At 33.8% G+C, this 125,236-nt stretch overlaps 2 protein-coding genes across 15 annotated transcripts; one reads left to right on the top strand and one right to left on the bottom strand.

Moving 5' to 3' along the window:
• Nucleotides 1-8,484: 8,484 nt before the first annotated feature.
• WDR45 (WD repeat domain 45) lies at nt 8,485-11,781 on the bottom strand. Of its 7 annotated transcripts, none has more exons than XR_004233151.1 (2): nt 10,288-11,781; nt 8,485-9,230 (listed from the first exon to the last, which is right to left on the bottom strand). XR_004233151.1 is itself a non-coding variant. In XM_031960822.1 (1 exon), exon 1 carries the CDS (start codon nt 11,540-11,542, stop codon nt 10,457-10,459), a length of 1,086 nt encoding a protein of 361 aa, XP_031816682.1. In that variant the 5' UTR covers nt 11,543-11,781; the 3' UTR covers nt 9,983-10,456. The 7 variants fall into 7 exon arrangements, 1 of the variants encoding a protein (XP_031816682.1); XR_004233154.1 differs by having other exon boundaries at nt 8,485-9,119; XR_004233152.1 differs by having other exon boundaries at nt 10,396-11,781.
• Nucleotides 11,782-11,811: 30 nt separating this feature from the next.
• On the top strand, nt 11,812-122,914 carry IFT88 (intraflagellar transport 88). Of its 8 annotated transcripts, none has more exons than XM_031960817.1 (27): nt 11,812-11,890; nt 18,043-18,138; nt 21,161-21,223; nt 22,188-22,244; nt 24,077-24,130; nt 24,988-25,051; nt 27,392-27,461; nt 28,632-28,722; nt 30,222-30,326; nt 33,873-33,975; nt 37,804-37,918; nt 39,595-39,826; nt 41,524-41,594; nt 43,629-43,715; nt 55,738-55,837; nt 62,526-62,612; nt 64,934-65,120; nt 68,471-68,579; nt 69,989-70,139; nt 70,719-70,834; nt 73,336-73,388; nt 78,205-78,270; nt 79,685-79,791; nt 95,639-95,705; nt 109,617-109,682; nt 121,084-121,194; nt 121,487-122,914. In XM_031960817.1, the coding sequence occupies exons 2-27, from the start codon at nt 18,049-18,051 to the stop codon at nt 121,606-121,608; spliced, it is 2,544 nt and encodes an 847-aa protein (XP_031816677.1). In that variant the 5' UTR covers nt 11,812-11,890; nt 18,043-18,048; the 3' UTR covers nt 121,609-122,914. The 8 variants fall into 8 exon arrangements, 7 of the variants coding, with proteins under 7 accessions (XP_031816677.1, XP_031816674.1, XP_031816676.1 ...); XM_031960814.1 differs by lacking the exon at nt 11,812-11,890 and adding an exon at nt 13,608-13,790; XM_031960816.1 differs by lacking the exon at nt 11,812-11,890 and adding an exon at nt 13,608-13,799.
• Nucleotides 122,915-125,236: the final 2,322 nt, after the last annotated feature.

Below are 125,236 nucleotides of genomic sequence, written 5' to 3'. Positions count from 1 at the left end.
TAATTTTAGTTCTTTAATGTTTTTGTTTTTTTGGGTTTTTTTTGTTTTTTGCTATTAGATTTATCCAACTCTGAGAAACATTTAAATCTTTATACTTAGAGTTTCTAAGTTTTTGCAATTCAGCTGTTACTTTTTGAATTTAGATGTGATGCTATTTTAGTACAAATGTTTATTTCTGTTATGGTTTTGTCGTCTATGATTCCTTTAAATATAGAATGCAGTTTAAACAATGCATTTTCCCTCACCTCTTCTGACATTTTCACTTTTGTATTTGATTGCAATTCCTGTTTTTAAGGAACAACCTGGTGCATAGTAAATTTTGTTTCAGTCTTTTATGTTCATTGTATATATTTTTAGATATGTTTCTGTAAGTTAATAAGGTAATTACCTTATTAGTTCCTTTTGTTTTCTGAGTATTTTATGAAGGCACTGTATAAAAGATATGTATGTATTGTACAACTTGTTGGGGGGGGGGTTTGTTTTCTTATCTGTTTTAGTATTCTCCATAATTTTGCTGGATAAAATTATCCATTCACATTTAAAGTAATGTTTGTAAAGGCTTATTGTCTTTTATTTATTTGTTAATTTTTATTAGTATCTTGTCCCTGGAATTAGTTTGTACATATTGCTAATGAAAGTCTATTCCACAAGCTCTTCCCTTACTCTGGGTTTACCTGCCCTATTGAGGCTATTGAGTGCTCAGGGATGATTAGCACTTCTGGTAAAAGAATTTAGTAAGCCCTATTCAGAGCTGCTCATCCACCTTTGGTGTCCACTCCTCAATTCTTATCTGTTGTTCCAAGAAATAAACACAGTGGCCCTATCCCAGTAAAACCATCTTGACATATAGTCTGAGGGTAACCAACAGGCTTGAAACCCCAGTTGGGAAGTCTAAACATGTGAAGATTTTCCTTGGAAGAATGGGCAAATGTGAATGCCATGAAGTCACCTGAAGCAGGTGTTACATAGAATGATTAGAGCTTAGTCAGACATCAAAGAAGCAATGATCCTCTATTGCTATATTCCAAGCCTTCACCAGTTATCTTGATTTTTATCCTGTCACTGGACTTTGATGACTCAGGAAAAGATGAGGCGAAAGATTACCTTACTTAAATCCATTTGTCATTTTCCTTCTTTGACAATTTGATAGTAAAGTAGAATCTTGAATTAATTTACATTTCTCTATTATTGATTTGGAGTATTTTTTAAATATGTTATAGTTAACTTGGATTTCTTTCTTTGAAAACTGCTTATTCACATTATATGATCTCTTGGAGAATGGTTCTCAAAGTTTTTAAAAATTTTAATCAGTTGCTTTTATATCTTGAACATGAGATCTTTATCAGAGAAACTTGCAGCCAAGATTTTTTTCTCACATGTCCTAATTTTAGTTAAATTTGTTTATACAAAAACTTTAAAGTTTAATCAAAATGGTTTGTTTTATCTTTCATGATACCCTAAATGCTTCTTTGGTCATGAATTTTCCCACTATCCATCAATCCGAAAGATTTCCTGGTCCTTCCTCTAATTTTTTCCTAATGACATCACCTTTTATATACATATCTATTTAAGTTTACATATAATGTGAAAAGTTGGCTTCTGCCTGATTTCTGTCAAGCTCCTTTCTAGTTTTCCCATTCATTTTGTCAATTATTTTGTCCTTACTTCCAATACAGCTTTGAGATTTTATCAAATTATAATTACAGTGTTTCTTTGCTTCTCTATACTGTGAGCCTAAAATCCACTGATTGACCTTGACCTCTAGTTTTTAACTAGTATCAAATAATTTTAATAATTACTGTTTTGTGGTATAGTTTGAGATTTAGTATTGACAGAACCCCTTCTTTCCTACTTTTTTCATTATTACCCTTGAAATTTTTGATCTTTGGGTTTTCTATATAAATTTCATTATTAACTCCATAAAATAATTCATTAGTAGTTTGATGAGTATGGCACTGAATAAATTAAGATAGCATTGTTATTTTATTATATTGTTTCAGATACTTTCTAAAAATTATTTACTGTAGTATGGCATTAAAGATTTTTGTTATGTTCTTCTGGAAGACCTCTAAACCTTAAGTCATCTCTGTGCATCCAGACTTCCAAGAACAATTGCTTTAGCTTGTACAGAGTTCAGGTGTTCTCTTAATGTTTTTATGGTCTTGAGTCTTCTGTTTCTGTATTTTACATTTTTCATATTTTCTTTTCAGAGCTTCTAACACTTTGGTGAAAATCTCCATCACAGCTTCTCTCTCTTTTTTAAACTAAACTTTTGTTTGTAACATTACTTTTAACATTAGTATTTTCCTTCTTTTTTCTATCCAGAATAATTGGTCTGGTCTGGTCTGGTTGGTGGTGGTTGTCCTTTATTCTTGAAAAGAACCAAAATGACATCACTATGTTAGAGGTGAATTACAGTTACAGTGTGTTCAATTGTGGCTGATTAGATATAAACTGGGAATGCTCTGCCACAAATATCTCTATAAATAATCTGGGGTGGCTTCTCTAACTTTGTGCATCTCAAGTTTCTCTCGAGCTGATTCAATTCTTTGCTTATCTAGAAAAGCATCTTTCTGATGAGGACCCACCATACTGGGCATCCTGTGCCAGCATCTCCCATGTCATATAAGCAATTTTGAAGTGCTTAAAAGAGATCATTAGTATCTCCTTGTATCGCTTTATTTTGCTGCTCACCTTGTAAGCACTTGCCTTATATGGTTGCTCCATAAAACAATCTTTTTGGAAAGTGTGCATTTGGCATATAAACAATGTGACCAGCCCAATGGAGTTGCATTCTCAGTAGTGCAGTTGGAATGCTTGGCAGTTTAGTTTGAGAAAGGACTTCAGTGTTTGGTATCTTATTCTGCCAGGTGATCTTCAGAATCTTCCTAAGCCAATTCAAATGGAAGCAATTCCGTTTTGTAACAAAAAGGAGAAAAAAAAAAACATTCTGCTGAATTAAGCAATAAATCAATTGAACCCAATAGTGCAATGTTCCATATCATCCATCATTATCTCCCAAGTTCTGTTTGGCAGTTTTTTTTTTTTCCTTCTAATTTTCAATTTTTAGTTGCAAGCACTGATTTCTAAATCCAATTTAATTCCCAATATTTTCTTCCAAATTTTCTTTTTGAACCATTTTGGAATTTTTTGCAATTGTTTCATGATTTCTTTTCAATCAGGAAATTTGGTTCATTTTCTATCATAGCAAGTAACACTTGCTTGTAGTATTTTCTTTTTTATGAATCTTTGGGTTGGCTATTTTTCTGTGATCTGGGTTTTCATTTAGGCTTTCTCCATTTACTCCTCCTGCCACTGCTGTACAGATATCTTAAGTTGGGAATTTTCAGTCTTCTCTGTATTTGGGGGCAAATCTAGGAACTTGCCCAGAGTTAACTGTGGGAGTACCACTCTTGTCTTAGTTGAGTTGAGTTCCCTATTCCTTATGCAGAGATTTCCTTTCAGCCTGCTGCTCTTTGTTGTCTGAATCTTCCATGACCCCATTCTTTTTTTCTTGTCCTTTCTAATTCTGTAAATATAACTGGGAGAACAACTTTCAAATGAATAACAATATTGTGAAAACAAACACCTTTAAAAAGGCTTTACTAAACATAATGACATAACTCCAGAATACCGATGAATATTACTCACTTTCTAACAGAGGTATCAATATTCAGAATGAGGGGAAAGGTGAGAATAAGTATTAGGTGCCTACTGTGCCAAGTGCTTTACGAATATCTCATTTGATTCTCAAAATAATTTTGGGTGGTAGTGATGATGTGAGGCAAGGAATGAGTGAGGTTCCTTCTCTCCCAGATGCCAGTTCTGAGTGAAAGAATTCAGTAAACCAGAGGCTATGGTAAAAAGGCTTTATTGTTAAAGAAACACCAAGAGGGATTCTCTAGGTGGGCACATCTTTCTTTGCAAAGGGAGAGATTTGCAAAGAATCATTTTTTGAAGACCCATTTTATGTATAAGTCTAGGGGAAGTTTGATAATTCTCAGTTGAATGTGAAATCTTGCCTGGAGTTGTGACTTCCTACAGGACAGCTTATCTCACTCTAAGACCATTTGGGTTGGAACATGGTTTTTGTGATTTTACTGAGCTCATTCAGGTCATAGAGTTCACTCGCATCAGTAGGCATTTTTTAATTATTCTACTTTACAGTCAGGGAACTGAGGCAGAGAGAAGTTAAGTGTCTTGAGGTGGAATTTGTGAAGTCAAGTTGATGAGATCTAGATTTAGGGTGGTCAGAGAACCAAATGATGAGATTAGATTCAGGGAACTAAATGAGGAGATAAAGGTTCCTGGTGGTCAGGGAATTAAATGATGAGTTTAGTGGCAGGTTCGGGGTTCAGGGAACCAAAACATGGGGTTTGGCTTCCTAAATCCCCTTGGGATCTGGCGCATGGGTAGGGAGTTTGAGGAACCCCCCCTCCCCCTTCTGGCAGTGGAGAGATCTTTCATAAAGGAATTTATGAAGCAGAAAAGCTAGACTGATAAAAGAGGTTTATTATAGGCATTGGGAAGCCAGCCTTTGCTATGCATGAATAGAAAGGCTGAATTCCTTAGTGGCAAAGTCCCAACAGAGATATAAAGTCTCCTTATGGAAATAGGTAAGGATAAAGAGAGGGTTAACACTGAAAGAGAATATCCCAGCGAACAGAGTTTGCTATGGGAACAGAGAGTTTTCTTTGCATGGTATATATTAGCCCTTCTGCAAGGAGAGGGCTTAAAATATCTGTTTTTATAAGGAAATCTGAGACAAAAGTTTCAATTGAATGAGATTCCCTCATTGCTATCACTGGCCCCAGGACTAGATGAGACCACTTACTGGGAGTAGTTTTGAGTCAACAATAAGGGTAAGAAAATCTGGGAATTGAATACTTCAACTACTTGGTTGATAAACCACTTGGTTTCTTGGGGTGGGTCTCAGAGGAAGATTCAAGGAGAATTTCTCCTTGAAGGAGTTTTCAGAATTTCAGGGTCCCTTCTTCAAAATTTTCTCAACTTCAGGCCCAGCAGTTTACGTATTATAAATTACAGTTTTATGACTATATTTCTTTTGAATTTTTTACATTAGATTTTTCACCGAGTTCTGGCCTTTTTGCTATAAATACCTGAAAGTCAATTCATATGGCTTTTTTTTTCATGATTATATTCAACTTTTCCGAGTAATTTATTCTTGGAAACAACCCCACAACTTTTGGTCTATGAATATTCCAAGATTTATATTCTTTGGAACATACATAGCTCCGAATAGCTTTCCAAAATGGCCATACCTATTCACAGTTCCAACAAAGCATTACTGCATTTATAGCAGTTCCTCAAACATTTGTCTTCCTTCACATCTTTGCTACTCTTTCCTTCTCTATTTCTATTTCCAGTTATTCTTTTCCTTTATGTGGCACATGTAGGTAGACAGAATCAGTACCTGCCTTTTCTAGAGGGATAAATATAGGTTCAATTCACTAAAGTGGAGAAAGTTACTGGCACAGACCCTAAAACATAAATCTATGAGATTGCACAAAATAATTTGGGGTATTATTTCATTGAGTGAAGAGTTCTTTGATCTTATTTCATGAGGTTTTAACTTTGTGTGTTGTTTCTCTGGAAAACACCTTTCATCTTGCCTATCACATGATTCTAATTAAGTATTATTTTTGCTTTTACTTTGGAAGCAATATTGCTTCCAAGCTGTGTGTAAATGAAACACATGGTGGGGTTCATGAGCTTTGAGTGTTTTGAATCCAGGGTAGATTTCAGGAGATCTAAGATTGCTAAGGAAAAAATAAGATACTGCTCACAATTAACAGCTTTAGTATGAGAAAAGGCCCCCAAAATGGGAAGTGCAAAAGGCAGAGATATTAACATTTTTTTTTTTAACAAGTAAGTTTCAATAACATAAAATAGCTATCAGAATATATAGGTCAAGGGCCTTCAGAATGTTAACCAATTACTTGATCACTTTGCTAAGCAGTGAACATGGTAACCAAGAATATGTTGGAAAACCAATGCATTTTTAAAGTCCTGTGAAGGACCAAAAGCCATTCCTCAATACATAAATATTTCTCAAAATAGTTGCTAACTGTTAATAGCCAAGTTACTAGTAATGACAAAACAAATCAAAATAGCTCTGAAGTTTTCCTTCACAACTAGGAAATTGATAAAGATGATAGAAATAGTCCCTGGGACCATGTAAAGATAAGTACACTAATACACTTGGTAAAGCTGTGAATCCAACTAATTGCTATAAAAAAAAAGTCATGTTTTTACATGACAACCTCAATGTTTAGCACTTATCCAAAGGAATATGAAAAAAACCTGTAATAATGGGTAGCATTTATATAGTGCCTACTGCTAAGTATTTTATAAATATTGTTCATTTAATACTCACAAAAACCTTTTGTGAAGTAGGTGCTATAATTATTCCCATTTTACAATTGAGGAAATTGAGGTTTAAGTGACTCCTTCAAAGTCACACAGCAACTGAGTATGTGATGGGAATTGAACTTTGGTCTTTTTGATTCTAGTTTTATAATTCTTACAATTGTGTCACTTAGCCACCAAAAATATATACTAAAAACATTCATAGCAGCACTTTTTTGTGGTTACAAAGAACCAGGAATAAAGTGAATCGACACTAACTGAACGTTTAAACAAACTGAACATGAATCACTATGTTAAGAGTAAAGTAGCACATTTACATCGAAACAATGTAAAAGGTGTAGAAGCATATTGTGAAATTTTAAATACGAATATTTTTTTCATTAAGAGAATTGACTAAAATTTAACAGAGGGGACTTCATCTGCCCAGGTTATTATTCCCTTTAAAGGCAATCTCTCTCTAATCCGTAAGAGGTCTATTTTATGAGGAACAGCTATTTCCATTCAGTGGAAAGCATTCAAATCTTTTCAGTTGAGATTTTCCATATACATCTGTGGGAAAAACCACACATTCCTCTGGGAGTCTTCTAGGAAGAAAATTGGATATAGTTGTTCAAATATTCAGAATGGTAACTCAGAACTGTATTGTTAATATCTTGATTTTCTTTCCTGGATTCTTCTATACCAAAAGTTCTCAGTATGGTCTAAGGGAAGGTCCCTAAAGGTCCTTTCAAGGCGATACATTAGGTCAAAACCACTTTTCATAATAAAACTAAAAATATTCTTTGCCTACTAAAATATTCCTGTCCTTTTCAACCAAGTGTATAGCAAACATGATTCTTCATATACTTCAACTAAAAAACAATGACAATTGATGGAATGCAGAAGCAAATGAGAATCTAGTAATCTTCCATTAAACCAGAAACTAAAGCAAATATCTAATACCATTAAAAAAATATGTAATACCACTTCTCCCTTTTTTAAAGAAAAATTATCTCATAAGCTGTTATTTATTATGTAAAAATGTAATGTTTAAGTGAATGAAATATTAATTTTAATTTCTAATATGGAAACTAATGATAGATATAACCCAAATAAACAAGTTCTCTGTGGTCCTCAAAAATTTTTAGGAGTACAAAAAGATCCAGAGACAAATAGTTTGAGAACCAATACTTCAAAAGCTACCTATACTGACTTTGATCAAATATCACAGGACATGAAAAAACTCATTTTGGACATCTTTGACAGAAATGTTTTAGAATTAATATTAACCTTAAATAAAATTGATTCTGGAATATTGGCGACTCAATTTAGAGTACAGAATTGTTTTTTTTTGTTTGTTTGTTTTTTTTTGCTGTATAATTACAATGAATGAATTTAGTTCCAAGAAAAATTGAGAAAATAATCCTCTTTGTGGAGGTATAGAATATCACATATCTTTCATATTCAGTTGAAATAGTGGTTTTGCCGAATTGCTTTTCTTTTAAAAATCTGTATTGGAAGGTATTACTTGATGGATAAAAGAAAAAGGGTGATATATTTGTAAATGTATATGAAAGTGATTAAAATCAACAAAAAGTTTTAATAAAATGAAAAAGTATTAAAACTTCAAAAGATTATGGCCAATACCAGCTTATAAAACCGGCAAAAAAGCATTAGAGGTAAGTTTGTGAAAAATTTAGCAACAGATCCAAATAAGTAATATTGATGATAGCCTCAAGAGTACCGACAGTATAAGAGTATTGACAGTATAACAGAAAACATAACTGTCAGTAATTTTGTAATTATTTTTATCATCAATGACAGTGGAACCACTACTTTGAACTCTTAATACCAGAGTTCTCAAAACTATATGAAAAAGCAGTCCTATAAGATCAGGAAGACTGGTTGGATCAAAGATGAAGATGTTACAATTTTGAAAGCATTGAGAGATAATTTTACAAGTTATTTCAGGAGACAGCAAAGATATTAAAAAAAGAAGAAATCACTGACAGCAAAATTATACCCCATAAAGTAAATAAGAGAACAGTACCAACCTATGTAGCTATTTTCTCATGTTTAGAAACTCACATGATTAACTGAAATTTACAAAGAATAAAAGATCTCATTATATTTATTGTTTGCTGATTAAAAAAAGGCAAAACACAACCTTTAAAGGTCCTCTCCCACAAGAAGATTCTCATGTATGTGTTAAAGATCATCCAAGATCCGAGTTAAATGCAAACACAAATAACTGTTCAATAACCCCCTGATTATTAATGTAAATTAAAGCACAAAACAGAATGCTTACTAAAGGTGTTTGCCACCATCATGGAGGATATTCTGATAGGGTCCATGTAGATGCTTCTGGAATGCCTTAGGATTAGGTACTCCAGATGTTCCTCTTTTAGAATAATATCATACTGATTGTGTCAAGTCCCAATTAAGCTTCTTCAATGAGATCCATGATTACTCAAACAAGAGTACAAGAAAAATGCAAAGGCACCAAAAAGTGCTATTGTCCAGATTATGACATGCCGCTCACTGGTCAATTAAGTTGGGCTCAGAATTGAATAGCTGCAAGAGAGCAAGCTGCATTGCACTTGAAAAATTCCCAGTCCTTTAAATGATACCAAGCTGCTCCTTGACACAAAATCCCAGCTTTCAAAAATTAGTTTTCATGGCGATGCTGTATGGTATGGCTGTGAATGCTGGAATATCACAATCTCCGGCAAATCAAAATTGCAGGTCAACTAAAAGGCAATGGAGAGGTGCGTGGTGAGCACAAGTAGACCAAAGCACCATTTCCAACAATGACCTACCTGCATGTAAGAAGTGGTGTAAGGATATCATCCAGGCAATACCTGATCAAAAAAGGAAGTGGGTCAGTCATGGAGCAAGAGAGAAAAATGATGAACACCCTGGGCACTGTGTATACTTATGCAATTTGATGAGTTGAACTAAAACCTTTAAAATTTTATGGCTAGGTTCTTAACCTTCGAAGTGGGCGGGGCGGGGGAGGGGAGGAGAGGAGTTATAGGCCTCTTTGACAGGAGAGTGAAACCTATAGACTATAGGTTTATACATAGGATTATAAAGGAAATAAAATATAGAGTGGATCAGAAGGTGTGGGAGGTTATAAATAAAGTGACAAAGAGAATACCTACATTGATGAGGTTCCTGTTAAATAATTAAGTAATTTTATTCTGCTGCCAATTTGCCTGTATCTTATTAACTTAAGAGCTATGGGGAATAAATTTACACTAAAAGAGGCAAATAAAACACATATTTATTAAATCAACTCTTGCAAAGAGATTACAATCCATAGGAAGAGATAAAGAAATAATGATACGGCATATTAGAAAGTACAATGATGAGGTTAAAAACAATGTTTTGAAAGATTTGAAAAAAGACAACACCTTGACATGTTATATTTACCCGTTTGTTACCCCATCCCTTCCCTAATGACTAAGTATAAACACCAGGAGAGCTGAGACCCTGTTATTTTTCATTTGCATTCCTTCACATTTTTCCCAGAGGAAAGAAAAAACTTCCAATTATAACTAAAATATGAAAAATCATCTTCACGTCTCTTTTCTTTTTTAACTGATGGGTTTATTTCCTTCTCTCCCCAGGGGAGGGAGTGAAGTCTCGAGTTTCTTCAACAGGACAAACCTCTACCATCTACCTTTCATACACTTCCCCCCAAATCTTCCAGATGGTAATAGATGGAATGACAGGTAGCCTGATGGAAAGGCGATAGTGACAGGAACTGGAAGACTGAGAAAGAGAAATAGAAACAAATAAATATAGAGGTGGAGATAGGAGTTATAAAGACACTAGAAATATAAGGAGTTACAGAGCGTTAAGCAGATGTATGGATAGGTAGATGCAACGACAGGACATTTATTAAACACTTACTTTGCGCCAGGCACTGTGACTGGGACTTATTTCATCAAAGAAAAGGTGAGGGAGCTATATTCGAGATCCTTTCTAGTCCTAAAGTTGAATGATGCTACCCTGCCTCACCTGAATGAGTGAGAAGGCCCCCAGCGGGTGGGGGATGGGGAGGAGCGGGAGGCTGCGGCTCTCAGAAGTCGTCGTCGTCGCAGATGTCCAAGTACACATCGAAGGCCTCCCGGTTACAGTTCCCATCGGGGGTGAAGACGTACTTGTGGAAGGTGCCGTCCACGCAGATGGCAATGACGGAGTTGACGTTCTTGGACGTGTTCCGGCCAAAGGCACAGATGCAGGCGGACTCGGCGGGCACGGTGAAGCTGGCCAAGCTCCACTGCGAGTCCACGTACTGGCCGATCATGGGGCCCACCTTGCCCACGCGAGCCAGGGCGGATCTTCGGTTGAGTCTGGTGTCTTTCAGGGCGAAGACGTGGACCGTGCCCTTGTCACTGGAGGCGCAGAGGAAGGAGGAGTCGTGGCTGAAGTTGATGCAGTAGAGGGTGGCCGGGTCGGTGCCGCGCCGCAGCTCCACCAGCTTCTCCTTGGTCTGCGTGTCGAAGAGGCGGATGAGGGTGCCCTTCTGCGAGGCGGACGCCACCACGGTGCCCGGCTGGTTGAGCGACACGCAGGCCACCTCGCTCTGGTGCGCGTTGATGGTGAAGGGCGCCGACGACGTGCCGGGCTTGGTGCTCGCCAGGTCCACCAGCTGGAGGCTGCCGCACTTGTGGCCCGGGAACACCAGCAGCTGCTTTTCCAGGCTGGGGCAGAGGTCGCACAGGCCCTTGGGGTTGTCTCGGGTGTCGAACTCGAAGAGCTTCTGCGGGTCGTTGGGGAAGGAGTAGACGTAGATGCGATTTCGCAGGACGATGACGATCTTGTCGTGCCGCATGCGCACGGCCAGGGCGGGCTTAGTGAAGGTAAACTCGAGCACCAGTTTGTCCTGGCTGTCTCGGCCCTCGCGGGCGTCGTCCCACACCAGCACCGAGATCTCCGAGAACTTGGGGCTGCCGCCGCCGCCCACTATGGCCAGCAGGTTGGAGCGGTGGAGCATCTCCACCAGCGCCACGCTGCCCACCTGCTCGTGATCCAGGTGCCCCTTCTCCATCAGCGGCTCCACGTTGTAGATCCGGACGCCCGTCTCCATGGCGCAACAAAAGCAACTCTGGTCCTGGTTGAAGCGCAGGCTGGTCATCCCGCGGAGCGGTGGCTTCTGAGCCATGGCGAAGTTCCGACGAGGGGAGACGGGAGGAGGAGTTATGAGAGCCGAGTCTCGCCGAGGCGAGACGACACTGCCCGACTGGCGTCGAAGCTGGAGACTATAGGGAGAAAGAGCGAAGCCCCACCCCTCAAGTTGTTCATGCTCGCCGCTACCGCCGGATGCTTGTTCCCGTACGCTGGCAGTTCCGCCCTCCGGGAGTTCCGCCCCAAGACGCTGCCGCCCGAGACTTAGAGATTGGGAGACCTGAAAGGGAATCCTGCCTTTGACGCTTGAGACCTGCAAGTCGCCCAAACAACCTTTCCACCTCAGTTTTCCTTACCTACAAAATGGGGATAAAAAGAATAAGAGGTAATAAGAAATAGGGATTTTAAAAAAGGAGTTATCAGTCCTACCTTCCTTACCAGGACGTTGTGAGGATCGAAAAGAATGTATTCAAGCAGCTGGGGAGGTTAAGGCAGCTAGGTGGAAGCGAAGTCTAGATTGCTGAGTCTGTAGTCAGGAAGACATGACTTTAAATGCGGCCTCAGACACTAACTGTGATTCCGGACAAGTCATTTAATCGATCTGTCTCAGTTTCCTCATCTTTAAATGGCAATATCATTTACAAAGCGCTTTGCGAGCCTTAAACACCCTCTGAATACAATCTTCAAAAAAAAAAAAAAGTGAATGACATATTCAACATATATAGGACTGCTTGCCATCTAGGGGAAGGGGTGGAAGATGGGAGGGAAAAATCAGAACAGAAGTGAGTGCAAGGGATAATGTTGTAAAAAATTACCCAGGCGTGGGGTCTGTCAATAAAAAGTTATTTAAAAAAAAAAGTGAACTGGTTGCAAGGGCTGCTTAAATTAACCTTTTTTTCCCAGCAAAATAATAAAAATAACATATGGCTTCCATTCACTGTGCTAAGCACTTTATAATTATCTTATTTCCATCTCAACAACAACGCTGTTATTCTCATCTTAGACATGGGGAAACTAAGGCAGACACGGGTTAAGTGATTTGCCCAGGGTCACACGGCTAATAAGTGTTTGAAATTGGATTTGAATTTGGATTTCTTGATTCTTGGTCCAGTGATCCACTATTTTATCTCGCAGCAGACAAAAAGAAACAAAAAATGAGGCACCATGATTTGGGAATTGATTATACATAGAAGCTGGAAGGATGATAGTGCTTTTGACGAAGTTTGAAAAAGGAGTGGATTGTGTAAGGAGAAGCGTTGGTGGTATCTTCTCTTCCTTCCCTCTCCAACTTATCTAGATGTACCCTAGGAATTCCCCACATTACATTTATTTTCTAAAATCTACTCACACAGTAATCCCATCAGTTTGATCCAGAATTTCTCAGACACTTCCCCATGTATAAAAGTATCTCCTAACAGAAACATGTAAGGTCCTTTTGTTTTCATATCATTTGACTGGAAACACCCAGTTGGCCCCTCAGGATTTACAAATAAATGTTAACTTTTCAGTTACATCAAATCCTCAGTAGTAGACTTTGCCCTTTCCTTCCGATTCTAGTGTCCTTTTTCGATATTAGTGTCCTTAATTTTTTGGCTTTTTCCCACCTCGCCTTATTTCTTAAATCTCTTTAAAGATTTCTCTGTGTTCCTAATGATATGTCAGTCTTAGTTACCTTTCACTAAAGTATCACTATTTAATCACTCCCCTATTTTTGGACATTTATTTTGCTTCCGGTTTGGGGTTTGGGGTTTTGTTTTTGCAATTCCGCTGTGAGCTGAGAAAACCTTTGGACCAGTGGGTTGGAGTTTGTTTTTTCAGTTTGTTTGCTAGTTTCCCTTGTTACTTTCAGGCCACGCCTTAAGAGTTTCTTAAACCGCTTTGTTAAATAACAAATAGCCTACCCCGGTCCCTCAGAGCCCCGCCTCTTCCCCGCCACACCTCCTTCCTAAAGCTTTGCCCCTCTTTCTTAGAGCCCCATCCCTCCCAACCCCATCTCCTCAGTCCACAGGAAAGTCCCACCTCTCCTTCCTAGAGCTCTAGCCCCTTCTATCAGGTCCCATTCTTCCCGTTGCACGCTCCGCCTCCTCATTCTCTAAAGAGTCTGACCACGCCTCCTCCTCCCGCGCAGAGCATTCTGGGAGCGGCTTCCTTGGATTCCTCCGTTGCCAACCACACAAAGCTGACCCGTGGGCTTCGCCTCCCCCTTTCTGTCCCTGCCGTTTCCCGGGAAAGCTGCTGCTTCTTCCCGCCTTTCCCGCGGGGAATTCCGCCCCTTTCCCCGGGAGGTAGGAGGGGTACGTCTGGGGACCGGGAGGGGCGGCACCCGTCGGTGCCCGGGGATGCTCCAGGCCTCAGGAGAGCGGCGGGGGTCGTGGGCTTCTCATCGCCCGCGGAAGCTGCAGCGGGGCCTTCCCTTGCTCTTCCTCCCGCCCTGGCCTGTTCTAGGCTCATTCACAGCTAGTGTTTGATAGCGCTTTAAGACTCGCAAAGCACTTGTGCCCTCCCCTTCGAGCCTCGCAGCCTTGTGAAGATCTAGATTAACTGATGCGAGACTGAGGCTCGCGGGGTAGGTGAGATGACCTTCCGCACGGTCCCAGGGCAAATACATGCCCTGGCTAGGATTGGAAACGAGGACTTTCAGATTGAGGCCTGCCACCTCGCTTCTCCTCGGCTCTAGGTAGATGGGTCTGATCCTCCACAGGGGCTGGGTTCCGCTCCATTTTTGACAGGGTTTTTTTATTCCTTCCTCTTTGGTGATTTTGGTCCCTAGATTTGTGGATCCCTCAGTCTCAAAATGTATATATATCATCAGTACCAAAATTTAAATGACTGATTTCCGGCACCCAGAAAAGTCTTATCTTCGTAATTTTAACTGATAGCTTCTGCTTGGAGGCCTGTTAAAAGCTAATTAAGGCTAGTTCTGCAGTATTAGCCAATCTTGGTTAGAGTTGCACTTTGTCTAGAAAATTCGAAAGCGGATAAGACACATTTCGTCCACTCAGGTTTTACAGGAAAATTTGCACAATTCTTAAGTATATTCATCTTCAATTTGAATGTAAGTTGAGTCCTGAAAATCATCCTCCTGATGAAAGAGAGAGGAGTGAAGTATTAAATAATGTCTGCATTAAGTACACCGTCATCTCGGGTAACTTGTGTGCATATATTTGGGGGAGTTCCCATTTCTCTGAGGATGTAGAGAAGAACATAAAAATCAGGATGCATAACACTAAAAAATTTTTTAAAAAATCAAAGAATGACAAAGTAGGTATTAAATATCACTGATAAAAGTCTGACATATACTAAACATGAAACTACAGTAAGTGGTTTTTCATAAGAATTACAAACCATAAGTGATTCTATGAAAATAAGTTGCAAATCACTAGTAGTAAAAGACATGCAAATTAAAACATTTCTAAGATTTCACTGAACATTTAACATGTTAAAGACAAAAGTTGAGAGTAAATCAAATTTGAAAGAACTGTAAGAAGACAGGCACATTAATAGATGTTGGTGGAATTGTGAACTAGTTCACTATTTTGGACTTCAATTTCAAATTATGCAAGCAAAGGAATTAAACTAACCCATGTCCTTTGACCCAGTGATGTGGCTTTAGGTCATTTAGCCTAAGGAAGTCAAAGATGAAATAAGCATCTAGTGTATTTCAAAATATTCAAAGCAATATTCTTTGTGGCAGAAAAGAACTGAAAGCAAAATGGATGCCCATTATCATTTAGTGAATGTCAGAATAAAATTATAATACATTATCTTCATATACTACTATTGTGCAATAAAAAATGAAGGCAAATTCAGAAAAACAAGGAAAGATTGGGATGAATGCATGAAGAAAAAAATAAGCAAAATCAAAAAACTGTAGACAATTACTTGAAGAATATAAATGAAAACTTTACAAAAGGGAGCTTAATTCTTTAAAGATGAAGGTTTTAAATTACAAATAATGAAACAACTTCTTCATCAGAAAAGTAAAGTACTACTAGGACAAAATAGTGTATATGTTGTTAGATATGGTCACTCTACTGATTTTTTTTTTAATAACTTTTTATTTACAAGTTATATGTAGGGGTAATTTTACAGTATTGACAATTGCAAAACCTTTTGTTCCAATTTTTCCCCTCCTTTGCCCCCCTCCCCTAGATGGCAGGATAATCAGTAGATGTTAAATATATTAAAGTATAAATTAGATACACAATAAGTATACATGACCACACCGTTATTTTGCTGTACAAAAAGAATTAGACTCTGAAATATTGTACAATTAGCCTGTGAAGGAAATAAAAAACGCAGGCAGGCAAAAATATAGGGATTGGGAATTCAATGTAATGGTTCTTGGGTCATCTCCCAGAGTTCTTTCGCTGGTTCAGTTCATTACTGCTCCATTGGAACTGATTTGGTTCATCTCATTGCTGAGGATGGCCTGGTGCATCAGAACTGGTCATCATATAGTATTGTTGTTGACGTATATAATGATCTCCTGGTCCTGCTCATTTCACTCAACATCAGCTCATGTAAGTCTCTCCAGGCCTTTCTGAAATCATCCTGTTGGTCATTTCTTACAGAACAATAATATTCCATAACATTCATATACCACAATTTATTCAGCCATTCTCCAATTGACGGACATCTACTCAGTTTCCAGTTTCTGGCCACTATAAAGAGGGCTGCCACAAACATTCGTGCACATACAGGTCCCTTTCCCTTCTTTTATGATCTCTTTGGATTGTAAGCCCTCTAATGAGCTTTTTTCTTTATTTTGTGATTTGGTTTTTGATGTTAATTTGTCATAAGGGAAGTTCATTTGAGAAGGCAGCTGGGAAACAACTGATGTAAATCAAAAAGATACCAATAAATTTTTTTAAAAAAAAATCACTTATTTAGATGTATGGATGGATTGTGAACTGTACAGATGGAGTTAATATCCATACTGATGGATGTGAAATAATTCCTTTCAATTCCGAAGTTCCATGAATTTTTTTTTCTTGGTATTTATTTTGTATTTTCTCACTAAAGTATTTTCAGATCTAATCCTGGCCTTTTGTCTAAAATGTTCACAACAACTATGCTCAAAAAGTTATCAAACTGTGCATACCCTTTGATCCAGCAGTGTTACTATTGGGCTTATATCCCAAAGAGATTATAAAGAAGGGAAAGGGACCTGTATGTGCACGAATGTTTGTGGTAGCCCTTTCTGTAGTGGCTAAAAACTGGAAACTGAATGGATGTCCATCAGTTGGAGAATGGCTGAATAAATTGTGGTATATGAATATTATGGAATATTATTGTTCTGTAAGAAATGACCAACAGGATGATTTCAGAAAGGCCTGGAGAGACTTACAGACTGATGCTGAGTGAAATGAGCAGGACCAGGAGATCATTATATACTTCAACAACAATACTATATGATGACCAGTTCTGATGGACCAGAGCCATCCTCACAGCAGAGATCAACCAAATCATTTCCAATGGAGCAGTAATGAACTGAACCAGCTACGCCAGAGAAAGAACTCTGGAGATGACTAAAACTCATTACATTGAATTTCCCAATCCTATATTTATGCCCACCTGCATTTTTGATTTCCTTCACAAGCTAATTGTACAATATTTCAGAGTCTGATTCTTTTTGTACAACAAAATAACGTTTAGTCATGTATACTTATTGTGTATCTAATTTATATTTTAATATATTTAACATCTACTACTGTCATCCTGCCATCTAGGGAGATGGGGGGTAAGAGGTGAAAAATTGGAACAAGAGGTTTGGCAGTTGTTAATGCTGTAAAGTTACCCATGCATATATCCTGTAAATAAAAGGCTATTAAATAAAAAATATATATATAAAAAAAAAAATGTTCACAACACAGCTGAAAGATTTTTCTAAGTTTATTTAAGCTTTCATGTTTTGTGAATCAATGAGTTTAAATATAAGCAAAATTCTAAATAGAACAATTAGGAAGTTTATTAGTACCAAATCTCAGCCTCCTGGAAATTTAACAGTCACAAAATATACAAACCTTAAGTGCTTTTTAAAAGTTTTATTGATACCTTGTTTGCATGTAGGATCAGAGCTTTAGATCTGAAAGAGACCATAGAAGCTATCTAGTCCAAATGAAGACATTTTACAGATGAGGAAATAGGCCTATTGATTTGGATAAACTCATTGTGGTAGCAAAAATTAAAAACAAGTTTTGAACCCAGTTTCTTTGACTCCAGAGCTAGTGAACTTTGTACTATACTTCCCTATCATGACAGCAGCTATTTCCACCTGCTTCCCTCACCCTTGTCTCTCCACCTCACAAGATAAAGATCTTTTCAAGACAAAGCCAATTCATAACCACCTCTACCCCCTACTTCAAAGGACAGAATTGGAAATATGTTTTTTGATAATATGAAAAAATATAGAACTACATTCATTGTTAAATTTAATCAGACAGGTCAAAATCATGGAAACATTTTGGTTTTGGAATTGTTTTAAAACCCTTGTTTATGCTTAAGAACATATTTAGCATATCAAATTCTTCATAGGTACAGATGATGCAAAATGTGCACCTGGCTCCAGAGACAGATGAAGATGATCTTTATTCCGGTTACAATGATTATAATCCAACATATGATACTGAGGTAAAAATACTATTGCTAGATTGCCGTGCTAATATTCTGGTAGACTTTGTTACTTTCAGCATTCTGAACTTTTTGCTCTTAATTCAAATGTATTGATGCAGAGATGGCAAATTTTTTCCTTTGCAGAGATTCATTAGTAATTTCTCTTAAGACACTTACTGCATTCTATTTTGGATTTCAGTTGTTTGCTTAGTGAAATTTTCTTATTTTTCATTGACCCCTTTTCATGCTTCTCCTATAGTAGAGAATACAATCTCTTGCTTTTAGTGGTACTTAATAAATGTTTGTTAAATGGATGGTAAATTCATTAGTTTTCTTAACTTTTATTTATGACAACTTAATTTTTGGTAAGAAGGTCTCTTTGAGGGTAAGAATTATATGAAAGAAAAACTCTTCCAATCTCCCATCTCAATACAATTTCTGAGTGATTTCCAAATCTAAGACTGCAAAATCTTTTTATATACTGATCTCTCAAACCACCGAGAAGTAAATAATGAACAAAATTTAATTAGATTCAACAAATATGTATTAAGCAAGGAATTGTTCTAGTCTGACAAACATCAAAAAATGTCATAGTCTTCCTCTTTATGAAGCTTCTATAGAACATATATAGGATAAATAGATAAGAAAGTTAATTTGCTTTTTAGATTATCAAAGCCAAAAATTAATGTTTATAGTAAACATCAAAATAATTTAGAAATTCTTCATCTCTTTGTTCTGCAGTTTCATAGCTTTTAGGAATTCCTGAAAAGTGATTTTTCTCTGAAATAAAATATTTATGAATGTAAGAATTGGGAAGGAAATTACCAAAAAAAAAAAAAAAAAAAAAAAAAGCAATAAGTATGGCATATGTAAAGAAAATAAACTTTAAAGACTATTTAAATAGTCATCTCCAAATGTTCACTGACTTAGTACTGTTTAATTGGTTTATTGATAGCTATTTTTCTCCCTCTCCAGTCCTAAAAGGATTAGTGAAGCTTTTCTCTGATTAGTGTTTTACATGAGTTGATTATTAGCAGCAAGAAATTAAGGAGAATAACAAGATGAGAAAACCTGTTCATTAATTCATCCTTAGTTGTTATATCTTTATAATGTGGCATAAAGTCCCCAGACATCAGAATAAAGTGAATTACTTGAACATCAGACACTTTATTTGAATATAAGTACAAGAGTCCTACATGAAAATCAAATGCAAATTTCTGGATGTTCCCTTCATTAGTAAATTTTGGAATATTAGAAAGTTATTTTATAATTCAATTATTTAAAATCTATGTGCCTTTACATATAAGGTTATTTTCCTCATATAATTTAATGTATCTTGCTCAATAAAATTTAAAGTAATTAACAAAATAATTTTTTTCTGTGATCGAATCACCAGACTGAGAAATTTCTATCATTTTTGTAATTTTATATTTTTTTTCTAACCATTTCTATATAATTTCTGACATACAATTTGTATAGAGGATTGGCTGGAAACAGGAATACTGATGGCATTTGTTTAAAAAGAGGAAAACCAAGAAGAGAGCTACTAAAATTCAAACAGTGATTATTTGACCCATCTTATGTGCAGCCCACATTAGATTCTGTATCTATATTTAACTTGGATTATGGATTTACATATTTAAGATTCTGTAGAATAGAAGGTGTATATAAGGTGTCCTAAAACAGTGTAATGCATCTTCAATAAAATTCAGTTAAAAGCACAGAACTTTTTTCTATAATAAACATTAGACCAACTATTGGAATTTTTATATTAGTGTCTTTTTATATTATTTGCCTAATCATTTGTAAAGATAGAATGAATGAAAGAAAAATAAATGAATAACTAGATGATAGCTAGCAAGATAGAGTTTATTCAGTAAGGTTACTGTTGTGCCAGGCTCTGTGCTAAGTAAGTACTGGGGATACAAGTACAAGTAGAAGGATATTTTCTGTCAAAGACAAAACCTTTTTAATAAAAGAGAGTTGAAATGGGGAGGAGAGAGGAATTTACCTGGGATAAAGGCAAGGTAGAAAAGTGATTCTGGGCCTCATGGCCTAGACTGGGTTTGAAGAGAGAAGGAAAACTGGTTGTGTGCTTTTCCCTTAGGGAGAAGAAATCTGAAAACTCCATAAGAGCTGAGGAGGCTATAGGGCTAAAAGTTTGCCTGCTTGAGAAGAAGGCCTTTGAGGCAGAGTTGGATAGGTTGCCTGGAACATCATCAGCTGCATCTAATTTCAAGAGGCCTTAAAACTATGTGGTTTTAAGTTTTAGGCACTTAAAAGCTGCTAAAACTAAGACTTGTAATTTGTGATCCAGAGATCATAAAGAGAATAAGATGGAGAAAGGAATAGCCATGATGTAAAAAAGTTCAGGAAGAAGAAAAGAGAATTTGGCAGGCAGTCATTAAAATTCACATGTTAGGAAAGTTTCTTGGTTCACTGAGAACCATAAAATTGTTTTTTTTTTTTTTTTTTATGAAAGAAAATTCATGTAAATAATGAAATCATCTCTTAAAAAATACTAGCCTAGTATTTTAGTGAGCTGCATGTTCATCCTTTCTGAATCTTAAGATTTTGAAAAGTTAGTAATAATTGACATTTATTTACATTGTGTTCTTAAGATTTGCAAAGCACTTTATATAAATGATTTCATTAAATGATCACAACATCTACATAGATAATATAAATGCTTTATCCCTATCTCATAGATAAGGATCTGAGAAGATAAGTGACTTGTCTGGGATCATGAAGTAAATGTTACCCTTGAATGTACAACTAGTGACTCCAAGCTGAGCATTTTTTCCTCTAAAAACCACACTTAGTATGTCTTTTATTTTTTATTCCTCTAAAGCTATAAAAGACCTGTAAAATAAGATTAAGGATTTTTGTATACGATTGTATAGGAAATAATGGTTAGATAGGTGGAGTAAACCAGATTATAGAAAGATTTGAAAGACAAGGTTTTAGGTAGGTAATTAAATTTTAATGTTTTCAATTTCTAATTCATGTTAAATGCTAAACAAATAAATTTTGATTTTAGGAACTGGAAAATGACACAGCATTTCAGCAGGCTGTAAGAACTAGTCATGGCAGAAGGCCTCCAGTAAGTAAATTTTGTTCATACAGGAAGTTGAAGAATTTATTTACATGTTTGCAAATACAGATACTTTTACAAAATAGATATTAGTCTAAACCACTAATTGTTTAAAATATGCCTTATTTTTCTAATAGAGTTTGATTCATCAAGTTATTGGGAGATCATTTACTAAATAAAACATCATTCCATTGTACTAAATGATCCCAAGTAGCCTTAGAAGAGTTCATGTATTTTTACCAGAATTTAACTCACATTAATTCCTTGTTAACAATCAAAGCAAATCTTCCTACATAAAAACCCAGTTTTTTTAGAAGCAGTTTAGAGAAAGGCATAGAATTTTCCAAAAGTGAAATGGCTTCCCCTTTACCTGTTCAGTCTTGTGTGACTCTTGATGACTTCATTGGGGTTTGGGGTTTATTTTTGTTTGTTTATTTGTTTGTTTTGGCAAAGATCCTGAAGGGGTTTGCTATTTTCTTCTCCAGCTCATTTTACAGATGAGGAGCTGAGGCAAAAAGAGGTTAAATAACTTGCCAAAGATCATGCAGATAGTAAAAGTCTGAGACTGGATTTGAATTCAAGTCTTCCTGACTCCAGGCCCAGTGCTCTATCCATGAGCCACATAACTACTCTTTCCCCTTTATTTAAGGTCTCTAAATGGAGTCTTACCATTGATAGCATTGTAAAACCACATTCCTTACTAGGAGTGTATTGAACTAGTCTTTTGAGGACACTTCTATTCTGAGATTTTATGATTTCCTACATCCCAAAATGAGACAGCCAGCAGATTCTACTCTTGTTTTATGATAGTGCCTGAGCAATTGAGAAGCATGATTTTTTTTAAAAAAAATTAGCCATATATGAACTCTTGTACATAATATTAAAAGTCCTTCTTCATGACCCTTTTCCATTTCCTTGACAGTTCTGTTTTCCTCGCTTATAAAAACACATTCTTTTTTTCTTTTTTCTCAAGATAACTGCCAAAATACCCAACACAGCAGCAACTCGACCGATAGCCACTGGATATGGGGTCAGTTTTATTTCAATGAAGCTATTAAGTGGGCTTTTTCCTCTTTAAATCCTTAAAGCACAAGCCTTACCAAAGGGGATTACTTTTCTGTCCTTAAAAGTGTCATGAGCACTCAAAGACATTTTCCAGAAGACAATTGTATTCCTTCCACCAATTCTCTATTTTTTTGTGTCCATCAGCGTGTCAAGTACGGTCAATTCCTATATTGTGTGTTTCTTAGCAGTTTTCCTTTACTTCTGTGATCATAGTTTACCCCTTGATTTTTCAGTACTATCATGCTCAAATCCAATATAGATTCCATTCTTTTATTTTATATGGATATTTAACTTTTGCCTTATGAATGTTAGAACATTTTAAATGTAAAGCATTTAAGAATATAATGCCAGAGAAATTAAGCAAGACAGAGATTAGAGAACAATTTAATAGTTTATTAAATGGAGAGATTTTCTGGGACCAAATGATCCCTGTTTGGTCCCAGAGCTGAACGAGACTATTGTCTCAAAGAATCCAACCCCGAGTATCGGGACAGCAAGATTTTTTATAGGATAACAAGAACAATGTCAAAATGGAGGAGGTACCTGGATGGGGATAGCCTAATGGGGGGAAGCACCTAGGATGACACAATGGAGGGAGGTACTGGAGAGGTTACTGATACTCTAATGATGTCTAAAATGGATGGACACTTATCCTGTCAAACATTAAGAAGGAATGATTATAGCCTAAAGATATAAAACCTTTATCTCATCAAACATTAAGAGCAAAAGGTTATAACCTGAGGCAAAGTAACTAAATAGGACAATGGGGAAGCTAGGTCAGGACATTAAAAGGGAACTGTGGCACAACAAGAAGTACTAAATCTGGAATCAAAGTACAGAGAAAGTGTTCCAGAACCACATATTTGGATCTTGTTTATGTGTAAGATCATTGGAAGTGCTATATGAAAACTGAAACGGATATGCAGTATATACTGATACACCTTTGCAACATAGTCCATATTATCAATTGTTTGTGTGTTCCTATCCTACATGTAATATGTTAAGAAGGTAAAATTGTACAAGATTTGAGAAAAAAATTGATAGATTAGTTTGTGGCACTTTTCTTGGTCTTAAAAATAAAAGATCTGTAGGCAAAATCTAGGATAATGACAATAAATGATATTTGTATAGTACTTTAAAGTTTGCAAAACTTCTTGCATATTTTTGTCTTTTATTCTTATGATGACACTAATGAGGGCACTAGAGCCATTATTTCTCAGTTTTATGGATGAGGAAACAAAGGTTCAGAGAAATTATCAGCCCATGAAGATCACCTTCTATATTAACCTTTTATTTTGGTAAATGAGTGACTGCATTATGTAACCATGGATTTTGAAATATCTGATAGCTTTTTATAAGTCAAATTGAGTAGGCATTATGTACAGTATCCTAGAGCTGGCTTGAGTTTGGTGCTTTTTTTTGATGACTCGCATGGAATGACAGCTTACATTGATATAATGATATCTAAAGTTTTCTTGTAAGAACCTAATTTGGTAGTACAGATATTATCATTCTCATTTTATAGAAAAGGAAACAGATTTAGAAATGTAAAATGAATTGTTAGGATACATTTCTAGGAAACATCTTAAACCATGTCATCTGACTATAAGTTCATCATAGTTTTCCTCTGTGTTATTTGTTATTGTTGAGAGTAATTGGAAATTAGCCTGAGCAAAATGATGAAGGAAGTGGGATTTGGTACTTTTAAAATTTTCATTAAAGCTTTCACTACTTTGAGTAAATAAAGATGAAGTAAATGTTTTCAGAATTATTAAATAGAGTTTTTCTGTTTGCTAGTCTAAAACATCATTGACATCATCGTTGGGGAGGCCAATGACAGGGGCCATTCAGGTAACTTGCGATTTGTTTATTTTGACTTTCTTTTAAAGTACTTAGAAAATAATGCCAGTAAAGTTTTCTTTTCATAATAATTTTAAGTTAATTCATCTTTGAGCAAAATATTACTTATATAGTGACCTTAATTCTCTAATCTTTAGGTTAGAGATTTGACTGGTATAAATTTATGAGGGAGGGAAGGACCTCCTTAGATGTGCTTATACAACAATTTAATACAGTGTACAGTTTGAGGGTTGGGCACAAGACCAGCTGTATGCTGGCATGGCAATCTCCAAAACATACTGTTCCTTTGCTGCTGCTTTGAAGTTTCCTGTATAAATTTCAGAGCTGTGTAGAAAACCATAATAACCACTAACTACCAAGTAATAGGTAAAGTGAATTTTCTAGTTAAAGGGTAAGTCAATTTTTGTCAGAATCAGAATTTGATGAGGACAAAGGCAGGTTTCTCTCTTTGGCTGCACAGGTGGCATGTAAAGCATAAAAAGGGCATAATCAAGCTGACAGTTACTAAAATTCAAATAATCAACATTTGATTCATTTTTTTTAAAAAAATATGCTCTGTCATAATTGTTGAAATATATATAGAACAATTGTATATGTTTAACATATGTTGGATTACTTGCCGTCTAGGGAAGGGAGTGGAGGGAAGGAATGGAAGAAAATTGGAACACAAAAGTTTTGCAAGAGTGAATGTTGAAAATGATCTGTGCATGTATTTTGAAAATAAAAGTTTTAATAAAAAAGGAAAAAATGATAGTTAAAAAAGCTATATGAAAATCTTTAAAATATTTTAACATAAAGATCAATCTTTTGTTGTAAAATAATCTCATAGTTGTTTGTATTAATTTAAGGATGGAGTTGCTCGCCCTATGACAGCAGTGAGGGCAGCTGGTTTCACGAAAGCAGCTTTAAGAGGTTTGTTACACCATCTTTCCTAATTAACATTCTTTAGTTTTTATGTTGTTTGTTTGTATGTATTCCTTCATGGTATGTGTTTGTGTGTATATATAAATATATACTTTTTTTTTACTAAAGCTTTTTATTTTCAAAATATATGCATGGATAATTTTTCAGCATTAAGCCTTGCAAAACCTTGTATTCCAATTTTTCTTTCCCTTCCCTTCCACCCTTTCCCCTAGATAACAAGTAATCCAATATATGCTAAACATGGTAAAAATATATGTTAAATCCAATATATGCATACATATTTATATAATTATATTTTATAATTTATATTATATTATATATTATATTATATTATAATTTATATAATTATAATTATTATATGATTTATATATTATTTATATAATTATCTTACCCTTTTTAATATATTTTTATAGCTTTTTTTTTATTGACAGAACATATGCATGGGTAATTTTTACAACATTGTCCCTTGTATTCACTTCTATTCCAACTTTTCCGTTCCCTTCCTCCTCCCCCTCCCCTAGATGGCAGGCAGTCTCATACATGTTAAACATGTTAAAGTATGTATTAGATACAATATATGTGTGTAGATCTATACAGTTCTCTTGTTGCACAAGAAAAATTGGATTCAGAAGGTTAAAAATAACCTGGGAAGAAAAACAAAAATGCAAATAGTCCACATTCATTTCCCAGTATTCCTTCTCTGGATATAGCTGATTCTGTCCATCGCTGATCAGTTGGAACTGAATTGGATCTTCTCTTTGTTGAAGATATCCACTTCCATCAGAATACATCCTCATACAGTATAGTTGTTGAAATGTATAATGATCTCCTGCTTTTGCTCATTTCACTTAGCATCAGTTCATGTAAGTCTCTCCAAGCCTCTGTATTCATCCTGCTGGTCAATTTCTTACAGAACAATAATATTCCATAACATTCATATACCACAATTTACCCAACACAACAATTTACCCAACCGTTTTCCAATTGATGGGCATCCATTCAATTTTCAGTTTCTAGACACTACAAAAAGGGCTGCCACAAACATTTTTGCACAAAGAGGTCCCTTTCCCTCCTTTGAATGATATATCTCTTTGGGATATAAGCCCAGTACTAACATTGCTGGATCAAAGGGTATGCACAGTTTGATAACTTTTTGAGCATAGTTCCAGATTGCTCTCCACAAAGGCTGGATTCGTTCAGAACTCCACCAACAATGCATCAGTCTCCCTGTTTTCTCGCATCCCCTTTACATATATATTATATAATAAAATTACATATGTAAATATATTTTCAAAATTGTCAAATGGATTTCTGATCTCTTGGTGTAGGTATTCCTTCTCATGACAGAGATTACCATCCCTTCATGCTTGCCCATACTATGTGCCCATATTCTTCATGTCATCCTAAGCTATATAATGTGATGGGGGTCTTTCCTTGCTTTCTTTTGACATCTCAAAGGTACCAATGGAGGATGTAGACTGTCACTTGCCCTTTTCTGTGACCAGCTCATTATACTTGCCATGCATTTTCTGGAGGACATCCTTTACACTGCTCCTTTTATTTTATTTATTTATTTTTTTGGCATTTGTTGTGGCCTGCTTCTGCCTACTGTAATCCTTTCCAAAGCATTTTGGGTAATGCTCAAGGTGTTTGTGTGTGTGTGTGTGTGTGTGTGTGTGTGTGTGTGTGTTCTTGCACATGCAGGGGATTGGAGAATTCTATTACAGCCATATAATAACTTGTTCTTTAAAAATTGGGTAGAATTTGCTTACAAATTTGGCTTGTTCTGTGTCTGTCTTGCAAAGAAATTTCTTTAAGAGCCTTTTTGATTTCTTCTGAGATTGGTCTACTTAGATTGTTTATTTTGTTAGTTTTAGTATTTTAATTCTTTTGAAAATAAATATCTAGTTCTATTAAGATATCAAATTTGTTGGCATGGAATTGTATATCATGATTTTTTATAAATTTTTTGTCCTTGTGATTGTTCCCCCTTTTTCTTTATAATTTGGTGATTTGAGTTTATTCTCTTCTTAAAAAATTAGACTTGTTGAGTATTAATCATTTTTCTTTGTATTAAAAAATTTCCATTATATCTTTATATCTTAAAAAAAAAATCCACAAAATACATGTATTTTTAGGGATCCCTTTTATCTATATGCTCAAAATAATTTATAAACAATGAAATTTAAAACATTTATTATTTATAAATTTTATATACACATAGCAACTAGAAAAATTAACTTAATCCAGTGATATTATTCTGGAGACCTAAGTCCTAGTTCATTTTTGGGTCTACTTTGATGAATTAATTTTCCAATTTCACCGCAGGTTCTGCTTTTGACCCTCTTGGTCAGTCTAGAGGCCCTGCTCCTCCATTAGAAGCCAAAAATGAAGACAGGTATTTAGTTTGTTTTGTTATTTTGTTATTTTAAAATTTGAAAACACAATAATTATTATGAATACTGGTATCAACTTCTTTTGAAGTCCATATGACTAAAATGATATTATAAATATAATAAGAAATGCTTGTTTTAAAATTGCTTCTCAAAAAATATGGTAGAAATATAAACTATCCACTTCAGGTTGTGAAACTAACATTGAAAAGTCAGTTTTCTTATAACATTAACTAACTTTTATACTAATCTACAGAGACAAAAAGTTAAAAAAATTTTTTCTTGAAATTGATATGATTTAAGGTTTGGTATCTATGGTTATCTATAATCTGTATAACTAGCAATCAGATTTTTTTTTTAATTGCTGTACTTTAAAACCTTGAAAGATTTAGGTTGTACTATAAATAGGATATATCTTTCCCTTTTTTGACAAATAACTTTAAGATGCTTCTATAGAAAGGGAGAATCTATTGTGTTTTCCATAGTGATAATGGTAAACTTAAAAATGATCACTATCCATTATGATACTGCCCTTAACTCTTAGAAAATGAATTACATTGAACATCCTCACTGTAAGGTTCATGAGAACACATGTTTTTATTGTTTAAACCACGCTGTTAACAATGCCCTTCAAAAAAAAAAAGTTCTTTTGGCAACAGGTGAAGTGATAGAGCCAAATGGTTCATCTGCTAGTCCATTCATTTAGGAAAATTTCACTTGGGAATTGTTATATGATATGGTAGCATAGTAGTTTATCTTGCTTAAAGATGATGATATTGAAAGAGTTAATTTTGTTATTTTAAGAGAATAACTTTGAAATGACACAGTTATCACAGCTGTCTTATTAATTTTGGCCTTTTCAGATTTTCCCAGAACCTATTTCTTTATATTCCTTTATCCAGTTAAAAATTTAATTTTACATTCAGCTTCTCTCTAGTGATGAGTGTTTTGAATTTTGTTCTAACAAATGACATGAACTTCAATTCTGCTTATCAAATAATATAAACTTTTTTGTCAATTGTAGCCATTTTTTCATTTGTCACAATTGTATAAAATTGTGTAATGTGTATTTTTATTAAATTTTCATAAGGATAGTGTCAAAAATCTATCAAATATTAACTAATATTTTGAGTAATTTAATGCTTTAAATAACAGTATTTAAAATTTAATTTCAGTCCAGAAGAAAAGATTAGACAATTAGAAAAAAAAGTAAATGAGTTGGTAGAAGAAAGCTGTATTGCCAACAGTTGTGGAGACTTAAAATTGGTAAGTTCCTTGACTCAAAAGAATAAAGATTACATAATTTATGAGAACATAGAATACTGCTTTAGTACATTAAAATGAAGCTTTTGACTTCCCACATTGGATTATAAATCTTTTTCTTAGGCTGTGATATTGACCAATTTGTCAAAACATATAAAAATTTTTATTTCACTCATTGGATTTAATGCTGTAGGGAAGATAAGAATCTTAAGTACTTGCTTTCTACATCCTTCAAGGAACTTTTGCCTTAGTTGGTCTATCTCTTTCTGACATCTAGTCACTCATAGCCCTGCTGTCTCATTTCTGCATATGTATCTCAGGACATCTTTAAAACACTTTTTTTAAGTAAGTGAAATTGTATAAAACCGTAATTAATCGTCATGAATTCTCTCTGCTTTTATTTCCACTACTTTGGGCTTTTATAATGGCCATGGTGTTACGAGTTATAAGAACAGCTAATAAAGTTTTCAAAGCTTATGGACTTTCATTTTCAGTTTTAAGAAAACATTTAAATGATTTTAGTTGTTTAATCACTTTCCTACAGAAACAATTTGTGACTATGACAGCAAATTCAGTTATTTGTTTATTATTAAAATTAGAACCATTTATTGGATAATATAAAAAGTATCTAGATTAAGTATCTGTATACCTAGTTTCTGTTAATTTAATTTTTCTCAAATCCTTTCCTTGTTTTTAAATGAGGGACTTTGGTTGACTTCAGAGCTCTCCCTTACTTCTAGAAGTCTATGATTCTCAAGATCCAATTCCTTGTAGCTTCTGTCCTATAGTTTTTCTAGAATCAGATAAAATAAGTCTTTTCATTGGCAGCCTTTCAAATTTAAACATGATCTGTTGTGTCTTTCCCTTGTCACTCCTCCATTTTCTTTAAATCACCCCAAATCTTTAGCTTTTCCTTCTATATGATGCATTTAGTCCCCGAATGATACAAGATGCTATTCTTCAGATGTGTTTTAATTTGTTATCTTTGAGTTTAAAATGTAGTACCCTAAATTAAAGTTTTCCAAGTTTGGTCTGACCAACATAGACTATATAAAATGAGATCATCACTTCCCATGTTCTGAGTGCTAATATTCATATTAAACCTTCAGGCATTCATTAATCCAACATACAAACTACAACTTTGTCATCCCTCAATTTGATAGCCATGCTGTCATTGTTTTCCTATTGTTAGTAAAAATATTGCACCACAACCAGGTTTTTTTTCATGTGTTAGTCCTAGTCATTATTGATTCACCATCAGTTGTTTTTGTTTTCTTTGTTTTTGCTTTAAAAATGTTTGCAAATTTAATTATTGATGTTAATAAAACATTTACTATACACTTGTTTCTCTTAAAAATGGGTGACTGGAATTATTAGCTGTGTGAGTTTTTTGTATCTTTAGGAAAAATGTTCACGCTTCATAAACTCCTATATAAAATCACATAGTCATTATATTTAAGTTGCTAAAAGTTCAAAAATAGTTTAAAATTATGTGATTTAAGGCCCTAGAAAAAGCAAAAGATGCAGGAAGAAAGGAGAGAGTGCTGGTGAGACAACGTGAACAAGTGACAACTCCTGAAAACATCAACTTGGACTTAACTTACTCGGTACGTTCTGAAATATTTGTAAAGTAAAATTATTATCTGTATTTATGGATCATACTGCAGGTAAAACTCAATTTTGTCATTAGGTTCTGTGGAAAAGATAATGCTAAATGAAACAATGTTATATAAGAAAGTTTGCTTAGATCAGGATGGATTGTCTAACTCAAGTCTAAAGCTAGTGGAGTTTTGAAATATTATAAGATTGGTTTAAAATTTTAACAACTGTTGCAAAATAGTAATTAAGAGGTAGGGTTTCTGAATCTGTCAAGCACCTCAAGCTAGCTCAGTAAAAAAGCTATGTAGGGGGTGGAGAAAAGATGGAACTCCCCTAATTGCCAATACAACTACTTTTTGGTTCTAAGTGAATTTTTCCAAAGATGTGTACATCCATTGTTGGAAAATATTTTCTGTTGCTAAACATAGTTTTCTCACCATAAGAGATTTGAGAAAGTAAAGATTTCGTTTTAAAGAGATGCATAAATCATCTATGTGTTTTTATCTGTTATTTTTAGTGTCCTGTTCAAATTAACAAACATTTAAGTGCCTACATACAAGGCACTGGGCTAATTATGGAGAATACAAAGACAAAAGCACAAGAATTTACATTTTACTATGGAGTAGGGTTTGGGAGTGGAGATTATTACATGTACATAGGTAAAGATTAAGATAATTAGAGAAGGGAAAGAATATTATAAATTGGAGGGAATCAGGCTTCACAGAAGAGACAGATCTGAATTGAGCCTTGAAGGAAATTAGAGATTTTAAGGAGGAAATGAAGAGAATTCTAGACAAGTAAGAGTACATTCTAGACAATGCATTCCAATTATGGAGAATATTCCATGCAAAGAAGAAATGAAATAGGATGCCAGTTTTAAAGAATAGGTTAGAGTCTGTTTGGCTGGAATGTAGAATTGATGAAGAGGAGTAATGTGGAATAAATCTGCAAAAGTAAATGAAAAACAGATTGTAGACATTTGTATTTTAGATTGAGAAGTTTGTATTTCATGCAGTAAGTAATAGAAGTGACTGAAGTTTTGTTGTTGCTTTTTTATTAAGGAAATGACATTGGTCAGACCTGTGTTTTAGGGATATTAACTTGACAACTATATGTAGAAAATCCTCTATTGGAGAAGAAGAGGTTAGAAGTAGAGAAAAGAATTAGGAGACTATTGTAATAGTATAGATAAGAGATAATGAAGGTCTGAATTAAGATTGAAGGTAAATACAGAGTGAACAGATGTGCAAGTTTTGTTAAGGTAGTGTTTATAAGATTTGGCAACTGATTGATGGGGAGAGAGAAAGAAGAATTAGTGATAGATCCAAAGTTAACAGTTTGGATTATTGGGAAGATAACAGTACTCTCCCCCCCCCCCCCCAATGGTAATTTTGTGGGGAGGAATGAGGTCTTGGCCAAAAAAAAAAAAAAAAAAAAAGTTTTGTCTTGGACATATCTCTGAGATATCCTGTTAGAGATATACAGAAAATGTTTGGTGATATGAGAATAGAATTTATATGGTTAGATTCAGAGTAGAAAGTCAGGGTTAGAAGCATAAGAGGTTATAATAAGAAAAGAATTTTAATTTAAACCTTGGAGATATCATAGTAATGGTGAAACCTAAAATGTAAGTATTCTTATGTGTGACTGAAGTATACTTGAAGATAAAGGTTGGAGTTAGGACTCCTTACATTTGGAGACTATGAAATTAAAGTTCAGTCTATTTGTGGGGATATCAACAACTATGCTGAAATCTCTAGGTTAAGAGGACAGGAGTGAGTGGGAGTTAAGAGAAAGATAAACAGCTAGTGCTAGAAGGGATAATATCCTGACTAAATTAAGCTCAAACTTCTCACCAGCCCTGTAACTTCATTCCACAATCGTGGGAGACAAGGAATGTGAAGAAAATACCCTATGAGGGGAGAAAGCTCTTGGCTCCTGTTCTGTGTGCTTTCTGGAGCACTTAATTCTTTGAGGCAGGAAATCTTTGATGTGTCTGCTTAGGATCTGACTGATAGCAAGTCTCCTTCAATGTAGTCCTCTTGTTCCTCTTGCCCTTGAAGGGTTGGGACCTTACATGGACAGAGTTTCTTTTAATGTAGGACTTCTACCACCTCTGACACTGACTCAGGACCACTTTGGTTTCTAAGACCCTTGCAGTGACATATGACATCCATGGTGATTAACTCTTCAGGGAAATGGCCTGAACACATACTATTAAAAATATATAGTAATGTTTTTTTTTATTTTTCAAAATACATGCAAAGATAGTTTTTAATGTTTGTCTTTGCAAATCTTTGAGTTTCAAATTTTTCTCCCTCCCTCTCTACCTCCTCCCTTTCCTAGACAGCAAGCTATCCAATATAGGTTAAACATGTGCAATTCTTCTCAACATATTTCCACATTCATCATGCTGTACAAGAAAAAAATCAGTTCAAAAGGGAAAAAGTGAGAAAGAAAAAAAAGCAAGCAAACAACAACAAAGGTGAAACTACTATATTGTGATCCATATTCAGTCCCTGTAGTCCTCTCTCTGGATGCAGATGGTTTTCTCCGTCACAGGTCTATTGGAATTGTCCTGAATCACCTCATTGTTGAAAAGAGCCAAGTATATCACAGTTGAACACATACTTGATGCCAATTCCATAAGGCCAAAAATGAAGATATCACATACATGGAAAAGATTTCAATCTTTTAATCTCTGGAAGCAAAAGAACGTTAGGTGTTTTTAGTTCCCCGAATCATGGGCTCTCTGATGATTGTAAATTCTTGTGATTTAGGCTTTCTATAGTAGCTTTTGATTAGATCATGGTTTAATTGACTCATTTTGACCTGTAAAAAGATAATTCTGGATTATTTAGTAACTTAAATAATTTACAAAATCTTCCTTGAATGTTTTGAAGAGGTAATACATTTCTAGACTGTACCTAATTTTCACTTAGAGCATGGCTTAACAAGACTTGACTTAATACTGTGCTTATTTTTCACAATAATCAACAGACATTCTCTTTAAAATAAATGTACTGTTAGCATTAATATTATTAACGATAAAAGCTGAAAAATAATCACTTTCTAATGTTACTAATGTAAGTTTGTTTTCTAGTTCTTTGTAGGAATTAATTTTTATTGCTATCTTTTGTTTTCATGTTAACTCAAATTTCCTCTTCTATCCTTTTCCTTCCTCCTTGTCAGAGAGCCGTTCCATATAACAAAGAATTTTTTAAAAATCTGTTTCAATTTATCTCCTTATTTTGGTTCTCAGTCACTTTGGTAAATAGTTCCTGTTTTAGGGCAGCTAGAGGGTGAAGTGGTTAGAATACTGGTCCTGAAGTCAGGAGGATCTAAGTTCAAATGTGGCCTTAGGCATTTATCATTTCTTAGCTGTGTTACTCTAGGCAAATCACTTAACCCCAATTGCCTCAGCAAAACCAAACCAAAACAGAACAAGTAATAGTTCTGTTTTCGCTTATTTTTAAAAAGTGGTTTAATTCTAGTAGCTAGCCTTGTTATAATTAAATAATAGTTATCATATTTGTTTTTTTTTATTTCGCTAGGTTCTTTTCAATTTGGCCAGTCAGTATTCAGCTAATGAAATGTATGCTGAAGCACTAAACACATATCAAGTTATAGTGAAGAATAAAATGTTTAGCAATGCAGGTAGGTAATTTTTCTAAAATGTTGATGGTTTCATTTTACATTGTCATCAGCTTATTCCAAAATTGTTTGTGTATAATATACTTATAATCCCACTCATATTCATGATTTATAATTTTGTAGTTTTAATAAATATATGTTAACATTCTTTATTATTAACATTATTATTATCATAGATTCATAGGTTTTAAAGAGACTTCAGAGGCCATTTAATTTTGTGGTGTCAAACTCAAATATAATCTGTCCATAAAATTCCCTGCAAGTCACATAATGATTTAGTTTTAAAAAGTAATGTTATCCATAGTTTATTGTGTTTTTATTTTGTTAAATTTTCCCTATTACATTTTAATCTTATTTGGCCCCATTTGCCAATATTTGATTCCTCTGCCTTAATTCAGTCCTTAAATTGAAGTTTGGACCCCATCTAAAGTATCCCTAAGAAATGGTCAGCCAGCCTTTTTTTTGAAGACCATCATGTCCAGAAAATTCATTATCTTTTAGGCCAGGTCATTCTACTTTTGAACTACATTGATTTTTAGAAGTCTAATTCCCTCACAGTGTCCCTTTTTTGATCCTAGTTCTGTCCTCAGAGGCTAAATAGAAGTCTAATCTTTTATCCATATAACAAACCTTCAGATATTTAAAGATCATTACCCTGGCCCCTACCCTGCTACTGTTCTTTTTCTTTATCCTTCTACCCCCAGGATTCTCATCTTTTGGTTAAAAGTACTGAGGTTTTTTTTGTTTTGTTTTGTTTTTTTATCTGATCCTTTTATGATTTCTGATCCCCCCTGCTTTCTGGTGACCATTCTCTGTGCTCAGTTTGATTTGGCAATATCATTTCAAAACTATGTCCGTAGCTAGATATATATATATATATATACTCCCAAAGTAGTTTAACCAAAGTAGAATACTGTAGGAGCTAGTATAGAGCAGCCAGTAACAGGAGTATTAGTTTCTTTCTGGGTGAAGTGGATTATAAAATGATCAAATTTATAGTTGCAGTAATTATTAATTTAGATACTCCTAGAATAAGTTTAATCATGATTATGGCAATAAATGTTTAATAATTAGCTCTCTGAGGGAAATATATGCACAATACATTTTAAGTTATACTTTTCTGTATTAACATTTTCTACAGATCTTAAGTCTAGATAATCAGCATGTATGAGTATTCATACTGATAAATGTAGTAATCAGCTCTTGAGAGTTAATTCAGTTGACTATAGTACATCCCTGAAAAAAACTTTATGTGAGAATCTGTATTTACAGAAATATATTGTGGGAGTCTTCATTATAATGCTAGCTGGTAGCATAAAGCATAGGACAACATTGAAAGCAAAAAATAAATAAAAGTTTACATTCACATAATACATTGTGATTACAATTATTTCCATTTTGCAGATGAGAGAGCAAAGCCTTTTACATGTTAAATGACTTTTGCAGGATAATATAGGTTATAAGAAATAACTCTTAACCCACATCTCCTGATTCCAAGTTTAGTACTCTTTAATCTGTTTTAATCTGAAATAAATAGTCTTTTTTTTATTTTTTAAAGTTTTTTGATGCCTTTTGTTTTTATAACACAGTTATATCCAAGTGTATTCTAATCCCCCCCAAATCTTCTCATGTAACAAAGAAAGAGCTATAATTGATCCTCGTTATTTATAGAATCCATATTTGTGAATTTTCCTCCTGTCTGAAATTTGTTTATAACCCCCAAATCAATATTCGAGGCACCTTTTTTTAGTGATGAACATGCACAGAATAGTGAAAATTTGGTGAGTCAATATGTATGGGCAACACTCCCATAATGTATGTAAATATATCCTTTCACTATCCATTTTAGTGCTTTTTTTTTTTTTATTGTTGCATTTTTGTACTATATGTTGGTGATTTCAGTGTTTAACGATATCCCCCAAGTCTGGTACTGAAGAGATAACTAGCAGTTCCTAAGGTGGAAAAGATTGTAATGTGCCATATGGGAAAAATGTGTATTAAAAAAGCTTCTTTCAGGCATGAGCAAGTACTGTTGGCTATGAATCAGATGTTCATGCATCAACAATTGGTGCATCTAGAAAAAGGAAGAAGGAATTTGCCAATCTTTATATGAAATCATTCTAGTAAATGTTAAAGTAAATGTGACTAGAGGCTCAAAGGATCCTAACTCTGTAATGGTTCAGTATTCACTAATTTAGTGTTTGAAATTTTATGGACTATAATTACCGTGAATGATGAGAATGACCTGTATTCCCTCTTGTGTCATTGTATATAACATTCTGCAGCTGTAGAATCCCATTCTCTACTAATGAAGATCTTTTTCAACACCTGTCCACTGGAACCAATACTGGTCATTATTTTTAAAGTGAATTCAGCTACTTTCTGGCTTTGTTTTAATTTGTATCACTGTAGATATATATTCTCTTGGCTATACTTTCTTTATTCTGTATAAGCTCGTTGAAATATTCCCATGTTTCCCTGAATTCCTATAGAATTTGTTAATTTTTATGGTTCAAAAATATTCCATTACATTCACATATCACAGTTGATATGTGATATGCTCAACTTCTTTCCAATTGATAGGTACTAACTTTGTTTCCAAGTTTTTGCTAACACACACAAAAAGATTTCTGTGAATATTTGATGCATGTTTGCTTTTCTTTGAAAGTCTTTGATCCTTTTGGGGTCTATGCCTTGAAGTAGGATTGTTAAGTTAAAAGGAAATGATAGTTTAGTAACTTTTCTTTTTTCCAGCTATTTGACCATTTTGCTGCTCTGTCAACTGTGCATTAGTAGCACACTTGTTACCCTACAAATATGAAGAGCCAAGCAACACCACAAATTGTACTTCCCCATAATGTAAATTTATTCCTAAGGGAATATGGTTTCTGATGTAGTATTTGTATTTTGTCACAAATTCTGATTAGCATTATTATACCTTTTTCTGATTAGCATTATTAACATTTTAGTAGAAATGTGTGATTTTTACACTTTGCTCTTGTGAATAAAGAAGTGTATGACTGATGATACAGAAAGATGGCTGTTTTATATACTGTCAGGAAAATTTTTAGTCAGCTTTTTAAAAAACTTTTTGTTTATTAAGGTTTTTTTTGAATAAAAGAGGTTTTAGTGAGATGTATTGGGTATAAAAAGCAGAGGAATTAATAAAAATAGAAAAAAGTAATTTTTTTCTGTTAATATTAAAAATGTGCTATAGTTTAGCTTTTAAAAATTTTTTTGCTGTTGTTCAGTCATTGAGTCATGGAACATATTGTCCATGACATTTTCTTGGCAAAGATATTCTAGTGGTTTGCCATTTCCTTCTCCACTGGTTTAAAGTAAACAAGCTGAAGTGGCTTGACTAGGGTCACATAGCTGGTAAGTTTCTGAGGCTGGATTTGAAGTCAGGTCCTGAATCCAATCCCAGCTCTCTGTCCATTACTCTTACATTTATTTTGTCTGATGTATTATTTCTCATAAGGTTGCATCTCCAATTTTATCCTTTCATTAAGAATATTGTGATTTGTTTTATAGGTTTGTTATTTTTTTTAAAGAAACTTATCTTTTCCATTAAATGAGGTGTCCCTGTGCTTGTTCTTTATACTGAGTTCTTATTTTATTATGAATATTAACATATAAATGTGTAAATTTGATTAAAATTTTAAAAACCTACTTACTGTTTATACTTGAAAGTTTTATTTGGCCTTGTAAGTCCACTGAGAAGTTGAAAAGGTAATATTTAAGGTCATCTGATGGTACCTTAACTAACATGGGAAAAAATGAATATAAATTAGAATTAAATGTCATACATTGATTTAATTTTTTTATTAGGAAGACTGAAGGTAAACATGGGAAATATTTATTTAAAACAGAGGAATTATTCCAAAGCCATCAAATTCTATCGAATGGCTCTAGACCAAATTCCAAGTGTCCATAAAGAGATGAGGTGAGTTTGTACCATAATAACTAAGTATCTAACATAGATTATGTCTTTTTAACTTTAACAACAATCCTGTGTGGTAGGTGCTACATATATATTTAATCTCCATTTTATAGATGAGGAGACTGAGGCGCAGAGAGGTTAAGTGATTTGCTTAGGGTCACACAGCTAGGAAGTATCAGAGGTGAGATTCAGACCCAAATCTTCTGACTTCAAGTTCAGTAATCCATTCATCATGATTCTTGAAAAAAAAAATTTAATTAAAAATTTTAATGTCTTTTATGAACAAAATTGTCTTTACTACCTCATTGTTGGAAGGGCAGGTGTTTTCATTTGTTTTGGAATTTGTAGAGATTCATTTTTAGTAACTCAAATAAGCTGTACTTATGACCATACATAATATATGTCTGACCCTACATGACTCTGGCTTTTCTCAATGGACTTTGCTTGGCAAACATACTGGAATGGTTTGCTATTTCCTTCTCCAGCATGTCCCCATTTTACAGATGAGAAACTGAGGCAAATAGGGGTTAAAGACTTGCCCAGGGTCACAGAGCTAAGTGTCTTGAGGCTAGATTTGAACTCAGATCTTCCTAATGCCAGCCCCAGTGTTCTGCCAGTGTGCCTACTGGTAATCATTTAATAGGTGTAGGCAAACTTTTCTAAGCTCATTCATTTGCCAGTATATTTTATAATTTAAACTTTAGACTAAAATTGAGTTCAGAAACATTCATTCACTTACCCTTTTTTGTAAATTATATCTCTTGTACTTCCATTCCAAATTTTTTCAGTACAGAAAGGCCCCAAATATCAGTTCAGTGATGAGACAACACGTTATACTTTGTATGTATACATTTAATTCCATTTCATGTTTTGTCCATTATTGTACAGTTAGGATGAAACAGAAAAATGAGATATTTTTCTTTTATTTGGATGCTAAAACAAATTTTTCCACATTTTTCAAAATTATTGTTTTTTTTAATTTTTCAAAAATTATGCTACCAAAAATTTATTTTTATACTTCCCTCCTCCTACTCCCCTCTCAAAAGACACTGTAAAGAAGTATAAAAAAATTCTGGCCCTTGAGGAGTTTCTAACCTAATTAAGGTTGTGACATTAAAAAAAAAAAGCTGTAAAATAATACATAGCAGCATGTGCTAAATATTAAATTGTGATACAATAAATGTTATAGGTGTTGAGTCTGGGATTGTTACCAGGCTTTAAGATATTTAGGAAAGGCTTTTATAGAGAAGGTGAGACTTGAGCTGGCTGGACCTGTAAGAAAGGATACTGCATAAAATCAAATGAAAAGAAGAGAGCAGCCATGTGAAAAAAGACACAGCAGTGGGAATATGCAGTATTTATATAGAGAACAGTTTAATTGGTGTAAGGATTTTTTAGAAATAGGTTAGAGAAGTAGAGGAAAAGTTATGAAGTCTCCCTTTTTTTTTTTTTTAAAGGGTTTTTTTTGTTGTTACTTTGGGTTTTTTTTTAAGTTACTTGCCCAAGATCATATACCTAGAAAGTGTGTAAGTGTCCCGAGTCTGGAATTGAACTCGGGTATTCCTGACTTCATGACCAGTTCTCTATCCATTGCACCATTTAAGATGCCCATGAAAAGTCTTAAATGTCATGTTGGGGAATTTGGATTTAAATAAGATTATTATGTATGTTTATTTCAGGATTAAAATAATGCAGAACATTGGTGTTACATTCATTAAAACTGGTCAGTACTCAGATGCTATTAATTCATTTGAACATATAATGAGCATGGCCCCAAATCTGAAAGCAGGCTTTAATTTGATACTGAGCTATTTTGCTGTTGGAGATCGGGAAAAAATGAAGAAAGCTTTCCAAAAATTGATTGCTGTGCCATTGGAAATTGATGAAGATGACAAATATATTTCACCAAGTGTGAGTATGAAAAATACTTTTATGTAGTCAAGCTTTAGGTTTTTTATTAGTAAATAAACGATGTATGAATCCTAAATCATGAGAGATACTCAGAGATATTTGCCTTCTGTTTACTTGGCCCTTTAAAAATTTTTTTAACTTAGTTTATTTCCCTCATTTCTCCCATCTCTGAACAAGAAAAAAAAAAAAACAACCTTGTCATAAATACCTGTAGCCATGAAAAACAAATTCCCATATTGTCCATGTTCAAAAAAAGTTTCATTATGCATTTCAAGTCTATAACTTCTTTGCCAGGAGGTAGATAGCATGCTTCATCATTGGTTCTCTAGAAACATTGTGCTGATCAGAGTTCTTAAAAAGAATTTCTTTAAAATTAGTGTTTTGAAGTTGTTTTTCTTTATATTGTTCTCCTGGTTCTGCTCACTTCTGTCTGCTTTAATTTATGTATTCCCAGATTTCTTTGAAACCATCCCTTTCATTATTTATTATGGCACAGTAATGTTCCATTACATTCATGTACTTGATTTGTTCAGCCATTCCAAGCTGTTAGATTTCCCATTAGTTTCTAGTTTTTGTCACTACAAAAAGAACTAACAGATATTTTTATATGTATAAGTCCCGTTCCTCTTTTTTTGGTACCTTTGGAGTATAGTAATGGTAATACTAAGTCAAAAGGTATGTACAATTTAGTTAAGTTTTATAATATAGTTCCAAATTACTTTCTAGAATGATAAGACTGTGGTGTTCTCTTCTTTTCTAAAATATGATCATTCTCTCTGGGAGCAGGTTTCTTGGGGAGGTTTCTGGAGGCAGCCTTAATTTCAGTTCCAAGTAATAATCACCTCAAATGCAGCCAGGAATTAAAGTACAGGCCTTTATTATCTCAAAATAGCCCGGTTAGTTTTCTTAGAGGCCTATCTCCTTCCTTGGTTCCAAGAGTTCATGCAGCTTGTCTTTTTAGCTCTTCCAGCTTCTACCTCTAGCTCAACTCCGACTCCTGGCTTCTCAATCTCCTCAACTCTCTCTCCCATTGACTTGTGGCTCTCAATCTCTCCAACTGACCCTCTCTGAGATTGAAAGCTTCTTATATATGATCTCTTAAAGGTGTGAACCCAAAGGTTGACTCCTCCTCTGAGAGAGTGGGATTGTGGGAGGTATAAATTTGGATATCTCATACTGAATCCTGAAATCTCCGAAACTTGTGAACTAATGTGTGAATTCTCAAAGGTGTAAACTTAAGCAATGTTTCTATTAATTCAGTGACTTTACACCTTGTAAGGATTCTAATAATAGACTAAGACATCTCTACTAACAATGTATTAATGACACATTTTTCTCATAGTATCCTCCATATTTATCATTTCCCTTTTTTTGTTAACTTTGCCAATCTGAAGTGTTGAGGTAGAATCTCAGAATTGTGTTAATTTGTATTTCTCTAATTATTAATGATTTGTAACATTTTTTTTTTCATATACTCACCTGTCTTTTTTATTTCAATCTAAGTAGTTTTGGTGGTCCAACAGAAGCTTTTTATTACCATAGATAATTTTATTGAGGGAAAAATTGAAGTTTAGAAAAAGTTAATTATTTTCTAAGATCAGTCTATCTCAACTTTAACATATAGGCATTGATGAAGTTTGGTTAAAATTCATATATGATCAAATGGTAATGAAGGGTTTTTCCAATTTTATTTTTAGGATGATCCTCATACAAATTTAGTAATTGAAGCTATAAAAAATGATCATCTAAGGCAAATGGAACGTGAAAGGTAATATTCTATGTTTAATAGTTCAAATTCTTAAAATTAACTTTATGAAGTTTTATGTCCATTAAATGTATTGTTTTTTATAAATTCAGCACATCAAAGTATTGAATTTATATAGTGTTGTGAAGTTTATAAACAACCTAACTTGTTTTCTGCTTGCTTCAATTAGTCCAGAGCTTCATTCACCTCTCATTTAACTTTCTTATTTCCAATTGTAGTCCCTTGTAAGGATGATAAGGTTCAGATTTAGGGAACCAAAATGAGATTAGGGTTTCTGGTTGTCAGGGAGTTAAATGATAAGGTCTAGTGGCAGTTTGAGGTTCAGGGAACCAAATGGAGAGGTTTGGCTCCCCAGCACTCCCTTGGAAATTGGTGCAAGGGTAGGGAGTTTTCGGAACTCCATTTTGGTGTCGCAGAGATTCTCTGTAAAGGAATTTACAGACCTGAAAACCTAGATTGATAAAAGAGGTTTATTATAGGAATTGGGAAGTAAGGATTAGAAATCCTGACAGAGACACAAAGTCTCCTTGGGGAAATAGGTAAGAGTAAAGAGAATGTGGCACTGGAAAAGAATATTCCAGTAGACAGAGGCTCCTTGGCATAGCATGGCATAGCTGGCATGTTTGGAACTTCTGCAAAGAGAGGACTTTAGTTTGGCTCTTTTATAAGCCTTGGCTATAAGCTAGGGGTTGCTCTTGATGGGGCTGGGTACAGCTAGAATTGAATTGAATAGAAGATCTTCATTTGAATAGGGTTGGAATTCTTTGGTACTGAACCAGCCCCACCTAGGTAAACCACTTTATCTAATCCCGGGGCAGTCTCTCACTGAGGTAGGGTTGAAGGAGATTTTTTTCCTTCATGGATTTTTAGAGTTTCGGGATCAGCTCTTCAAGGACTCCATTCAGGGGCAGGAAATGGGTGCATAATCCATCATGAATACTGAGATATAACTTTTGTCATACACATAGTCTCATTTTCCTCTTAATAGTATATAAGTTCAATTATACCCTCACCATCCTGTTCCCAATGTGAGGAATATTTTGATTTGTTCCTTTCCCTTAAGTATGTGGAGGAGGATCTTGTTGGCCATATAACCATTAGCATTGCTGAACTTCTTCCATATCCCAGGGAATGGAGAAGTGGGATCTTTGGTGCAGAAGGTTATTTCAAGATGCTTAGATAGAGATGGATCCAGGAGATGCACCAGGATGATTTGACACTATGGGTTGCAGTTTCCTTATGGAAGGCACTTTTCCAGATCATTAATCAAATCTTTTAATAATTTTTATGTTTATTCTTTAGGTTGCTCACCTCTTTTCTTCCTTCTCCCAAGTCTTTGCTTGAACACCTTGAGTGTTCAAGAACTTGCCACCCCACAGTGTAGCTTACTCTGTTCTATTTTCTCTCTCATTATTCTGAGCTCTTTGAGGGCTACAGCTTGTATTTCTTTGTATCCCCAAAGCTTACTAGAGTGCCTGACACAATAATATTCCATTATTTATACAATAAATGTTTGTTGAATGACTAATAATTCTATTTATTAAAATAATTGCTAACTATAATTCCTTATTTTTCTATAGATGTTTAATATTATAAAGAATTTTTCTTAAAACAATGCTTTAAAGTTAATAATTCATATTTTTTAATCTTCATTTTAAAGATAAAGAAACTGAAGCATTGATTAAATGACTTGCCCAGGGTTATTCAACTGATAAGTATTAGAATAGTAGAAACTCTTATATAGACTAAGCAAAAATCTACTCTTGTATAATAACTTCCATTGTTGATGTTCTGGGCTTCTAGGCCAAGCACATTAAGTTTAATGCTTCTTAGATATTACATTCCTTCAGATATTTGAAGCCATTGATAATGTGTTTCCTAAGTATTCTGTTCCCTGGGCTAAACATCTCCATTTCTTTTATATTAGCTCTATAATGTTATTTTAGTCTCCTCACAATACATATCTGACTCATAATACATATTTGCCTATCTTAATTACTTTTCTAATTAAAGTGTGATTTTTTCATTTGTTTTCAGGAAAGCCATGGCAGAAAAATACATCATGACAGCAGCTAAACTCATTGCTCCTGTAATAGAAACGTCATTTGCTATAGGATATGATTGGTAAGAAATTGTTTCAGACTAGTTGGGCATATGATGATCCCATTTTTGGCCGCAGGCCTAATTTTTTTGATTGCCAGTAGATATGGTCCCAGGATCTGCACCCTTTTATTGTGACTACTGATAAGTCCTGTACAATTCTAATTGTAGCTCCAGCACATTTGAATTGCTCTTTTCTTGTTTCTTGCAAAATTTCCTCTATGATCTGGGGTTTTTAAAATTTGGCAATAATATTCCTATGTTGTTTTCTACAAAGGACCCCCTTAAGGTGGTGATAGGGAGATTTTTTTTCTATTTCTACTTTGCTCAGATGTTGTATCATTCCAGGACAATATTCTTGGATTATTTCTTACATCATTGTGTCAAGGTTATTTTTTAGTTATAGCTTTCAGTTACTCCAATTATTAATTTTTTTTTTTTCTTTTCCTGAAGCATTTGGGATTAAGTGACTTGCTCAGGGTCACACAGCTAGGAAGTGTTAAGTGTCTGAGACCAGATTTGAACTCGGGTACTCCTGACTTCAGGGCTGGTGTTCTACTCACTGCACCTTCTAGCTGCCCTTCCAATTATTCTTATATTTTCTTTTCTTGATCTGTTCTCCAGATCCATCGTTTTTCTTTTGTTTCACATTCTGTTGTATTTTTTAATTTTTTATAATCTGTTTTGTTATTTCTGAATGTCTCAGCTTTACCAGCTGCCCCTTGCCCAGTTCTAATTTTCAGAGTTATTTTCTTCTCTTCAAGATTCCTTTTCTAGTTGGTTAACTTTTTGTTTTTCCTCAATGTCTCTCATTTGATTTTTAAATTTTTTTGAGTTCTTTTACAAATTCTCTCTGGGCAGGGAGCCATTTCATATTACTCTTTGGGTAGTAGAAGCTTTTTTTACTTCAGTGTCCTCCTCTGAAGATAAACCCCTGTATTTCCTATTACCATAATAAGTTTTTATGGTTGGATTCTTTCTTTTTTGCTGGTTCATTTTTTTTTTTAAAATGAGAAATATTAATGTAAGCACCTCTAATTGTGGGGTGGGAGGATAATGCCTGTAACTTGACTTTAGCTTTCCCTTCTGACCAGGAACCCCAAATCAAAAGCTTCCCCTCTCTGTAAATGCCAGCAGCCAGCAGTGGCCCTGCCACACTGCCTCTTTATTTACTGTTACCCACCCAGGACAGCTTCTCTGAAGCACAGCTGGATCCTGTTTTCCTAATCAGCAGAGGTTTCCTCAGTCTCCCCAGACTTAGACCTCCCAACTCCTCATGCTGTCTGGGAAGTGAAAGTTCCTGTGGTTTTTGCTGAGGCTCCAACCAAATCCAGCTAAGTTAGCCCCAGGGGACCCCACTTAGTGTTTCTATGGAGCTAGCCCAAAATGTGTTTGTATTTCACAAGGGTTAATTCCCCCATCTAAGGACTTCAGATCTTCTTAGATTGTATCTGGAGGATCTCTGTTCTGACCCAAGTCTTCTGGATTTTTCACCAGTCTTTGTTTACATCTGAGGCACAAATTTGTTCTGTTTGGGAGGAATTTAGAGAGCTTGAAATTTACTGATCTACTCTGACTATCTTTTCAGAATCCTCCCATAAGTGCAGCTTTAAAAAAAAAAATTTCTTTGCAAAAGATTTAAGAAACACAATTTTAAACATTAAGCTAATACATTCAGTATCTAGAAAGTTTAGAAAGAAATATTTTACACATTGTTGCAGTCTCAAGTAATTTTCAGGGTGTGCTTTAAAACAATTAGATTTGGCTCCTTGGAGACCTAGAGTGCTTAATTTACCATTTAATGTCTGGCATCTTATGCTCATAAGTATGGCTGCTTTTTGATCTTTACTACCTGGTTCACTTGCTATTCACTGCCTCACTTACACTTTTTTTTTTTTTTTTTTTTTGGTAAGGCAATTGGGCTTAAGTGACTTGCCCAGAGTCATACAGCTAGGAAGTGATAAGTGTCTGAGGCCAAATTTGAACTTGGGTCCTCTTGACTCCTGGGCTGATGCTTTAAACACTATACCATCTAGCTTATGTTCATAATGTGAAATTTAAGCCTTGAATAGTAATAAAATTGACACAGCAAAAACTCTGTATTCAACACATAAGAATATAGACTCACAGAATTTTAGGGCTAGAAAGAAACTTAAAGATTTTATCCCCCAACCTATTTTTTACATAAAGCTTCCAGAAATCAGGTTATATGTCCATATAACTATGCTCATAGTCATCTACTTAGTTCCAGAAAAGGAACTTAAGAATCCAAGTTTTCCTGATTTTGTATCATAAATAAATAGGACTTATATGGTGGTTTTCAGATTGCTTTTATACATTTTATCATATTTGATTTTTTTCAGTAACAGTGTAAATTAAATATGATAACCCCCATTTTCCAGATTAAAAAAAAAATAGAGATTCATATGTTATATAGTTCTAGGTTACTCCTGGTGAACAGAGAACACTGCAGACCATATGCTCATGGTACACTGCTTTCCTGTTCCTCTGGTAATAACAAGAATAGAGATGAAAGGTTGTCAGAGTGCTATCTAGTCTTTAGCCATCTTACATTTCCCTTAATAGCAATGTTTCCTCTGGCTAGATGCCAGGCACTTGCTTGTGTGTTGAAACTCTGTATGCAGATTTTGGATCCCTCTTCATTTTTAGGAAACATGATTTCCACCTTATACACACATCCATAGAAGAAGAAACTTTTATTCATGGCATTTGTAGCAATCAAAAGTAGTATATATTTTTGTTTCTTAAATTATTTCAGGTGAATTTTGAGTGATTAAAAATGTTATATCCCATAATCATTTGACATATAGCAATTACATCGCAAATAAAGATAAATAGTGTTTAGTCAAAATTAGAGGAAATTTAGAAACTTTTGAAGTAGTTCAAAGAATAAAAATGTGTTTACTTAATAAAACCTAAGTAAACTATCCAAACCTTTTAAGCATATAATGATTGTTTGTCAGAGATGTGGTAACTTATCAAACAGAAAGCTTAGCTTACCTTAGCTCACCTAAAATATGATTTTGTAAAACTCTGTAGAGCTAGAATCATTTTCTGTATGACTTGAAATAGAGTTGTGGTTTTTTTATTTTATTTTTTTTATTATAATAACTTTTTATTGACAGAACCCATGCCAGGATAATTATTTACATTATCCCTTGCACTCACTTCTGTTCCGATTTTTCTCCTCTCTCCCTTCACCCCCTTCCCCAGATGGCAAGCAGTCCTATATATTTTGAATATGTCGCAATATATCCTAGATACAATACATGTGTACAGAACCAAACAGTTCTCTTGTTGCACAGGGAGAATTGGATTCAGAAAGTAAAAATAACCTAGGAAGAAAAACAAAAATGCAAACAGTTTACATTCATTTCCCAGTGTTCTTTCTTTGGGTGTAGCTGCTTCTGTCCATCATTGATCAATTGAAACTGAATTAGGTCTTTGTCAAAGAAATCCACTTCCATCAGAATACATCTTTATACAGTATCATTGTTGAAGTATATGATGATCTCCTGGTTCTGCTCATTTCATTTAGCATCAGTTCATATAAGTCTCACCAAGCCTCTCTGTATTCATCCTGCTGGTCGAAATAGAGTTGTTTTTTTTTTTATTTTATTATAATAACTTTTTATTGACAGAACCCATGCCAGGATAATTATTTACATTATCCCTTGCATTCACTTCTGTTCCGATTTTTCTCCTCTCTCCCTCCACCCTCCTCCCCTAGATGGCAAGCAGTCCTATATATGTTGAATATGTCCTAGTATATCCTAGATACAATGTATGTGTGCAGATCCAAACAGTTTTCTTGTTGCAATTCTCCAATCCGGAGAATTGGATTCAAAAGGTAGAAATAACCCGGGGAAAAACAAAAATGCAAACGTTTCATTCATTTCCCAGTTTTTCTTTGGGTGTACTTTTCTTCCATCATTGATCTTGAAACGAATTGGTCTCTTTGTCAAAGAAATCCACTTCCATGATTACTTCATACAGATTTGTTGGGAAAGTATATAATGATCTTTTGGTTCTGCTCATTTCTTACTAGTTCATGTAATTCTCTTAAGCCTCTTGATTCATCTTGCTGGTCATTTTTCCAAAAATAATATTCCATAACATTCATATACCACAATTTCCAACCATTTCCAGTTGATGGGCACCACTCGTTTCCAAACTTTAGCCACACAAACAGGGCTGCCACAAACATTTTCTCTGTTCCTCCTTTTTAGTATCTCCCTTGGGGTTTTCCCGTAGAAACCTGCTGGATCAAAGGGGTATGCACAGTTTGATAACTTTTTGGGCATAATTCAGATTGCTCTCAGAATGGTTGGATTCATTCCAGCTCCACCAACAATGTATCGTGTCCCAGTTTTCCCGATCCTCAACCTCATCAATTTTTCCTGTCATCTTAGCCAATCGCAGGTGTGGTGGTATCTCAGGTTTCTTAATTTGCATTTTTGATTAATAAGATTTGGAAACTCTTTCATATGAGTGGTAATGTTTCAATTTCATCATCTGAAAATTGTCTTTCATATCCTTTAACCATTTATCAATTGGAGAATGGCTTGGTTTCTTATAAATTAGGCAGTTCTATATATTTTGGTGGGCCTTTTTGAACCTTTAATTGTGAAGATGTTTTCAGTTTGTTGCTTCCCTTCTAATCTTGTTTACGTTAGTTTTGTTTTACAAAGCTTTTTAATTTGATGTAATCAAAATTTTCTTTTTTGATCAATAATGGTCTCTAGTTGTCTTTAGTCACAAATTTCTTCCTCCTCCACAAGTCTGAAGATAAACTTCCTATGTTCCTCCAATTTGTTTATAATCTGTTCTTTATGTCTAAACATGGACCCATTTTGATCTTATCTTGGTATCGTTGTTAAGGTGGGTCCATCCTAATTTCTGCCATACAAATTTCCAGTTATCCCAATGTTTTGTCAAATAATGGTTCTTATCCCAAAGTGAGGATCTTTGGGTTTGTCAAAACTAAATTGCTATAGTTGACTATTCTGTCTTGTGAACCTAACCTTTCCCTGATCAAAATCTTTTCTTAGCCAATACAAATGGTTTTGGTGACTGCTTTTAAATATGTTTTTGATCGGGTACAGCTGGCCCACCTTCATTTGATTTTTTTTTTATTAATTCTTTTTGGATTCTTACCTTTTATTATTCCATATGAATTTTTTTTATTTTTCTGATCATTAAAATATTTTCTTAATCTGATTGGTATAGCACAAAATAAATGATTAGTTTAGGGAGTATTTCATCTTTATTATATTTCCCACCATCCAGGGACACTTGATATTTTCAATTGTTTAAGTCTGACTTTATTTTTGTGGAAAGTTTTTGTAATTTAGCTCATATAATTCCTGACTTTCCTTTGTGATAGATTCCCAAATATTTTTATGCTTGACAGTTATTCTGAATGGAATTTCTTTTTTATCTCTTTTTTTGGTTTTGGGATGTATAAAAATGCTGAGGATTTATGGGGATTTATTTTATAACCTGCAATTTTGCTAAAGTTTTGGATTATTTCTAATAGCTTTTTTGTAGAATCTCTAGGGTTCTCTAAGTAGACCATCATATCATCTGCAAAGAGTCATAGTTTGGTTTCCTCACTAGCTATTCTGATTCCTTTGATCTCTTTCTTGACTCTTATTGCCGAGGCCAGTGTTTCTAATACAATATTGAATAATAATGGTGACAGTGGGCAACCTTGCTTCACTCCAGATTTTACTGGGAAAGATTCCAGTTTTTCCCCATTGCATATGATGCTTACTGATGGTTTTAAATATATGCTCCTGACTATTTTAAGAAAAAGTCCATTTATTCCTATACTCTCAAGTATTTTTCTTAGGAATGGATGTTGGATTTTATCAAATGCTTTTTCTGCATCTGTTGAGATGATCATATGATTTTTGTTAATTTGGTTATTAACATGGCCAATTATATTGATAGTTTTCCTAATATTGAACCAGCCCTGCATTCCTGGTACAAATCCTACTTGGTCCTGGTGTATTATCCTGGGGATGATTTTCTGTAATCTTTTTGCTAATATTTTATTTAAGATTTTAGCATCGGTATTCATTAGAGAGATTGGTCTATAATTTTCTTTCTCTGTTTTCAGCCTACCTGGTTTAGGTATCAGTACCATGTCTGTGTCGTAAAAGGGGTTTGGTAGGACTCCTTCAGTCCCTATTTTTTCAAATAGTTTATAAAGCCTTGGGGTTAATTGTTCTTTAAATGTTTGGTAGAATTCACATGTAAATCCATCTGGTCCTGGGGATTTTTTCTTAGGGAGTTGGTTAATAGCTTGTTCTATTTCTTTTTCTAAGATGGGACTGTTTAGGATATTTACTTCTTCCTCTGTTAATCTGGGCAAGCTATATTTTTGAAGGTATTCTTCCATTTCATTTAAGTTGTTGAATTTATTGCCATAAAGTTGGGCAAAATAATTCCTAATTATTGCTCTAATTTCCTCTTCATTAGTGGCGAGTTCTCCCTTTTCATTTTTTTTTTTTAAATAGCCTTTTATTTACAGGTTATATGCATGGGTAACTTTACAGCATTAACAATTGCCAAACCTCTTGTTCCAATTTTTTACCTCTTACCCCCCCCCACCCCCTCCCCCAGATGACAGGATGACCAGTAGATGTTAAATACATTAAAATGCAAATTAGATACACAATAAGTATACATGACCAAAACGTTATTTTGCTGTACAAAAAGAATCAGACTCTGAAATATTGTGCAATTAGCTTGTGAAGGAAATCAAAAATGCATGTGTGCATAAATATTCCCTTTTCATTTTTAAGACTAACAATTTGATTTTCCTCTTTCCTTTTTTTAATCAGATTTACTAAGGGTATGTCTATTTTGTTGGTTTTTTCATAGAACCAACTCTTAGTTTTATTAATTAATTCAATATTTTTTTTTACTTTCAATTTTATTGATCTCTCCTTTTAATTTTAGAATTTCAAGTTTAGTGTTTGACTGGGGGGTTTTAATTTGTTCCTTTTCTAGCATTTTTAGTTGCAAGCTCAATTCGTTGACCTTCTCTTTCTCTACTTTATGCAAGTAAGCCTCTAGAGATATGAAATTTCCCCTTATTACCGCTTTGGCTGCATCCCACATATTTTGATATGATGTCTCATTATGTCATTTTCTTGGGTGAAGTTATTAATTATGTCTATGATTTGCTGTTTCACTAATCATTCTTTAGTATGAGATTATTTAGTTTCCAATTATTTTTTGGTCTACTTTCCCCTGGCTTTTTGTTGAGTGTAATTTTATTGCATCATGGTCTGAAAAGGATGCATTCACTATTTCTGCCTTACTGCATTTGAGTTTGAGGTTTTTATGTCCTAATATAGGTCTATTTTTGTATAGGTTCCATGAACTGCTGAAAAGAAAATGTACTCCTTTCTGTCTCCATTTCGTTTTCTCCAGAGGTCTATCATATCTAACTTTTCTAGTATTCTATTGACCTCTTTGACTTCTTTCTTATTTATTTTGTGATTTGATTTATCTAATTCTGAGAGTGCAAGGTTGAGATCTCCCACTATTATATTTTTGCTATCTATTTCTTCTTGCAGCTCTTTAATTTCTCTTTAAAATTTAGATGCTACACCACTTGGTGCATATATGTTTAATATTGATATTGCTTCATTATTTATGCTACCTTTTAGCAAGATATAGTGCCCTTCCTTATCTCTTTTAATTAGATCAATTTTTGTTTTTGCTTGATCTGAGATCAGGATGGCTACCCCTTCTTTTTTGACTTCACCTGAAGCATGGTAGATTTTGCTCCATCCTTTTACCTTTATTCTGCATGTATCTCCCTGGTTCAGGTGTGTTTCCTGTAAACAACATATTGTAGGATTCTGGCTTTTAATCCATTCTGCTAATCACTTCCTCTTTATGGGGAGTTTACCCGTTCACATTTACGTTAAAATTACCAATTCTGTGATACTTGCCATCTTGTAACCCTATTTATGCTTTTCTCCCTTCTTTCCCCTTCCCCCTTCCAGTATTAAACTTGAGCACCCCTTGCTTCTCACAGCCCTCCTTTTAGTATCCCTCCTCCCCACCTTAGGTTCCTCCCCTATTCCCTCTCAGTTTTGTATTCCTTCTGCTTACGTTATTCCTTCCCTTTTCACTTTCCTTCTCACTTTTCAATGAGGATGGGAGGATTTCCTCATATATTGAATATGCCTAAAATTTTTTCTCTTAAAGTCAATTCTTATGGCAGTAAAATACCCACTATATTCATCCCCCTCCATTCTTTCTCTCAGATATAATAGGTTTCCTTTGCCTCTTCAAGAGATGTAGTACCCCCCTTTACCCTTTTTCTGGTACAATGTCCTTTCCACCTCTAATTTCTAGAACAAGGTATACATGTATTTTCTATACATCTTTACAGCAGAAATATAGTTCCCAAGATTTCTTTTTACCTTTTTAGTTTTTTCTTGAATTCTATATTTGCATATCAAACTTCTTATTAAGTTCTGGTTTTTCCACCAAAAATAGGTGAAATTCACTTATTTCGTTGAATGACCATCTTCTTCCCTGGAAAAGATGCTCATTCTGGCTGGGTAAGTTATTTTTGGTTGCATACCGAGTTCCTTAGCCTTTCGGAATATCATATTCAGGCCCTTTGATCTTTTAATGTGGATGCTGCTAGATCTTGGTGATCCTTATTGTGGCTCCTCTATATTTGAATTGGGTTTTTCTAGCCGCTTGGAGTATTTTTTCCTTCGTTTGAGGGTTCTGGCATTTGGCCACTATGTTTCTTGGTGTTTTGATTTTAAGATCCCTTTCAGTGGGTGATCGATGAATCCTTTCAATGTCTATTTACCCTCTGTTTCTATGACTTCTGGGCAGTTCTCTTTGATAATTTCCTGGAAAATAGTGTCCAGGCTCTTTTTTCATTGTATTTTTCTAGGGTCAATAATTCTCAGATTGTCTCTCCTAGAACTGTTTTCCAGGTCTGTTGTTTTCCCCAGAAGGTATTTCACATTTTTCTCCATTGTTTGGTTTTTTTGGTCTTGCTTGACTGATTCTTGTCTCCTCGAGTCATTCAATTCCATTTGTTCTATTATTTTCAATGAAGTGTTTTCTTCAGTCACTTTTTTTATACCTTTTTCTAATTGTCCAATTTGTTCTATGGAATGTTTTTCCATTTCGCCCATTTTATTCTTTAGTGAGCTATTTTCTGTTTCCAGTTCACTAATCCTATTTTTAGGATTTGATTTCTTTATCCACTCTGTCTTTAAGTGAGTGGGATGACTTCTCAGTCTCTCTTCAAGCCTCCTCTCCTTTTCCATTTTCTTCTCGCTCTCTTGTGAGAGCCTTTTTAATTTCTTCTATGAGATTCATCTGTGCTGAGGAACAGATGATCTCCTGTGGGGATTCACCTGAAGATAATCTGTTTTTAGTCTCCTCAGGGTTTAGAGTCTGCTCTCTGTCCGTATAAAAGCTGTCAATCGTTAAAGTCCTTTTTAACTTTTTGCTCATTTTGTCAGAGAAGAATCAGAGAAACCTAGCAAAGAAAGAAAAGGAAAAAAAACCTAGCAAAGAAAGAAAAGGAAAAAAAAACCCCAAATGGAATCTGCCTTTTTGGGGGAGGGGGCTGGGTGGCGTTACCGAGCTTCCTCTACAGACTGCGGGGGCAGCAGCGAGGCTCTAGGGGACTGTGCTGCGCCTGCCCTCTGAGAGTCTGAGAGCGTGCTGAGACGCTGTGGGGGAGGGGTGGCCGGTCCCAAGGAACTCCAGCTGTTTGGGGTTGTATTCTTCACCCCCGGTGTTTTTAGCTTCTCTGCTGGGCCACTGACTTGCTGCCAGGGCAAAGTATCCAGTTCTGTAGCGAAACTCTCCCCACAGAGACAGCTGAGATCACACCCCAACCCCCTCCAGTTTGCTTGGCTGTGAGCTGCCTGCTGAGCTCCTGCTGCCACTGCCTGCCCTCAGCCTGTGCCCAATCTAAAACCGTCCTGCCCTCGAGCAAAAACAGACCTTTCCTGTCGAATCTCAAGGGTGTCTTCTCTTGGTAACTGATTGTGGGTTTTTTTTCAGTCAAGCATTAATTCAGAGGCTTGTCATGAAATGAATTCTGAGAGAAAACATGGAGCTTACACAGCTGTGTGCCTCCTCTCAGCCATCTTGAAATAGAGTTGTTTTGATTGTATTTGTAAATCCACTCATCAAGAAGGAAATTATATGTTTATAGATAATTCATAGCATTAATTTAATAATATTGTCTGCATTATTATAGCAAAGGTTTTTTTTGTCTTATAAAATAAGTATCTTTATGTTCTGTTTTGAAATGCCTAAATTAGCCAGCTAAAGCCATTCAAAGTCATAAGGATTAAGTCAAATAAGTAGACTCTTCCTGTGTGAAAAACTTATTTAGTGATCTTCCTCCCCTTACAAATACATTCAAATATTGTTCTTGGAATCAAATATTCTACAAATGCTTTTCAATATGTATACTTTTTGGTTTATTTTGCTTTATTACAGTATGAGATTACTTGAAAATTACATTACCAGTACATTGTGGCCATACTGATTGAGAGCTCAAAATATAAGAGCCCTTTGACCTCAGAGGTGAGATGAATAAGGTGGGAGACTCCTAGAGTGTGAAAAGAGCTCCACTTTATTGTGTAGCACAGCCTTGTTGATAGACATTTTTGCAAGAGTGATTGTGAACAGTAGACAATCCCCAATCACCATTCAGAGAAGCAGCTCGTGGGTGTTGAGTATGCATGGTATCTGCCAATGGGAGGAGAGCCGATCCAGCCATCTAGCAACCTGCTCACAGGGCAGAGGCCCTGTCAAGGCATCCCTACTTACAAGCAACTAGCTGTGACCCTCAGACCTCCCCATTCCCATGGTCACAAATCACTGCTCCTTGCTCAACAAGAGAGTATTTCTGCAGCTCAGCAGAAAAGTTATTGTGCACCAAAGGTCGAGGTGGCCTCTGTACTCTCTTGGCAGGATCCCATACCTTAGCTCCAGTAGCAAAATTTTAAAATATATTTAGATCAATTTGAATAACATTAAACAGAATTATTATTATTGGCTATTAAAACATTCAAAATAGGCATTTTAAAAGTTATTTTTCACTGGTATCCAACTCTTCAACACCTCATTAGGGTTTTCTTTCTGGTTGGTGGTAGAACAGGTTTCTGTGGCTATGCTGTACCATCTTTCCATCTGGTTAAGATTAGCTTGATAAGTAATGGTTTCTTAGTAGTCAAAGTTTTAGCCTGTTTAAATCAGTTAGCAAATACTTAGAGTTCCCTGTGCAGAATGTTTTTAAAAAAAAAAAAAAAAAAAAAAAGTTGTGTTCCTTGTCTTCAAGTTATCCAAAAATAAAAATGAGACAGCTCCCTTCCCTTAAGGAATTTGAGTTCTTGCACTTCCCTTTGTATTTTGGTGCACCTGATCCTGTCACATCATAGGCTTGAATGATACCTGAAATACTTGACTTACCCATGCCAGTGGTTGTTGCAGTGTATTTAAGTCAGAGAAGTATGCTTTTTGAGCACTATAGCTTTTGCACATTTCCTCAGTTATATCCAAAGCAACAGAATTTAAAATACCACAAAAATGTAATGAAACACACACTTATGGCACAAAATTTAGTACTCAGCCAACAGACAACTACCTAAAGATGGGAAACCAGCTCAATCTGGTTTCATCTCACCAAGATCAGATGTTTCAAGTCAGCCTGATTGTTAGTAGGAACACCTAAGCATGACCTTTATTGTCACAAAATGAAATATCAGAATTAGTATTTACCAAGTAATTTACACAGGATTAATAGAGGATAATAAATCTTTATTAATTGATGGAGTGTAAACGGCTCCTCTGACTCCAAATCAAATACTCCTTCTACTAGAACATAATACATTTGAGTCAACTTTCAAAAACCTTGCGAAAGAGGTTTTTGAAAATTATTTTAGAAACAATAAGGCCAAAAAAGTGGTGTAGCAAATATATATCTCTTTAAACTTTTCCATTATAGGTGCGTTGAAGTAGTGAAAGCTTCTCAGTATGTAGAACTTGCAAATGATCTGGAAATAAATAAAGCAATTACCTACTTGAGGCAAAAGGACTTCAACCAAGTAAGTTTTTGTAATATTAGCAAAAGATACTTTGCTTGCATGGAGTATTACATAGAATAAATGCTATTTCATACATTTAAAAATAGGATATTTTGCTTTTACATTAATTAAAAAGTGCGATTCAAAAATCATAATGTTGTTTAACACTTTGTTTTAAATTTATACCCATTTCTCATCTTAAAACAAGGATTTCATATCATGAAGGATGTTTTTTTTGCTGTATGTGTTGCTTTAAATTTTATCAAAAAATTAAAACTAGTGGAAGAATTCCAAGTTCCTTAACTTTGTTTTCATGGTTTACTTCCTTATAAGAAAAGCAGTTCTCAAATGATTGGTCTGTGGGTTGCTTTTTAAGTATTACATTTTCAATAAGGCAATGCTTATGTTTTTGTTTGGGGCATGGAACAATATATTGTTATTAAATATGTTATTGAATAATATCAGCATTGTTTTATATTTTAATTACATTAAAACTTTTTTTGTACATTCACATATGTCATTTGAGCATTATTTTATTAATATAACAAAAAACAATTTTGACTGTTTCTGTTGAGATATTTTTTTCTATAACACTTGAGTTAGGAGATTTGTTGGGATTGTGTATCCCTCTGACATAGTATATAGGCAAAAACGTTTGAGAACTGTTACCTTGGTTGACAAAGATAAAAAAACTTTTGATGACAATAGAACTTTATAATATTTTATTAATAAATAATATTTTCCTCCAAGAAATGTTTAAAATTTAACTGTTGAAAAGATAATGTATCATATTTTTCCTTATTTTGGGGGATTTGCTTATATCAGCATGAGATCTGATGCCATTCTTAACTAAAATATCTATTTACATTATCAATGTCTTGATGTTAACAATTTTAATTGTGCTTTTCAATTATCATTTTCACTTTCTCTTCAACATTGCTGCTTTTATTTGTCTCTTGCTTTTTGTTTATGTCCTGTAAGTATGAAGAGGTAGGTATAATAAAATGTAGGTTTGAAAGGAACACTGTTAAGTTTAAAATAATCAAGATCCTATATATACAGTTGGCTTATAATGATTATTTAATGATCAGCGTTAGTATAGAGAGGATAAAACATGTTTTCTGCTGTGTTTACTTCCATACTCAGAAAGAAGATGCTTCAGTCTCAGGAGCAAAGTTTTTTGCCATAATTATTTGTGCCTCTTTCTGAGAAATAGGAAAAAATGCTTTTGTCTGAAACCAGACTACTGAAGGATTAAATGAATTGTTGAGGTTGTCACTGGCTATTAGTAACAAGTCACACATTGAATGTTAAAGAAAGAATTATATAATTCTAGGGGTAAAAATTGAAATAGAGAATATAAACAAGCAACACATATGTAAAAGGCAGCATTGTAAGCTATGCTTATAATGGTAAAAAGAAACAATATTCAGATTAGATGATAATTATCCTTTGAGAGCTTTATTTTAAGCTTTTATTTTATTTTCTATTTCTCAAACTTTAGCCAATTAAAATGGCATTTTATTTTAAAGGACTTAAAATAATATTTTGTAAATGAGTATTCATTGGACACCTAAAGAATCATTATAAAAATGTCCCTTTATGGAAGATCAAAACCTGAGCCAAAAAACTGACAGTGTTCTTTCCATTAGCTTTAGTCTTTTTAGAGTAGTTTGTTGTGTAGAATCTGTGTTTGTTGTTGTTGTTCAGTCATTTTTCAGTTGTCTGACTCTTCGTGAACCCCTCACCCCTTTAGGATTTTCTTGGCAGAGATATTGGAGTTTGTTATCTTCTTCTCCAGCTCATTTTACAGATGAGGAAACTGAGGCAAACAAGGTTAAGTGATTTGTCACACAGCTTGTAAGTGTCTGAGGCTAGATTTGAACTTGGGAAGCTGAATCTTTCTGAATTCAGAATTCCGAATCCCGAATACTTAGCTGCTCCTTAGAATCCTCATTACATGTGCCAAATTATGTTTCCATTATTTTTAAGTCATTTTCTTTTTTAAAGTTCTGTATTACTATAGACTTATCTTTATAATATAGTATCATTTTACTAAGATAATTTATTTTAAATAATTGCTCTTATATTATTGACTTTAAATGAGTTTTTAGATTTATAGTGTACTTGTTTTTTTAAGACAAGATGTATTTTATTTCAAAATGAATGCTTATGTTATGATTATATGTACTATGTAGAAAAACTGAATTACAAGGTATCATTGGTAAATGGTGAGTTTTACTTATCTGATTTGCTTTAGAAAATTTCCAGGAATGACTTGCTTATAGTATAACATACCACTGCTATACCATTTGTCATTTAGTTTTGCAGTTAGTTATAAGTATCATAACTTTAAGTACCGCATTACTATTTGTTTACATTCTTACCTTTAGATTTTAGTATTATATTATATTATTATAACTATAACATATTATAATTCATAACTCACATACTACATATCTTTAAGTAAAACAATTATATATTCATTATAAAAGAGTACTAAAAATGAAAAATTATGTATTTCAACCTACAGTCAAAGTAAAATAAAGCTTATAAAGTTGAGAGATACAGAGAGCTAAGGCTTTCACATTTTAACAGTTGGGTAATTGTATGTGGAGTCTGTGAGGTAGCAACTACAGCATGAGCAACATGAGTCAGGAATGTTTGTGAGGTAAGTTGGAGAGATTCCATGGCTTTCCACAGAAGGTTTCTCTATTCTACATAAGGAAGTAAGAAAGATTCAGCAGCAAAGAAGTTATTCTAGGAAAACAAAGCGTCCACAGAATCATAAGTTCTTCCTTTTAGTTTGACAAACATTTAAAGCTTTTGGACTATATGCCTCAACTGTGATTTAAAATAATGTGAGACGCACGAATAGGGGAAATTTTAAACTAATAATTGATAAATATCCCTCACATTATGAGATTGCCACACATTCCACTGTTGTTTTTGATTTTGTCTGTATGTTTAGGAGGCCTCTTATTTGAGTCCTGTCAATTGCTGATGTTGCTTATAATATCTGACGCTAACACTTTAAATTTGCAAAGTTTGCAAAGCATTTTAAGTTTCATTTTATTCTTAAGGAAAAAGAAAACACCTGTGGGATAGGTACAATGGGTATGATTTTCCATCTTTATTAGTGAAGAAAGGCCCATGAGGATATGTGACTCAGCCATAGTTATTCACCTAATGTAGGTCTGCCTGTCCTGGTTCTGGTGCTGCATTCTAAAACCACATTACTTTTGCTTTTTATTTGTTTTTTGGTGAGGCAATTGGGGTTAAGTGATTTGTCCAGGTAGTAAGTCTTAAGTATCTGAGGCTGTATTTGAATTCTATCCACTACACCTATAGCCGCCCCTTATAATTATTTCTAATGACTACATTTATAGTACACAATTGAGTTTTCATTATGAATACGATTACTCTCTTATATAGTAAAATATTAGAACATAAGGACATTCTACTGCTTTCAATATTCATTTGATTAATGAATGAATCATATGGTTCATAGATTTGGAGATGGGAGGGATCTTAGAGGCCCCCTAGTGTAATCTCTTGTTTTATAGATGAAGAAATTATCTGAATTCTCTTTGAAAATATATGTGCCAGTACCAAGATTTCCACTCTGTTTTACCGTCAGAATGATTTTTTCCCTATCTGCCTCCTCTATCTCTTCCACAATTCCTAGTTCCCAGTATCTACTTACCATTCTAGATACCTGTTCACCATTTCTCATTAAAGTTTGATTACGAGAATCCCACATTTGGCATGTCATTAAATATATTTTTTATCTTCATTTCCTTGGAATAAATAAAAATATAGCTACAAATCAAACCTTGGTTAATGAATAATTTCTACTATAAGGTCAATACTATGTCTTCTTAGGTACTGTAGTAATGATATTAGAGGAGGAGGAAAAAAAAGATGAAGAGTACCTCATCCCAGAGTAGAATTAGTAGAATTAGAATTGGTAGAATTAGGATTGCTTCTTCTTAGTCCCTTTCAATCACCACTAAGGACTATGATTTTCAACATTTCACAGCTACCTGCTGCATATATTTTCTTCAGTTTTATTAAAATAGCAAGAGGAATTTATTCTTTTTATTTAAATTTTATTTCTTGATAGCCTAGATTTGAACACTTGTATTACAATTATATGCAAAAAACTGGTATAGGAAACTTTTTCGCCCCAAAATACTAAAACTGTAATCCCTTTTTCTTTTTCTTTTTCTTTTTCTTTTTTAATTTAATAGCCTTTTATTTACAGGTTCTATGTAAGGCTAACTTTACAGCATTAACAATTGCCAAACCTCTTGTTCCAATTTTTCACTTCTTACTCCCCACTCCCTCCCCCAGATGGCAGGATGACCAGTAGATGTTAAATATATTAAAATATAAATTAGATACACAATAAGTATACATGACCAAACCGTTATTTTGCTGCACAAAAAGAATCAGACTCTGAAATATTGTACATTTAGCTTGTGAAGGAAATCAAAAATGCAGGTGGGCAAAAGTATAATCCCTTTTTCTTTAAAGGGCAAATGTGCATGTTTGGTTTTTTTGTTTTGTTTTATTTTTGTTTTTTTTAGTCTGATTTGGTTTGGTTACAAGGATATTAAATTTAAAATACATTTACTTAAAATAAATAACAAGTTAACAGTTTCATATACATATTCATTCATATAGAATCGTATTTTGTTCTTTACTAATTTAAATTTTCTAGTTTGTCAGTATTCATGATTAATTTAAATTAAGCCAGAGAAAATGTGATGGGCTGAGGAAAAAAATGATTATAAAGAAGATTAGAGATTGTAGTGAGAATTTAAAATGTTTCACAGTGAAAAAGAGGGAGACTGAAAGGAAAGATCAGGAGAAAAAAAATTTAGCAGACTAGGGTAGCGTCAAGATTAGAGTTAGGTGTGGTTAGGGTTAGAGTTCAAGAGAATGATTAGGACTGGACATTTATAATTTCATTCAAAGCTCAGCACAAATACCATTTCTCATAGGATACCTTTTTGCCCTTCTTCTCCCACAACATTTTAGTGACTAAAAAACATATCAGGACCTCAAACTAGTATATGGCAGCCTAATCAATTATTTCTTCAATAAGGAATAACTTTGGACTAGAGAGATAAAGATAACAAATTTACACTTTGGATTGCATTGTTAGCCACAAAACATTCAAAGACCCGGAAATAACTTCCAGGGTATTGGCTAGATCTTCAGTGGAGGATTTGTACATAACCATGAACAAGAATTTTATATGATAAGAAGGACTGAATGGGCACTATTGGTAGAGCAAGTAAGTACCTACATTCATAATATCAATTCATCAAAATAGCAGAACCAAAGAGGCTACACACATCCTATAATTTTCTAAGTAAACCATCTACAGAAATTTATAAATTTAATTTCATCTTTACTTATAAAAATGCTTCTTAGCAATTACTTATTTTGCCCATACTCATACTTAGTAACTTTCTGCAATGAAATTCAAATCCAGATCTCTTAAATCTGAATCTCTAACTCTCTCCATTCAGTAAGTCATTTGATAATCATCTAGTTTTGGTTGGAAGATCTATGTTCTGAGGCATTTTGGGATAATTTTTAAGTGTTAGGAAATTGTTCTCTTTAAATAGTCCAAATCTATTTCTTAACTTCTTGCATCCTGTTGGCTCTTTCCCAAAGAGAATAACTTCAACCATTCTTCCACTTGACAGCCCCTCATATCATGGACCTTCTAAGTCTTTTCTTCTTGGGACAGATAAGCCAAATTTTAGACTAGCTGCTTTATCATACTGTTGAGTGTAGATTTGTAGTAAAAGGACCTGGATTCAAATTTTGACACTATTCCTTAATAGCTATGAGACCTCAGGCAAGTTACCTTTTCAGACTTGTTTCCTTATCTATAAGCCAAGGTACTTGGACTATGTGACTTCTAAAATCTCCAAATCTAAATCTATGAGTTTTATAACTTACTCATTCAGGCAAGAATGATGGGCTAAATTTAACAAAGTAAAATTTATTATGGATAAGTGACAGGAAGAGAAGGGAGATAGCTAGACATCAACTTGGTGATTTTAGCTGATTACAGGTTTTATAGGAATCAGTGATATATTGTGGCTGCCAAAAAAGATAACAATCTTAGGTGGAATTGTCTTATTGTATTCCAAGTTGGCCAGTCCACACTTCTGCCAAGAAGGCAGAATTCTTTAAGTCTTTTTTTTTTTTTTCTGAGGCAATTGGAGTTAAATGACTTGCCCAGGATCATACAGCTAGGCAGTGTTAAGTGTCTGAGATCATATTTGAACTCGGGTCCATCCTGACTTCAGGGCTGGTGCTCTATCCATTGCACCAACTAGCTGCCCCAAGAAGGCAGAATTCTTAATGGGCAAGTTTCATCATCATAATTACAAAGTCCAAAATGAATGGATTTTTGCTGTTGTGAAATAATCTTTCCCCTTAATAGTGTTGTACTCATGTATGTTGTTTATTTTCCTGGTTCTCTTTACTTTGACTTAGTTCAGATGAATCTTCCCATACGTCTGTATTTATCATTTCCTATGATGCTGTAACATTGTATACTATTAATAATTCATCATTTATATTTTTAAATTATTTTACCAATATCTGAGTATTGATTTTTTTTTTTAAGAAATAATTCTAATATGGCCTTATACATATCTTTCAAATGCTTTACTTCTAGGCGGTAGAAACTTTAAAAATGTTTGAAAAAAAAGACAGTCGAGTTAAAAGTGCAGCTGCAACTAACCTTTCATTCCTTTATTACTTGGTAAGTTTTTCTTTTATAATTAACTATGAATTGTCAAGGAAAAGTGTTAATACTATATCTTGTGTTTTAGGCATAAATTTGTGAGAAATAAATTTATTTAGTTTCACATTAATATCCAAGCTATTTTTGGTTTAGTTCCAAAAATAGATCTCCCATGCTATCCAATATTATTCTACCCCAAGACAATTTGAGGTAGCATTTATAAGAATCTTGAATGAGGAGAAGTTGTGTTGTGTTAAAATATAATGTAGAATTAACATTCCCCAAGAACAGTCACTACTCGGTTCCTTCTTGTACCTTTAAGTGTTCTGGAGTCTTTTTTTTTTTTTTTTTTTTTTTTTTTTTTGAGGAGAAATCAGTCCTTTCCAACAGTAGTCCATAGTTTCTAAGGGAATCAATCTGAAGACTATTATATGTGTATATAGCACAAATTACTTATGAAGTAGGAAGGCTATGACAAATTCTTTGTTAAGGTTTAAGTTTAATCCATTTATTATGAAAGGCTTTTTATCTTCTACAATTTCACCTTTAAACTGTAAAGATTAGTTTTATTTTTTTAAGCCCAGAGAAATATGATTTCTTAATATTTTTAATTCCACTAAAAATGAGGGTTTGTTTTTTTTTTTTAGTATGTTTCCACAGATTGATTGTGGTATTTTTTTTTCATAGTTAATTTTTTTTTTTTATTTAATAGCCCTTTATTTACAGGATATATACATGGGTAACTTTACAGCATTAACAATTGCCAAACCTCTTGTTCCAATTTTTCACCTCTTACCCTCCCACCCCCTCCCCTAGATGGCAGGATGACCAGTAGATGTTAAATATATTAAAATATAAATTAGATACACAATAAGTATACCTGACCAAAACGTTATTTTGCTGTAGAAAAAGAATCAGACTCTGAAATATTGTACAATTAGCTTGTGAAGGAAATCAAAAATGCAGGTGGGCATAAATATAGGGATTGGGAATTCAATGTAATGGTTTTTAGTCATCTCCCAGAGTTCTTTCTCTGGGCGTAGCTGGTTCAGTTCATTACTGCTCCATTGGAAATGATTTGGTTGATCTCCTTGCTGAGGATGGCCATGTCCATTAGAACTGGTCATCATATAGTACTGTTGTTGAAGTATATAATGATCTCCTGGTCCTGCTCATTTCACTCAGCATCAGTTCGTGTAAGTCTCTCCAGGCCTTTCTGAAATTATCCTGTTGGTCATTTCTTACAGAACAGTAATATTCCATAATTTTCATATACCACAATTTATTCAGCCATTCTCCAACTGATGGACATCCATTCAGTTTCCAGTTTTTAGCCACTACAAAAAGGGCTGTGTGGTATTTTTTATATTGCTAAACTTATACCTTTCTGTCCTACAAGAGAATGCTTCTATAAAGAATTATAAAAGATATAAATTAATTGAGATTCAGAGAGGGGTCAGGTTAATCACAGGTAAACAAAAATACTTTTGTATATGTAGTATTATCATCACTAACAAAATATTAGGAATACTGAGAATGTAAGTTACATGTTAAATAGGTTACACAGTCTAGTTTGAGAGTTAGGACACATTCATAAAAAGATTAATTTGGTACAAACTAGTATATGATAAGTATCAAATGAGAGTAAGATACCCATAGTTAAAGGAGAATTGAGGAAGCACTATGTCATAGGGGAAAGTGAATTGACTTTGGAATCAGAATAAGTGGATTCAAATACCTCTTAACAATTAATTACTTTTGTGGCCTTAGGCAAGTGGTTTAACCTCCCTGAATGTTTTTTCTCTTGTTTGTAAAATGAATGGGTTGAATTAGACAACTTCTCAGGTAGCTTCATTCTGAAATTTATTTTCCTGTGATAAGTTGCTATAGCCGAGAGTGCTTAGGAAGAGATTCACAGAAAGAACTGGAATTAGATTTTTAAGGGTAAAAGCATAAAAGCATAGGTGAATTAATTCCAAGGGAAGTTGTGGGATTTTGTTTGTTTTTTTAATATTGGTGGATTCTAATTAAGGCTAAAAATTGATATCTTTGTGAAATAAAATTATTAAGAATAATAAATTTAAATGTCATGGTAATAGATATTAGTATATCTGAAAAGGATAAATTTAGCTTTTTGTGAAAATTAAAATTGTATATTCCTTTTTGTGTGTGTGCTGAGGCAATTGGGGTTAAGGGGCTTGCCCAGGGTCACACAGCTAGGAAGTGTTAAATGTCTGAGATCAAATTTGAACTCAGGTCCTCCTTACTTCAGGGCTGGTGCTCTATCCACTGCGCCACCTCGCTACCCTAAAATTATATATTCTTTATATTTTATCTAGGAGAATGAATTTACACAAGCCAATAGTTATGCAGATTTAGCTGTGAACTCGGACAGATACAATCCCTCAGCTCTCACTAATAAGGGAAATACTGTTTTTGCAAATGGAGATTATGAAAAAGCAGCAGAATTTTATAAGGAAGCTCTGAGAAATGACTCCTCTTGTACTGAAGCACTTTATAATATTGGTAAGTATAACAAGGAGAAAACTCTTAATCAGACTATCTGAGTAAGGAAGGCTAGAATAATGGTGTCAAACTCAAATAGAAACCAATCCTTTGTAGACTACATGTTGAGTTACAAAATAAATTAACATTGTTTTTATTCCATTATATTTTTATTTGTTAGATATTTCCCAGTTTTATTTTAATGTGGTTGCAATTTAGTTGGGTGGTCTGGGGTTTGACACTTCTTGACTATAGAATCCTGAGGGAACCACAAAGGCCTTTTCTGATGAGACACTACAAGAGCCTGAGAATTACAATTACTTTACTAAGATAAAGAGCCCTGCTGTTACCTAGAATTTTAGGACTGGGACTGAAGGTTGAATCTGAACTATAATGTGAACATCAGAGAGAATTCATTTTAAATGTATCTTTACCCTAATACCAAGAGAAACATTTTTATATATTATTTTAAGGCTCTTTTTGTTTGTTTGCTTTAGACTAACAGAGACCAAGTAAGATAAACATGTCCATGTACAAAGAAGAAAAGAAAAAGAGTTGCAATTAAACTACTAATCTCTTTTACACAGAGCTTGCTTTTTCTTTTAAGCATATAATAAATTTGATAAATAATTTTCCAAGTTGTCCTGATTGTGTTTACTTTTGGTCTTCCTTCCACTCTCTTTTGTACATTAAAAAAAAAAGCCTCTATGCCTCTTTCCTTCCTTCCTTCCTCTCTCTTCTTTCTTTTTAAAGGGAGCAGCCCACTTCTTTCTCTTGTCCTTTTACAGAAAAAGCTATCCTTGTAACAACTATACATGGTCAAACAAAACAATACCCACACTGGCCATGTTTGAAAATGTACATTTCAGTCTGTGCCTCAAATCCATTATCTGTCTCAGGAAGTGGGGAGCATGTTTCTTCATCAGGCATTGAATTGTAGTCATTATATTGACCAGAAGTCTTAAAACTTTCAAAGTTGTTTTTCTTAACAACATTATTGTTGTATAAGTTTTTTCCCTGGTTTTACTCAAATCTTCCAGATTTCTCTGAAACCGTCCATCATAATTTCTTATGGCATAATAATATTCTGTTATATTCATGTTCCATCATTTGTTCTCTCTTCTCCCAACTGATGGACATCCCCCTTGTTTTGATTTCTTTGCTGTAGAAAAAGAGCTGCTTTAAGTATTTTTGTATACCTCTTTATGTCATCTCTTTTTGGCATAGGGCTAGTAGTGAGTGGCATCACAAGATCAAAGGATATGTATAATTTAGTGATTTGGGGGGCAAAGTTCCAAGATGCTTTCTAGAATATTTGGGCCATTCACTACTTTTAACAAAGTTATTTAATTTAGATTTCTTTCTTGATGGAATTTTTTAAAACTTTGACTTTGTCTGAGATAGATGATTATTATCCCTAATAAATTCTAATTAATTCTAATAAATTCAACTCTTAATCACTATTATTGTTTGTATATATCACTTGTTTCATATTCCTGCTAATTCTTCTTTATTTCTACCCATTAATTTCCCTTGCTATTATTTAATCTCCCACAAGCCACCCCCTCATCCCTGCCCCAAGGATTCCTCCCTTTCGGCCCTCCACCATTTCCCTCCCTTTTTATCCCACTTCACATTAATCTGCATACATTATTCCATTCCCCTTAATCTACACAGTCTTCTGTACTTCACTTTATCCTATACCACCTTTTCCCTCTCTTTTATCTCACTTCTGTTAATTGGTATACATTTGGTATGCCTTTCTATATCCCATCTTATCCTATTTCCTCTTCCTCTTGTTTTTTATAGGTCTAATATATTTTTACACCAAACTCTTTGTGTTTGTAAATGTGTGTGTCGATATATTCGTCCCCCCTTTTTTCCAGTTCACATAATGCCTGTTCTTTCAACTTATATGAAATAGTATGTTCCCCTTCTAATATCTTTCCTCCTTAGTATATTCTCTCTTCCCTCCATTATCTTACTCCTCTTAAGACTACAAAAGCAGAACAGAAATATCTCTAGGCTTTTTGTTTGTCTTAATTTTTAATGTTAGTGTTCTGAAGGGACGTTTGTTTCTTCTTGTATCAGTATCATCAATATCAGTAGTTCATTGTATAGCCTCTTCCAGTATCTTTCTAGGTTTCTCTTGCCTCTTTGAGAATTTATACACAGCTTTGGTCTTTTAATGAGGAATGATTGAAAATCCTCTATTCTTTTAAAGGTCCATTTCCCCCCACATAGTATTATACTTAATTTTCTAGGTTTAAATTGTTTTAGTTACAGGCATTTACATTTTATCTTCTGGAATATCATATTCTAAGATCTTCTTTCCTTTATAGCAGTATCTGCCAAGCTTCATGAAAGGAGGGGGGAGGGGAAGGAAGGAAGGAAAGAAAGAAGGAATATCTAGAGACCATATTTTTAAAAAATCATAAAAGTTAACGCTTTTCAAGTAGTTCAGTAATTCTTAGATTACCTTTCCTTGGTTACTTACTTTTTTCTAGTTTATTTTTAATTATTTTTAATAGTTTATACCTTATTTTTCCTTTTTTCGGTTTTGTTTTATTTGTTGGGTTTTGGAATCTATTTAGCCCATTTTGATTCTCTGTAGTCCATTTCTTGGGTAAAGTTTAGCTTTAGATATTCTTCTTGCCATTATGTCCTCCTATGCTCTGACTTAATTTGCCATTATATTTTTCATATCTTGCTTTATTTCTTTGGGATATTCTTATAGTTCTTAGGGCTAGGTTTTGGGTTTTTTTTCCCCCTTGAGACTACTTAGACTTATGGTGATAGGCTCTTCTGTGTTTTCCTCCTGTTTCCTCTTTTCCAACCTCAGTTTCTCTTTTCCCAGTCCCCAATACTTTTAGGTGGTGCATTCAGGTCCTACTAACTCATGAATGCAATAGATCTACTCTTTGAAGACATTTCTAGATTTTGGTTCAGTCTCCTGGTGGCTTGATTTAAGTTTTTGCTTTAGCTCCTTCTCTGTATCCTGCATTGCACAGTCCTGCACCTGGAGCTAAGAAGTTTATGCCATTCCTTGCTGGTGTACTCTGGCAGGCTTTGACTGTTGTTCAGTTGTTTTATAGATGGGGAAACTGAGGAAATGGAGTTAAGTTGCTTGCCCAGGATCACACAACTAATAAGTGTCTGAGGCTGGATTTAAACTCAGTTCTTCCTGACTCCAGGGCCCAGCACTTTATCCACTGTACCATCAAGCTTATACACAGACACACATGCACATTTGCATGTTCATGTGTGAGTGTATATATTTAGAAGTTGACTATTTTGAACAAGCTAATTACAATTGTGAGTTGTCTGTTTTGAACAAATTATCATTTACTTTTTTGCTTTTTTATTTTTAGGCTTAACATATAAGAAGCTAAACCGCCTAGATGAAGCTTTGGATTGTTTCCTGAAACTTCATGCAATCCTACGAAACAGTGCCCAAGTTCTTTACCAAATAGCAAATGTGTATCTTATGTAAGAAAATTAAGGGAGGTGCTTAATTCAAAAAGTATTTTTCTGAATTAATGGTATGATGAAATGAGTGATAATTATACATACAAGATAGTTGTCGTTTTTAAAAGACAGGTTGAAAAAGCATTAGGGCAGATACTCTTTGAGATAAAACTAGTTTCCTTGAAATAAATAAGACAGACATTTTATTATACAAATTACTTTTCACAGTTTCTGAGATATTATTTAGCAACTGAAATAATAACTTTTTAGTGTTATATGAATGCTAAAATTATTATCATAAAGATTGAATTTGGGCAGTATATTTTAAGCTCTTGTGATAACTGATTTAAACTATTCCCTAATAGCTAAATGTTAAAGTTTCCCTTTAGTTTTTTCTCAAAAGATGAGGACATATAAGAAAAACCTTAAGAATTAAATTTATTCAGTAATTCATCAAATATTTATTAAATACCTACTATGTGCAATACATTATGTTAGTCACCCTAATGGATAAAAATAAAAGCATCACAGTCCCTGTTCTCATGTGAATTTTGTCTATAACTTAAGTTTTTTTTAAAGAATTTTCTTCACATGTTTGATCTTAATCCTTTTAAGCTATTTAGAATAGCATTTTAAATCTGCCTCTTTAATTTAAAAGGCAGTAATACAATAAACTTATACAAGGATACAGGATTCATGTAAGTTTACCCAAATCTGAGGTGCCATAAATTTTGTATAAATATTTAGATATAAAAATAAGATATTCACAGTTGTAAGGTACCATTAAAAATTATCTGTCTTACTATAGTTTTTTAAAAATCTGTTTAGAATATGTGATTCTTGTTTTCCTTTGCATATCTTTTCCCAATGATTTTGTTTTCTTTCTTTGTTTACACAATTTGTAGGTCTTTAGTGGTCAGTTCATAATCACTATAATTAGCTACTTAGAAATTCAGGGTACCATTTAGGATTGTTTAAAGTAATTTTTCTTTTTCATTCTAAATTTGGCATTTAATGAAAAATCTGTGATTATGAAAGTACAGGACACTATTTTCTAATATTTTTGTCTTGTGAAGGCATATTGCATAAAAATGAAATTCATATTAAGTGCCCATTTTATGCCATGTATATCATTACAAACTCTGAGAATATACAGAAGAATTAAAAAACATGGTCTCTACCCACTTGAAAAGCTAAATGGGAAAAAACAGATGAGAATAACATAAGAATGCTTAGTTTATATGAGGGGGGAAATAAAAGCAATTTATTGATTGAAGGGAATCAGGAAAAATGTTGTTAAAGAAGGGAGCAGATTTCTTATAATATATTTTCTAAAAAGTTGCTGTTATAGTATGGTCATTAATTGAATTTAGGTCTTTGAATTACCAAGTACTTATTATCCTTAACTAAAATTGTTGAAGATATGAAATAATGGAAGATCCTAACCAGTCTATTGAGTGGTTGATGCAGTTGATCAGTGTGGTTCCAACTGATTCTCGTGCTTTATCTAAACTAGGAGAACTATATGATAATGAAGGTGATAAATCCCAAGCTTTCCAATATTATTATGAGGTAACTGTACTTTTTTTACTGGTATTTAAAGGTATTTTATAGAACTCACAGGAATAAAGTCAGAAAGAAGGCATAATTAGTAAATTTAAGAAATATTTAAAGTACATTTCAAAAGTAACTTGATTTCTTATATATTAGAATTTTGTTTACAAATTTTAATAAGAAAGCATAATTCACAGGACAAATTCATTTTTGTCTTAAAGCATGATTATAAGTTTCCCATCTTGTTTATCACTTACTGTTCTTTTTATTCCATTAAAAGTAACATTTTATATTTGGATTGCATATTCTGTTGTTCTTATATAATAGGAAAACTCATTGCATTAAAGTAACATATAATTGAAAATCTGTTAGCTTCACTTCACTTAATTCTTTTAAAAACTAGTTTTGCAATTCGCAAACTTGCAGAATGTGCTTTATGAATTAGTATATAAATACACTGCTTTCATTCATTCATATGTTACAGATTTCTGGCATCTGGAGAATTAGTAACTTAAATGAGTAAGATATTTGAGAACTAAAAGAAGTATGTTATTTATCATTAAAATTATATTCTTTTTACCTTTCATGTTTTGTCAGTCATATAGGTATTTCCCTTCTAACATTGAGGTTATTGAGTGGCTTGGAGCCTATTACATTGACACCCAGTTTTGTGAAAAAGCCATTAAGTATTTTGAAAGAGCTGCTCTTATTCAGTAAGTAATGATTGTTATTTCTCTCTTTCTCTCTCTCTCTCTTTTTTTTTTTTTTTTTTTTTTTTTTTTTTTTTTGCTTAGTTACCATTGTGGTAGAAAAAAATGTTAGATGTTTATTAATTAAAATCTTATCATCTCATGATAGAATTTTCTGAAGGGATTATTAAACCAAAAGTTTTTCAAGATTTATCTTTTAATTGTTGCTTATTCAATTAATCAACAAATATGTACCTAAACATTGTTCTTTACCTTTCTTTTTATCTCCAGTGCTTAGTAGAGTGCCTGATATATAAAGTGCTTAATAGACTGCCTGTATAAGATTCCAGTAATCCTAGACCTAAGTATCATTTCAGAAAAATATATCAAATAATAACTAAAGAAATTGTTTATTTTTAAAAAATTCACACTGTAGCAACCCTAGTACAGTTGTACTTCTCCAGGTCACTTAATTCCTCTTAGTGAGGTTACAACTTGTTCCCTTTAACTTCCACTGTCATTAAAGCATATGTAAACAGGAAATGTAAAAGCACATCAAGATTTCCATCTTTATTTTCACATCTTTTTTTTTCTTTCTTTAAATTATTTTTCACTCTTTCAAGGAGCACTTCATTTTCCCTGAGAAATGTATTGAATAGCTCACATTTTCCAACCTCCATCTTTTCTAGGTCAGAAACTGATTTATACCTTATGCTTATCTAGGTGTCCATATGGGCAGAAACACCAATATCACCCATAGGATACTTCAGAATATTTCCCATCCTCATATTTGCTTAAAAGGTGTTTCTTAGACTTTGGGCTTCTTGGATACATGTGTCTCACAGCTATACTTCATTGCATATCAGCTATGCCTTTTCACCTCTTTAGTGATATTTAATTGATTTATTGACCAGATTTCATTTTTTCTTAAAACAAGATAAAACTATCAGCTCAATTACCTTTTAATTGACAGCATATTCTCGTCATGTCCCAGTACAGATATAAACAAACATAAATCAGTCAACAAGCAGGAATTATGTTTATGTAAACAGATCTTCCTATCTTGGACCCTCCTAACTGCTGACTTCTATATCTACCTGACTTCTTACATGTCCTTAGTTCATCAATATTTGTTCTGTTCTCACTAGGCTACTTTACCAACTTTAGGGAATTGATGTATTTTATCCTTAGATACGAAACTTAAAGCTGCTCTGATGTCTACTTTTTTTTGCAGGTTAAGTGATCTGCCAGTGTTGTGCAGCACTCTGTCCACTATTCCACCTCATCTTTGTTCCTCAGATTCATCACCTCCCATGACCTATTCCTATACTCCATCTCAGGAATGTATAGGGAATGTATTCATATAACACTCTTGTTCTCATCATCCCTACCACATGATCAAGATTTCTGAAATTCCTATATCCAACCATAATATCTCATTCTGTGTCTTCCTTTGCCTCAAATTCAATCTCTTATTCATCCCTCTTTCAGCAGCCTCATAAGCTATCACCCCTTCTCTACCTTCACTTTCCTCCCTGCCCAATCCTCATCAAGTTGTTAAGCAATTCAGTACCCTATTCTTTTCCCCTCTTACCACTAAAGCCTTGACCAATTCCCATACCCAGATCATAGCCAACGCCTGCTTGTTCCACAAATGTTCTCATGCTGCTGTTTTGGGAAAAGTCATATGACCATGCTGATTTTAGGTTTTTAAGTCTATTTTCAACTAAGTCTTCACTGCAAGGAAGGCAATCCTTTTACTATTTCCAAATTAATCCTCCATCGCATTCCCCATATTGGCAATTGTAGAACGTCTTTTCTCTCTTCAAACCTTCCATACCACTCCTACCCTGATCCTCCCAGCAAAAGATCTTTCTTCATCTTTTATTGAGAACATGGAGACCAGTAGCCATGAGTTGCCTAGTCTACAGCCTAAAACCTCTTAACATTCTCCATTTCTTCTTTTACTTATTCTTTTGAAGATATGACCCTTCCCCTCAACAAAGAAAAACTCTCTACTTGTATTTTTGATCCCATCTCATCCAGTCTCATATGAAGGATTGCCCCCATCATCATCATTTTTCCTCTCTCTTTAATGTTAACTCTTTCCTCATCAACCATCTACTTGCCAACAGGTACCAATAAGTCTAGATTTCCTTTTTAAAAATCATCACTTAACTCAAATAACACCTCAAGTTATTATCCTTTATTTCTTCTCCCTTTCTCAGTCAAAATTACTTGAAAAATTGGTCATTCCTTTTCTTTCACTCCTCACATCTTTCTGGGGATTGTTACATAATTGTTTTTGAATCTTTAGCACTTACCTGAGCACAAAGAAAGTACTTAATATGTTGCTTCTTAATTGATTGAGGCGAAGGATACTTTTTTTGTTTTATATTACAAGCAATCTGGAGCTTTGGAAAATGCCATGTAATAAATGTTTCATGAATAGACTTATCCATGGATTTCACAGATTATTTTTAATTTTTTTAATACCTATAATATAATGTTTTATTCTCTTGTAGGCCTACTCAAGTGAAATGGCAGCTAATGGTAGCTAGTTGCTATAGGAGAAGTGGTAAGTATTCAAAAAAAACCCTACCCCTGCTCATTTTAAAAATTAGGATGTACTTTTAAAAATGTGCTTAATCTAACTTACACTTGTTTTTTATGTGTCAGACATAAATAGGGGAATATAAATATGTATAAATATGTCTTGACACATAAAAACAAGTTGTAAAAGACCCATTCATTTCAATTCAGTTAAATTCAATAAGAATTTATTAAGTATGTGTTGTGTGTCAAGTACTATGTTGAATATTTGAGACACAAAAATTAAAATGAAATTGTCCCTCCTCTCAAGGAGTTTACATTCTACTGAAAAGGAAAACAATATGTGCACAGATAGGCAAATAGAATATTTATGCAATGTAATTATCAAGTAATTTTTGGGATTAGAAAGATAAAATATAAACATTATATATAGGTGACTACCTTTGAAGGAAATTAGGTATTCAAAGAGTTGAGGAGGTAAAGAATAAAATCAGTCTAGGTATAAAAGCAGACAGTCTTCATTCTCCCTTATTCTTTTAAAAATATGTAGAAGGGGCAACTAGGTGGTACCATAGATAGAACACCAGCCCTGAAGTGAGGAGGACCTGAGTTTAAATCTGGCCTCAGACATTTAATGCTTCCAAACTGGGTGACCTTGGGCAACTCACTTAATCCCAATTGCCTCAGCAAAAAAAATGAAAATATGTAGAAAGAATTTCAAAATTATCCTAATCTAATATCTTGGGACTAATCTGAAAGAGAAATTTCTTCAGTCTTTAACAATTCCAAAACAAATTCTGAAAAATGCTTATATTGGAATAATCATTAATCAATAAAGATTGGTTTTGATATTCTCATTCTTATATCTATAGCACAGTATAACACTAAAAATTTTTTTAACACTGGTTTGTGCAAATATATTTTAATAAATACTGATAAATGCATATCCATGAGAGGTGGAATGGTGTGTTTGTGTGTGTGTGTAATCATTCAACAAGTTCTTATTAAGCATCTACTGTATACCAGGCATTATGCCAAGTATTGGAGACACAAAGAAAGGGGGGAAAATGGTTTCTGTTCTCAAGAAGCTTGCAATCTAATGAACCAGACAACACAGAGCTGTGTACAAACAAATTACATGCAGGATAAAATGAAGCTAATCCACAGAAGGGAAGTACTAGCATAAACTGTTTTGGAGAAAAGTTTCTTAAAGAATGTAGAATTTTAGCAGAGTCTTGAAGGCAGCTAGTGAAGTCAGGAGGTAAAAGATGAGGGAGAGAATTCAAGATACGGGGATTATGTGAAAAAAACAATTACTGTGGAGAATTTTTATCAATTAAAATAACTAAGAAAAACTGGAAACATGAATTCACAGTTACTTTTTGCTACTTTATGATGGTGTAGGACATTTGCTGTATGGTTTCAAGTTCCAAATTCCTTTCTGGTTGCACAAAATTGGCCTAGCCTTCCTCCCCCCCCCCTCCAAAAAAAAAAAATAATAATGTGTGTATGCTTTTAGGAATCAAAAGCTATAAAAATATTAAAAGCCTGTTCCTATGCCAGTTTTTCACAGCAATTTTTCACATTATCAACTTGGTGGAGCAGAATATGCCTGTCAAAGCCAGCCTGAGTTCCAGTAGATCATAGGAGTTAGAGCTAAAGAATATGCTAATTTTCTCAAGTCCCTGAATGTGATAAAACCTACTTAGTGAGATTCATGATTGACTTAGCAATCTCTCGTAGAAGTAGAAAATGAATAAAAAATTATTTTTATACACATTGTTATGCATTTGAAATATCAGTTAGTACATTAGCACATATATGTTGAAATAGTCTCTGAAGATTGACAAGGAGTTGGATGTGGAGCAGCAGCATGGGAAGGCTGTATACCAGAGGTATCAAATTCATTCTTCAGAGTTGCCTGAATCAGATTAAAAAGTAATTGGAAAATGTTTCACAAATTACAAAAAGTACAGTCAATATAGATGATGTTAATTTGTAGTTTTCTAAATCAACATACACCCTCAGGAATTAATTTCCATTGAGTTTGACAACACTAATGTAGAGTAAGAGGACAAGGTCTCCAATTGACTCCGATGCTTCCTATCTTAGTAACCTTGAGCATTTAGCCTCCCTGGGCCTTAGTTTCCTCATCAATAAACGTAGGGAGTTGAGTAGAGGGCCTCTCTGGTCCCTTCCTAATTCAAATGTAGTATATTGTGGGGTAAGATCCTGTAACTGAGAGAATGAGAACAGACTCTTGTGCTTAGGACCTTGCAGTTGCAGAGTGTTTATAGCAGTTCTGAGCTGCTTCCTGTATCTGGCTAGATACAGGCACATTCATAGTGCTGCTGTATGGCTGCACATGTTAAAATATCACAAAGAATGAAACATGCAGAAAAGCATAGTGCATTGCTCTTTAAATTACCCTGGACTTAAATATACTCATATATACACTTGTTTCCTCCCTTTATACAATATAAGCTGCTTCTTTTTTAAAAAAAAAATTTTTTTTACCCTTTCCTAGATTTTTAAAATAATAAATTATTTAAATAATTAGCTTTTTAATAAATTATTATTATTAATTATTAGTTTTTTATTTACAAGTTATATACATGGGTAATTTTACAGCATTCATAATTGCCAAACCTTTTGTTCCAATATATTAGAGGATAAATTAAATACAAAATAAGTATACATGTCCAAACCATTATTTTGCTGTACAAAAAGAATCGGACTCCAAAATATTGTATAGTTAGCCTGTAAAGGAAATCAAAAATGCAGGCAAGCAAAAATATAGGGATGGGGAATTCAATGTATGATTCTTAGTCAACTCCCAGAATTCTTTTGCTGGGTGTAACTGGTTCAGTTCATTACTGCTCCATTAGAACTGATTTGATTCATCTCATTGCTGAAGATGGCCAGGTCCATCAGAATTGATCATCATATCGTATTGTTGTTGAAGTATATAATGGTCTCCTGGTCCTGCTTATTTCACTCAGCATCAGTTCGTGTAAGTCTCTCTAGGCCTTTCTGAAATCATCTTGTTGGTCGTTTCTTACCGAACAATAATATTCCATAATATTCACATACCACAGTTTATTCAGCCATTCTCTCAGTTTCCAGTTTCTGGCCACTACAAACAGGGCTGCCACAAACATTCTTGAACATACAGGTCCCTTTCCCTTCTTTAAGATCTCTTTGGGACATAAGCCCAGTAGAAACACTGCTGGAGCAAAGGATGTGCACAGTTTTATAACTTTTTGAGCATAGCTCCAAATTGCTCTCCAGAATGGCTGGGTATTCACAATTCCACCAACAATGTATCAGTGTCGCTGTTTTCCCACATCCCCTCCAACATTCTGCATTATTTTTCCCTGTCATTCTAGCCAGTCTGACAGGTGTATAGTGGTATCTTAGAGTTGTCTATAAGCTTCTTTTTTTAAAAAATAGCATTTTATTTTTCCAAATTCATGTAAAGATAGTTTTCACCCTTCGTTTTTGTAAGACTCTCTATTTCAGATTTTTCTCATTACATTCCCCCTTTCCCAAGACAGCAAGCAATCTGATATAGATTAAATATGTGCAATCCTTTAAAACATATTTCCATATTTATCATGATGTGCAAGAAAAATCAGACCAAAAGAAGAAAAAAATACAAGAAAGAAAAAAAAAGTGAAATTTTCACCTTTGATTCACATTCATTCTCCATGGTTCTGTCTCTGGATGTGGATAGCATTTTCCATCCCAAGTCTATTGGAATTGCCGTAAATCGCCACGTTGTTGAGAAGAACCAACTTCATCACAGTTAATCATCATGTAAACTTCTTGTTCCTGTGTATAGTGTTCTGGTTCCACTCACTTCACTCAGCATCAATTCATATAACCTTTCCAGGGTTTTCTGAAATTAGCCTGTTCATCATTTCTTATAGAACAATAATATTCCATAACATTCATAAACCATATCTTATTCAGCCATTCTCCAACTGATGGGCATCCATTCCAATTCAGGTTCCTTGCCACTACAAAAAAAGCTCTTACAAATATTTTTGCACATATGGGTCCTTTTCTTTTTTTATTATCTCTCTGGGATATAGAGCCAGTAGAGACACTGCTAGATCAAAGGATATGTAGTGTTTTATAGTTCTTTAGGCATAGTTCCAAATTGCTTTCCAGAATAGTTACGTCATTTCACAACGCTCAAAAATGTATTATTGTTCCCACATCCCCTCCAACAGAATGTAATATTGAGGGTAAGAAATAATTTCCTTATTAATCTGTATCACCAGCTCCTAGTACAGTTTTTAAAACATAACATGAACTTAACTGAAATAGGCCACAGCATGTTTCCAAAGACAAGGTATTTTCAAGAATTCGTATGAGATAGATCATTTGGGAAATGTATGCCCTGATAAAACAAATGGGCCAGTCATGTGAGGTAGTAGACGAACTTTCTAAGCCCTGTATTGGCCCCAAATGTAGAAAAAAACCTATAGAGGAAGACCTTTCTTTCATATTCTTAGAGTAGCTTTTGAGGCATATTCATAAGTTATCATGGAGAAGGATCTTCCAAGATTAAAAGGCACGGAAGAATCTCGGTCTTCAGTGGTACAAGGAATGAGGGTACAGAGCCATTGAAATATTAAAGTAGTACTATAGTGTTTTTTTTTTCAAAATTTGGTTTTTCAGACTTTTTTTTTACTCAAAGCACTTTTGCTTATGATAAATGAGAAACTTTCACATCAGATTGTTAAAAATTACAATATGTTGTATTGGAATTAAGATCATACAAGACTTGTTCATGGCTGAAACTAAATACTTTGATGTTTATTTATTTACAGGTAACTACCAAAAAGCTTTAGATACTTATAAGGAGATTCACAGAAAATTTCCAGAAAATGTTGAATGTAAGTGATATATATTGTAGCTTTCAAAATATAGATTTTCATATATTCATTTCTATTGCATACATTGCACTTGCTAAAATATTTATTAGATTATATGTATACAATCAAACATAGCAATTACATGTGTGAATACCATTTGGCTTATACCCAGAGTTTAATTTGGAGTAGACATGTATTTTATGGGAGCTTGTAGAGCTAAGAAAAATTGACTGCACAGATACACATTATTATGTAACTGAATAATATGTAGATTAAAATTTACTACTTAATTTTCATATATAGTAAACAAATATGATTTGTTTTATGGCATATTGGGTTAAATTTCAAAGTTTTGTCTAAATCTCTAGTCCTAAGTACAGCCTTTGTTTGGTTTTTGCCAACTTAGTCAACTTATAAGAAATGTAACATTGTCCAGACTTTTCTGGAGGTTTAGTAGTGATTGTTGAAACTGAATGCATTATTAATTATTAAAACTGAAAATATTTTATAGTTTTTTTTTAAACACAACATACATGTCTTTAACTTTATAATGAAGTCTTTAAAAGTTTTGAAAATAATTTATATTTATGATTTGTTGATATTCACATCAAATTAGATTTTAAAAGTTACTTTAATTAAAATAGCACTTGAACTGTATATGTTTGTAAGAGATTTTAAATTTTATTTTTGCTTTTGAAAAGTAGAATTGAGTTATATGGGCTTAGAAAATCAAAATAACTGCTTAAATTTGATGAAAATATACTTTTGAATCCTATACCATTATCCAGGCATTGTATAATAGATATTTTATATTGTGCCTAATCTAATTCAGTGCCATAATTAAAATGCTAGTATTCACTGAATCTTCACAAATGTCATGCTACAGAGGTATAACGAGAAAATTATGATAGTTTTTTAAATATAGTTTTTACAAGTTTGAATCTTTTTTCAGGTTTAGAATTTTCTCAATTTTTTAATAATCACATTTTTAAATTAGAAAATTTTAGAAAATACAATGGCAAAGTAGTTTTTGGTACTGAGAATATCATACTATGCCAAAATCTTCTAGGCATAGGAAAGATAATTTTTGCAATTTCAGAAGTAGAATAATCAAAATCTGTCATTTTCCTTCTTTATTTGAATGCTTAGAAAAAGTGAAAGTGGTCTGTCCATATGAAGCAATGATTCCTAATACACTCTCAAGGACCTACTTTTTTTTGTTGTTTTCTTCTGGTATTAATGATGGGTTGTACTGGCCTATACATATTCTCTTGCTTGTATCCCTTAGATCATTGGCTAATATATCTACTTCCATATGTTGCAAGTACATTGTAAAAGGAAAAAGTACTATTAGAATACTACTGATTAAATAACTTTGTGTTTTCAAATGTACTATATAAAATGCTTTATTAAACATTTTTTTAATACAATTTAGGTCTACGCTTCTTAGTTCGCCTCTGCACAGATATTGGACTAAAAGAAGTTCAAGAATATGCAACAAAACTCAAGAGATTGGAAAAAATGAAGGAAATAAGGGAACAGGTATCTCAAGTGGGACAAAAACTGATGTCTCTTAATTTTCAGAATGTCAGTCTCTTATAGTATAGATGAGGGAATTTTGGAACCATCTAGGTAGATGCATGACAAAAACAAAGCTAGAATATTTTTTCTGTTTTAGCAAAATAGGCAAAAATAACCAAAAATTATGACATAAACTGATTCCTTCAGGAGTAAGTTAAATGAGTGAGTGTACCCTCAAGTGGGTAGCTTATGTTTTAAACAAAGAAATAATTTTCTTCATAAAATAACTTGCAGGCTCTATTCAAAAAATCAGACACTGAAACTATATAGAAAGTAAAATCTTAATTGGACAGACTTATGGCCCGTGGGGAGTAAAGGACAATTGCTGACTTGTGTATATTTATTACTAATACTAACCTATTATATAGCACAGCAATCATCTGTGAATGTTATTAATATGCATGAAGCACTTTTAAAGATACATACATATATATGTGTAAAAGAATGTATGTGTGTCCATGTATATATGATGTATTTGTAGATAGATATCTGTGTTGATATTTTTGCATATACTTAAAAAGTACCAAAATTCTTAATTCTGACTTCATCTAAATATTGCTAGACTCTCTTAAGGTTAATAACCTTAAGCACTAAGCATTCTTGTAAATGATTTTGTGTGGTTGTAGTATAGATCTTTCTTGAAAAAAATGAAAATGCTTAATGCATGTATATTTATATGTGAAGTAAAAATGCAACTTTAAATAACATTCAATTTTTCATATAACTTATTGAATATTGTGTCATTCTGTATTTTTAGGGATTAGATAATTATAACAAGTAGTTTTGGAGATTAATTTAATAATATAAAATTGCAAGATGTGTTTTTTTTACTTGGAGAGGAAGGTATACTAAATTATATATTTACTTAAGGTGATTTGATCATATTGTCTTATTTTTAAATGCACCTGATTATTCTATTCTTTTTAAGTGCACTAATTTCAAAAGGTTATGAGCACTTTACCCAAATCCTATAAACATCAAATATCAAATGAGATTATAGTAGATAGCTGAGGGAATAAAAACTAACCAGACACCAGGCACTAGGCACTAATAACTAAATCATTCTGAAAAGAGATGTGAATTCCACACTTGTGAAAATTCCAAGGAAAGCTCTCAAACATTTTCATCTACTTACTATTGTATTTCCTAGCTGCTTCACAGCCATCAGTAAAAGGAGGCTCAAATGTGTAAAACTTTTTGAGCCAGAGTCATAAGTACAAAAGTGAAAAATAAGTACAAAATGCAGTAGAAATCTTAGAACATATATGATCTGTTTACCATATAATGTTTATATTTCTTTTAGCTTATAACCTCAGATACATTGATAAATTATGTATTTGCTATTCTCCTTATTACCTGAAGTATATTCTAATTTTGGAATATGAAATTGCATATCCCATAATTCTCTTACATATAGAATCTAGAGGATTCCTAATTTGGTCCAGATAGTAAGCATTATCTTCATATAGTGTAGGTAGGCTGAAGTAAGGAAAGGAGGAAACAAACATTTATTAAATGTTTAATATATGTCAAACACTGTGCTAAGCACTGGGGATACAAACACAAGCAGAAAGAAAAACCAGTCCCTGCTCTCAAGGTGTTTATGTCCTAATAGGGGAAGAAGTCACACAAAAACAGGTAGGGTGATGAAAGTCCCTGAGTGAGGGCAGGGTTTTGAAGTTGGGAAGTCAGGAGGAGAACCTGGAGAAGAATAAAGGCTGGCCTGGACCCCTCTGCAAAATGGAGGTCCCAAATGGGAACTCAGTGGTGGGAGAAGGGAATGGACCTTGAATATTGATATTCCAGTTAAGAAGGCCTTTGAGGTAGTTGAATGTTCTAGAGAGAGGAGGTCTCAGGTATTGAGAGAAATTCCAAGAAGAGCCAGAAGGAAAGGTATGGTTTTGAGGTCAAGAACTAGGTTAAATTAGGTTCTTCATATCTACTTTCATATTGTTATTAAAACCCTTCTTTATGAATAAAAACTGAAAAAAAATCATTCTTTAGGTTCACTATGAAAAACAAATTAACTTGCCCTAAAATTTAAATTTTGCCATTTTGGGGGGGGTCAGAAATCTATTAAATGCCACATCTGAAATGTTTAAGACTGATATACATTTCCCATTCTCAAAGAAAGATTATAATTGTGTTCAGGACAATTAATAGCATTACACGTGTTTTAATACCTATTTTTGGTTGAACTGGTAATTCATAAGTACAGGAAACTTAAAGTATGGCAACCCTCCTACCAGTAAAAGATTGGCAACTTTTTTATAAGCCATAATTTTAGAGAATTGTCGTAGAGCGAGCACTGAGAGCTTCTAGTAACTCTTCCATAGTCACATAGCTATCATATTCTAAAATTGATGATCCACGTGAATGTCTTAAATTTGAGATTACCATTCCCAAGGTTGGAAGGGTGTTCATTCTGTCCCCATCATTCTCATATACTTAACAAATGCTCTATAATTGATAGCTATATGGTATTGTTACCATTCTGCTACTGAAAGGAGAAAGCAAAACCAGATACACAGCTCACATCTGTTCCAGTGGGTGTTTGTTTCAGGTTATATTATGACCCCTGAGATCTCAGATGAATGCTGCCAGTGCCCTCTTACTTGCTTCCAAGTGAGGATCCTTTTCCTCTGGGTCTGTAGAATTTTTAGTCCTTCACTAGTCATCAACATGCCAATGAAGTCCTCATCACTTGTGTAAGGTTATATCTTGGGCAATACTAATTTTGAGAACAAATTGCTCTTTTTTAAATTATAGCTATGTTTTTAAAAGACTATTTCTGTTAATGCTTTCTTTTTTAAATACATTTTTGAGGTCTTCTTTATATCATTTACATTTCCCAATTCATTCCTCCTCTTTCACCCCTTCCCTCTCTCAGAAAATTGTCCCATATGAAAAAAAGGAAAGAATTCAGAAAAACTAACATATCAACAGAGTTTGAGGTTATATTCAGTGCTGCATACCCAGCTGACCATACAAACAAAGAAGCTTGTAGGGAGAGGTGACTTTTCATGTCTTTCCTTTGGGGCCAAATGTTATTGTAATTTTTCAAGATTCAATTTCATTTATTTTGTTGCTGCTGCTATTTACATTCACATTCGTGTAAGCTAATTGATTAAGCATTATCATTTATTATGTTAAGTGCTTAAGAAAAAAAATGCAAAAAAAGGGAAAAACCCATGTCTCAAATAGGAAAGATATTTTACAAATAGCTAATTACTCAATGAGACATATGCATAATAGATAAAAAGCAATCTTAAGAGGGAATAGTACCAGCAGGGCACTATTCTCTTTTTAAGAATAAGAAAGTAGTCTTTATATTATTTTTCTAGTTCTATCTGCTTCACTGCATCAGTTCTTATTGTCTTCCCATGCTTCTCTGTAGTTATTATATTCATCATTTCTTTAACACAGTAATATTTTCTTATTTCCATGTACCAAAACTTACTTAAGCATTCACCATTCAATAATTCTGATATCATTTTTTTTACCAGTAATCTCATGTTTTGATCAACTTTGAAGATTTAGGAACATTAATGAACCAGGAAACATTTGATTGATCTCATGTAAGATCCTTTCTGAATTCATGATTGGTCTTTTGGCCAACTTGATCTTGACAAACTTAATCTATACTTAATACAAATGCTGTCTCTTCTTAGGAAACTAGTTTTCTAAAAGAGGGGCTGCATTGCAGTTTCAACATGCAGTACATAGTAAATATATAGAATTTTTGTTTGGGGTTTTTTGTCTATTATTCAGCCTCACTTTTTAGGATAGAATTTATATATCATCAGTACTTTGAAATGTGATTTTGGGTTACATTAGTTAAAATGAAGCATTGATTAATGGAAAAAGCTCATTTGAAATAGTATGATTTATATACATTGTTAATTTACCCAAATTCTATCAAATGGATTTTTTTTTTTACTATATTCTATTTGTATTGAAACATATGAAAGCAAGCAAGGATTTAATTTAAAACAATAGCTCTTTACTTCTGACAGATCTGATTTAATAGTCTCATTCAGCCAACATTTGCCTATTGTACACTGTATGCAGTACAAATCTTATGCCTTTACAGTTCTATACAGTGCTCTCTGAAATATCCATTATTCTTGAGACACTGCAAGATCTGTCATCACACTTGGAGAAGAGAAAAAAGAAGGGATGTAATAGCTATCTTCAAGTACAGAAGAAATAGACTTGTTTGCTCCCCAAGGAAAGAATTAGGCAAAGCAAGGCAACAAACCTGAAGTGATTACCATGTGCCAGGCATTGTGCTAGGTGCTGGGAATATATACAAACAGAAGCTAAAAGGTGCCTGTCCTCAAGAAACATTGTTCAAAAGGGAATGAGGCATGGTTAGCATGGGCCTCTCCCCAAGATGGAGACCCCTAGAAGGAGCTCATCGGTGGGAGAAGGCGCCTGGCGTGCGGGGCAGGTGGATCTTGGTAGCAAGTCCATAAGACTCAGAAGCACTTGGGAGAACTAGGGACAAGAGGTAGAAGCTATAGAGGCCAGTTTTAGCTCAAGAAAAAGAAAAGCTTGGAAAGTGCCATCCAGAAGTAAGAATGGACTGACTGAGGAGCTAGTGGTTCTCTGTCACTGGAGATTTATAGGATCCTACATTTAGAGTTGGAAAGGACCTCAGAGATCATCTAATCTAACCTCTTCATTTTCTAGAGAGAAAATTTAGGCCACACAGCAAAGGCTCTACCATTAAGTGTGACTAGTGAGTGACAGAGCTGGGATTCACAGATAGCTCCTCCACCTGCAAGTGCAACATACTTCCCTCTATCATCTTGCTCTTGCAAGCAGAGCTTGGGTAGTCAGTCACTTGTTGCAGCTAGGTGGTATAGAAGTACTGGACTTGGAGTCAGAAGAAACCTGGGCTTGCGTCCCATCTGTGACGTATATCAGCTGTGTGAACATGGGTAAATTACTTAGCCTTTCAGGAGCCAAAGTTTCCTCATGTGTAAAATCAGGAGAAGTAGTCAGATGGCTCAGTGGATAAAGAGCTGGACCTGAAGTCAGGAAGAGCTAAGTTCAAATCTGGTGCCAAACACATGGCAAACTACTCCTATATCTGTCAAGAAAACCCCAGAGGGGGTCATTGACTCAGACACAACTGAAAAACTGAACAACCCCCTAAGCCTTCTTTTCTCAGGGCAGCTAGCTGGCACAATGGATAGAACACCAGACTTGGAGTCAAGAGGACTTGAGTTCAAATCTGGCCTCAGATAATTAACACTTCCTGGCTGTGTAACCCTGGGAAAGTCACATAATCCTCTGTGCTTCAGTTTCCTCATCTATAAAATGAGCTAGAGAAAGAAATCAGCAAACCACTCTAGTATCTTTGCCAAGAATACCACAAATTGAGTCATGACATGACTGAAATGATTGAACAGCAACAATAGGGATAATACCTGTAGCACTTACCTCTCAAGAGGATCAAGTTAGGTAACATGTAAAGTGCTTTGAAAATCATAAAGTACCATACAATTGCCAAAAAAAAAAAAAAATCTAAAAATCCCAAAATGATATATAAATGACACATGACATTGCAAACAAGATTTTATGTTCCAATATAGAGTAGACTAGATGAACTCTGAGATTTCTAATTCTTTGAGTCTTGATTAAAAATACAGTTATCTTTAGTGTATTATATTTACTAAAGCAGGGAAGTGAGCACTTTATAAAATTTCAGAAACATTTTCAATAACAGTGATTGAAATAAGATTTTTCTGGATGGCCTTTTTTAACCTAAAAATTCACTTAACCAGAAGGCACTGTTTTTTGAGAACTTTAGTTCATTAAGGCTATATTAAATGCTAGTTCTATTAATGAGAATTTTGATTTGTTCATGAATGAAACTTCATTCATAGCCTAGACATTACTAAATAGTAAAATTAATCAATTGTACTCCAAGACAACTATTATTTATGTAGACATCTGCTCTACCTTTATCTTATATTTGTGTAAATGTTTAGATGTCTCTCCCTTTAGAATGTAAACTTTAAATTTATTTTATTTGTTTATTTGTATCTCTAGCACTTAGCATGGTATCTGGTATATAAAAAGTGCTTAATAAATGCCTCTTGACTAGATAATAGTCAACTATCTCCACTAAGGATGAAATAAAAAGAACTAAGTTTAAAAAACAGCAGGAAATTGTTAACAAGAACAAAACAAAAGTTTGACATCCTAGATACATGTTCAAGCTGTATGAGACTGGAATGGGTATTAGTACATTTTCCCATTGATAAATTTGCTTTTTAGGTAATAGTGTAATATTCAAACATTAACAAAGTCTCAGGATCATAGATTTAGAGCTGGAAGGGATTGTAGAGTCCATCACATCTAACCTTTTCATTGTACAAATTAGGAAACTGAAGCATAGGAGGTTAATTGTGCATACATTAATGGGATATGCAGTTAGTATGTGAGGCAGAATTTGAACTCAAGATATTCTGACTCCAAGTCCAGCATCCTTGCCTATCTGTGCCAGAATGTTCACTAGCAGAAATATCTTTCCCAAAAATTTAAATTATTCAAAAGGAAGGAATTCATGATAGCAAGGTCAAATCTATACAAATGAAATGATGGAACTATGCCATAAGCCAGTCTTTTTGGAAGCCACTGAATAATTTGCCTGAATCAATTATGGAATTACAAATGCCTCATTTAGTTAAAACCCTAAATGAATGAATTCCTTCCACCACTTCCTTGACAGGTAATCATCAAGCCCTGGGTAATTACTGTCAGAAATACAAATTTTCATGAAAGCAATCCATTCCATTTTTTGATAGCTCAAATTGTTAGGAAGTTCTTTCTCAACTGAACTGAAATCTGCCTGCTAGTTCCTCTTTTTTTTCTTCTTAAATGTTTTATTGATGAAGTTTTCCCTTTTTTATATCAGTTTCTTCCTGGTAGCTCTTTGTCTCACACCCCCTAATCTTCCTCCCTTCAAAACCCTCTCTCGTATAACCAACAAGCCTCCTTTTGGTCTTAGTTGTGCTTTTTGGAAGTTAACAAAATTAATTCAGTCTTCCTCCTCTCCAGGCAAAACATGCCCACTAACTTTACAGGATACCTGATTGAGTAATTGTCAGTCTTCTTTAACAAGTAGACTTACTTAGCCTAAGGTTTCTTAAAATAGTGCAATAATAAGGAAATCTTCCTTGGAGGTCTCAAAACTAGACCAAATCATGTGATTTAGATGAATGCTTTTAATTTTATGCCACACACTTGGTAAGGAAACTTAAGTAATCTTGCCTGCCAGGTGTTCTACCCACCACCTTCTACTAAAATATTTTCAGAGATAAATGGGCTATTGAAGAAATTTCTACTAGAATTTTCTTTCCTTGTCAGCCTTTTATGTATCAGGCTTATTCAGGCTTATTGTGTATTATTATTGAATTAATTAAAGATAACTTTGACTACCAATGTTAAAATCTGACTTTGTATTTAAAATCAAGTATGTTAATTTGAATAAAACAAGTTTTCCAATTAAATTGAAATCTTAAATTTGCTAGTCAGGCTTGTGTCCTTAATTGCAATCATTCTAATACAGTTTGGTTAAGTTGTTTAGCTGAAATAGTGAATTGGGAGAACTTTTTGATGTAATTTGTTTATCCCATTCTCTACTTTTTCTTTTATGTGTAAAAATTGTTCTAATATTATTAAACTGACCATCTTCATGATCTAATTCTAACATTCACAGAAACCTGAATTACCCACTTCTTTTTCATTTTGACATTGCTGGTTACCATTGCTGTATTACACTTGACGTACTAACCTGATGTCTCCATCAGATATGCTGCCTGCCTGATATTTCTTTCACTAACAGTCTATTTGTCTTAACTTTTCTCCTCTTCTTCAATGTTTATGATTTTGATCTCTGATTCATCCTTACATTTGTTTTCTTGCTTTGCTTTTTTCTTTCCCCTTTTGCTTCTTTCCCTCAGTGCTATTTTTCTTGTATTTTGTCAAATACTTTTTTTCATCTGGTTTCCTTCTTTTTTCTATAGGCAAATGAATGTGGCATTGTGAATATACACAGGAAATGTAATTAAAACTATCTTCTTTATGAATTGGTCCCCGGCTCTTCTCTTTTCTATTTCTCCAATTTCTTTAAATATTCTACATATAGTCAGCATTCTTTCCTTTGCTTCTCTCAAAATATTTGGTTGTTAACTTGACTATTTCATCCAGAAAAAACAAAATACTGCTTTCATGGTTAAAGCTCATTTTACTACTTATGTTGGCAGGGATCAGATGTTGGTTAAATAAACTTTGTCTTAGGCTCAAAGAATTAGAACTGTGGGGCATCTAGTCTAATTCCTTCATTTTACAGATAAGGAAACCAAGGCCTAGAAAAAGTTAAATGACTTGCCCATATATAAGTAGTAAGTAGCAGAGTCAGGTTATGAACCATTTCCTCAAATTCCCAATTAAGCCCCCTTTTCACTGTACTGTTCTGCATATGTGGATAGTTGTGACCGTGACTCCAGGAAAAATACTTAAAATTCTTGTAAAAGCAGACTTTTCAATCACTTTAAAATTATTCAACTACATGCAAACAATTTACATGCTAATTACAAGTACTCATTAAAATAGATTTCATAAGGATTGCTACTAGGCTGCATTTTGTTAATCTAGTTTGATTTACTGTATGTATTTATAAATTTAAAAAATTACATTTCCTTTAAAACATGGTTACTTAACCTTTCCTGTCATGCATCTTTTCAACAGTCTGGTGAAGCGTATGGCTCCTTTATCAGAATAATGTTTTTAAATGCATAAAATAAAATACATTGGATTACAAAAAATATCAATTATATTGAAATAGATTTATCAAAAAAAATTTAAGAACAAAATTACAGGTACCAGATTAAGAAATTCTGTTTTAAAGTATTTCAAACATTTTATTTATTTGAACAATTCTTTCTCCTGAAAAGTCTAAATTTGTGAGATTTTATTTCTACTCTTACAACATAGCTGTAATGTAACCTCTCTTTTTTCCTTATTACCCAGTTCAAATCATGGAGCTACTTTACAATTTAGAAGGGCCAGGGAAAAGTAGGAATAGCAGTGGGCTTTGGACTAACTCAGGAGGTGTTGGGGTGAGTTGGTGGTGGGGCAAGTCATTCCACTTTTCAGAGCCTCACTTACCTCATCAATAAAATTAAGTTGTTGCACTAGAATTTTTCTAAGAGCCTTTCCAGCAGTAACGGTCCACCTTGTGAATATGAAATACTATAAGCATCTCTTCAAAATCAAAATTATGACCTTTCACAAGGCGCTGCAACATTCAACTTGTAATTTCACAGAAGACCCTTTGTTTTCCCTGTACTTACTCCATAATGATTTTCATCTTTTCCTTTCACTAACTTTCTCTTCTTACCATTTCAGGGCTTCTCTCAAATTTCCACTTAGCAAGAGATTCTCCTTTTCTCTTTTCTTAAACAATTTGCTTACAAATCTTTCTTAAAATTCTATCTTATAAAACTTCCTTAGCATTTTTTTCCTTAAGTTTTTCTTTTAGAGGCTAAGGAGAAAAATAAATGAGAAAGAAAAAATGAGGAAATGGAAGGAAGAGAAAAAAATTCTAACATCTCAGACTTGACTTTGCACCTAGTGATTATATGATCTAATTGCTTTGTTTGTCTTTCTCCGATTGTGAACACAGTGGACAGGGAAGTCTTTCCTTTGCTCCATATAATTCATGAAATCATATTAGTAATAAAGTAATAACAAATGATGAAAAAAACTAAGCTAAGCTTGACCTCTTCTAAGTTGTGCTTTTAAATTATGTTATCTTTCTGATTATTCCTACTTTGTAGTTTTAGTGATCTGAATGAGAAAAAAAAATTGCAAGAGACTCAAGTGAGTTTTCTCTAGGGTTGCGTACTTCTATTGTCCTTTAATAAAACCATTATATATACATTACTTGTCATTGCCCATTCTATTTTCAGATATTTCTGCCTAAAGTTTCTGGCTTCTATGATTTCACTAGAAAAATTGTCTACTTTGTGGATTATAAATAATTCTTAGATTAATTAAGACTAGGATTGTCATAGATCTTTTATGCAAGAGATTGAATTGCTTCATTTCACATTTTTATCCCAATCTACTCTTTGGAGGTGACATTGAACAATAAAAATGCCCAAGATGTAGAAGTGAGAAAAGAAAGAATGCTTGAGTAATCTGTTCTTGAACCAGAGAGATCATTTGTAAATATTCTATAAAAAACCTGGTTGCTATTTCAGTGTGGATAAAGATTATCATTAAATCAATCAGTAAATATTTATGAAGCATTTATTATATGCCAAACACTATGCTAAATATTGGGGATGCAAAGAAAATGCAAAAACAGTCTCTGCTCCTTAAGAAGTTTATGTTCTCTTGAGACAATATGTAAATAAATCAGTATATACTAATAAAGATACATAAAGAGGTATAGGATGAGAGGAAGGCCTGCTGCAGAAATAGTCTTTATTTTTTATTTTTTATTTTATTTTATTTTTTTTTTATCTCTTTATCTTTTTTTTTTTTTTTATTTAATAGCCTTTAATTTACAGGATATATACATGGGTAACTTTACAGCATTAACAATTGCCAAACCTCTTGTTCCAATTTTTCACCTCTTACCCCCCCCCACCCCCTCCCCTAAATGGCAGGATGACCAGTAGATGTTAAATATATTAAAATATAACTTAGATACACAATAAGTATACATGACCAAAACATTATTTTGCTGTACAAAAAGAATCAGACTCTGAATTATTGTACAATTAGCTTGTGAAGGAAATCAAAGATGCAGGTGTGCATAAATATAGGGACTGGGAATTCAATGTAATGGTTTTTAGTCATCTCCCAGAGTTCTTTTTCTGGGTATAGCTAGTTCAGTTCATTACTGCTCCATTAGAAATGATTTGGTTGATCTCGTTGCTGAGGATGGCCTGATCTATCAGGACTGGTCATCATCTAGTATTGTTGTTGAAGTATATAATGATCTCCTGGTCCTGCTCATTTCACTTAGCATCAGTTCGTGTAAGTCTCTCCAGGCCTTTCTGAAATCATCCTGTTGGTCATTTCTTACAGAACAGTAATATTCCATAATTTTCATATACCACAATTTATTCAGCCATTCTCCAACTGATGGACATCCATTCAGTTTCCAGTTTCTAGCCACTACAAAAAGGGCTGCCACAAACATTCGTGCACATACAGGTCCCTTTCCCTTCTTTATAATCTGCAGAAATAGTCTTAAAGGAAACCAGAGGTACCAAAAGGTAAAAAGAGGAAGAACATTCCTTTCTTGGGGGACAGAACAGTACAAAGACCCAGAGATGGGAAATTGTCACATTGGGAAGATAGAAAGTAGACTGGTCCTGTTGGATTATGGCAGGAAAGGGCAGTAAAGTATGAGAATGCTGGAAAATAAGAAGATGCCAGATTGCATTTTACCCTTATTTTATTTACAACTATGCCCCAAAATTCAGTTCATTTGACCAGCTTATTTTCACCCTTCATACTAATAGTAATATTGCATATCCTATTACAGTATTACCAGTTAGGAAAAATAACTAAAATTTACATAGTTAATACTGACCTACCATGATCAGAATATTTTCATATCCATCATATTAATTTCCTAAATTAGCTTTATCACTTTCCTGTGACTCTTCCTTACCCTAGGACCACCTTTATTCTAGAGGATGATAAAAAATGAAATAAATTCAAGGTATGGATTTTTAAAAATTGTTATAAAACAGGATTCTATCTGCAGCTTTGTTAATGCTTTTTAGACTTCTGAATCTGAGATATATTATTAATATAAAAATATCACAGCCTGGCAAAAACTGAGAGCCTATGGGCTAATAGATTTAAAAACCACCACAACTTCATTTACCCTTTCCACAAAAACATTACATGTTTTTCCAATATCGTTCTCTGGTGGTTTTTCATTCCCCATTCAGTTAAGCTTTTTTCTTTATTTTATACATTCTACCCTATAAAATATGATTCAGAAACTGGATGTTTATAGTTCTACCTAGGGAAGGTCTGCTGTTTTATGCTTATGTAGGGAGAAAAGAAAAATTTCTTATTTTGTGCTCCCTTGAGGTATTTTCCAAGATTGAGTGAATATTCTGAAATACCTACTTTAAGGCCGATTGCCTCCTCAGGGAAAGCAGTCACTGTATGCTGCCAGCAAGAATGTGGAAGTGAAGCCAAAGAGATACTTCTCTTCCCTCTGCTTGGAGGACCCAAGTTTTTGCTAGTGATGAAAAAATCTGAAATATTCATCCTTAATAGTTAGCAGGTCCAGACATAAAGAACATTAGTCTGAAAACATGAAATATATTGTGAATTTGAATGCGAAAACTAGCATAAGTCCAACAGCAAAGAGAATTTTTATATAGTTTCACTTTTCTGCATCATTACACATGAAATATGGCTATAAAGGATGGTCCAAGTTGAACAATGTGTTTGGAAAAGAGCAGAATGGAAAAATAAAGAACGGGAAGTAAGGCTTAAATCAAGTCCTTAATGTGAGAAGGGAAGAAAATAACATTCTTAAAAGAATTGGGAAAGTAAACTAGTTAGAGACAAAATAAAACCAATGGAAATTTCTCATATAGTACATACAAGTTTTAATTGATCTTCCAAAATGCTTTTTATTTGGCCCTTTTTGAGAATATAAATTGCAGTCATTTGAATTCCATTTTCTAAATTTCAAAATAGGTCTGTAAAACATTGCTATATGCAAATATTTGCTTTTTATTTTTCATTCAAAGATAGTAGCATAAAAATTCCAGAGATGCATTCTTTTGATTAGAGTTAGAAATGTCATATGGTTTTCAAAAATCATTGTAAAATGTGATGCACACATATCCAGCATGATGGCCAGTAGCCATGTGACATAACAGAATAAGCATGTGCTCTTGCTAAAAGGGATCTGATTTCAGTTAAGAATTCACAACTTTAGAAACAAGAAAAAACATATTCTTTAGCCTTGATAGACATAGAAAATGAAAAATATTGAAGCAAATATTTGCAGCAAGCAACAAATGCAACAAAAGACTTAGGCAGGTCATCTATATTAGTTCACATTATACATTATCATAAACTTCAGCAACATTTATTAAGAGTCGTACATCTCTGACTTTCTGCTAACAAGATCATGGTACTGGTATTGATTACATGTAAGCAAAATATTGTGTATGAAGTAAAGCATGTAAAGTATTTTGCAAACCTTTAAAATATGTAAATGTTGGCTATTATTATGATTAATAAGGTTGCCAACATATTTCCCTTTAGGCTCTTAATTTATGATGTTCTATCTATATATGTCCTTTAATTGATATATTCATAGAATTGGACTCACTGATGATATCTCTCTTCATTTTTTTTCTTCTTTCTGGATTTATAATTATCTCTTTTATATCTCCAATATGATTATTTGTTACCCCTATTTGTATGTTTGTGTATATACGTCATTGTAAAAACCGAGTATCATTTTTAGTAGATTTTATGTAAAGTTAAGTAAGCTAATAATAAAATTATTTTTAATTACGTAAAAATGAATTCCCATATATTCATTATGTGCATTCAAGAGTCCACAAGAAAGGACAAGATCACCATTCCAGGATCAGATCAGAGGTGGGGTGGGATTATCCTAAATTTCTCTTGTCTTCTGGTGAAACGTATGGACCCTTTCGTAAAAGAATGTTTTAAATATGTAAAATAAAGCACATAAGATTACAAAGGAAATCAACCATATTGAAATATAATTATCAAATAATAATTTTAAAAAGTTCTTGGACCCTTTAAGAACCCTTACTCTAGCTAGACCAGGACTTAAACTTTTTCCATTCATGACCTTTTTTCACCTGAGAAATTTTTACATGATCCTGGGTGTATAGGTCTATAAAAGAGGTATACAAAGCAAACATTTACTGATGATAAAAATCATAATTTAGCAACCTCCACATTTAGTTACATGCTCCCAATTGGGGTCGTGACCCACAGTTTAAAAAGCTGGGCTGCAGACCATTAAAAGGTCAGGAGATAAGATCCATTTTCCAGGCAGTGCTAATCTTCAGCAGACTTAGTCTGTTCCTGATAGTTTTATCTCTAAGATGGAAACAAATGCTGTTCTGGAATAGAAATGAGTAAATTAATGATATTTATGTACTGTAAATGCTGCACTACATAATAATCCACATATATAATACCTTCTGGATGATTTCTATCTGCATGAACCTCTAGGACTTTTATCTGCGTGGTTTTAAAGGAATTGCAAATTTGGAACTGTCATCTTCATTGGGTTTTGAACAGGAAGAACTTCCATATGAATTACAGAAATAACACGTGTTATATGAAACATTTCATATTATTTGCTTGTTAGAATAGTGATAAAAAGGTTAGTCATATTGTCAGTGAAAATTCTCGAATCCTGGAATTTGCTTTCTCTATCAAATTCCAGATTTGTTATCCTTAGACAGGGTGCAAAACATTATTTACACAAAATTTTAAATTGTATTACCGATTTTTCAAGTAAGCTTTATTTATCTATTGAGTTAATAAATAACTATCATTTGTGCATTATGAACATAAATCTGGGGAATATGAGTGTCAGACCAGAATAAAAGCAAAAGCAAAATCATAGTATATTATTATGATTTGAAAAGGTTTTTGTTACATCCTATTAAATACAAAAGTCCTGAGGCTTGCATACAACTTCATCATACAGATATGTCCTGAAAAATTAAAAGGTAATTTTAGGGATGAGAGATTGTAAAATTATGAAATTTTACAATTTTCAAGAATGTAATCTATTAGAACAACGATTTTGTCTCTTGAAATAACCACTAGATTAATGAAGGATAGTTTAAGCCAAAGTATGTATTGACATGTTAAAATTCATTTTTTTCAATGTAAACAAATATCAAATAAGTACGTTTATATATTGAGTTACTCTGTACTTTTGTAATCAAAATATATATACATGAAAATATAAATATTCAGTTAGAGGCAAAGCCAATGTTAATATTCATATTCTGACTTGTGCAAAACACAAAATAACAGTAAATTTTTTACATAAGCCTAAAAATAACACAGCTGGGAGATGTTTATAATGTTTTAGTGGTGTGAAGCAAAGGAGGGGAATAGTTCCAAGAATGTAGACATTTTAATGGACAGATGTTTTAGAGTCTTTTAAGAGTGCTTTTATTTTAGACGTCAGATATAAAAAACAAACTAAAATAACTTCCCCTCTCCTTCCCCTTCTGCCCCCCCCCCCCGAAAACTAATGCTATGCCAGGTATTTCAAATGTAAGACTCTTAGAATCAATATTCCCTTGTCACTCTTCCTTTCCTCCACCTCTTTTATACTCCTTTTATGTACACTTAGTCCACAAACATATATAATAAGAAAGTATTATTTGCTTGTGAGTTTTATTAGACAAAGATTAGTTAGAATGTAAAATAAAATGACACTTTGAATATCTTTCCAAAGTTTTGTAAGTTTTTGCATTTATCTGAAAAAATACCAGATACAAATTTTCAACTCACTCTCATTCCTCTATAAATCTTCAAGTAATGGTAGATTTGAATTTAAACTTTAAGGAGAAAAATAATAAAAAGCAGACTGTCTTATAGTATACAGAGCACTGTTGATAAAAATTCAGCCCTTTGGCCCATGTTCAGCCCTGAATCATATGCAGGGTAACTGTGTTACTTGTACCTAGGGCTTGTTGCGTTAAACTTGTCCCTCTTCTTGCTCTAGCGCATAAAGTCTGGCAGAGACATCAGTGGCAGTGCTCGTAGCAAAAGAGAGGGAAGTTCGGGCAGTGGTAAGTATTTTCAGTTTTTCTAAAGCTGTGGAATAGTGAAATTTCCAGCATGTGATTTCTAGAAGAAATAGGATCTTGAAGTAGTAATCCCTGATATACTTTTTTTCCCCGGCTAACTAGATTTGGGGCAGGAGAGCCTGGGATAACATTCTAATTAGTGATATAACAACTTGCATAGCTGAAAATTCATTAAAAAATTATATTTTAAAAGAAATATGGTTTCATTCATTTCAACTGTATTCTAACATAAACTATGATATAACTTTATCATATAAAAGAAGACTTTAGGTCTTCTGAAACTGAATGGATAGATTTTTAAATTACAATTAGCCTAGTAATAGATATAAATGAGTACTTACATGAATATAGTTTTATCTTAAAACATTCTTACTAAATTGTTATTTTACCAATTTATTTAGATAAATACTTTTTTTGTAAGTATTGCAAAAATAAGCTTCAATTCAAATTAAGGTTGAATTATTGTGGATACCAAATTAATAGAGACTAAATGAGGTTTTCATTATGTTTTTGTTTATAATTCTGGATTTTAAGAAAGTACCATGAGAAGTAGTGGAATGTGGTAGTATACTAAGTCAAGTTTTTATTTCTACTTGTGGCTTCATTACTTGCCTTGCACAAGTTCTTTTTTCTCTCTGTTTCAATTTCTCTATCAGTGTAGGATTTCTTAACTTTGGAGGAATGTTGTCATATTGAAGTTTTGAAAATGAATTAATTGATTAATTTGGATAACAAATGCTAAATTTACATATATAATCATAGATGCAGAGATAAATACCCAGATGTTTATAGATATATCTATATGTGTGTGTTTATATAATATGTACATGACCCAGGCCATACACATAGACCAATTGTATTTTTGTGTGCCTATTTATAATATGGCAATTGATTTAAAAATAAAAATTGATGCTTAGGCAGTCAACCTAATTAACTCTGTTCTGTGTCCCATTTACCTTTTCAAGTGCTGAATTCTCACCTAAAGTTTTAACTTCCCATCCAGACTCTGATACTAATACTATTCCTAAGTAGAGAAAAGAAAAGGAACTCTAGTTAATCCAACGAACATTTATTGAATGACTATTTTCCCCAGAGCACTGTACAAAGGCACTAGAGGATATGTATGTTATTATTAATTATATATATTCACATATATATATATATATATATATATACACACACACACACACATATACATACATATATATACACACAATAGTATAATAGTACTCTATACTGGTGGAATGAGGAAAGATTTCATGAAGGAGATGGCTTTTGAATTGAGCTTTACATAATGTATAAAAACTCAACAGCAAGTGGAGGTGAGAGGCATAGTGTGAGCAAAGGTTAGATGTGAAAGTTCCAGGTATATATGGGTTTGGGCACCAAGTCGAGTTTAGCCAGAAGATATTCTACGTGAAGAGGAGTAATAGGAGTTAAGACCACATTGAAGAGGCATCATGCTGCTGAGAAGCATTTGAACTTTACTCAGGCAGCAAAGGAACCATTGAAAAGTTCTGAGCAAAGAACCATTGAGGCAGCTTTGCATTCTGACCTTGGTAACCCACATTCAAACTACTGTGTTCCTGTGTTCTCATGATTTAAGTCTCTAACATGCCATTTAGCATTGCATTTCTTTTCTTCAAACCTGAGTCTTCCGTGGTTCAGCCCTATTTACTTGGTACTATATCTCTCTGCCACCACTCATCTGTCAGACCACCTGCCACTTTTTTTCCTCCCAAATATATGCAAAGATAGCTTTCTACATTCACCTTAGCAAAACTTTTGTGTTCCAAATTTTTCTTCCTTTCTCCTCCTTTCCTCCTTCCCCAAACAGCAAGCCATCTAAAATAGTTAAACATGCACAATTCTTCTAAAGATATTTCCATATTCATCATACAGCTCAAGAAAAATCAGATCAAAAATGAAAAAAAAAAAACACAAAGAAAGAAAAAATCAACAACAAACAAAAAAAGAAGAAAATATAATGTTTCGATCTACATTCAGTCTCCATAGTGTTCTCTCTCTGGATGTGGATGGCACTTCTATCCCAAGTCTATGAATTGCTAAAAAGAGACAAGTCTATCAGAGTTGATCATCGCATAATCATATTACTGTGTTCAATGTTTTCTTGGTTCTGCTCACTTCACTCAGCATTAGTTCATGTCTTTCCAAGCATTTCTGAAATCAGCCTGCTGATCTTTTCTTGTAGAACAATAATATTCCATTATCTTTATATACCATAATTTATTCAGCTCTTTCCTCAATAGTTGAAGATCCACTCAGTTTCCATTTCTTTGCTGCTACAAAAAGGACTACTGTCTACAAAAAGTACTACAAACATTTTTGTACATGTCATTCTTGATCTCCATAGCCTTTGACATTGTTGATCACCCTCTTCTTGATAATCTCTTCTTTCTAGGTTTTTGGGACACTATTCTCTCCTGCTTCTCCTTTTATTTATCAGACTGTTCTTTCTCAGTCTCCTTTGCTGAATCCTCATCCATATCACATTCTCTAACCATAGATATCCCCAAAACCTGGGCTCTGTCTTGGGCTTTCTTCTCCCTCAAGAAGATTTCACTTGGTGATCTTATCAGTTCCTATGGATTTAATTTATACCTGTATGCTGATATATAGACCTATCCTGCCTTAAACTTCTGCTGACCTCTAATCTTACATTTCCAACTGTCTTTCAGACCTCTCAAACTGGATGTCCAATAGACATCTTAAACCCAAAATGTCTAAGATAGAACTCATTGTCTTTTCCCCTAAAGCTTCCCCACCTTACCACCTTGCTCCATACTTTGTTACTGTCAAGATCACCATCATCCTTCTAGTTCCCCAAGCCGACAATCTAGGTGTAATCTTCAGCTCCCTTTGCCACATGCAGTCTTTTGCCAAGCCCTGTCAAATTCATCTTGAATATTCAGGGTATGATCAGAAGAGACTTGAGGCAAGCAGACTCGGCAGCAGGCTGACTATAAGTTCAAATATGAGGTGGCACTCCACTGTGCCCTCTGAAATCAATCAATAACAGCTCCATCTCTAAAATTTATGCTATTCATCTCTACTACTCAATAAAAACCCTGCTTGCTATTATCTACAGACCTCCAGGTCACTTCCCATCCTTCCTGAATGAGTTTGGTTCATGGCTCACAATTCTTCTCTTCTCCCCCACTCCTGCCTTCATACAAGGAGACTTCAACATGTATAATGACTTTTCCTCAAACATCCTACCATTCAGTTCCTCACTCTACTCACTTTTCATGACCATTATTCCATCCCACTTCTGTCTCACATGAAGGTAGTCATATCCATGGTGATCTTGCAATCACCCACAAATATATTATTATTTCCTCTATGTTCAAGAATTCTCAAATCTCCTTATGCAAACATAATTTATTGGCTTTCCATCTCTCCTCCTTCCTTCCCTCACCAAACCCTACTCTTTGCCCACACCATAACCTCTAGTCCCTTGATCCCTCAGTTCTCTCCCTAGCTACTTCCCTTATAGTAGATATTTTCTTATCTCTTTCCTACTTTTACCTTTTGTTGAATTGCTCAACCATCTCTTCTCTCTAGTCCCTTGCTCTCTTATCATTTCACTGATCTAAGTCTTAGCCTTGGAGGTCCCATCTATCACCTTGGGTCCTGCTGCTTAACAAAGATAAACTCATACAACTGTTTTGTTTGGGTTAAATTTATTTTATAACCTAAACTGGACCCCACTGCTAGGTATAATAATACCTCCCTTAAAGCTTACTATCCCACTCTCTACAAAGGCTGTCTCTCATAATGAGGTGACCTAAATCCCTCACTATAGCTAATCCTTCTACCTACTTAAATGATTCCATGCCATTGTATCTTCTCCAGCATATTGCCACCTCTGTCATACCCACTGTATCACTTATTTTCATTTCTATGTACTGAATTCTTCCCTGTTACCTACAGATATACCCATGTCTCTCCTATCCTCAAAAAATCTTCACTTGATCTTTCTTTCCTCTAGAACTATTATCCTAAATGCCTTTTTCCTCTAGAACTATTATCCTACGTGCTTTTTTACCTTTGTAGCTAACCTCCTTGAACATATATAATGTGTGCCTGAAGTTTTCTCCTTTTGACCTGATCATTTACTAAAATTATTTTCTTCAAATCAAAATGATTCTTCAAATCACTTACAAGTGATCTTTTAATTGACAAATTCAGTGGACTCCTTTCAATTTTTTTCTCCTCAATCTCTTTGTAGCTTTTGACACAGTTGATCAGCGTCTCCCATTTGGTAATTTCTTCTAAGTTTTCAGGACCCCATTATTAGCTGTTTCTCCTATCAGACTACTCATGATTCTTACTTGCTGAATCCTCATTTATCATTTCTATATTGATGATTCTTAAATTACCTATTCTTCCTTAACCACTCTGCTAAGTCCCAGTGATATATCTCTAGTTACTTTTTCAATATCCCAAACTAGATATCTAGTAGACATCTTAAACTCAGTGTGTCAAAGATGAAATACATTTTTACCACTAAATTTGCTGACTTCCCTAGGTAAAAGTCCCAATTAAAATCTTACCTTCTGTAGGAGGCCTTTCCCAATCTCTCTTAATTCTATTGTCTTTCTTCTCATTTCCTCATGTATTATTCTGTACATAGCTTATTTGTACCCGTTTGCTTGCTGTCTTATTTGCTTGTAATCTCATTCATTAGATTGTAAACTTCTTGAGGGCAGGAACTTTAGCCTCTTTTTTTTTTTTTAGCACAGTAACTGACATAGTCACTTAATAATTACCTATTACCTGACTGGTCAATTGACTTAGACCTTCTATTACCTATCCTTCTCCTGTATGGGTAGCTAACTGGATTTTTGGATCATTTCCTCTAGAGAGACTGAGCTGCCAATGTGAGACTTGCCTTTAAAATGATGGTACATATACCTTTTTCTCAAGAAAGAGATTTTTTTTTTATCTTTATTTCAACTTCTGACAGCTGAACTTCATCCAGACCTGAAGTTTTGCCTTCATGGGTGATGAGATCCTTTTCATCTCAGGTCAAGCCTGTCGCTCTGATAGCATTAGGATAGCATAGTGAATCCCAGGATAACTTTGAAGCTGAGACTAGGATTCTTCACTAACCATTATCAAACAATGGAATTGACTTGCATTCTAAAGGAAGGATTTCCATTTGAATTTTCTGCCAGTATATCAAGCTTAAAATCTTAAATTCCCCTTTGACTCCTCCCTCCGTTTATCTCTCACATCCCTCAGTCACTGAAGCTTACTGAGTCTACCTCCACAGTTTCACTTGCATTCATCCCAGTCTACATTGCTGTAGTTGAAACCCTTCCCTCAAATGCAACAGTCACAGTACCTCATAGCATTCCCAAGCTTTCCCAAATGGGCTCTACTTATTCTCTGGAACTATAAAACTTGATTGCCATGGCTTCTATGTCACAGGAATTTGTCACTTAAGTAGATCCCCAAATCTTGATTCATTTTCTTGCCTTGGCCATTCAACATTAGATTTAGAGGTATACTCTGAAACTTGTCCCAGTGGATTTCTTTCCATCAGTACCAGGAGTATTCCTGACAGCCACGGACCTAACAAACAAAATACTGTGTCCCATGTCAAAGAAGCTTGATGAGGACCACCAAGCACAGCTGGATGTTACCCTCATTTAATAGCAAATTGGGAATAGATGATGTAATTTCCCTTGAGGTAAAGAACCAGAAGTTCTCTGAAATTTTGAGCATGCAGAAGAAGAGCTCATTAACTACTATACAAAAACTTATGAGGTAGAGCTGCTTATTAAAACTGGCCAACTCCATTGCCCTTTTAGGTACTCAGGACCCCCTAGAAATTCCAGCCTTGGCTCCTGGCCACTTGTTTTCAGTTTAGATTCCTGGGGACCTTTCCTATTATTTTTTGAATTTTTAGAGGTGGTACCCAATGGCAGTCTTACCCCCACTTCCCGTACTAATTTCTGAACCTTTGGTCAGAGTTCTTAAATATACTTGGCTAATGCTTGATGTGGACTTCAGAATTCACTATATAGATACTAGAGTCTTTCCCATAATGCCAAAACCCTCTTAGATGAATTTCTGATGTGTGTAATTGGTCCAGCTTTCTGAGGTAGGCTTTCACCTGAAATCAATATTCCCATTCAGGCATTTGAAGATGTCTCTTAGATGTGACAAAAATCAAATAATAAAATATAACGGGACCAGTAAAATGACAGCAACATGCAGAATTTTAACATTTTTTTAGCATAGTCTTCTGCATTAGGAATCTTTTCATTGATATGAAATGATAGTCAAATACTAGAAATGGAACAACTCTGAAGTCAGATTTATCTATCTTAATATCATGATTTCATAATTTGTTTAAAATTTGAGGTGCTACATTCCAGAACTTCAATATTTATATTTTTCTTGTTTTTTTTCCCCTCCTTTTACCAAATCACTATTAGTCTGTTTTGAAAGTTTTCCCATCCAAAGTTTGATTACTAAATTTTATTTCCTTTTTGAGAAAGAAACTTCATCTTGAAAATATTTCTCTTTGTAGAAATTTTTTGGTTTTAGTTCTTGGTATAGTCAGGAACTATTATCTATTAAGAATCTAATAAATACTACAACTACTTAAAAGTCCTTGTAAGTTCTTGTGGCTATGAGAGCTTTTTTTTTTTTTTTTTTTTTAAATGAAATCTATGTTACCGTCCTATTCAAACTATCATGAGAAGTTTTAAAAGGAAATGAATGAAGATTTTTGCAATGACAACAGTAATAGAGAAATTTATTATTCTTTTGATAGCATGCATTTCAAAAATACTTCCTTAGACTCAGATAATCCTGAAATAAAGAAAGCAAAGAAATAAATTGCCCAGCTTATGCTTCATTTTGTTATTCTTAAGTGAAGCCATATTTGAATTGACATATTGAATCTCCTAGACTTAACTACTCATATAACTTGGTAGCTGATAAAGGGTAAACTGTATTTAGTAGATCACAGACCGTAAAGGCCTTTTTATAGGAGGATCTTCAGCCATTGAAGAATGGTATCTTTGCCTTGATTAGTTGTTGAGGCTGATGCTAAGGAACTTTTTGTACCCATGGTAAGTAGAAAGGTATTGGTATCAACAGAAAGGTTTTTACAGGAAAGTAATGACACTAACTTAACAGAATGTAGAGATTACAAGAAATTGCCATCCTTTCCTACATAAGATGTTGAGCATGATGATTATGTGTGCATTTAGCCTTCATGGTCCCATGGAGACAAATCTAATGCAACCCATTCTTCCTGAATGTGGCAAAAGGTATTACTGGTATAAGAAATCACAATCAAATGTGGTTAAACTTGGGCCAATTCAAACTGTTGAGCTTAGTTTATTCCTTATTAATTATAACCTAGTGAGGACACTGAAAAGGTCTATAATAATAGACTGGCTAGAGCCAGAGATCCAATTAAATGAGAAACTCCCAGATCTGGAGCAATACAAAAAGACACTTTGCAAAAAAAAGTTTGAATTTAGGTGGTGCTAGGAAACTATTAAAAGTATTTACTAAGACTGCGTGTGAGAAAAATTATTCTGGTGGCTATTCATAATGTTATTTGGAGGAGGTTAAATAGTTTCTTGTCAAAGTCCAAGTGAATGGTATTAAAGCTGAAAAATCTGAGGAAATAAGAGAATTTGTTTACAATAAGATAGGATAGAATTCCAGAAGTCATAGTGGAATGGTGTAGACAATGGGTCAACCAGATTGAAATCCAAATTGGAAGATGTAAGAGTGATTAGAATAAGAGTGTAGATTGGAAGAATGCAGTTATGGTATGCTACTTGTACCTAAGATATTGAAACCAAATTACGATATGGGAACCAATACAACATCAAGTAGATTTGTGTGATATACTCCCCTAATAGAAGATTTACAATATAAAGCCATCCCAGGATTTCAAATAGAATTTGGAACATTGATGTTATTTATAGACGTATGGATTTAAATTTTAATTTATTGTTTCTTTAAAAAAAAATTCTGAGTTCCAAATTTTCTCCCTCTTACCCTCTTATCCCTCCCCCATTCCCTGAGGCAAACAACATTATATCACTTATACATGTAAAATCATGCAAAATCTTTCTATATTAACCAAATTGTAACCCCCAAAAAGGGAAGAATTAAAAGTGAGAAAATTATCTACTTCAATTTATACTCAGAGTTTAACAGTTCTTTCTCTGGAGGTGGATAGCATTTTCCATCATGAGTCCTTCAGAAATGTCTTGAATCATTGTATTTATCAGAGTGGCAGAGTCTTTCACAGTTGATCATCATAACAATATTACTCTTACTGTGTACAACATTACCTCCTAGTTCTTCTCACTTCACTTTGCATCAGTTCATATAAGTCTTCCCATGTTTTTCTGAAAACATTCCCCACAATCACATGCCACAACTTATCCAGCCTTTCTCCCATTAATGCCTTTAGTTTCCAATTCTTTGCCACCACATGCACCAAAAAAAAAAAAAAAAAAAAGTCACAATAAGAATTTTTGTATATAGAGATCTTTTCTCTTTTTCTCTGATCTGTTTGGGATCCAGACTTAGTAGTGGCATTGTTGGGTCAAAGGATATGCAGAGTTTTATGGCCCTTTGGACACAATTCTAAATTGTTGTCCAGAATGGTTGGACTAGTTCCACCAGAAGTTCATTAGTTAACCTATTTTTACTCATCCTCTCCAGCATTTGTCATTTCTGATAGGTATGAGGTGTTATCTTGCAATTGTTTTAATTTGCCTTTCTCTAATCAGAAATGATTTAGAGAATTTTATTATATATTCATAAATAGCTTTACTTTTTCTGAAAATTGCTTATATCCTTTGATCATTTATCAATTGGGGGATGGCGTTTTATAAATTTGACTCAATTCTATATTCAATATGTATATTTGAGAAATGAAGCCTTTATCAGAGAAACTTGCAATAAGATTTTTTTATATCACTGCACTGAATATGATTCCTTTTAGCAAAATTTAATTTCCCTGATTCTTTTTTAAAAATTAGATCTATTTTTATTTATGCTTTGTCTAACATCATGATTCCTACCACTGCCTTTTTTTTATTATAGTTGAAGCGTTATAGATTCTCTTCTCCCCCCTCCCGATTTTAACTCTCTGTATGTCTTTTCAAATATGTCTCTGGTAAACAACAAATTGTTGTATTCTAGTTTTTGATCCATTCTGTTGTCTCCTTGTTTTATGGATGAGCTCATCTCATTCACATTCACAGAAAATTGATGTTTTGATATATATCCCATGAAATTTCTTTTCTAGATTTCTTTTGTTAAAAATTTTTTACCAAATAATTGGAGTTTGGAGATAGGACGAGAGAAAGGCTACATTTAAGTTCAACCTTGTGCTAATATTTAGGATCTATCCTGTTTTCAAAAAGAAAGAAATAAAAGCCTTGGGTTAGGAGTTCAGCCTTATTGTTAGTCTTGTGGCTAATATCTTCTCAAGAGTTGAATTTCTGATTTGTTCCTGATTGTGTAGCTATCTAGTACTGCCTTAGGAACTGGACTTCCTACCCTCCTTCCCTACCCCAAAACCTGTTCTCACTGTATCTGAGCTCGCTGGTGACAGTCATTCATCGGCTCAATACTTTTGCTTTGGGAGGTAATCTCATTCACGGGATCACAGGATTCACAGGATCATGTAGGATTTAGATTAGGACAGGATCTCAGTGGGTTTTTTAGGCTAACCCTTCATTTTACAGAGGAGAAAACTTTAATCCAGGCAATTAAAGAATTTGTTTCACATCACACAATTAGTTAAGCTTCAGGAGCAAGATTTGATCTCAAGCCCTACAACGGCAGAGTCAGAGCTATGTTATTTCCCCAATTCAGTTTGGACTTTTTGATAATATTTTGTCTTTTACCTCCCACTAAAAACAATAATAGCTATTAATCTTCCAGTTTATGACTCAAGTCTTTGAATGTCAGTTCTTTAAATAGTTGTTCTCTGGCTTTCCTCCCATGTTCTAATTTTCAGCCAACCTGATGGTCTTGTTCTTTGAGGCTTTTTGCAGTCTGACCTGCCCTTTTGTCAGACCAAGTACTGGTCCCAAGTCACAGTATTATTTAATTTACTTCTTATTTAATGAGAAAAACTAACTTGAAGGTAAATGATTGAGATACTTCCTTCCCTGAACTAGGACATCTGGACTGAGTCTTTCCCAACTCTTATGACCTCCTCTAGCTCCATTCTTCCTTACCTAAGCATAGGATGATGAATGAACTAGATTCCACCCCCTGACTTCCCTCTGCTCAAGTTGATTCTTATTATAAATTATTATTGTTAAATAACAATAATACTTATAGAGCACATTAAGGTTTGTTACTATATGGTGATTTAATATTTTACATATAAATCTATTTCTGTTCATTTTAAATCATATGCTTGAACTACTCTTTATTACTATTATCTGTATGGTTGAGTGGAGTTCAATAAATATATACCATGTATAAAACTTTTTATTATTAATATTTGTACATATTAATCATTTTAATGTAGTAGCAACACATTTGGTTTGACAGTTTTTATACCACATTCTCAAAACATAAACTAACCTCTAAAAATAAATTGGTTATCCTGAGGATTCTGAGAAACTTGTGCTTTTTTTGTAACTTTGTATTAGAATAGCAGCAAAGCAAAGGGAGCCTGGCAAGTGTAGCCAAACTACAAGGAATCAGTACATTGGGAAGCAATAGCTGATTTTCAGAAGTATATAGTAGGTGGGACCTATGGGATTACTTGAAATTAGGAGGCTATCTGACTACAATGTTGAGCATATATATTTAAATTAAATAATCATAAATATTTATTGTTTGATTAATCGTCTGATTTCACTTAAAATATTAGGTTTGAGATAAATTCCCTGTGTTCCATCACTTTAATTAGGGAATTCTTCAATGTGATCACTTCCTAATGTACTTCTTTTACATCTATTACATGAGCAGGCTTATGTTTTCTGGATATACTAGAAGACATATACAGCTTATTCATGCTGCTAAGGTATCTCTTGGTTTTTTGGTCTAGATTGGTGGTTTCAATCAATTGTTAGAGAACTATCAGTGAGGAAATTCTACTACAGGTACCTCATCTGTAACTTAATATTTTTAGACAATTGCCTGAGACTTTGAAACATTGTCACACAATTCATGTGCAGTAGAGGCAGGGAATGAATTCAGGTGGTCTTGACTACTAGGCCAACTTATCTACTATGCAACCCTGCCTCTCATGGTACCATTTAAGAGACAAAATTTAATAGTTCCTTCATGTCTTTATAATAATTTTTAATTCCTAAGCTACAAAATAAAAGCTCTTTTACTGCTGATTTTAATATAACATAATATGATAAGGTAATGAAGCTTCAGAATTGACTATAACATTTTAATTTATAGTAAGAAATAAAATCCAAATATACATGCTAACCAAAGTAGTGTTATCATTTAATGGAATGATCTTTTAAATAACTTTTATTGATTTATGATTTTAAAATCTAAACAGTATATATATAATACTAAACAAATCTTATTTAGAGCTCAGAAAAATCTTTGCAGTTGTCTGTTAGCTTCTTTACAGAAATGTTCATTATTTCATATTTAGAGAAAAAATGTTTCATTTAATTGCCAACTTACATTATCTCACTAATATTTTTGTTAGTTTTTTCTCATTTCCATTAACACTTTATTTAGTATGATTTTGATTTCCATTTCTCTCCTAAGCTGTTCTTTTTTTTCTTAGTAATTTATTCTTAATGTGAATTGTAAACTTCATATAATAGGCCAGTTTAAATTTTTTTTACTTATTTTAGAATTCACATATTCTAATGTTTGTTGCAAATTACAGATAAAAGACCCATATTACATTGAAATTGAATTATGCTTATTCAGTTTTTTAAAAATACAATGAAACCTTATAAATTTGGACCATTCATAAAACCCATATATTACCATGCCCAAACTTATTTCCTTTTCTCATTTCTTCTCTCTTGCCATTACCCAAGAATAAAAAGTTATTTTTTCCTATCAAAAATTGGACTATATCCTAACTTCTTCTCTACCCTCTTTTCACTCTCACCTCTGTCCCCTCCATCTCCCCCATCTTTGCTGTCTAGCAGTTTTAAATGCCTTGGCTTCAAGTAAGTAACTATACTCTAATGTGAGAGAATTTTGGAGTTCGAGTTGTATATGGCTGAGGTGTATCTCAAATATAATTTCACATTTAACAGTTTTGAAGCACTAAACATTGCCTTCAAAATTTTCTTTTATCACTTCCAACTTAAGTTGACAGACTCTTTCTCTAGGACCTAATCCGCAGGGTTTCAGTTCTTTGGACTAGTCAACCCTATTTTTATTCTGTAGTTTTAGGTTTAGCTACCCTTTCTATCATCTCAATTGATTTTTCTCCCTTCCTTCTCCCCTCCTCTCCTTCATCTCTCTTTTAATAGCTTACAATGGCAGGAAAAGCATTGGACTTTAGGGTCAAAACTTGAATTTGAGGCCCATTTTTTTTCTAGTTATTGTGTAACCCCTATTTCCAGGCACTTCATTCCACCTAAGTGAATGGATGAATGAGCACTTATGAAATGCTTGTTATGTGCCAAGCACTGAGCATACAAATACAAAAGTGAGTCAATCTCTGCCCTAAAGGATTTTATCTTCTATAGGGAGAAATTACATACACAGGGGAATGGTAGCCAGAAAGAGATAGAGAGAAATATATATCCCAGTAATATGGTCAGCAGAACTGGCTCAATCTGATGGACATTCTAACATAACATACTTCCCAATCTGGATATTGAAGGTCCTTGTGTGGATATATTAAGTTCCCTCATCTGAACCTCAGTTCCTTATCTGTTAAGTGAAGATAATGCTTCACTTTGAGGGTCAATGAAATATTATATATTAAAACACTTTGAAAACTGTAAAGTACTATTTAAATATAGTATAGGAATTATATTCTCTAAAAATCCTATATTTCTTTCTTATCTCTCCATTTTTAATACCAGTGCCATTAAAAAATATCTTATAATATTCTATAGATTATTTTCCTTATGATCACGTGATTCAGAGCTGATATTTATAATCTCCTTATTATACAAATAAGGAAACTGAGATCCATAGTCATAAAACTAGTAACTAGCAGAGTCAGAATTTGAAGCCAGATCTTTTGAACTCAGACTCCAGTAGCTTATTTACTCTGTCACAGGAAGCTGCCTATCCCCTCTTACTTTCTTCTATCTTTGTTTCTTAAAAGCACTTGTTACATCTAAGGAATCAGCCTCAGTTTATAACATTCCCATTCAAGAAATCATAATTTGCGCTTGAATGCTAAGCTTCCCTTTTACAACACTGAAAAATACTTAAAACTTCGCATTTTAACATGAAAATCCCTAGCAAAATTTTTTTTAACTGGATAGGGGAGAGGGCATTTTTGTCAATGACTAAAAGAGTAGTCTGTATCAGCAAAATTAATTGTTTGAATTTAACAAAAAATATACTGAACCTATAATTATTTTAGCAAATGAACATAGACAAAGTGCCTTAATATGTGTTTCTAATTAGCATATTCAAATATAATTAGTTTATTATGTAAAATATCCTTTTAAAGTACTTGATGGTACTTTAAGACTATTTGCAATAGTAGTTTTAATGTGTCTCTGGGCAACTTTATTTCACATTAATTTTTTTAATAAACTTTTTTTCATCTATAATTCAAAAATAAATTTCAGCCCAGCTTTATGAATTTCACATTATCACCAATTCTAAATTAGTGTAGTCCGAGTTATTTATTATAGTTGAAAAAGCAGTAGAGCCTAATCAGGACTTTTTATATTATAGGAACATATGATCTTAGAACTGGAAGGGACCTTAAAGGTCATCAGGTCCAACCTCCTCATTTCACAGGTGAGGAAAATAAGACCCAGATAGGTTGTGATTTGCTCACGGTCATATTACCAATTAGTGGCAGAGCTGGGACTGGAACCCACATCCCTGGACTTTCAATCCTATGCTCTTTTTATTACTGATTCTGTCCATTACTTGATTCAAGATACTTTAGTGTGTTTTGCAAGATTAACTTCATAAGAAATAGATGTATTTTAATTATTTGGAGTAAAAATGCATTACTATTTTATATGCAGAATCTCTCTTTAAGGCTATGTCTCCTCGCTACCAAAACATCTAGTCAATTCAGTGAAAAAAAAGTCAGTCAAAACTACCTCACTGCTGGCACTTCCTGGAAAGTTAGCTTCGATTGTAAGAGGAAGGAACCCCAGAACCCTGAGTGCTGCTGATCAGGTGGTCAGACTAAAGTAAAACATACAGTAGGTACTATACAAATCAGATGTCTTATAGTCACTAATAGTAACGGTAATGTCCTGGAAAATATAAAAGTTGGGAAAATACCTATTTTTCTGCCCCCTGAATTAACTGAATTTTAAGGGCCAGATCTTCCATATATTTGTGTTTGTCCCCAAAGGAATGCGGTTTGTGGTTTTCTATTTTAGCACAGTACTTGAATTTTATGACATTTTGAGCATTGGAATTAGTAAGCTTAATTTTAAAAATTATTTTCCCGTAAATACCATTTATGATTTTAAAAGGTTTGTTACATTCTTAGGTGTTATTTGTATTATGTTCCTTGGGCCAATATTTTTTTCCTCAAGGAATCTCTCTCTTAATGTTAGGAAGTAAGGTAATAGAAAAATATGATCAATGAGCAGAAAGTAACTTTATAGCTGACTTGTACCTTTTCCACAAGGTATACATGTTACATAATATTACACATATGTAATATTTTCTAAAAATTCAGACTTTTAATTTTATGTTTGTACTTTGTTTATCAAAATATATTTCAAGAGTGAGCAAGCATTTTGAATTGCAAGTCACTTCCTAACTTTTGCTGCACCTTGATGAGGGAAAACAGTCAGAAAGCATAGTCAGAAAGTACTGTGGGGAGTGACAAAGACTTTTCTGTTACCAAGGAACTTACAATGTAATGGGAGACTGGACAAACACTTCTAAATACCAGTGAGAAATAAAGAAAAAGAGACTTTGTATCTGTTTTTGGCATTTAATTTTTTGTTTTGTATCATCACAATTTTTGTACTTGTCTTATTCTCCTTACTAAATTGTGAGTTCTTCAAGAACATGTTTTCATCTTTTTAATTTCCCCAAAATCACTTAGTGTAGTGTCTTGTGCATAACAGATACTCAATACATACTTATGTTGTTGAGTCTTTGGTGACCCCTAATTAGAAAATCACAGACCCCTTCTTTTACTAAGGTCCATAGTAGCAGAGTGACTTGCCCACTGTGACTTGCCCATTGAAAATGTCATTCTCAGTTTATCAGCAATACTAGTAAAAGAGTTGTTTTCCTTTCAGATTGAACCAACAAACTTGGATCAGTCATCCCCGTTGGACAGCTTTATACATTCTCATTTGCCCAATATACCAAATGTAACAAAAAAATTTATATTAATAATGAATGGACAGGGTGTGACCCTGGTCAAGTCACTTAACTTAGTCAATTCCCATAAGGTACAAATCAATGGAGCAAATTTCCTCACTTTCCCTATACAGGTTTTTTAAAGGTATAAAAAGACAGTCCTTTATTCCACATTGGCCCCTCTATCACAATTCCCAAAAGAAAACTGCATTTTTGCTGGGACATACCTCTGTACTGTATTCTGATATATTACATACTCTCAACAATATTCCATCACTTTTCACCATTCTTGTGGGTTGGTGATTCTTATATGTCATTCACTGGTGTCCAGGCTACTACAGTCTGACACTTTTCATATTAACTAATAAAGTCCCAGGAGTTCCTCCTTTTGTGTAGTCATTAGTGTTAAAGCCGAGTGCATAGCTTTTGGAATAACATGCTGGTTCTAGGTTCTTCTGCTCTAAGGGCTATCCTATCTTTGCAACTTGTTTATCTCTGGATGGGCAGCATAGACTATCTTCCAGGAATAGAGTCTTTATTTTTCTATCAGAATAATAGATCTTTCTTCTTTAAGTTTATCCCTCTGCTTAAAGTCAGCCACTGACTAGGGTTGGATGATATATTCCTAATTTAACCTTAGCACTCTACTTAGGATCCCCCAAATAATTATAGCCTACTTGGACAGAGGCTTGGTAAACCACTGAAATTGTTCCCTTAATAAGCATTGGAAACAAGTGATAAAATATTCTGGAGCTATCAGTCACATACTTAGATTATAACCCCCTTTCCCAAATAGAATATTCTATATGTTCATATAGTACTCTATCAAATTGATTCAAAAGACCATAGATCTCACTTTTACACCACTCACAGTTTATTCTTCTATAAATAGGGTTAAATTTATACATAATTAAATGTAGGTTCTTAGGAAATATTTCAATAAAGTAATAATACTGATTTTTAACAAATCACAAATCCACAGAGGGATCGTTTGTACAAGGTATTTCAGGGAGGAGAAGAAATAAGAATGTGAGGAAAAAAAATCACTACTTTCACATCCTTATATAATATTCATAAAAATGAATTACATATATATATGTGTATATATATATACATATATATATATATGGAGGGTATCACCAATGAAAATGTGAGATAGAAAGTGGTAGGCTTTCACAAATTATTCTCCATAGTAGCCTATATATTGGCTGAAAGATGCAAAGAATACAAGAGCCCATTTTTATTTATTAATTGTTGAATACCTCCTCCATTCCCCCTCCCCTAAAATATATTTTGGTAGAGCAAAAGGTTCTCTTGTACAGATGATTCTTTCATGAACATGTGAAGGTCATGCAAGATTCTTTGATAAAATGAAATTCAGTTAGCATTACTTAAGCACCTACCATATGCAAAGCAATGTACTAGGTCATTGAAATCTGAGGACAAACCCAAAAACCCTCAAGGTGCTTAAATTCTACTGAGGGATAAATCATGTACACAGATAAATATAAACAAAATAATGCAAAGTAATTTCAGTGGAAGATTAATAACTTGAGATAGAGAGGGTGCCAGAAAGACTTCAGGTAGAATTTGGTCCTCTTGAAGAGATCTAGGGATTTCAAGAAATGAAATCAGAGGGAGAGCATTTCAGGTCTAGGGAATGAGAAAGAGGCTGGAACATAAAGTATATGATGGTGAGTAATGTGATATGTCTAGAAATAGAGGCTGGAACAAGAGTTCAGATTCCGAATACAGAAGTTTGTTATTTGTCCTGGAGGCAGAAAGGAAATTTGACAAATTCAGTGGGATGCTGCTTGTTTATGTTTGGCTTCAATTCATCTTCACCAAATATTGGCTAAATTCAGGTATTACATGCAAAGGAAAATCCAAAATGATAAGAAATTTTAGAAAGGAAAAATCCCTTATCCTCCTTTTCAGGGAGGAGGTGGAACCTGAGCTGGACATTGAAAGGAAGGATGGATTTCAATTATTAGAGATGGGGAGAATACATTTTAGTTATGGAATTTCCTATTTCTCACTGCCTAATCATATGCTATACTCCCCATTTTTTGTGGGGAAGGGTAAGAGAAATGGGATAAGAAAAGTTCAGTGACAGGGTCAAAAGGACCTTAAAAGGACCTAAAGGAGGGATGAGGAGGGCTAGAGTAAATCCTGTTCTATCAGTAAAGTGTCTTTGCTCACATTGGGAGAACAATAGAAGGGACTAGAACAGATGCTAGTAATGTTCTCAGTTGAGGTTGAATACCACAAGAGATGATACTCAGAACATAAATTAGATCCCGAGAATTGAAGGCCTTGATTTTCAGGACAAGGAGGTTAGTCTTTATTTGATTAGCAGTGGGGAATCATCAGAGGCAACAAAGGAATTATATGGTATGAATAGTAAATTACATAAATTACCCAAGGTATTATTTTGGAGAGTCAATCAAGTAGGAAAGCCAACTTAGAGATTTTTACAGTAGTATATGTTGAAAGGTAATAAGAGGGAGAAATAGGGAGGCTACAATAGGTTTTAAAAAAGAGGAATACAAGAGAAATTGTGGAGGTAGGTCAACCTCCTACCTCAACTCAACAAGTGATTACATTTGGGGAAAAGAGTGAGTCAGAACTCCAAGGTTTAATATCAAGTTGGGAGGGTTGGTACCAGAAACAAGTTGAAAATGGAGAAGGGACAAGTTTTAGGGGAAGATGATGTTTAGTTTTTGATACATCAAACATAAGTTCCCTAGAAGTCATCTGAGTGGTGATAGCTATGCATATGGAACTAAAATTCTGGAGAGGTGTCAGACTTGGAAAAATATAAATTTGGGAATTATTTTTATAGTGGTGCTAATTGAAGTTATGGATTTGAAGAAAGACAGATTTTGGGAGAAGACAAAGACAGTTATAGACTATATTTAGAGTATGGAAGGAATTTGAGTCAGCAAAGGGGACACACAAAAGAAGCTTTTAGAGAAGTAGAACAACTATGATACTCTATTGTCAGAGAAAACAGAAAAATTAATATAAGAGATTATCACTAGTATTAGACTGTGTAGATAGAGGTTAAGGAGAATGAGAACCAAAAACATGGATTCATCAATAGAGATCATTAGACACCAGAGAGAGAGAAAGAGAAAGAGAAGAAGGGAGGGAGGGAGGGGGAGAGAGAGAGAGAGAGAGATCAGTTTTATTAGAGTGATGAGAAACTATGGATGAAGAAGTGGATGAAGTGAAAAAAATGATTTTAGATTGCTCTTTTTAGAAATTTACGAAGAAGGAGAAAAGATAGCTTGAAGAACAGCAAGGATAAGTAAAAGTTTGAAAATTTTGTTTTTTGTCTTAGGGCAACTTCAAAATCTCAGAATCAAAAGAGGCCCTAAATGCTGATAGCTGAATACTTTGTATATCTAATCTATATTATAAGCTATAAGTGATCATCCAGCCTTCTCTTCAATACCGTCAGTGAAGGGGAACCTCTAGCTCCAACACAGCTGATTCCACTTGTTGGATAGTTCTAATAGTTAAGAAGTTTCTTTAAATCAAGCCTAAATTTCCCACTTGGTAACTTCTAACCATTGCTTCCTAGTTCTGTCATTAGGGGTAAAGAACAACCTGTCTAATCTCTCTTTCACATAGGAGCTCTTTAAATATTTGCAAATAGTAGTAATGTGTGCCTCACCCCCACTTCAAGTCTCCTCTTCAGGGGAAATATCCCCATTTCTTCAGTTGATCTCTGTATGGTATAATATTACAGCCTTTCATCTTCCTGGGGTCTACTTATAGCTCTCATCCTAAGCTTGTGATATTAATTTTTCAAGATTAAATATAAGATTCTGCATTTTTCCTTATTAAATTTCACCAACTTAAATTTGTCTTTTTGGATACTGATTCTGTCATCTAGTAATTTAGCTGTCTGTCTCAGCTTTGTGTTATCTGCGAGTTTGATTAGCATGCTATCATGCTTTTGCCCAAGTCTTTGATAAAAAATATTAAGCAGCCTAGGGCCACCACGAATCTCTGAAGTGCTCTACTACAGATTTCTTTTCTAAGTGCTATTTGACCAGTAAACACGACCATTTGAGTCTGATTATTCAATTTGGAATTCTACACACACACACACACACACACACACACTCTCATGTAGCTCATAATTTTCCATCTTTTCCACAAGAATAACTATATAGATAGCATTCTGATCTACTTACTTGCTAGTAAAACAATAGAAATAATGTTATTCTTGGCAGAAGGGAAGGGACTTCCCAAGAGAAAAAGGTTGGAGATGCTTGAAAGAGAAGACATAATTGATAGATCAAAGCCATGAAGGAACAAGAAGAGGATAAAAACATCAAAGGCACAATTTGAGTGATTATTCTTGGCAAGAAGGCTAGCCACTTCACCATCTAAGACTAGAGGGGAAAAATATATTCAAGATCCTAGAATGATTTGGAATTCGCATGGATAACTTTGACCTTGGGAAAGTATTAGGTGAAGTCATCTACTATTGAGAGAGGAAGGACATGTAGTTGGAAGATTGAGGGAGAGATATTAGAAACAATCACAATTTGGAATAAGATATAAAGTTGGGATATAAGTAAAAGTATTTCCAAGCACTAATGAAAGCCATATTGAGATTTAATGGAATAAATTTGTAATGGACCTAGTTAAAATAGTTTCATTATTTCCTCCAATATTTATCCTATCAGAAGTAGTGCTTATGATTGGGCTTCATTCTCAGAATCCACATGAGATACCCACAAAAACCTCAAAAATCACCACTTTAAACTCCTGTCTCGTTTGTGACCCCATAATGCTAAAATTACTCAGTTTCATTTAATCAGTATAGATTGGTCTTAATTTTTATTTGAAGGTAAACTTTCTGGAAATACAGATGTTATAAGTGTTTGGGACATAGCAAGAATAGGGCTTCCTCATTAGACTCTATGTGGACAACATATATTTCTATTATAGATTATGGTGTATACAATGAACGCTTTGGAAATAAAAACACCTGGTCTTGGCAGAAAATCCTTTATATTAAATTACTAGAACAAAGGAAAATCAAACTATCCTTAAAGCCATCAGACCCATCCTGATAAAGAATTCATCCTATCTGGCAACCAGCTGGCTAGCAAAATAATAATAATAATAATAAATAAGTTGGATCATTATACCAGATGCTGTATATTGAAAAGTAGTTCCTGGGACTGAGCATCACATTTAGGAGAAGACAAAACTGGGAATAGACTTTTTGAGCTACTGAGCTACACATTTTCATGAAAGGTCTTAGAACCAAATTACTGCAGACGGTATCTGTCTGAAAAGATCAATACTAGAGAAAGTCCTCTTAGCTGTTTAGAGCAACAAAAGCCATCCTGCACTGCTTAGAGAAGCTCCTTTGGAGAATATCACCCATGTTTTATCGTAATAAGTCTTAGGTTATTTAAGTACTGTCCTATAGTAATTGAGAACCATATTTTTCATCTAGGTCTTATGACCTGGCAGCATCTGATTCCTAAGACATAGAAGAAGTCAATCAAGTAAAGAGTTTCTATGCAACCCCAAATCTCAAAAATTTACTGTTTTCCCATGCTATCAACCACCAAAAATATATCTGCGAAAAATGGAATCAGTGTGCTATTGTTATTGTGGCATCCAGTACTTTTGATCAAGTACTTTTAAAACTGATCTGACTAAAAGGCATGGTTTCTCAAGATACTTTCCATGAACACTTCATTGTTTCCCTTTCCTTATTTGAAATGCTTATCACTTATTCCCTGATAAATTCTTACTGCCTTGAAGGACACCTGATGTTAAGGCCCTCTATCAAATCCCATTCTTAATTCAGATAGACCACAAACATTGTCCCTTATCTTCTCAAACATTCTTTGGAAGAATTTTCCTGGTCCTGATCACTTTACTCAGAAAGGATGGCATGCTCCAAGCTTTGACATGAACTTCCCATCCACTATAAATTTAACAATAATTGGTCTTGGTCTTTCCCCAGTTTTGTTTTCCAATCCCTGAAATTCATTTCCCCTTTTCTATCCCCATCATCTAAATCATCTGCTGAAATACTTTAAGGCCTAGCTCAGGTTGTTACTTGTTCCCTTTCTGTTTTTCCTACCTCATTGGTTGACTCCTTATTTTTTTAATCTCTTACCATCTTCTAATTTATATTATTTATATTACCCTTATTTCCCCCATTAGTGTGTAAGTTCCTTAAAGTTGGGACTGGTATCTTATTCATCTTTTTATCTCCCATAATACCTTGTTTAAATACTTGTCAGATTGGATCAAATTAATTATCAGTGCTAAAAACAAGAATATTTTACTTCATTTCATCAGGTCATAGTATCATTCATATATTTACTTGACTATTTCCAAAGAACTCACAGAGAGGTCAGTATAAAGTACGTCTAACACACATTCCATTTAAATTTCTTGCACATCTCATTTTGATGTCTTCATAAATCTCCTATTTGGTCATAAATTGGCCAAAATTATTCATTACATGATGACGAATCACCATTTGGTAATGAGTCTCTATGGATGTAGCTAGGCTGGGCCTTGTAGGAGAGAGAAATGCACAATGTATTATCAGGCCCATACTCAAAGACTTTACCAGCATGGACAGGACTAGCAGAGTTTCTGCTCTGTTGTCAGAGCTTTTCAGGACCTAGAGTAACCTCTCTGTCAGGATGAGAGTATCACAATAAGACTTTAGTGAAAGGCCATGCAATGAATGTCACACACACACACACACACACACACACACACACACACACACACAAAAGTTATACTTAATACATCCTTGATAAGAAATGTCTTTTATAGTAATTTAATCCTATACAGAGGACAAATATAGGACATGAGGCATTCAGTTCTTGATTTATTCTGCATTCAGGTGTCCTTTGCTTTTGATGATTTTCCCTAACTAATCTGGCAAAGTCTCTCTTCCCTTGTAAGGCAAATTCACTTTTTATTTGAAGACAGCATATGGTGAAAGTTTACGTAGCAGGTTTCTTAGATTTAATTCATTTGTGTCCTGAATAGAGCCTGTGTTATGTAAGTCACCTAACCTATAAAAAGACTTCTTATAGTTTAAAAAGTGGCATGCTAGCATGTCTCAAACAGGTGTGTGTTGTTTTTCCTGCCTACCACGAGTTGATGTTTTTATAACATCAGTCAAGGCAAGGTGCAGTCTCCCGTGTAAGCAGAAGTTGAGTTAGACTTTACCCCAGCTGACAGGATTTCAGTCTTGGTAATAAAACAAAAAAGCAGTTCAAGGTTTCATTAGCAGAAAAACATTGGCCATGTCTAAAATGGTGCTTTAACAGTGAGATTGGAATTTTACTTTATCTGAGTATCGGGTAGTTGTCAGGACGGCTACATTCCATGAGGCCCTACACACTAACCAGGGCTTTGAATAGAATGTTCACGGCTGGCTATAAAGGCAGAAATGTCTATACAAGCAGCAATTCCTTACTTTTACATTGAGTTTTACAGTTTTCAAAGCATTTTTCACATGACCTCATTTTACTGATTCTCCAAAATGTTCTCATGAGAAAGGCAAGGTAGATATTGTTGGCCCCATTTTGCAGATGAAGAAACAGACCGAGAGGTCACTTGCCAAAAATCACAAATAAGACCAGCAAGTGACAAAACATAGGTTCATGTAACTCCTTCCTGTCCACTGCTCTTGCTAACTAAGCAGATAGCTAAATGTATGCTTCTAATGCCCTTTACCAGAAAGATTTCCCCTGCTAAAAGATTCAAATGCTAGGTTATTCTTTAAATTATTTTCAATAGTTTCAAATAGTTTCAAAAAACTATTTTGAAGTTAGATATAGTTAACTTCAAAATCTTGATGACATAATCTACATATTCTCAAGACAAAATATATACATATACATAAGTGTGTATATATGTGTGTGTATATATATATATATATACATACACATATATGTATATATATAAAATAATAGAATTTTATTTTGAATAGGACTGAAGGAACCTATGACATCATTTACTCCAGTCTACTTATTTTACACAAAAGGAAACTGAGGCTCAGAGAGGGTTATATGATTTGCCCAAAACTAAACATCTAATGGCAAAGCTAGGTCTATAAACTAGAAAGTTGAATGTGAATTTTTTTTTTTAACTTAGTTCAACTTCACTCTAGAAAACACTCATCATTTGAATTATGTTGACATTAATTTAACATCTTTTTGGTAATTCAAATATAAAATGAAGCCAAGCCAAAAGCATTTACATTTTTTTCAAACTTCTCTTAGATGGCTAGCTTTTCTCTAGGAATAGTTTCTTGCTTTAAAAAACAACAATACACATTACTTTATCCAAACCTAGAAATGAGTTTGTAATAGATTGAAAGTGTAAGGGGAGGGAGAATGCATCCAAAATAATCATTCACAATTCAAATTCTTTGAAAAAAATTTCTAAACTGTGTCTATTTCAACTCGATTCAACAATCATTTATTAGTCATTTTCTGTGCCAAACATTTTGCCTGGCACAGAAAATAAAAAGACAAAAATGAGAATAGTCCCTGCCCATAAGGAATTTTTATTTTTGTACTGATCTATGTAAAAAGTTAGGTAGATGCTCTACACTTTCTTTTTGCATTCAAATTGCCAGGACTTTGAAGAGGGGCTGCTATTTTGGAGCTGAAAGGCATAACTCTTGAGTTGAAAATATAGTAAAAATATAGAGAACAACCTATTTTCATACTTTGCCTCATTGGGCTCCTACTTCACTGTTTAAAGGCAGATGATATTAAATATGGGACAATAACCAGGACAGAGACTAAGTATGAAATTCAAGTTACTAACAATGCTAGTAATATTTAGCCTTTTAGAATTTCCCAGAGACTTCAAAACTTAACTTAAAGGGGCGGGGGGTGTGGAGAGTGGGTTAGTTTATGTTACTGCCTATCTAAAATCTGAAGCTAAATGAGTACCTGGAGTAGAAATGGGATGAGGATAGGGGAAGAGAGATGAAAGACAAGATTTTTTGTTGTTACTTTTGCACCATTGCAGGTTCTATTGATGCAGTGAACACAGAGAAACACAGAATATTCTCAGAAATAAAAGGGTCCAGAATGGCTTTGTTCTTATGAAGAGTGAAATGTTTACAATGGAAAGAATGCCATTCTCAGAAGTCTTTGGAATTGTCAGTTAGTTGTCAGAATAAGAACTAAGCATGTAGATTATTCTTCAAGCAGGGAGGGACCATGGAGATCATTTGCTCTAGTCTCATCATTTGACAGAGAAGGAAATTGAAGTCTGGAAAAATAAAGCTACCATCTTCAGAATGCTGACAAGTAATGGGACTTTTTATCAACTAGATAAAGTAGTTTATTCTCATTAATAGCATTATTCTTTCTAAGAGATGGTTGCAGTAGATTGGTGGTATACCTTTAATACCGTTGTGACAAATTCTGTGTGCTGTTCATCCTCAGCAGGCTCCTCTGCCTTCTCAATCCCCTCCTTTTATAGCAGAGGAGATTGAAGTTCAGAAAAGTTCTCCCCAGTCACACATAACTAGCAGATGACAAAACTAGGTCAGCATGAGGATGGGAGCTGGAACTTTTCAGAAGCAGATCTCTTTAAATTGAAACTGTTTCTACCCAGATTTGCAAGAATATGTTGGACTCATTTTGTCACCCGTTCAGTTTGTTAGGGCTCCCCAAAGAGAATTGTAGCTGTAAGAAATTGACTTCATAGTGAGAAAGAATACCTGCTTTATGACAAACCTGGTACAGTTTTAAGATATGTAGTACAGTTCTGTGATTTCTTGGCTTATGAAATAAGTGAATTTCTATTCCCATATTTTCAGACAGTGGCCAGAATTCTAGTTCCAGTAGCAAAGGTGAGCGTCTGAGTGTCAAATTACGATCTTTACCTGGGACAAATGAACCATATGAAAGTAGCAGTAACAAAGAAATAGGTGAGTGCCATTGCTTTTGCCAACAGATAAGAGCTAATGAGAAATGCCTTGGGGAATTGGCATTCATTTTAAATGTGGTAATATTAAGAATTTTTTTAATATATGGACACTTATGAGAAAAAAGTGAGAAAACTTAGGGCCATGTTTCTGTTCACTTTGAGTTTCACAATTTTGTTGATGACAAGAGTTGTTCATGTTTGTTTATTTCAAAAAAAAATCCTTATGAAATAGTTAAATAAATGTAATTTTATTAATAATAACATAGTCATGAAACATCTGTTTTGAACCATAGATGCCTCATATGTGGATCCTCTAGGTCCACAAACAGAAAGACCAAAAACTGCAGCCAAAAAAAGAATTGAAGACGATGACTTTGCTGATGAAGAATTAGGAGATGACTTGCTTCCTGAATAATAAGTATTTTAAAGTTATTTACTATAGATAAGTCTCCTTAAAAGAAAACATTTAATGTTAATTTTTGATAAAATACCTTATATTTAATTTTGTATATTGTCAAATTTGATGAAATTCAAAACTTAAATAAAACTACTCCATAAGTCAATGAGCTTCTTCACTAAGTCACATATGGGGGTAGAGGAGAGATGTTACTTTACTTTTCAAAATATCTATAATGAGGCCTTAATAAGTTTAATTGTTAGGAGTTTGAAAAAAAAAAAAAAGGCACTGAACATATTGCCTGATAGAAATTTAAATTTTGTTAAATCAGCATTTTAGAGTCTCACACTGATAAGGAGTGACATGCTCAATAGAAGGTCCATCACTGAGACTTGTAATTTCTTTGAGTGTTGTAGAATTTTACAGTTGAAAAAGACAAATAGAGATCTTTAAATCCAGCCCTCTCATTCTGCACTAGAAAAAGCAGGACATTGGAGATGAAGTAACTTGCCATTCTCAGAGAGAGAGAGCTGGGATTTGAACAATGGCCTTCTCAGTCCTCCTAGAACTCTCTCTACTATAACCAAGGTCTCAGACTGGCTTCTACAAGACAGCATGTAGCATTATGACCTTCCTGAGTTAGGCCTGAACCAGAGTAAATTATAATTGAGACACATGTAACAAAATAAATAAAAATACAAGAAAATACCGATATTACATTTTAAAATTAAAAATGAGAAAATTTTTCTTTGATGGTAGTTTTATGATTATAAAAATGAACAATTTATTATTTTGTTTACCAATTCTTGTTTGTTAGTATTAGCTAGCAGTGGCTATCGTTGATCATAAAAGAATAATTTCCCCCTCTCAAATACGTTGTTACTGGTAATTTTGAAGGAGGCAAAAGCAGAGATAAGAATAGGAGGGAAGGAGGTAATTTGCCCAACAAGAATTTGATTATCTGCCAAGAAAAAGCTCAAAGTTGGATAGTAAAGAGAAATGATGGATAGGATGGAGATCCAGCTTGACAGAAAAAAGTTTAAAGCACAAGAGTTCAGAACCTTACATACAAACACATGAAAAAAATGAGAAAAATACAATTCTAGAAATGTTGCAGTTCACAACCAAACTCCTAACTTTGTAACAGATGTTTTCAGTGAAAGAAGAAAAACATTATGCAGAACTTTGGATATTGTTAGTATTTGACAGACTGTTAGTATTAAAAAAAAAATAGAAATGTCTATTTTTCTTTTGTTTGGTAGTTATTGTGGTTGCATTGTAAATTCTTAATTTTCATTTGATTAAAGTGCTATATGGCACTCTATATTTTGTCATTCTCTCGATTTCTGTGCACAAAGACTAATCCTACAGTGTAGTGTTGAAACATGTTGTGGGTTAGGGCAATCTTTTAATTCCAAGTTTCATTCACATTGGCAAAGAACTATATCAGTGGCAAGTAGTCTACTGAAGTTGATATAGAAAATAAATAGATGAGAGACTTATTCTTTTTTCTTTAAAATTTTTTTTTCAATAGTATTTTTCCAAATATATGTAAAGATAATTTTCAACATTCATTTTTGTAAAACTTTTTGTCCTACATTTTTCTCCTTCTCTCCTTGATCACCTCCCTCTCCAAGACAGAAAGCAATCTAATATAAGTCAAATATGTGCAATCCATTTAAACATATTTCCGTATTTGTCATGTTGTATAAGAAAAAGCAACCAAAAGGGGAGGAAAAAAACACAAGAAAACAAATAGATAAAAACATGAAAATACTATGCTTTGAGCTACGTTCAGTCTCCAGTCTCTCTGAATGCAGATGGCATTTTCCATCTCAAGTCTATTGGAACTGCCTTAAACTCAACACTGCATTGTTGAGAAGAGCCAACTCCATCACAGTAAATCATCACATAATCTTCTTGTTACTATGTACAATATAATCCTGGTTCTGTTCATTTCATTCAACATCAGCATCAGGGCTTTCCAGGCTTTTCTGAAACTAGCCAATTCATTCTTTCTTACAGAACAATAATATTCCATATACTGTAAGTTTTTATACCTTCATATAACATAACTTATTCAGCCATTCTCCAACAGATGGGCATTCACTTAGTTTCCAGTTTCTTTCCATTACAAAAGGGCTGTTACATTTTTGCACATGTGGGTCCTTTTCCCTCATTTAAGATCTCTTTGGGATATAAACCCAGTAGAGACACTGCTGGACCAAAGGGTATGCACAGCTTTATAGCCTGTTAGATATTGTTCCAAATTACTCTCCAGAATAGTTGAATCATTTCATAACTCCACCAACAATCTATTAGTGTTCCAGTTTTTTCACATCCCCTCCAAAATTTTATCATTTTTTCCTGTCAGCTAGTCTCAGAGGTGTGAGATTGGAGAAACTTATTTCTAAAGAAAGCAAGAGAAGCCAAAGTGATGTCTGGAACCATCTTTTCTCTTCAATTGCTGTTCTCCTCATGTCTCTTTCATAATATAAATTCACTCCCTATCAGTAGCCTAGTCAGAGGAGGCTTCCTACCACCTACAAAGTAAATTCTTTCTTCAAGTTGAGCATTTGATCTATGATTTTGATTCATGTACCTCTGAAATTCATTCTACACTCAGTAGTATATAGGAAATATTTTGCTGAATTCATATTAAGTAAATCTAGGTAAAAGGGATTAAGACAATAATCTTTACTGCAAATTATATAAAATAAAATCATAAATTTATATAGAAATATAAAATTATAAATTGTTTTTTAACTTATTTTAAGTTTTGTTATGTAGGAAAAATATAAATCATGTCACATTCTAAAAGTGGTGAGAAAAAAATCTGTATATAATCTGTATGGAATTGCTTACATTACTGATGGATGTGAAGAGTGAGGAGGGAAAAAGGGAAAGAAAAGAATACGGAATTCAAAGTTTTAAAAACTAACATTAAAAATTGTTTTTATATTTAACTGGAGAAATATAAAATGCTGAATAAATTTTTTTTTCAAAAAAGAAAAGATCAGTACAAGAACACAGAGTTTTTCAGATAAGATGGGAGCTAGATTATTACTTTTCTGAAGCAAAAAATGAGATTTTTAAAAAATATTTAATTCATAGATATAGTATTAGTGTCTGCAAAGAATATGATTTTAAACCCCACTATAAAATACAATATTCCAAAGTATGATAAATTCTTGGGTTAAATAAGAGAAGACATTTGAAATCTATACTTTTAAAAATGGCAAAAAAAGTAAATACAAAAATCCATGAAGACAGTAAGAGTATGATCAAAGCTTGTTTTATTATTTCAGAACCTGTATATATTTTCAAAACTTGATCAAAGTGGTTTAGTGAAGGTGAATTTGTGAAGGAGTTTGTGTTGAAAGCCATTGAAATTCTTTGTCTCCCCAAAGTTAAAACGTTTCAAAATCTTTCATTGTCACAAAACATCATTGCAGAAAGAACATGACATTGCCAGTATCCATGGAAAATTAAAATCCAAAGTGGGTAATAATCTTGATGTTTTCAATTGCAATTGATCAAAGTCTAGATATTAGTGGGCTGACTTAATTAGCCATATTTATTTGTATATGTGACAAAAAATCTTACTGTGAGTGAAGAATTGCTTGATATTCTTTCTCAATGACAC

The sequence above is a fragment of the Sarcophilus harrisii genome, chromosome 3 (assembly GCF_902635505.1).
Source record: "Sarcophilus harrisii chromosome 3, mSarHar1.11, whole genome shotgun sequence".
In the NCBI taxonomy this organism is placed as follows: Eukaryota; Metazoa; Chordata; class Mammalia; order Dasyuromorphia; family Dasyuridae; genus Sarcophilus; species Sarcophilus harrisii.
Note: the sequence above shows the minus strand (reverse complement) of the source record. Positions and strands in the feature narration are given on the sequence as shown.

Excerpts from the sequence above, each read along its gene's own strand:
- WDR45 (XM_031960822.1), bottom strand. The coding sequence starts at position 11,542 with ATGGCTCAGAAGCCACCGCTCCGCGGGATGACCAGCCTGCGCTTCAAC.
- IFT88 (XM_031960817.1), top strand. The coding sequence starts at position 18,049 with ATGATGCAAAATGTGCACCTGGCTCCAGAGACAGATGAAGATGATCTT. Across the intron at positions 27,462-28,631 it reads GAAGCCAAAAATGAAGACAG|TCCAGAAGAAAAGATTAGAC; the intron begins GTATTTAGTTTG and ends ATTTAATTTCAG. Across the intron at positions 43,716-55,737 it reads TTTGCTATAGGATATGATTG|GTGCGTTGAAGTAGTGAAAG; the intron begins GTAAGAAATTGT and ends TTTCCATTATAG.